General features: G+C 42.6%; 3 protein-coding genes and 1 pseudogene across 3 annotated transcripts; 1 reads left to right on the top strand and 3 right to left on the bottom strand.

Annotated features, from left to right (window-relative positions):
• Nucleotides 1-4,262: 4,262 nt before the first annotated feature.
• On the bottom strand, nucleotides 4,263-5,821 carry ier5 (immediate early response 5). Its single transcript, XM_033028356.1, has one exon. It carries the CDS (start codon nucleotides 5,644-5,646, stop codon nucleotides 4,852-4,854), a length of 795 nt encoding a protein of 264 aa, XP_032884247.1. The 5' UTR covers nucleotides 5,647-5,821; the 3' UTR covers nucleotides 4,263-4,851.
• An 8,859-nt stretch (nucleotides 5,822-14,680) lies between these two features.
• Nucleotides 14,681-35,339, top strand: stx6 (syntaxin 6). The gene is made up of 8 exons (XM_033028355.1): nucleotides 14,681-14,871; nucleotides 15,354-15,523; nucleotides 18,198-18,292; nucleotides 19,555-19,617; nucleotides 20,407-20,529; nucleotides 21,537-21,643; nucleotides 26,536-26,630; nucleotides 31,603-35,339. The coding sequence occupies exons 1-8, from the start codon at nucleotides 14,837-14,839 to the stop codon at nucleotides 31,674-31,676; spliced, it is 762 nt and encodes a 253-aa protein (XP_032884246.1). The 5' UTR covers nucleotides 14,681-14,836; the 3' UTR covers nucleotides 31,677-35,339.
• A 22,764-nt stretch (nucleotides 35,340-58,103) lies between these two features.
• On the bottom strand, nucleotides 58,104-105,133 carry kiaa1614 (KIAA1614 ortholog). The gene is made up of 10 exons (XM_033028354.1): nucleotides 104,911-105,133; nucleotides 95,005-96,078; nucleotides 93,079-93,151; nucleotides 83,268-83,411; nucleotides 78,132-80,116; nucleotides 76,029-76,260; nucleotides 70,326-70,569; nucleotides 65,883-66,004; nucleotides 64,976-65,157; nucleotides 58,104-59,908 (listed from the first exon to the last, which is right to left on the bottom strand). Exons 2-10 carry the CDS (start codon nucleotides 96,041-96,043, stop codon nucleotides 59,718-59,720), a joined length of 4,212 nt encoding a protein of 1,403 aa, XP_032884245.1. The 5' UTR covers nucleotides 96,044-96,078; nucleotides 104,911-105,133; the 3' UTR covers nucleotides 58,104-59,717.
• On the bottom strand, nucleotides 96,059-127,780 carry LOC116978118 (annotated as a pseudogene).
• Nucleotides 127,781-144,179: the final 16,399 nt, after the last annotated feature.

Below are 144,179 nucleotides of genomic sequence, written 5' to 3'. Positions count from 1 at the left end.
ACAAATCTAATGACCTGACTATTGAGACTAGAAGAGAATTCAATTGATAATTTTACACACATGCCTCCAAAACGTAGGACAGACTTTACTCTGGTGAAACTAGTTTTAGAGATACAGCATGGAAACAGGCCCTTCAGCCCACATCAATCATCGATTACTTATTCACACCTGTTCAATGTTATCCTACTTTCTGTACACTCGAGGGAATTTAGAGGCCACCCAACCAACAGGAAACCAAGAGCACCCAGAGGAAACGCACGCAGTCACAGAGTTAATGTGCAAGCTCCACACAGGCAGCACACGAGGTCAGGATTGACCCAGGTCTCTGGTGCTGTGTGGCAGCAATTCAACCAGGTGTGCCACCAGGTACAATACACAAGAACGAGAGGCCCATTTAGCCCCAATGCCTGATCATTTCCTCATTCATAATTTGGATCAACATTCTTCATGTGCATGAAGGATCCACATCAGATACCCTCATGAACTATTGACTTAGTCTTGCAATTTTCAACTAATCCTCAGGATATCTTATGTGGAAAATTCTCAAAATTATAATTTCAAACACAATTAGTTTACATTGGTTTCAGTGCAGGACAACATTTTTTTGATCTGAATTTCCCTCCCCAATTATTGAAATACAGCAACAAATATTCCTTGCAGGGTATAGATAGTGAAAGGCAGAATCCACTCTCCTACAAGCTACGATAGCCCAGTCCCTGGCACATTAAGTAGGGCAGTCAATGAATCTCAGTACCAGCAAGCTCAGAAGAGAGTTGTGAAAAAGGCCACCATTCCCACTTTAGGCTGGAAAATGAACATGACTCGGCTTGCAAAGATTTAGATGCTTGGGATCCACAGTAACTTGGCAGTTTGGGTTCTGAACTGGCTTACCCATAGAAGGTAGAGGGTAGTGGCAGAAGGGTGTCATGCTGGCTGTAGATCTGTGATGTTCCAGTGATCAGTGTCTGGGACGCGTTTTTGAGTGTTTTGTCACAATAATACGAATGGGCTCTTTACTAAGTTTGTAGACAACACAAAACTTGGCGAAGTTGCAAAGTGAAGGCAGCTGTCAAAGGATACAACAGGATAGAGATCAGTTGCAGATACGAGCAGAGACCTGGCAGATGGAGTTTAAACAGGGCAAGTATGAGATATTGCACTTTGGGATGTTTGTGTTACATTTTTATTGTGTATTGTGTGTTCTTTTTTTAATAGTACCGCTGCTGGGAAGTTCATTTCACTGCACTTTATTGTGCACGTGACTAATAAATCTGACTTCACTTGACTTGGAAAAGTATAGAATTAATGGCAGGACCCTTAACAGCATTGATTACACAAGGGGTTGTGGGATCAACGTCCATCACTCCCCGAAACTAGCAACACAAGAGGATAGTGGTAAAGAAGGTTTACAGTTTCAGTTATGGCATTGACTGCAAGTGTAAAATCATGGTGCAGCTTTATAAATATTTGGTTAGGCCATATTTGGAGTATCATGTGCAGATCTGGTCACTCCATTGCAGGATGTGAAGGCTTGAGAGGATGCACAACAGGTTTACTGGGATGCTACCTAGATCAGTATTAGCTACAAGGAAGGGCTGTATGAGCTTGGATTATTTTTTTCTGGAACATCGAAGGATGGGGAAGTCCTGAGAGAAGTTTATAAAACCAGGAAATACATTGATTTAGAATTTTTTTCCCCTCCAGGTAGCACAGCTTTAAGGTCAGAGGTGGAAGATTTTGGAATATGTTGGGCAAGTTATTTTCTCAAAGAGTGCAAGTGCCCACAGTGCTTTACCAGGTGTGGTGGTGGAAGTAGATGCAATATAGTGCCATTGAGGTGGGTTTTAGATAGGCACGTGAATATCAGAAGAGGGATATCAATCCTGTGCAGACATACAAAATAGGTGCTTTCGGCCCTTCGAGACAGCAGCAATATGATCTTGGCTGATCATCCAAAATCAGTACTCCTGCTTTCTCCCCATATCCTTTGATTCCATTAGTCCCAAGAGCTATATCTAACTCTTGAAAACATCCAGTGAATTGGCCTCCACTGCCTTCTGTGGCAAAGAATTCCAGATTCACAACTTTCTGGGTGAAAAGGTTTTTCCTCATCTCAATCCAAAATGGCCCAACCATATTTGTTTTAAACTGTAACTCCTGGTCTGGGACTCACCCAACATCGGGGACATTTTTCCTGCATCTAGCCTGTCCAATTCCTTAAGAATTTTATGTTTCTATAAGATCCCCTCTCGTCCTTCTAAATTCCAGTGAATACAACCCCAGTCAATCCATTCTTTCATCATAGGTCAGTCCAGCCATCCTGGGAATTAACCTGGTGAACCTAAACTGCACTCCCTCAATAGCAAGAATGTCCTTCCTCAAATTAGGAGATCAAAACTGCACATAATATTCCAGATGTTGTCTCACCATGGCCCTGTACAACTGCAGTAGGATCTCCTTGCTCCTATACTCAAATACTTTTGCTATGAAGGCCAACATGCCATTTGCTTTCTTCACTGCCTGCTGTACCCGCTTGCTTACTTTAGGACAGAAGGGATTAGCTGAATTTGACATTTTATTTTTGAAGTGATGCTGAAACTGTCAGATTGATGAGGCAATTGGGCTCTTAAGAAAAAGAAGCGGGTGAGAGCTATAGGGAGAGGTTGAGGAGGCTGGGTCTCTATTCCATAGAGGACAGGAGGATGAGGAGTGATCTTATAGAGGTATACAAAATCATGAGAGGAATAGATCGGGTAGATGCAGAGTCTTTTGCCCAGACTAGGGGAATCGAGGACCAGAGGACATGGGTTCAAGATGAAGGGGAAAAGATTTAATAGGAATCCGAGGGGTAACGTTTTCACACAAAGGGTGGTGCGTGTATGGAACAAGCTGCCAGAGGAGGTAGTTGCGGCTGGGACTATCCCATTGTTTAAGAAACAATTAGACAGGTACATGGATAGACAGGTTTGGAGGGATATGGACCAAGCACAGGCAAGTGGGAGTAGTGTAGCTGGGACATTGTTGGCTGGTGTGGGCGAGTTGAGTCGAAGGGCCCGTTTCCACACTGTATTACTCTATCTATGACTATGACATCATGATCAACACACACACCATGAGCTGAAGGGCCTGTTCCTGTCCTGTAATGTCCCACGTTTCGTGACTCACTGGCAAAGCCAGGATCCAAAAAAAGGTAGCCATTGCATATGTAATCATTTTTACTTAAAGAAAACCTGGCATCAGTATGTGATAAAATCTCACTTATCTATCTATCTATCTATCCTGAGACTCAGTTTAAATTCAAAGCATTAATATCACCAACAACATATTTAAGTACTTACTATCAAAGTATCATTGCTTACTATATCCTTAGGACTGCACAAAGCTGTTTGTATCTATTTAAAATCTCTACGCTTTTTGGGGTTGAATGGACCAAAATGAAAGTAGATTGCCTGCTTAGCCAATAACTGGAGATTGCAAAAATCTGGAAGCCTATTTAGATCTAACATGAACAAGCAGATCAGGGAAGACTGATCCGCGAAAAATGACAGAAATAATTTCCACTCAGTGCTCAAGCTTACATGAAATATCCAAATCCTCGGTATTTGAGTACACCGCACGTGCACACTTTTGTTGTGCTCAGCTGCTTTAACTACGTTGTCCCTCATTCTCAATTTTCTTCAGTACAAAAGCGAGACTAAACGGCGAACAAAATAAAGTGAACAGCTAGCAACGCTTTTTTTTTGGGGGGGGGGGGGAGAAAGAAAGAGAGAAGAGTCGAAGAAACATTAGGCCCACTCCGTTCCCGATCATCCAAACAATCCCTCAGCAGGATAAATTTTCAACAGTCGACCAACTCTTCTGGTGGGGGGGGGGGGGGGGGGGGGGGGGGGAGGGCATTAGAACGCAGGAAGTAAAATGTTTGTAACCAGATCTCAAATAGGACTATATGGAAAGTGGAGGAAAGTAGTTGCAACGATTAAGCCTTCGTCTGAAAGCCACTCGAAAAAGCCCGTTTGAAAGTGGAAAAAATTGCCAACTCTGGGCGGGTGGTTCGGTTTAAAAAAAAAGTTGCGGTTGGAGCAGGGTGAACTTTACCCTACTTAGAACTGACAAAAGCAGCACTGTCTCTTTAAAGAGCCCAATGCATTCCTCCCAACAATAGCCACAAAGGAAACTCCCCTCCCCCCCCCCCGCCAGTACAACGGCAGCAGTTAACCCATTGAGGCCCAGTGCGTACGTGCAAACAAGCCCAAAGAGCAAAGTTAATTTAAAATAACCTTTTAATTCATGTAAATTACACCAGTCATACAACAATGAAAACAGTATTACAAAAACGGTTAATAATCGAACGTTTTTCATGTCTTTATAAAACAAAGACGTTAAATTGACGTACAGCAATGTACCCAGACTGCCCATTGCGAGTCCAATGCAAATTAACATCTGCGAAAGGGCGTAGAACAGACGGGAAAAGGCAACTGACTCAGCAATTTGTATTTTGTTTCAATATACAATAAAACTTCCAACTGAACACTCTTGCTACCTTGAAACCTTTAGTCGGGCTGCAAAGATACACAATTAAACCAAAATAAATTCACAGGAACTCCCAACTCTCAAACAAATGCCCTCCGCCCGAGTCCGAACACGCCCGTCGGGGCCCGCCTATCCGCTCCGTTTCCTCATCGGGGGTGGTGAATGAACCTGCTCCCCACGTGGTGCTGAGGGCGCCTTTTTTAGAGATGTGCAGGTTGCTCCGAACCAAACCTCTCAAGCCGTGCTTGCTCCAGAAGTGAGAACCAATCGAAACCGAAAAAGTCCTGGTCTCCATCACTCCCGTCCCAGAGGGCGAAACTTTCAGAAGGCGACAATCGCCCTGTTCCAGGAGCCCATGTTTCCCAACACTTGATCACAGCAGATCTGCCCGCTCTCGCCCTCGCTCTCCTCTTTACTCAGGAGCCCAGAGAAGCTGGAGCCAAAGATGTTGATGAGACTGGAGACGTTGGAAGTCTCCATCTCCTCTTCCTCTTGGCTGGCAGCCGGGATGGCCAGATGCTGCTCGGTCCTGGGCCTTTTGAGCGGGCTTTCAGGCTCCGATTCCCCCTGCTCTCCGTTTCGCCTCTTCCGACCAGAACTCGCTTTGGCCACCGAGTCACAATCCGAAGGAGCCCCCAGCTCTCGGGACCCCCTCGCCTCCAGCTGCTGGGCGCATGTAACCGCAGACTGGCGGGGGGTGTCCTGCTCCTGGGTGGCCTTTGCTTCTGGCTCTTGGTCCTGTGAGAGCGGGCACAAAGTCCTTTCCACCTCAACCCAGCTCGGCCCTTGCTCCTGGGGTTCTGTCCTCTCCGCCTCAGCCCTGCTCACTCCCTGATCGCCCGAGGACTCGCAGGCGATCCTCTCCTCCATCTCGGCCCAGTTGGCAGACTGCTCACCGGCCGCTGCCGCTGCTGCCGCCGCCGCCGCCTGGAACTGGCCCTGAGCCTGCAAGTAGAGTTCTTCCTGCTCGCTCAGGTAGACCTGCCGGGCACTTCTGAGCACCAGGGACACCAGCAGGTTCTTGTGCAACTTGATGCCTCCGCGCTGTACCCGGGAAGAGTAGATCTTGCCGAGGGAGATGGTCATGATGCGGTGCGCCTCCACCTTAAACTCCATCGTGCGGCTCGCAACTTTCCGCCCGGTAACCGAGCCGGGACTGCCCCGAGGTATCAATCGATGGCACCCAAGTTCGACTGAGGAGTGGGATGTGGTGGGAAGCTCCCGCCGGGAGTATTGGGAGAGATTCCCGGGGTAACCGGTGCCTCTAATCCGGCTCCCGCCGCGCAGCTCCGGGAAATAGTAACCGTTTATAAATAGCTCACTATTTATACTGGCCCGGCCGCCGCCGACGACCAATCCCCGCCGCCCCCCGCCTGTCACAGCCACGGGGCCCGCCCACAATGGGGCAGGTCTCGGCCAATCAGCGCCCCAGCCCGCAGCAGCGTTATTTGAATTGGAGCCGTCACCGTGAAACTCTTAAAGCGGCACCGCCCCTGCCCCCACCCCCACCACACCCCCCCCCCACACATACACACCCCCCCACACACACACACACTAACCCCCCCCCACACACACTCCCCCCCCCACACACACACACACCCCCCCACACACAGACACACTGACACCCCCCCACACCCACACCCCCCCACACACACTCCCCCCCCCACACACAGACACACACACTCCCCCCCCCACACACACACACACACACTCCCCCCCCCCCACACACACACACACTCCCCAACCACACCCACAACCCCACACCCACACAACCCCACAACCACCCACACCCACACACTGTAAGGTGCGCACCTGAAATTCAATGGATCCCCGACTTGGAAGTGATTTTGTTGTTGTTTATTTTGCTTCGCTGAAAGGAAAAGGTAATATCCAGTGATGGAGCTGAGCAATACAGTCCAAAAATAGTTTTCCGTCTGTGCTGATTTAGTTGACTTCATTTGCAATCGCAAGGTCCACGCTATGTGCCTCTCTTCCACACGTCAGCTCATGGCAAGGGGCATTAGAGAAGAGGGATCTAACTTCAAATGATAAACTCTAAACCTGTAAAGATCATAAAGGTAGGCTATCTTTCAGATAATGTCAGATTCAAATTATTTCATTGTCATGTACACCAAGGTGCAATGAAACTCCTTGTTCGGAAACTCGCAGGGTCAATAGTATATACAACAATAATGAGAAACACAATAAATACAAATGCAAAACAAAATACAACGATGAGTGCAAAAAGAGTTTGCATTTAGCTCGCACCTTTACCATTGTAAACTGATTTAATACTCAAAAATCTTAAAAGAATGGCCAATCCTCAAAATCTGTCCCATTAACCTGATCTTTTATCACCTTGTAGACTAGTTCAATCAGAGGATCTCTTTGCCACGTGCCAAGTAATCATTAAGAGGTCCAGTCAGTTGACCGCCTGGACTTTTTCCAGCTTAATTTAATTCCAAGGTTGTGTTTCTAGCTAACTCGCCCCCAGAGAGCGTATGCAGTTTCTATTTGCATACTCAAGGCCATCGATGACTGGTAGGCACTTGAGTCACTCAAGTGCATTCATGATAGAATAAACATTTACTTTGTTTTAATTCTGATAACAGATATTTAGTACAACATTTAAAAGAAGCACAAAGTACTTTGAATCGGAAATTTTATCCGGCATTTAAATAAGGGATCATTGCTGTGGGTTTCAGCAGAAGATAAATAGAGGCAAAGATGGGAGAGTCAACCTGGCTGATCACCTGGCTGTGCTTCTTCCTGAATACGAATAAGAGACTGAAGAGGGTGGTACCAGCAGAGAGGATTACAAAGAGCTGGTCTGGGGTGGCAGAAGAAAAGTTACAGGACGGTTTCATATCGGTGGGCTAGGCCATGTTCAAGGATTCGTCAGCAGAGCTGTAAGAATATGCTACAGTGGTCTCCGACTTCATAAAGAAATACATGGGTGAATGTGTACTACAACAACATTGTCTTCCCCAACCCGATGCCCTGAATGAACCATGAGATTTGTACTCTGCTGAAGGCTAGATCTATGGCATTTAATATTGGCAATCTAGGCTCATTCAAGAAGTTCAGGTACAGCCTCCTCAAGACCATTGTGAGTGCAAAGAGACAATTGAGGACTAAACTGGAGTAAAGTCAAGCAACTTGCAGCTAAGGCAGGGCTTGCACACTATCACTTGCTACAAGGTGAAACTGGGCAGCTTTAGTGTTAATGATGCATCATTTCCGGATGAGCACAATGCCTTTTATGCTCAATGAAAATGACAATTCAAGAGCAATGACACAACCTACACAACCCCTGACCTCCATGTGATGTCAGTCTCTGGGGCAGATGTCAGAACATCCAACAAGATGGTAAATGCATGCAAAGTGTCTAGTCCATACAGCATACCTGGACGAGTGTTAAAGACCTATGTGGACAAACTGGCTGAAGGATTCAAGCATGTCTTCAACCTCTTGCTTCTGCGGTCTGAAGTTCCCACCTGCTTCAAAAGGACAACTATCCAGCCAGTACCCCAAAAGAGCCTGGTGACCTGCCCCAATGACTAGAATCGAGTAGCACTTAGATCCATTGTAATTAGGGTTTTCAAGGGATTAGTTATGGTGCAAATTAACTCCTGCCACAAAAATGACCCGGATCCACTCTAGTTCGCACAACAGGTCACCAACAGATGCTATTTCACTGGCTCATGCTCGCCAAATTCATTACCAAGCTGCAAGATCTGGGCCTCTGTACATCCCTTTGCAACTGAATCCTTGACATTCTTATCGGTAGACCCCAATCAGTGTGGATCGGTAGCAACATCATCTCCTCATTGACCATCAACACAGGTGCACCTCCGGGACTCATGTTTAGCCTCCTGCTTCATTCTTTTTACATCCATAACTGTGGCTGTAATGCCATCTTCAAATTCACTGATAACACCACTGTTGTTGACCGAATCACAGCTGGCAATGATCAGTGTACAGGGTAGAGATAGTGTTCAAGAAGGAACTGCAGATGCTGGAAAATCGAAGGTACACAAAAATGCTGGAGAAACTCAGCAGGTGCAGCAGCATCTATGGAGCGAAGGAAATAGGTGACGTTTCGGGCCGAAACCCTTCTTCAGACGGTAGAAGGTTCTGAAGAAGGGTTTTGGCCCGAAACGTCACCTATTTCCTTCGCTCCATAGATGCTGCTGCACCCGCTGAGTTTCTCCAGCATGTTTGTGTACAGGGTAGAGATACCTGGTTGAGTGGTGCCACTACAACATGTTCTCACTCAACATCAACAGAACCAAGAAACTAATTGTTGATTTCAGAAGGGGAAGTCAGGAGATGCCAGTTTACATTGATGGGTTGGCTGTGGAGAGAGTTAGATGACCCGTCTTGGACCCCACTAATCACGAGAATCCCCACCATTTGGGGCCAGGCCCTCTTCTTGCTACTAATAACAGGCAGAAGGTGCAGAAGCCTGAAGTCCAATAGCACCAGTGTCAGAAACAGCTATTTTCCTACAACTATCAGATCTTTCAACCGACCTGCACAACCCTAATTCTACCCCAGTAACAGAACACACTGGATCACCTCTTGCGCTAACATGGGCTTGTTTTCTAATTATGTTTTAGCACTAATGTCTTGTTTTTGCATAGTCTTTATCTTTTCTCACCGTCTTGTATAACTCAAGTATAATTGATGTCATGTTGCACTTGTACCTCATAATACATGTGCATTTGATAAGGTCGACTTGACTTAAAAATGGAAAGGCAGAAGTGGTTCCTCTAGGTAATATGGATAATATGACCTAGAAGCTCAACTCAGGATCAAAGACAATTGTAAAAGTGAAATGGAGTATATAACAGCAACCAAAGACAATAGCCATACTGATATTATTTGCCGCATGTTTTCTTCATCCGACATTGGTTAGCAGAAATGTAATAACACTGAACAAAAAGTGACAGAATCATACATGGTCCTTGAGAGACTTCAGAAAGGTTCTACACAAATGTATCCTGGGATAAAGGATTTTTTAATTAGACTGAAATGAGTGAGGATATTCTTATAATATGGTTGAGGTAACATTTCATAGAAATGTATTAAATCATGATAGGTTTAAATAGGGAAGAGAGAGAAACAGGAGACACAAATTAAAAATGACAGGCAAAGATACACATGAATGTAAGGAATGTTATTTTTTAAAACTTGCAAGGATCGTGGAGATAGTTGCATTCAGGACTTTCAAAAGGGAGAATGAGAACAACGATCTACAGATGCTGGTTAATACACAATAGGACACAAAGTAACTCAGCAGGTCAGGCAGCATCTCTGGGCAACATGGACAGGTGACGTTTCAGGTCAAAACTCTTATTCAATGTTATGTTTCAATAAACAGCACAAATCAAATTATCTGTTTGTTATCACATTGCTTTCTGGGAGCTTGCTGTGCACAAATTATCTGTCGTGTTTCTCTCATTACAACAGTAACTATTTTTAGCATTTACTTCATTTTGCTGCAAAGCATTTTAATACGTGTTGAGGTCATCAAAGGAATTATATAATGCAAACTAACTCCATGAGATACTGACAATTTAGTTAATTTAAAATCTGAAATTGACTTTTTTTAAATATCCAAATATGAAGAGATGTGGAACAGAATAAGGAACATTTGAAGTTACATAACAGGTTAGCTATGATCCAAGTGAATGGCAGCAGGTTTAAAGGGCTGTCTGGTTTCTATTCTTAGAGACACAAGATTGCAAATGCTGATATATTGAGCATTCTGTTCCCAAACGAAAGACCTATCTTCCATCACCAAAATGACCCTGCAAAGACAATTTCATTCGTGCATCTGCACCTTTCTCTTCTGACGACGAGTCCCCCTTTAAGAGTACTGTGTTTTGATGAGGAAGTTCCGCTGATGTAATGTTTATTGTCAGTTTCAGTCAGTCATGTGCTAGGGAAGAGGAGGGGCAGATTCAACTTCGTTTTAACGTGAAATTGAATTATTTATTAGAGTTTGCTAACCGGTGATCAGAATATAATACTTACAGTCTCCAATATTCACAGCCCGTCAATGCGGGGGATAACACATGAGATCATATTTTAAAATATTTGTGCATTACGGATGATGCACAACTAATTATTGTATTTCGAATCTTAAAAATAGGTGCCCAAGTCAACTAACTTTTAATTTAGACAGTTCCATTATTTTGTGAAAACCTTTAAGAGCTTCGGATGACCCCTAATATTTCCGCATAATTAACTCTTAATCCTAAGTGTTTTAAACCCTGGCAATAAAGCGATACCAAGCGATTTGTTTAGATTTCCTCATTTGTATGGGGAGGGGCAGGAGTTATGCATGTGTGTGGGGTGGGAGGGGAGAGGTGGGGTAGTAATGTGTGTGTACGCCTATAATCCATTGAAACTAAACGAGGCGCATCCTCTCAGATGATGCTTTTAAATAAATGACAAACAAAATGAGAGGCCAGAAAATAGTTTCCACAGCCCTGACGTCAGGATTCGACACGCTGAAAGGCGTAACTTTCCATTATTTACAATGCAGCAGTGCCAAACGCGTTGGAGAAATGGAAGCGAATATTTCATTGAGCAGGTTCATTCAGCGCCATGCACAAACGCAGCGAATTAGTCGTATTATTTTAAAAAGTGCATGCCGAAAATATTTTTTTTTTGCCGTTGTTAAACGATTCTAAATGTTAGTGTACATGTTAGGGCCTCATTAGGGCTAGAGCTCCTTTACTGGAGACAAACGAGGTCACTGCCCGTGGGCAAGAGCTTTCCAATCATATCCCGAGTTAGTTTTGTAGTCTGATTCTGATCCAGGCAGACGCACATAGGCTAACGCATTCATTATCAACAGTACGCGGCTACCCTGTCTTCTCGTTCATTGAACAAACAGCCAGATTTTCAATGAGAAAGATTCCAACCCTACCCAGGGCTCCAAAACTAAACGTTAAAACATTATGTTTTTTTATTCATTTAATCATCAGCTAGAAAAATGTTAGAGACGATAAATGGGTCATAGACATGTGGGGGGTGGGGTTAGAGGTAACACATAGTAAATAGTATGATTTTGCAGCCCGTTTATCATTTTCCATGGCCATCAAATAGCATATTTGCCAGGCCATTTCCATCTCCTGTTTGAAGGAGAATTATGGAACATCATTTCTATATTTCCAAAGACATAGACCATTCAGCCTATCAAGTCTATGTCCATTTTCCCCACCAATTTACTCCCCCTCAGATTTTGCTGCTCACTTACACACCATGGACAAATTAACAAGTAGTCTACCAAACCAGCATGTCTCTGGGATAGCACCCAGAATGGTGAGGGAAATCCTTGCGGTCATGTAAACTGCACACAAAGAGTACCGAAGATCAACATTGAACTTAATCTACTTAATCATTACACCATACTGTCAAAAGGGGAGGGTGTTAAGGGAGTTACTTTTGCAATAAAACATCCGATCTTGGAAACATCAATGACTGAAATCATTCCCTATACATGAGTTTGAGAAAAATGTATGGAAAACAACAAAAGATCATTTTGTTTCCCTCATCCCTAACCTGTCTGAAGAAGGGTCTCGACCCAAAACCTCACCCATTCCTTCTCTCCAGAGATGCTGCCTGTCCCGCTGTGTTACTCCAGCATTTTATGTCTATAAAAGATCCTTAGTGTCAGTTTACTTTTCAGAGTGACTGGATCTAATTGGTGTTTGTTTATTTGGTTAAGCAGTGGCAGATACTGGTTAGGCCTCTCTCCTCCCCACTTCTAAACGTTGTCACCTTACAATTGATTAGTCTCATTATAATTGATTAGTCTTTGCCCTTCTATTCTTTAAGGTGAGAGGGGAAAATGTTAAAGGAAATGTGCAGGGCAAGCTTTTGCTTTAGGTAGAGGGTCATGGGTGCCAGGAACACGCTGCTGTGGGTGGTGGTGGTGGTGGAAACAGATACGATAGTGACATTTAAGAGACTTTTGGATAAGCACGTGGATATGCAGGGAATTGAGGGATATGGATTATGTGCAGGCAGATATGGGTTGGTCTTTGAATCATTTTCAACACAGACAGGTTGAAGGCCCTATTCCTCTGTTATATTATTCTACGATGTTCTAATATCCAAAGTGATTGCTTACTCAAATAAGTACACTTAAAAAAAATCATACGCCAGGAAATTGTTGTCAGTGATCTTTATCCAGGTCTTTACAATGCAAATTTGGCTCCCATACCAGAATCACTGGGTGCACATTTGCTGACAGATTTAAGTGTTAAGCACTAGAGGGCCACTCATGGGAATCCTAATGAAATTTAAAGGCTTGCAATTATAAGGGCACCACACACAATCTCAGATCCTTCTAAAGCTCTTTACAGACAAGAATTTACTTTTTCCTTTGAATTTCTAATAAACTCAAAAGCCTATTTGCACACAGCAAGATCCCAACAGTAGCAATAAGATGCTAACCCAATAATCACAAAATATTTAATGATGTTGGTTTAGGATTAATTAATTACTGGGCAAGATAGCAAAGCAAAAAGTTTAATTGGTTTCAGACTTGTTTCCAGAGATCTGAACACAATCTATTCTGATATTCCAAACAAATACTCAGAGAGTGCTGCAATGGTTGGACTCCATCTTCTAGATCAGATGTGAAATTTCAGATCTGGTCTCTGTCTCACGTGGAAAATTAATGAAAAAAGGAAATCCCATGACATAATTCCCAATAAAACAGCAGGTTCATTCTTGCAGTGTTCTTAGCAAATAACAAATTACCTTGTCATTACCACATTACCATTTTCTGCTGCTTGCAAATTGTTTGCCACATTTCATACATTACAATGGCTACAAATGTGTTTCGCTTGTGATGGAGCTCTCTAGGACACCTAATTTATGCAAGGAATAACAAATGCACACCCTCTTTTCTAAAAGCTGTCGAGTAATTAGTCATTTGGAGAAAGTTGAATCTCAGACACTGCGGTCAAAAATGAGTAACAGTGAAGTTATAAGAACCAAAGCTGAATGAGGATGGTGTCCAGAGGAAGATGCCCCCATGTTTACTAATAACAATTGTTGAGAGATTGCTTTAAGGGACAAACTATGTAGAGAAACAATGATGATCAAGATATCCAGGCAAGCACGAGAAAAGTATTTGGATGAAATATACACACTTCACTCGGACAAAGAATAACTATATATTTAATCTGCTTTTAAAATTTACCGTTTATTCTGCTTCCACCAGCCTTTCCATCAGTCTACCTTGTTACCTATATTAAAATGTTTTTCGAACAGTGATGGAGTGATTTAACAGGCCAGACATAATCTCTGATGAGAATGGACATATGACCTCTTTCAATCTGGGTCCTATATGATATAGGATATAGTATATCCAGCCACTCGAAATTCTTTCTCATTAATTCTATTGAAGCCCTTTAAAATCTTAATCAATAACAGATCCCTCCCCATTACCGAAGGAATTCAATCTGCTTTATCTCACAATTGAAATCTATCCTCACACCTTGCAACCGTGATCACTTGAGTGAAATTAGGAACTCATTTGCCACAAAAAGGTTAACAACCCAAATGTCACCAAAAACGTCTCTTTAGTAGCAAATCAGTTCCTAACAGAGGAACAACCATGCCCTGTAAATTAATGACCAGGCTTCGGATTTCTATTTACAGATTTTACTCCATAAATACCCATCGAATTGAGCCATGACATTTTCTGAAACATTTCCAAATAAATAGCCTACTTAAATTTGACGGTGATGAGGGATATGCTGCACACAGACCTTCTGATAGTCTAAAGTTGCTCCTGATTTCTCAACATTCTCTCTCATCAGGACACGGTTCCTGAGAACAGCTCCCCGACTCTCTCTCTCTCTCCCTGCTCACACACACTCACTCCCCTGCTGCTTCTGCACAGAAACTTAGCCAGGGTGTAGTTTGCACAGTAATTGTGAGGTGGTGGGGCGGGAGGGGTGCATCGGAAACTAGAGCTCGTTTGGTTTGGGAGGAAGGTCGGGGCGATTGCCCTCCTGCATCTGCTGCCGATGGGAGTGATGCATGGGGACGGGGACGATGACGGGGCCTGGGCCGGCCTGCTCCACCGTTACTCCTGGCAACCCGCGCCCTCTCACCCGGCAGCGCTTCCTGGCGGCCGGAGACAGCAAGATGGCGGCGGGGACGGACTGAGGGGGAGAGGAGGAAGATCGGCCCAACCAACGGCTGCGGAGCTCACCGGCAGCGCCGTCGTCGGAGCTTCCTGCAGAGTCAACGATCGCCCACCGCCGCCGCCATGTCGATGGAGGATCCCTTCTTCGTGGTGAAAGGGTTAGCAACGCTGTCGGGCACAGCGGACGGAGCTTGAAGCTTGAACTCGTCCCACTGTCCCCTCTAATCCTCCCCTCTCCCATGAAACCTCACCCCGTCCCAACCCAGCCCCATCCTGCCTCCCAAGATTACCTTCTGTCCCCCATAAACTCTTCCCAGCCTCAACCCTCCCTCCCAATACTCCCTCCCTCAATCTGCCCTTCTCCTTCCCCCCACCACCAAAGATCTTATAGCCATCTCCCTCTCCCACTACCCCCTCCCTCTCCCAGTGCCCGTACTCCTCTGCAACACCTCCTCATTTGCTCCCTCACACTTCAGCGCTGCCCTATTTGCCCTTCCCCTTGCTGTGCCTCATCTCACGCAACCAGTCCTCCCTTGCCCTCATTCTGTCAAGACCCATTGTTCCTTCTGGATTATGCAGATTTCACTGCTGTGTGTACAAACTAAAGCATTATCCATTTACTGATTTGTCCCTCTTGCAGTGAAGTGCAAAAAGCGGTAAATACTTCCAAAGGATTATACCAACGATGGACCGAACTCCTGAGCGATCCTTCTTCAACCAGCAAGGAAGAGTGTGACTGGACAACCAATGAGTTGAGGAACAGTCTTCGTAGTATAGAGTGGGATCTGGAGGACCTAGATGAGACTATTAATATCCTTTAACTGCAGGTGCCTTGATATTTCCTTTCAAGTAATTTCTAAAACTATTTTGTCGGATTTGACGCTGCATTCACTAATTGTAAGTAAGAATTTGCTATGGTTGTGTCAAACCCACGTGTCCCTTTTGTCAGATATGCACCAAGATGTTAGTCATGACATCCCTGTTATCCATAAAATTTGCCTGTCAATGCCTTTACAGAGGCTATTGGTATAACCTTGTGCAGAATTGCAAATGACTCAATGTTATTTTTAAAAACACTTTACGTTATGCAGGAATCTATGGAATTATGGAAAATGTTCTCCATGGTTGTTTCCTCTCGCATCCCAAAACAGTGCGAGTTTAAGGTTAATTCATCTCGGCAAATTACCCCTAATGTGTAGGGAAAGTGTGATGACTTGGAACAAGTGTGAACGGGTGACCAATAGTCGGCATGGACTTGGTGGACCAAAGTGCCTATTTCTAAGTTGTATCTCTAACTCACAAACTAAAAGGTCCTTCCTTTTGATCCTGCTGGGAGTCACATAATTTTACATGCCTCAGGTTCATATACTTTTGCTTCGTGGTTAAGTGACTGGACATAGAAACATATAAACTTCTTAGAGGATTGGACAGGGTATATGTAGGAAAAATGTTCCCGAAGTTGAAGGGGGTTCACAGTTTAAGAATAAGTGATAGGCCATTTAGGACTGAGATGAGGAAAAACGTTTTCACTCAGAGAGTTGTTAATCTGTGGAATTCTATGCCACAGAAGGCAGTGGAGGCCAATTCACTGGTGTTTTCAAGAGAGAATTAAATTTAGGTCTTAGGGCTAAGGGAATCAAGGGATATGGGGGAAAAAGCCGGAATGGGGTACTGATTTTGCATGATCAGCCATGATCATATTGGCTCGAGGGGCCGAATGGCCTATTCCTGCACTTATTTTATATGTTTCTATGGACTGACAGCCTTTGTGCTGGGCCATTGATCCAGGGACTTGAGCATGAATCCCATCTCAACAGGTGGATTTTTTTTTAAAAAGCTGCAGACATTAACCATGAAACAAGTGGACTGTTGTATAAAACAATATCTGCTTCTTTACCCACGATGGCCTGTGCATGACTCAAAGCACACGGTTGTAGCTGACTCTTATCTACCTTCTCAGTTCAGCAGCAAACAGGGATGGACAAGCAGCAATACTGACAGCAATATCTACATCCCTTGAACAAATAAGAAAGCACCACCTCTCCTCTTTCCCAATCGCAACATTTAAGGAACATTTAGACGGGTACATGGATAAGATAGGTTTTATGGGATAGGGCCAAACGTAGGCAGGTGGGACTGGTGTAGATGGGATATGCTGGTTGTTGTGGGCAAGTGGGGACAAAGGGCCTGTTTCCACGCTGTATGGCACTATAGCCACAAATAATTTTACCACAAATCAATTTCTCCAATACTAGTAGCATCTTCATAAATCTCTGTACCTTCTCTCCTGTTACCACATCCTTCCTTTAATTTGGTGAACAAAACTGCAATGCGGTAGCCACATGTTACCCTGCTTATGATTACAACTGGAGGTGAAGTTCACCATTCATTGAAAGAACTAACTTGTAAACAGCATAAATACCAAGGACAATGTTTGCGTGTCCGAATTTCTAATGGTTAATATTTGACTTACTGGAATCGGGATCCTGTTTCAGACTGAAGAGGGGAGGGGGAGGGGGGAGGGGGGAGGGGGGGGGAGGGGAGGGGAGGGGGAAGAGGGGGAGGGGGGAGGGCTGGCCACAAATGACCTTAGGCAAGGCAGTGCATGGTAGCCCGTTGTACTAGGGAAGGTGTGATCTCAACAAGGGAACAATGTGGAGAACTGCAAAACTGGTAAAATGACTAGGATGAAAGGGGAGGAGAGTATAAGTTACTTAAAATTAGAGAATTCAATGTGAATACATCTGGGTTGTAAGCTACCCAAGCAAACTATGAGGTGTTCTTCCTCGAATTTATGTGTGGCCTCACTCTGACACTGGAGGAGGCCCAGGACAGAAAGGTCAGTTTGGGAAGGGGAGTTGAATGGTTGGCAACTAGAAGATCCCATATACCCAGGTGGACCAAGCATCTTTATAGCATTTACTATATTTTAGTTTTCAGAATCTTTAATACTCTGCCATTGTTTTGGAAAGAGATTAGATTCAGCCAAGTTAGCAAACAGAAAATCAATTGTTGGAACAAAACTCTTTTCCTGTAAGGATGAATATAGCAGATATGTGGCATATTTATAATAGCTGTCATGATGGAGTGTCATATGTCAAATGACTCTCTTGTCTATAGACATAAGCATGTCTTAAAAGGAGTAACTTAGAAAGATGTCACTTTTTATTCTAGGCTACGGTGGGAAAGAGTAAGAGGAAAACAATGCAATGGTTAAGAAGTTTAATGTCAGGACATGTGCTTTTTTTAGTTCAGTGTGTGCCAAGATTGTCATTGTGTTGAACTGCAAACTTATCCTGCATTGGGAAACTAAATAATGCTACATTCTGAATAATTATTTTTTCACCGGATTTGATAATATGTTCCTGCAAAGAAGCATACTGACATAATTCACTACATTAAAGACAATATATCAATGTAAGTTGTTACTTGAGTTTAAATCTACTATGCACGCATCAGTCAATTTGCCTCAACTGCAACATAAGCATCGTGGAGACAAACCCTCGTAAATTTAACCTCGATCCAGCAGAGCTGAGTAAAAGGAAATCGTTCATCACTAGCACCAAAACAATTGTAAAGGTAAGTCCTTGTGATGCATTCACAGAAAGGCATGAAAGTAGATGCTTTATGTGGGCTTTGGCAGTGGAATCCAGAGGCCCAGACTGTGGGAAATTGAGGACACAGCATCTCCCATTGTTGGGCAAGGACATGATGGGGCTAGATAGCAGAACGGAAGGCCGTGTGGAGAGGAAGAACATAATGTCCTTTTGTCCTCTTACTTGTACCACTTATGCTTTTTATGAAAATACATTTCTGCCAGGAATTAGTTTTCCTTTATGGGAAATGAAGCGATAATCCAGAGAATTAGTTCAAAACCCACGCAGATTTAAATCAACGTGCTCCGGTCTAATTGTACTTAAACAAACATGGCAAATGTTTAGGCAAGAAAAAAAACCTGTTGTCTTTACTACAAATCACCAGGAAGGAAAGGGCAGTTAGGCAAGGGTTAAATTCAAAACAAAGCTCCCTCCGCAATCTTGCAGTCCTGCATCCGCATTTGATTTTAAACAGTTCTCGGGTTTGTTTCTGCACATCTACTGGTCATCAGGGAAATGATAAGTGTTGGGGAAAGTCAGAGATTATGTTAAATTTGAATGTCTTCGCAGTTCATAATCTTATTTATGATATTGGTGATACCTTATGGGAGGTAGACACAGGCCAAAAAATTGGAATGGACGCATACCAGATGAAAACCACATTGCAGGGGTTCTTTTATCTTCTGCATTGTACTTGTAGCCATAATTTAGTCCTATAATCTGAAGTCATTCAAGCAGCCTGCAAATTACTCAGGTGAGTAGATGGGACCAGTTTAAAGTTGCCTGGGTCTTGGCTTGGAGCAGTCGAAATCATGTTGATCATGCAGACTATACTACTGAATGACTGGTGTGGGAAGTACAAAATACACTGGGAATGTTGCTGAAAGATTGCAGAGAGAGAACTTTGCTATGTATTTAACCCATGCTGTACTTCTCCTTCCCAAAAGATTTTTAGTACATTAGTCGTGTTTAGTTTGGTCTAGAAGTTGAAATGGAATGTTGTATTAATATAAACACCAATGGAACAAGATGGATAGAGGGGAGATCCACAGATCCGTGCTGTGCTTAACATTCCCTTTTGGTATGATGTGCAGTTTGCTGCTGGAGCAAAACCAGAATCTTGTAATGGCAGCACCAGGAATGTAAAAAAAGGATCACGACCCAAAATGGCACCTTTCTATTCCCTGACCTGCTGAGTTACTCCAGCACTTTGTGTTTTAATGAACATTATTATTATGTTGACAGGAAATGAAAGATCACATGTCCAGTTCTTCCATGCAAGCATTAGTGGAACAGAAAAACCGACAGGTGTGTGGCTATTATTTGACCCTTGCTTATTATTAATTGGAAACCTCATGTATCACAGGCACCACAGCTGGGATTTATTTCAAGGTTTTTTAAATAATATCAAGATATCATTGTAGGATTAAAAAAAACACAGCCTCTTGGTGAATTTCCCTGATCGATTACCAGTTTTGTTACACCGGGCATGTCCCCCCCCCGCCAGTGCCATTAGAACCATACCAAGTCATTTTGTTGTTGCTCAGTGGGAACCATTGGCCTTGGAGGCTGAGGTTTATGGATTCAAATCTCTCTCTCTCTCTCTCCCCCTCTCCCCATCTCTCTCTCTCTCTCTCTCTCTCTCTCTCTCTCCTGCAGATGCTGGTTAATACACTCTAATACCCACATCTCAACCCGAAACGTCACCTATCCATGTTTTCCAGTGATGCTGACTGACTTGCTGAGTTCCTCCAGCACTTATCATCATCATTTAAACCAGGCTGAAGCATAAGTGCTTCCTGTCCTTTAGCAAGAGTGTCATTTGGGCCGCCATGATGAGCATGAACCTACAACACGATATGAAGATCTAGGGGGTAATTCTCTTTGATGTCCTGAACAATATTTATCTATTAACCAGGGTAATTGAAACAGCTGATTTGGTCATTATTAAATTGATGTTTATGGGAACTTAGTCACGGTTTCTCGTGTACTGCTCTGGGATTTTCTTAATCCACGCAAGTCCTTTTATTCTGTTGTCTTCAATGTGGATTCTGGCTGTGTTGGGAAATCGCACTGGCTTTTGCTATTTTTTTGCAGGCAGTGCTAAGCAGCAGGGGAAGCCAGAGACCAAGCTCCGCTTCAGATAAATACAGCCGACTCGATCAGAAAATGCAAGCAGTGAATTCTCAGTTTATGGAGGACCAAAACATGCAGCAACAGGTAACCTGTGAGGATGAGGGTAGCGGATGGGGAATGGGATATATTTTAGCCTGCATGTTTGATGGAGAAATAAGATATGGATTTCAGACATGATACCCTCCCAAAAATAAAATTGGGGTGAAGAACAAAGTAGAACAAGTTGATGCAGCTGCCTAGTCCTGCACTAGATTGCAGATTTAATTTTGAAACCTTGCTAAGGTCTTTGATTTTAGTAGATCCTTGTCAAACTGGTCTCCTTGCCCGAGAGTACAAGCAGGATATTTGTGGGTGAAATTGGTTTAGGTTCTTGCTCCTGATGCTTAGTTTAGTTTAGAGAAACAGCGCGGAAACAGGCCCTTCGGCCCAGCGATCCCCGCACATTAACACTACCCTAGGGACAATTTTACATTTATACCAAGCCAATTAATCTACAAACCTGTACATCTTTGGAGTGTGGGAGGAAACCAAAAATCTCAGAAAAAAACCCATGCAGGTCACGGGGACAACGTACAAACTCTGTACAGACAGCACCGGTAGTCGGGATCAAACCCGGGTCTCCGGCGCTGTGAGGCAGTAGCTCTTCCGCTACTGTGTTCTGCCATGTGCACGTTCGTATTTACGCTGAGCACAGGTAGGCTGTGAAGCCCCTCAAGACAGTAGCCTTTTGCTTTGTGTCAGTCTGATTGCAAAAATCCAAGAATTCAAGTCCAAACAAAAGAAGAAAGTCATTTGTGCATTGACGGAGAAACACAAGAAAGTAGAAAAATTGCCATCTACTCGGAAATAGTTTGAATCGAGTGGAAAATCTTTGGGCAAATAAAGTAAAAGATCTTCGGGAGACTCTGGAGATGATTATGGAGATGCAACAGTCTAGTGTTGAGGAGCTGTGTTTTAGTGACGGGTGACTTTATGTAGGGAGAGACCCTATACTGGGAAAGGGGAGGTTAACAATGATGAGGAGGAGCTAGGGACTTACCACTTGAGCTTTGGGAGCTTGTCATTGTTTTTATGCTGTTCATCCTATGCAGTTGATCGTGGAGCAACAGGATGATCAGCTGGAGTTAGTTTCGGGCAGCATCGGAGTTTTGAAGAACATGTCGCAGAAGATTGGCCATGAACTGGATGAGCAAGCAGTGTGAGTGTTGTTTCAGCAAAATGCCTTTTACGTTTCATTCTTTCCCATCCCTACAGTCTTTGCTTTGGTTGGCCCCAAGAAAATATTCTTTGCTTAGATCTCTTTCCAACCCTCCGTTTGCCATCTCCTTCATTGACTTATGTTGTAGGCCTACAAGTTTCAACAACCCTAAGCTACAGTGCCCTCCATAATGTTTGGGACAAAGACCCATCATTTATATGCCTCTGTACTCCACAATTTGATATTTGTAATAGGAAAAAATCAGATGTGGTTAAAGTGCACATTGTCATATTTTATTAAAGGGTATTTTTATACATTTTGGTTTCACCATGTAGAAATTACAGCTGTGTTTATACATAGTCCCCCCCATTTCAGGGCACCACAATGTTTGGGACACATGGCTTCACAGGTGCTTGTAATTACTCAGGTCAGGTGTATACCTTCATGCAGGTATAAGAGAGCTCTCAGCACCCAGTCTTTCCTCCAGTCTTTTCATCACCTTTGGAAACTTTTTTTGCTGTTTATCAACATGAGGACCAAAGTTGTGTCAATGAAAGTAAAAAAAAGCCATTATGAGACTGAGAAACGAGAATAAAATTGTTCGAGAGACATCAGCCAAACCTTAGGCTTACCAAAATCAACTGTTTGGAACATCATTAAGAAGAAAGAGAACACTGGTGAGCTTACTAATCGCAAAGGGACTGACAGGCCAAGGAAGACCTCCACAGCTGATGACAGAAGAATTCTCTCTATAATAAAGAAAAATCCCCAAAAACCTGTCCGACAGATCAGAAACACTCTTCAGGAGTCACGTGTGGATTAGTCAATGACCACTGTCCGTAGAAGACTTCATGAACAGAAATACAGAAGCTACACTGCAGGATGCAAACCACTGGTTATCCACAAAAATAGGATGGCCCGGTTACAGTTTGCCAAGAAGTACTTAAAAGAGCAACTACAGTTCTGGAAAAAGGTCTTGTCGACAGATGAGACGAAGATTAATTTATATCAGAGTGATGGCATGAGCAAAGTATGGATGGGAGAAGCAACTGCCCAAGATCCAAAGCATACCACCTCATGTGTGAAACACTGTGGTGGGGTTGTTATGGCCTGGGCATGTATGGCTGCTGAAGGTACTGGCTTTTCATTGATGATACAACTGCTGATGGTAGTAGCATAATGAATTCTGAAGTGTATAGACAAATCCTATCTGCACAAGTTCAAACAAATGCCTCAAAACTCATTGACCGGCGGTTCATTCTACAGCAAGACAATGATCCCAAACATACTGCTAAAGCAACAAAGGAGTTTTTCAAACCTAAAAAATGGTCAATTCTTGAGTGGCCAAGTCAATCACCTGATCTGAATCCAATTGAGCATGCCTTTTATATGCTGAAGAAAAAACTGAAGGGGACTAGCCCCCAAAACAAACATAAGCTAAAGATAGCTGCAATACAGGCCTGGCAGAGCATCACCAGATAAGACACCCAGCAACTGGTGATGTCCATGAATCGCAGACTTCAAAAAGCCATTGCATGCAAAGGATATGCAACAAAATACTAAACATGACTACTTTCATTTACATGACATTGCTGTGTCCCAAACATTATGGTGTCCTGAAATGGGGGGACTGTATAAGCACTGCTGTAATTTCTACATTGTGAAACCAAAATGTATAAAAATGGCCTTTATTAAACTCTGACAATGTGCACTTTAACCACATGTGATTTTTTTTTTCTATTACAAATCTCAAATTGTGGAGTACAGAGGCAAATAAATAAATGATGGGTCTTTGTCCCAAACATTATGGAGGGCGCTGTAAATGTCCATCTATGCACGAGGCAAGATATGAAGAGTTGACAGATTCTGCTGTCCAACCATACCCTACTGGTACTTGATGCAGAGCATGCTGAAGGACTGTATGGTTGACTGGATTCACTATTATTGACTAAGGTTACAGCAGTGTGGCGAGGGTTACAAGAAATAAAGTATTCAATCTTTGCACAGAAGTAATAATTCTGGTGCTCTTTCCTGCTCGGGGATTAATTGGAAATTTCAAACCTTCTTATTCATTTGGCCAAATGGATGGAGTTGTGATACAAAGGAGTTGTGATTGAATTAAATAGTGGAAGCGAGGGATTAAATGGCATCATTCTTATGAAGGAAATGGTATTTATGAGGTAAAATGTTAGGTTTATGACTAGTTAATGATTTTGCAAACCCAAGAATAAGGAGAAGAGGGAATGGAATAGAGTGCAGTTTGTGATATGGGTTGGAGAGAGAAGGCCAGGAGTTATTTGTGAGGTGATGGTGTGGGATACGGGTTTTGCTGAACAGCTAAAGGCTGTGTTCAGATAAACATGAATGCAATCAAGGAAAGGTAAAGTAGCAGAACAGTTAGATCACCAGACCAGCAAGAGAAAGGCCAGGACAGCACAGTGGCACAGCTGGTAGAGCTGCTGCCTTACAGTGTCAAAATCCCCCATTCATTTCTGACCCCTGGCGCTGTCTGTGTGGAGTTTGAATGTTCTCCCTGTGGGCGCATAGGTTTCCTCTGGGTGCTCCAGTTTTCTCCCACATTCCGAACACGTGCAGGTTGATTAGTTTTGATTATTGGCCACTGTAAATTGCCCCTGGTGTATAGGTGAGTGATAGAATCTGGGGGAAATTGTTGCGGTTGTAGGGAGAATGAAAATACGATTAATGAAGGATTAGTGTAAGTAGGTGGTTGATAGTTGGCACAGACTCTGGGCTAAAGCGCCTATTTCCACTCTGTATAACTATGAATAATGATCCTGCGATTTAATCGCCCATTCACAGATGGGAATATAATTTCAGTTAATTAAATAAATGCAAAGTAAGATAGTATCAGTAATGGTAATAAGAAACGACAGTATTTCAAATACCCATTCTATTCACTAACGGTATTAGAAAGATAATGTGCCACCCATATTTGGTCTGGCCTTTGTGTGACTCTTGATGAAATTAAATTGGTAGATGCTTAACTACATTCTGAAACGGGTTAGTTAAAGCACCTAGTTTAGAGTAAATTAGGGTGGGCAATAAATGATCACCTTGCCAGCAACATCGAGATCCCAAAAATGAATGGATTTTTTTTAAAAAGGGATCTTGGCAGAATTGCATTTCAGTTTACTGTCTGATGCCCATCATTGTGCTGTTGATTACCAGATGAAGAGTGAAAGTTGAGCTGGAGCACTTCTGCTCTTGTAAGCTACCAATGCTTTTGTTCAAGCTTTTGGGAGTTAATAATACTGTGGTTTCAGCATCAAACCTCTGAACTGAATTCCATTTTCCATAAGCCTAACCAAGTGCAACAATTGCATATGCTCTTTAGGGATATCCCACCCATTTCAGAGTTCCAAAGTATGGGGGCAGCACGATGGCGCAGCTTTAGAGATGCTGCCTCACAGCACCAGAGACCCGGTTTGGTCCTCACTAGGGGTGTTGTCTGTACGGAGTTTGTACATTCTCCCCATGACCTGCGTGGGTTTTCTCCGGGTGCTCCGGTTTCCTCCCACACTCCAAGGACGTACAGGTTTGTAGGTTAATTGGCTTCTGTAAATTGTAAATCGTCCCTAGAGTGTGCAGGATAATATTAGTGTGCGGGGATTGCTGGTCGGCACAGACTCAGTGGGCCGAAGGGTCTGTTTCCTCGCTGTATCTCTAAACTAAACAAAACTAAAGTATGGAACTACTTTCATAGCAAAAGGATTTGAGTATAGGAGCAGGGAGGTTCTACTGCAGTTGTACAGGGTCTTGGTGAGACCACATCTGGAGTATTGTGTACAGTTTTGGTCTCCACATCTGAGGAAGGACATTATTGCCATAGAGGGAGTGCAGAGACTGATTCCTGGGATGTCAGGACTTTCATATGAAGAAAAACTGGATAGACTTGGCTTGTACTTGCTAGAATTTAGGAGATTGAGGGGGGATCTTATAGAAACTTTAAAAATTCTTAAGGGGTTGGACAGGCTAGATGCAGGAAGATTGTTCCCGATGTTGGGGAAGTCCAGGACAAGGGGTCACAGCTTAAGGATAGAGGGGAAATCCTTTAGGACTGAGATGAGAAAAACTTTTTTCACACAGAGAGTGGTGAATCTCTGGAATTCTCTCCCGCAGAAGGTAGTTGAGGCCAGTTCATTGGCTATATTTAAGAGGGAGTTGGATGCGGAACGTGGCTAAAGGGATCAGGGGGTATGGAGAGAAGGCAGGTACAGGATACTGAGTTGGATGATCAGCCATGATCATATTGAATGGCGGTGCAGGCTCGAAGGGCCGAATGGCCTACTCCTGCACCTATTTTCTATGTTTCTATGTTACTTTAGCCTGAGAACGGGTCTTTTATTTTTAAAATTGAGACAAAGCCAGTAGAATATGCAGGTGAAATTGACACTGCAATTGACAATTGTAATTGTGAAGAACAAGAACTTCAGAGCATGAACATGGCTTGCAGGGAGCCATCATACCACATTTTACCTTGTTCTTATAACAGAGATGTTGTTGTCTATTTGTATGTTTGAGGGGATGTCAGTGTGATGGGGTTTAATTGTAGGGGTTGAATATGATGGATATATGGAGAGATGAAATACATTTGCATTTGAAGAAGAGGGGTTTTCTTTGTGTAGATGTTTGGAGGGAAAGATGAGAAAAGTAAATGCTGGTGGTGCTGTTACCAGGGGTGAAGTCACAATAACCTTTTTAGAACAGTCATGTCAAAGCATTGTAACTAGCTTCCTCATCTGGATAAGTGGAAAATGTCATCTAAAATGGAGCTAATAACAAATTCTGTAAATTATTTAGTGTGTGTAGAGGGTGAAATTGGAGCCCTCTCCTTAGTTTAAGGTTTCTCTGAATGCTCTGCTCTCCCACAGTATGCTTGACGAGTTCACCTATGAGTTGGATAGCACACAGTCACGGATGGATAACGTCATGAAGAAGCTGGCCAAAGTGTCCCACATGACCAGTGGTAAGTTTGAAGAGATGAGCTTTCCCTGTAGACTGAATTTAATTGGTGTTGCTTGACCCAAAGTCGAAGAGAATGACACGGGAATGTTTGCCTTCCTTGAGTCCTTCTTCCCTTAAAGAGAAACTGGGAGGGGAACTATTTTTTTAATATGTTGAAAGTTTTTATGGAAGTTTTTGACTAATCGCATCCGTCTTATCTATGTTGTACAAAATTAAACAAGCTGTTTTTGTTCATAAAATTAAAGGCAACAAAAAAAACCAGGTAGTAATTATGTGATAAAAATGTTGCTGATGTTGTAAATCTGAAATAAAATACTAGAAAAGGATTTCTATTCTGGAGGAAGAAAATCAGACTTGCGTTTTCGACAGAAAGGATCATTGTACATGAAAAGCCATTTGACACTGTTCTGCCTCTTTAAAAGACCTATTCAGTTAATCCACATATTTTTTTCCCATACGTACACATTTCTCATTTAAGTATATATTCAATTTAGTTTTTTTTAATGTAATCATCGACTCCTCTTCCCCATCCTTCCAGCTGTGCGTGTCGCATTTATGGTATGATTCTCGTAACATAGAGGCCTTGTCAGTTTATCCTTCTCGTTATGAGGCCTTCTCAGTTCGTGCTTCCACCTTTACAGATTTGTGCATGTGAATTATTCGTTCTCTTTACCTGTAGAATTGTAATTTATTTTGTCCCCTTTTCTTCCCTCCTTGGAAAAGTGAATGCATTTGACTGAATATGATATCAAGGCACCCTAGTAAAACTGGTTAACGAGTAACTAGGGAACACATTTGTTGCAATTGTACCTCGGGCAAAGAAAGGAATTGATGATTAATCATCCCAGCCCTAGGACTTAACAGCGGGATGTTCTCTGGGCAGTGTCCTGGGCCCAACTACCTTCAGCTGCTTTATCAATGTCCTTCCTTCTATCATAAGGTCAGAAGCGGGGGTGGGATATTAATTTGTGATTGTTCATTGTTCATCAAAGGACTTCAGTAAATGAAGCAGTCCATGCCTTCATGCAACAAGACATAAACAACATTCAGTCATGAGCTGATAAGTGGCAAATAACAGTCACAGCACAAAACTGTCAGGCAATGATCATCTCCAAGATTATATGGTCATATTTCACAGGTTATAGGAGCAGAATTAGGCCATGTGGCCCATCAATCATGGCTAATCTATCATTCCCTCTCAACGCCATTCTCCTGCCTTCTCTCCATAACTAATGACAGTTATACTAATCAAGAATCTGCAGGGTTTAATCTCCTATTCTTGAGATTTAGTGACATTATGATAGACAAATCCTTTACTATCAAAATTTTGGATGTCACCATTAACTTAGTAGTTCAGCATGACCCACCAAAATATTTTTTCTTGTGTCCTGTGTAGTCTCACATTTTTCTTGTGTCTCCAATTCAATTCAATCCAGTTCAAGTTCCCCCCAGTCTATTTCCTTTGCTCCATAGATGCTGCCGCACCCGCTGAGTTTCTCCAGCACTTTTGTCTACCCCCCCAGAGTCACTTGTTTGCCCATCCCCTACCTGCTGTAGCTGACTGGTTTCATACTTGAATGTACCTCATTCATCCCAGGAGTTAGCCAAATGAATATACTGCCTCCAAGCCAGTATATGATTTCTTAAATAAGGCCACTAAACCCGTGTACAGACCCGGGTCTGTAAACCCATACTCCAGGTGTTGCCTTGTCTACACTCTCTAAACTGTAAGAATACTTTATGTAAGAAGGAACTGCAGATGCTGGTTTAAACTGAAGATAGACACAAAAAGCTGGAGTAACTCACCTGGACAGGCAGCATCTCTGGAGAGAAGGAATGGGTGACGTTTCGGGTCACCCATTCCATCTCTCCAGAGATGCTGCCTGGCCTGCTGAGCTACTCCAGCTTTTAGTGTGTATATTCTATAAGAATACTTTCCTTATTTCTAAAATCAAATGCTCTAGGGGACTTTTACCAATTGCTTTCCTAACCACTTGCTATCATTTTGTGAATCATGCACAAGAACATCTAGACTATACTGTAGTCTTTCTCCATTAAGATAATAGTCCTCATTTACATTCCTCTTTACCAAAGTGCATAACATCGCACTTTCACACGTTGAACTCCATTTGCCAAGTTTTCAGCTATTGACTGAACTAATCTCTATCATGTTGCAGAATTCAAATGTCATCATTACTGCATGCCTTCCCATTGGCATGTCAATGGCAAACTTGGATACATCCTCTGCCCCTCCTCCACGTCATGAATATAAATCATAAATAATTGCAAGCCAAGAACTGATGCTTGAGGCTCCCCACTAGTTGCACCCTTCCAACCTGAAAAAGACCGTATTTAATTTATTCCAACACAAAAACAGGAAATGCTGGAAATACTCAGCAGATTGGGCTGTATTGTGGGAAGAGATCCTTTCCTGCTTTTGCTCCCTGAAAGTGGAGGACAGAGCTGCTGGCCTTGTTTCCTAAATGTTGCATTTTGCAACTCCAACGTTCTTTTAGCCAGGAGAGGTCCCAACCCAAAACATTACCTGCCCATTCCCTCCACAGATGCTGCCTGACGTGCTGAGTTCCACCAGCACTTTGTGGTTTGCTTAAGATTCTAGCATCTGCAGTCTCTTGTGCCTCTATTCTTTTGTCTACATTCCCACTGGCTAACTGCGCCCATTCACTCACTGACCAGATAACTTTGTTTACAGCTTACCATGGTCACCCTGGTTTTACCCTATCAGAACCGCCCCCTCCCATTCTCCCCATAGCTTTATTAGCTTATTTTGTGTCCTTTTCAGTTCTGTGGAAGGGTCTCTGTCTTAATATTAAATTTGTTTCTCTTCCTACGGATGTGCTCTGAGCTGTTAAATGCTTCGAGAGTTTTCTGTTTTTCTTTTAAATTTCCAGCATGTGTAGTTGTTGTGACTCACATTTATTCTAACTTTGGTTTTATGCAATAACCAATCCATGATCACACACTTCCCAGAATGCCACAAGCTTTTGTGCATCAGCCTTTTATGTAACAACTTGCCAAATGCCTTCTGAATATCCAAGTACACTGCATCTACTGATTTCACCCCTTTGCCTGCGTGCTACACTTAATTCTTTAAAATGTATCAAATTTAATTTGCCTTTCATTAAGCCATGTTTACTGGATTTGATTACACTGAGCTTCTCAAATGATTATTTCTTCCTTGATTCCAGACTTCAGCAGCCTTGTCAACAACAGACTAACAGGCCAACTTTTTGTCTGTCTCTCCTCCTGAACTTTGGGTCATGTGCGATTTTCCAATCAGCTGATCTTTGAACAGATATGTCAAATGTACTGCATCCCAAGTTTCTCTCACCCTCTTTACCCAGGGAGGAATGAAAGATTTTGTTAAGCCTCCCATTACCTCCTCCTCAACTTTCTTTAGCAATCTTAAATACAAGCCTTCTGAACCAGATACCTTGAGCATTGCCATCATTGCTTCTACTGCCTCCTCTGGCAGCGCGTTCCAGGCACTTACCACTCTGTGAACAATAACTTCTCTCACAAATCTCTTTTAAACATTCCCCTTCTCATCTTAAAGCTGTAACACCCTGTGTTTGATATTTCCACCAGGGAAAACAATTCTGACTATCTATCTTACCTATATGCCTCATAATTGTATGTACTTCTATCACATTTCCCTTTAGCCTCTAACATTCCAGAAAACGCAGACTAAATTTTTGTCCAACTTTTCTTTATAGATAATACATCCAATCCAGGCAACACTTTGAAATCCTCTTCTGCACCCTATCCAAAGCATCCACATCGTTCCTATAGCGTGGCACCGGAATTGCACACAATACACCAAATGTGGTTTAACCAAAGTTTTATACAGCTGTAACATGACTTTCAAACTTTTATACTCTATGCCCCACCCGATGAAAGCAAGTTTGCCTTCTTTACCACGTATGCACTTGTGTTATCATTTTCAAGAATCAATGGATTTGCATCCCATGATCCACTGTACATAATTGCTCCTAAGGGTCCTTCCATTTACTGTATACATTCCTCTACCATTTGACCTCCAAAATCCATCTGCCGTTTCGTTGCCCAAATTTCCATCTGATCCGCATCCTGCTGTATCCTTTGACAATGTTCCAGACTACCCATTATTTGCACCAATATCGGTGTCATTTGCAAACTTACTGATCAGTCCACATATAATTTAGTCCAAATCATTCATATATATTACAAACAACAGAATCCTTGCAGAATGCCTCCAGTCAGAAAAACACCCCTGTACCACTTCTATGAACAAGCCATTTTACTAATTCACTGTGAGCTTAAATTTATCAACCAACCTACCATGAGGGACCTTGTCAAATACTTCACTAAATTCCATGTTGACAACATCCACTGCCCTACCCTCTACATCGGTTATTCTTTAGTCTTCTCACTGTCAGAGCTGGAGTATTGTGATCAAACACTTCCTTGTGCTGAGTCTAACCCAAAATGTCACCTATCCTACTGACTTTAGAGATACAGTGCGGAAATTGGCCCATTGCTCCACCGAGCCTGTGCTGGCCAGCAATCACCCCGTACACAGTATCCTATACACAAGGGACAATTTACAATTTTACCGAACACAATTAACCTACAAACCTATACATCTTTGGAGTGTGGAAGGAAACCGGAGAAAACACACGGGAGAATGTATAAACTCTGTACAGACTGCACCCGTAGTCAGGAGCAAACCTGGGTCCCTGGTGCTGTCAGGCTGCCACTCTGCAGGTGAAAAATGCAACAGTGATTGCTGGAAAGACAGATGGGGTGCCGAAACTGTAAGGCTATGGCACTGTGCTGCTCATCTATATAAAGAGCTGTCTTCTGCACGCTGCATTCTTTGTACCTGCCATAAAAGGAATCGATAATGGAGACATTTTTCAGGAAAACATATTTATTGTCCTTTCTAAATGGTGTTTTGTTTCATCCCACAGATCGCCGGCAGTGGTGTGCAATCATCGTTCTACTGGTCATCCTGGTTGTGGTGCTGATATTGTTTACTATCTAAATGACCTGAACATTTTGTGCAAGTGTTACATAAAGGAGGAGGGAGTGGGAAGAGGGAGAACGAAGGAAGAGCCTTCCACTCTCTGGTGCGACAATCCATGGGTCAGTTGGCCAGGCTCTCGGCCTTTGGTTGCTGAGTATGAACAGTTTCTGCACCCCATCTGTCTTTCCAGCAATCACTGTTGCATTTTTCACCTGCAGAGTTACTGCTGAATGTCTCTTGATTTATCTTTAATTGGTCATTCACAGAAATTCTGAGGAATTTAAGTAGGGCCACATGAAAAGTGAAGGTGCAAGGTTACACCCAGATCTGGTCCCTGCAGGATAGATGAATGTATCATGTTTCTTGGACTTGGGGAAGAGGGTTTCTGGGCATTTGGCTTCCTAGAAGTTTTATATATCTCCTGTACAGTGCTCTTTATGGTTTGGGCATGTAAAGAAGGCTGTGTGAAGAACAGGAAGAACACTGTTGGCCAAGATGGCCATCAGACCCCAGTGTCAAGTGTTGGCCAGCCCTGCGTCAGCTATTCATAATAGAGGCACCAGTAAATCAAGACTAGACTCCTCCTTTCAGCTGGAGTACGTATGGATTGGAGGTGTGCCCAGCACTCTGCTTGGATGTGGTGCTTTCAGTAGCTAAATAACTGGTGCAATAGCAAGTTATTCAGCTATTGAAAGCCATGGGACACTTCCATCTGATTTCCTTGACCACATCACCTTTCAGCAGAGGAACGAGAGGAAACTATAATTAGGTTTAGAACATGAATGTTCATGTTTGGTACATTCACACAGAGTGGGAATTCAACATGCAGAAACTCCTAGCATTAACTACCACACCTGGGAAATATTTACTCAGATGCCATGAGGGAACAAAATGTACGGTTGGGTCACATTATGGTGTAGCCCATTAATTTTTAGTTCTGTGCTTTGGGAACGTGCAGCTGACAAAAGAGCAACAGTTTTGTCTCTAGTTACTGCTGACCCATTCCTTCTGGTCTTATGATGGCCATGGGTGATGAGTTGACATCTGTGGGATTGCCTTGGGCTCAGACAAACATTTTTCAAAGGTAGTTATCAAAAGTACTTTTTCACCTTGGGCTTCTGTGCATTTTACCATTGATTTGAATTGGCATGAGTAATTCTGTCCAAAAATGTACAGCCCCATATATTTGAGCTGCAAGAAAATTCCCATAAGGCATATTTGTAAACTTATAATTGGAATGGAGTGGGGGGCAGAATGTGGGGGTGAGGTGGGGTGGAATGGAATAAATAGGAGGAGATTCAAAACATGGAGTCTTCTGTGCTTACTGGAATTCTAGTAACTTTGTACCAAAGTGTTAATTTACTACTACTCCATGGTAAACTCAACCAACATTTTGTTGCCCTTCCTTATCCCTGCCACAAAACCACCTTTCCCACTCGTTCAGACACACTATATATATATATATATATATATATACCTCCATTGTGTTATTTTCCAGTCCTAATCATTCAGATTACAAAGGGTTCATGCAGAATAGTTCAAAGTAAACCTTTATACTGTCGATGGTGCTTTGCCATTGTCATTGCTAAAATGTTCTTCTTGTTCGATTTCAGTCTGTGTGTGGCACATGTACATTGTACCTTCAGTTTGTACTGACAGTAATGCAACACCATGTTTTTCTGCTCTCCAGTACTCGCCCCAAACCAAGCTGGTGTCTTCTGGGGTCTCCCTTCTTCCTGTAGCGGAGAGCCAGAAAATCCCAAATTAGCAGTCCTCCTCGTCCAACACTGTGCACAGTTGAACAGTGCCGGTTAAGAAGTTCCCATGTTTACTGACTGGCCTGAGTTTATGTCAGTGTCGTGCTTTGGAGCAGCTGATGCTTGCCTATGCCCAGGGACTTTGAAGGGCTGCCCACTGCAGACTACCTGCCTGTGGTACTGCTGCAGAGAGCAACCATGCAGAAGGTGTGAGCATGCATGGCTCTACCTGTATACCCAAGTGGGATTTCATCTCACCTAGCAAATTATGTTCACAGGCTGGATAGCAGTGAAAAAGGCAATCATTGAAATGGGAGGATGAGGAGAAGGTAAAGATGGGGAGTTATAATTAAAGTATTAAACCAAGGTTCCCCACTAGAAACATGGGACTCCAATTCCCTCCATGGATGCTGCTTAACCCGCTGAGTTCCCCCAGCAGATTGTTTATTGTGGGAGTTTTAATTAGTTAGATAAATGAAGGATTTGATTAAGGTGTTTGAAATGTTGAAGGATTTGATAAAAAGGGCACTGCCCAGAAATGCTGGTAGACTCTATTGAGTTAACAGGATGGTCATATCAGCAGAGGGTGCATGGCCATTTTGGATTTCAGGACCTCATGCAGTATTGACTTGACATTTTCATTGTTCAAATGACCCAGGCTGTGGGTAGGAAGGAGCTGGATTGTTCGGGTTAAGGAGACTGTAGAGGAATGCTTCAGCCGCAACAGTTCATTAGGGTAATTGAAAATATCATTACTGAGATTGGTACGTTTGTTAGGAAATGCTATTTAATCATGTGGGTAGATGGAAAAGTAATAATCAACAATTGAACAATGGAACAGAGGAGATTGAATGGGCCTCCTGCTGTTTGTTATTTTTTTAAACCAAGAATCAAAGGAAACATTTTAATTTTTCCAATATAGTGCTAGTATGAGATCTTCAGATGTTTAAAAAAAAAATCTTATTAAGGCAATTGCAAAACCAAGAATATTTAAATCAAAGTATTTTGCTGTTCTGAACTAGTCGATGTAAAATTGAGCTGTTCCAAGTACCTTTGGGCCAAATATTTACATTGGATCATTTAAATGCGTCTAGTCGTTGGCCTGCAGAATCTGGCAGCTTGGGAATTGATGGAAGCTTCATAGGAACAAAACCGTCACCAGTAACAGCAACCCCCTTAGATTCCAAATGCCATTTGTAGCTTAGACCGCTCACTTTGACAGTGAGGGGTGAGGAGGCAGCATCTGCACACCCCAGGACTCTGCATGAAGGGCATTTGGTAGAATAGAGAATACCGTCAGTCATTCTGAAATATATTTGCTTTATCCTTGATCAGTATTTGCCCTCAACCAATTTTTTTTTTAGATTGTCTTCTAACAGTTCCCAAACCATCACCATTCATTAGGGCTCAACTAATCTACACTCGTTGGCCTTCTCTGCTACATTACTGTCTGTAATTGCTGATTGAAAAGGCAGTAGATTTGAACTCCACTCCAGAGCACCCAGGGCAATACTGAGGGAGGGCTATACTGGCAACAAGCTGCCTTTCATATGAAGTGACAAACTAAGGTCCTGTCTGTCCTCTTGGAAGGATACAAGATCCCACTGCTCCATTCTGATGAACAGAGGAGAAATAAACTGTGGCAGCCTGACCTGTTTATTCCATCATGTGCATTGGGGGAACATCCCGATTCTCTGGTCATTGCTTCTGGGTTTAGGATCTTGCTGTGCACACATTGCATAACATACTTCCTGAATTACAACAACTGCAGTTCAAAAGTATCTCATTGGCCATAATGTATCTGGGTTGTTTTTAAGTTGGTGAAAGGTGCTATGTAAATGCATATCTTTAGAAGTTAACATGTGACTTCTGATTTTCATATAAACGATAATGTAATTTACAAATAAACGATGCATGATCCAGCCCCCTCTGCTTTCTCTTCTGTATGTTCACTTGTGCGCTTATTATTCTGAACACTCCAGCCAGGAGAAACATCATCCCTGCACCCACCCTGTCAAATTTCATAAGAGATCTATGTCTTCATCAACACTCCAGAGTCTGGGTCCAATTCTTCTTAATTTCTGCCTATTCAACAAATCTGCCATCCCGGGAACCAATCTGGTGAAACTTTACTGCACTCTCTTCATCACAAGGACATTCATGGGGAAGGAGACCAGACCTGTACACAATAAGCCAGATGTGCGATCCAGCTCACCGGATCCCAAATGTAATTGAAGCAAGACATCTGTAACCAAATCCCATCATAATAACAAACAATTTGCCTTCCTAATTGCTTACAGACTGCACAATATCTTTAAGTGATTTGTATGACCCTCAGATCCCTCAACACCAATACTTTTCAATTTCCCATGATTTAAAAATTACTCCGCTGTAGCTTTTCACTATCAAAGTGGACCACCTCACATTCTCATTCCACGTAGTTTTTCTGTCAGATCTGTCTATACCTTTACTAATCCTCCATTAGATTCCCCTTCCAATTTCCTCTGTTCCAGGAAGAACAATCCCAGCTTCTCCAGTCTAACTGTATAACAATGTCCCCTTATTCCTAGAATCAGTCTAATAATGTCTCCGTAGGAAAGAACTGCAGATGCTGGATTAAATCTAAGGTAGATGCAAAATGCTGGAGTAACTCAGCGGGTCAAGCAGCATCTATGGAGAGAAGGAATGGGTGACGTTTCGGGTCGAGACCCTTCAGACTGATGTCAGGGGAGGGGGTGGCACAGAGATAGAATATAGTCTTCCCAGTTCTCCCACGTCTTACTGTCTCCAACTACATTCTATCTTTGTCCCGCCCACTACCCTGACATCAGTCTGAAGAAGGGTCTCGATCCGAAACATCACCCATTCCTTCTCTCCAGAGATGCTGCCTGACCCGCTGAGTTACTCCAGCATTTTGTGTCTAATGTCTGCTGCAGCTTCTGAAGTCTTTTTACCTTTCCGAAAGTATGATGCCCAAAACTGGACACCATACTTCAGTTGTGGTTAAATTAGTTATTTATATATGATTATCATGATTTCCTTCTCTTGTTCTCTCTGCCCTCTATTTATGAAGCTAAAATCCCATTCGTGTTCTTAAAATTACTTTCCTGCTATTTTCAACAGTTTGCTCTTCCAAATTGCACATTTTGATTTTTTTTTAGCACTGAGCTTCATCTGGTGCCTCTGCCCCTTTGCATGTCTGTAACCTGTTAGAGGTCCATTGCTGTCCACCTGACAATTCACTACAATTCCAAGATTTTTGTTGCCTGTTAATTTGGACAGTGTCCAAATATTAAAATTCATCTTTCACGTACATTAGGGAAAGCAGCAACCTGGTATCATTCTCAGGGATACACACAAAAAGCTGGAGTAACTCAGCGGCTCAGGCAACATGTCCCGCTGAGTTACTCCAGCTTTTTGTGTCTACGGTTTAAACCAGCATCTGCAGTTCCTTCTTACACTACGTTCTCAGGGAGCTCTGCCATAAGCACCCCTCCAGTCTGAGAAGCAACCCACTGCTTCTCAATTTCCCACAATACTTCCAACATTGATGCTAGTTGCCTTTTTTTAATCCGTAAAGTCCCAGGTAAAAAGCTGGGGAGACAGGTTAAGGTCCATGAAAAAATATGTTAATTGTTTAAATGGGTAAATGGTTTACGGACAGAAAGCAGAGTGTGTTGCAAGAACCGTGTCTTAGGCTGGCAGATGGCAGTTGCCACTCTCATTCCAGAGCTAGGAGTTACACATATCAATAGAAACATAGAAACTAGGTGCAGGAGTAGGCCATTCAATATGATCATGGCTGATCATCCAACTCAGTATCCTGTACCTGCCTTCTCTCCATACCCCCTGATCTCTTTAGCCACAAGGGCCACATCTAACTCCCTCCTAAATATAACCAATGAACTGGCCTCAACTACCTTCTGTGGCAGAGAGTTCCAGAGATTCACCACTCTGTGTGAAAAATGTTTTTCTCATCTCGGTCCTAAAGGATTTCCCCTTTATCCTTAAACTGTGACCCCTTGTCCTGGATTATGGGTGTGCAGGGCAGCATTTCAGAGTGTACAGATATTACATGCTCAAAGGTGTGCTGAAGACTGAGGAGGCAAATAACAGACCACAGGAAGATGCAGTTAGTGACTGAAAGCACAAAATTAGACAGATTAAATTTAATACAGAGAAAAGTACATGTGTATATCAGAATTATTTAACAACATGGACGGAATGGCATAGTTCTAAAGGGTGTGTGGGGATACAGTCTATGTGCATAGCTTTCTGAAAGTACCAACCTTGTTGAGAGTTAGTAAAGGTATACCGGAACCTAGGATTTATTAAATAAATATAATAGCAGAAACATTATGTGAAATTTCATAAAGAATGGATGGGCTATAATTGGAGTACTGCAAACAGTTCTGGACATTTCATATTGGGAAGGATAGAAAAGGCCAAGTGACAAAGCAGAAGAGACCTACTGAAAGATGGAGCTGCAGGGAACTGAGGAGACATGTGATGTCTATGATAATTGAGGGGAACCCCCATTCCCTAAGGATTGTGAACATCTCTGAGCTCCTGGTATGGAATCTGGCTGGGAGGCTCGGTCTCCACTAGCTAACACATTCTGCAATTCAGACGCACACCGGAAATATCAGAATTTAATCTATTATTTACTTTCCTTTTTGTTAAAATGTAAACATGAATTTAATCTGATTAAAAGCCTCTGGAAACCTCCGTACGCCACATCACTGGTTCCACTTATCGATTCTAAAGATCTCCAGCAGATGAGTCAAATTAGATTTCCCTTTCATAAATCCATGCTGAATGCTCAAACCTATTATATTTTCCTTTTCTGTTATTAAATCCTTCATTACATGCCCATATATGCTTGACACATTAATGTATTGGAGACAAGGCCACCACTTCCTTCCCCCTGTGCACCAGATTCACACACTAACCAAATTGACAACTGTGTGGTCTGTTTATAATTCCCTGTTCAAAGCAATACTGCCTGTTAATCATTATCACAGCAGCGTAATCTTAGCCATGGGGAGTCATATGCTAAATGTACACAACAGTGGCCATTATTTGTTGTTACTGTGCATTTGGTGTGCCCATGAATCACTATTAATGCACACATCTGTACACATTAATCACTTCTACTACACTGACAGTACACATTAATCAGCACTGTTGCATACTTCGCAGCACACAGTGGAATTCAATCGTCATAAAGCCTCCATACTAATCACTGTGTGACTGAGATGCACCTGTCATTCACTACTAATTAATGCACTAGTAATTGACATTATTAACCTACATAGCAGGCACAATTAACTAACTACATAATAGTTCATTCATTGCTATTGCTGTAGTATCCCAATTGATCACTAGTGCACAACACATGACTTTTTTACGCATAGTGATGTTCATTAAGAAGTATGATTGTATCACAGAGTACATTATTCACAAAACATATCAATTAATTGCCAAGTAATAGAAAGGTTGTACAAGTCGTTGGTGAGGACGCTTTTGGAGTGTTGTGTTGAGTTTTGGTCACCCTGATATAGGAAGGGTGCCATTAGGCTGGAGGGGGTGCAGAGAATGTTTACAAGGATGTTGGCAAGAATTAAGTGTCTGAGCTATACGCAGAGATTGAGCAGGCTAGGACACGATTCCCGGGAGTGCAGAAGGTTTTATAGAGGTGTATAAAACCATACTGTAAATAGATAGGGTGAATCCCCAGTCATTTTTACTAGGGTAATCAAGAACCAGAGAGCATAGGTTTAAGGTGAGAGAGGAGAGATTTAAGAGGAACCCGAGGGGCAACATTTTCAAAAAGAAGGTGGTGGGTATTTGGAACAAGCTGCCAGAGGAAGTAGTTGAGGAGGCAGCTACAATAACAACATTTAAAATACATTTGGATAGGTGCATGGATAGGAACGTTTAGAGGGATATGGGCCATCCATGTGTAAATGGGGACAGATTGGTCAACATGGGTGTGTTGGGGTGAAGGGCCTGTTTCTGGGCTGTATGACTCTATGATTCCAAGGTAGTGTCCATTCATCACCACTACAGTAAACATCAGATTCACAACTACTGTACAAAGCAGTGCCCATACTCGTACTGCTGTCGCCTATTGTCACGATCACGATACAGTTACATCTTTACCCATTAATCAATATTACTTAGCACGGCGCAACTACAAATTCACAAAGCTGTACCTTTAATCACAGTTACCCTATGTAACTGTGACTGTTAATCATCATTACTGCACATTTCATTAATCACTATTACCAAACCCTGCACTGTCCATCAGTCATGACTACTGTATGCAACAGTATCCATTAATCACTCCTAATCTGGAGCAGCATCTTTAATTGCACTTTGATGCTTATAAATTAACATTACCAAACGGTGTCTTTGATCACCATTACTTGGAAGGGGGTTCCATGGCATTCATTGTTACTGAATCAATTACAGTGCCCATTTATTACCCCCAATGCATCCCGCATTGGCCCTTAATCCTCTTTTGTGCAATGTCTCCCAACACTAGGGGAAAGGGAAATTATTTATTAGGAATCTGAGGGGTAACTTTTTCACATAAAGGGTGGTGGGTGTATGGAACGAGCTGCCAGAAGACATAGTTGAGGCAGGTACTATTGCAACGTTTAAGAAATATTTGGACAGGTACATGGATAAGACAAGTTTGGAGGGATATGGACCAAACACAGGCAGGTGGGACTAGTGTAGCTGGGACATGTTGGCCGGTGAAGGGCCTGTTTCCACACTGTACCACTCTATGACTATGACTCTAATGACTGTACACAGCACCGCCCATTAACACTACCACTGCATATACAGTAGTACGACCTTTTAATCATTATCCTTCACATGCTTTAACCTCCATTTCTTTATTTATCAATGCCCATTAATTTCTAATGGAAGGATAGCATCCATTTATTATGACCACACAGCTAATTCATCAATAGATATCATTGTACATGGCAATTCCCAGTAATTGCATCATTCAAGATTCATGATTCAAGAGAGTTTATTATCATGCGTCCCTGATAGGACAATGACATTATTGCTTTGCTTCAGCACAACAAAACATAGTAGGCATGACTATAAAACGGATCAGTGTGTCCATATAGCATTATATAAATATATACACACATGAATAAATAAAATGATAAAATGCAAATAAACAGATAATGGGTTATTAATGTTCAGAGTTTAGTCCGAGCCAAGTTTAATAGCCTGATGGCTGTGGGGAAGTAGTTATTCCTGAACCTGGTCGTTGCAGTCTTCAGGCTTCTGTATCTTCTACCTGAAGGTAGCGGGGAGATGAGTGTGTGGCCAGGATGGTAACACAATGTAACACAACAGTTAATGACAGTGTATTGGCCTGTCCATATATCTAAATTGTGAGCAATAGTTAACTTCATTCACCAATACTGTGCACAATAGTGATTACGTTATCATGATATTGTTCAAGGACTTTGAACACAGATTCAGAAATGTGAGTTTGAATCCCATTATTGAAATTCATGCAGTAAATCTGAAGTTAAAAGTCTAGAATCAATAATGGTAATGGTGAAGCCATCAGATTGTCATAAGAACTCATTTGATTCACTAATGTTCCTCAGGGAAGGGAATGTGTTGTCTTTGCCGAGTGTGGTCTGTATGTGACTGATGACTCACCACACCTGAGTAGACTATTGCTGATGCATCAGTTCATGAACGATGATGGACAATAAATGAGTAGATGGCACAAGGAACTGCAGTTGCTGGTTTATGTTAAAAAAAACACACACAAAGTGCTGGAGTAACACAGTGCATCTGGCAGTATCTCTTGAGAAAATGGAGAGATGACGTTTTCCAGTAATTGTTGGGATTGTGGTTGAGTGAGCGGAGGTCTGTGCGTTCAAAAGGTTTTATTGGAATTGTTGCTTTGTCCAACCCATCCTCTCTTCCAGCTTTCTCTCCCTCATCACCACGATCAGTCTGAAGAAGGGTCTTGACCCGAAACGTCACCCATTCCTTTGCTAAAGAGATGCTGCCTGTCCCGCTGAGTTCCTCCAGCACTTTGTGTCTTTTTTTTAATGACGACATTGTGAGTGTCATCTACATCCTGTGACTAAATAAATACCAATTGTATTTATTGAACGCAGCAATATCTACCAGTTAAATATTACAGTGTACACTAACTACAAATAATGAACCTAGCAACCCTATTGTCCATTTAAAATGTATATACCATTGTTGATTAATAACTAACTGTACAGTGGTGTCCATTAATTGATAACAACTGTACATTATAACTTTAAGTGAGATGAAAAGGCATTGTCACAAGCATTAATATTCTGTTATTGCTGTAAGTAGAGTTATACTGCCCCTTCAGCCCAGCTTTTCCATGCTGTCCAAGATGTCTTCCTGAGCTAGTCTCATTATTCGTGTTTGCCCCATATCCCTCTAAATCGTTCCAATCTGTGTACCTGTCCAGATATCTTTTAAACTCAAGCATAGATAAGGTGAAAATCCATGGTGTTTCTTGAGGAACGGGCCTAGGATTAACGGGCCTAGGATTTTGGTGAAGGAGGAAAGATTGAAAAGGCACCAGAGGGTTTATATTTTCATACAGAGGGTTGTGCATATGCCAGAAGAAATGCCAGGCGTATGCAATAACAACATTTAAAAGACACCTGGACAGACGTATGGAAAGGAAAGGTTTGGACGGATATGGGCCAGGCACAAAGAAAGGGCACTAGCTCGCTTGGGCAACTTGTGGGTACATGTGGGGCTGAAGGCCCTGTTTCTGTGTTGTATATCTCTATCTCCATGACTCTAAACATTGTAATTATACCTGCCTCGAGCACATCATCTGGTAGCTCATTCAATACATCTCCCCTCCCTCTACTATTTCAGTTCAAATGAAGGGTCTCGACCCAAAACATATTTTTCCCCCCCACAGATGATGCCTGACCCTCAGCTGCTCATTTCTATCAGACTGAAGGTAGCTATTGAGTCTGACAGGGCAAGACCATGGTGAGATGTTAAAACAAGGATGAGATGTTTAAAATTTCCTGAATGGGGACCATTCTGGTCAAGCACACTGAAATGATTACATGTAAGGATCTGGGTAGCAGCATCAAGAGAATTAAGGATACGAGAGCAACAGCTGAAGCCTCTTCTGTCAGCTATACCAAGAAAGATGAGCAGCCTCTTAGACCTGGAGCCCCATGTCATCACCACTGGTTGAAGCCCAGGATTCCTGTGTTAATTTGTACTCACCCAGACTCCAGAGAACCAGTCATTTAAAGCAGAATGAGGAGGCCACATTGCTGTTGGAAACATGTCTGCACAATGCAGAAGGCACAGCATTTGGTCACTTCCTGTATGCATTGTGTTACTATGTTATTCATTTTGTCCTATTCTCCCTTTCTTTGACTGGGTATCTGTTTCTATCTGATTGCACTTCTGTGTGGCAGTGGCACATTAAATGCAATATGTAAATGTTGAGATACACAATTGTAGAAGGTCTTAGCTGTAATATTCTTGGTCGAGTCATAACATTTCGGCTGCAAATCCTACATTGGGTGTTTGAGCCCAAAAATCGAATCCAACGTTCCAATGTGATATAACATTATAGCAAGATAACACCTGCTTTCTCCAGTTGATGTGAAAGTTCAAATAACATAGAAACATAGAAAATAGGAGGAGGTCATTCGGCCCTTTGAGCCAGCATCACCATTCATTGTGATCATGGCTGATCGTCCCCAATCAATAACCCGTGCCTGCCTTCTCCCCATATCCCTTGATTCCACTAGCCCCCTAGAGCTCTATCTAACTCTCTTAAATCCATCCAATGATTTGGCCTCCACTGCCCTGTGTGGCAGGGAATTCCACAAATTCACAACTCTCTGGGTGAAAAAGTTTTTTTCTCACCTCAGTCTTAAATGGCTTCCCCATTATTCTAATAGCATTATTTGAATGAGTTATCCTTGGTATCAAGGCAATGTATATTTACCAAGAAACATCATAAAATAAAGAGATCTTGATGATTATTAAATTGTTTGCAGGCAAATTGCGTGCCACATTTCTTCATTACTGCATTGAGTATACCTCAAAAGTCATGCACCTTTGCAGCACAGAAACAGACTTTTGGCCCAACTCGTCATGTCAACCAGGTTGTTTAATCACCTGCCTGTGCCGGGGCCATCTATCTATCTATCTATCTATCTATCTTCTATCTATCTATCTTCTATCTATCTATCTATCTATTATATAAAACTCTCGCCCCATCCGTCCGGCTGGCGTCCGGATCCCTTCCTGCCTTTCGATTCGTTCCCGCCGTGCGATGTCACAATGCCCGATGCTCGCAGACGTCCAATCGCGATGCCCGACGCTCGCGGACGTCCAATCGGAATGGATCCATTTACATGTACGGCTTCCGGCCGCATTTCTTCCTTTGATTCCCAACAACTCCGAAACCGGACGCAGAATCGCCGACGTCTTTTCCATTTCGGTAGACATTTCACTTTTCTTTCTAAGTATCCGCTCCTCATTACATTTCGTCGTGTTTAAGTACACGTTTTCAATCAAATCCTTACACCCCCCCCCACCCCCCCCAATATTTCAAAACTAAACTGGCTTCTCACCCACAGAAGCTTCACCAGCCCCAGCCCCTGCTGAACGTTCCATCGTGTGATGTCACAATGCCCAATGTTCACATATGTCCAATCGGAATGGATTCATTTACATATGCCTATGCAGGAGCCCCAGCCCATGGTGAACGTTCCATCGTGTGATGTCACAATGCCCAAAGCTCAAAGACATCGTTGCCATAGAGAGGGAGTACAGAGAAGGTTCACCAGACTGATTCCTGCGATGTCAGAACTTTCATATGAAGAAAGACTGGATAGACTCGCCTTGTACTCGCTAGATTTTAGAAGATTAAGGGGGTATCTTATAGAAACGTATAAAATTCTTAAGGGGTTGGACAGGCTAGATGCAGAAAGATTGTTCTGGATGTTGGGGAAGACCAGAACAAGGGGTCAAAGTTTAAGGATAAGGGGGAAAGCAGAATCGCCGACATCTTTTCCATTTCGGTAGAGATTTCACTTTTCTTTCAAAGTATCCGCTCCTCATTACATTTCGTCGTGTTTAAGTACACGTTTTTAATCAATTCCTTCTCCCCCCCCCCCAACCCCCCAGTTTTTCAAAAACAAAACTGGCTTCTCACCCATACAAGCAGCCATTTCGGTAGACATTTCACTTTCCCTTCCAGCTATCCACTCCTCATTACATTTCGTTATGTTTATGTCCATTTTTTTCATTAAAACCTTCTCCCCCCCCCCCCCCCCCCTCACTCATTTTGTCGCCTCCTGCTGGCCATATAACCATATAACATATAACAATTACAGCACGGAAACAGGCCATCTCGGCCCTACAAGTCCGCGCCGAACAATTTTTTTCCCTTAGTCCCACCTGCCTGCACTCATACCATAACCCTCCATTCCCTTCTCATCCATATGCCTATCCAATTTATTCTTAAATGATACCAACGAACCTGCCGCCACCACTTCCACTGGAAGCTCATTCCACACCGCTACCACTCTCTGAGTAAAGAAGTTCCCCCTCATGTTACCCCTAAACTTCTGTCCCTTAATTCTGAAGTCATGTCCTCTTGTTTGAATCTTCCCTATTCTCAAAGGGAAAAGCTTGATCACATCAACTCTGTCTATCCCTCTCATCATTTTAAAGACCTCTATCAAGTCCCCCCTTAACCTTCTGCGCTCCAGAGAATAAAGACCTAACTTATTCAACCTATCTCTGTAACTTAGTTGTTGAAACCCAGGCAACATTCTAGTAAATCTCCTCTGTACTCTCTCTATTTTGTTGACATCCTTCCTATAATTGGGCGACCAATATTGTACACCATACTCCAGATTTGGTCTCACCAATGCCTTGTACAATTTTAACATTACATCCCAGCTTCTATACTCAATGCTCTGATTTATAAAGGCTAGCATACCAATAGCTTTCTTTACCACCCTATCTATATGAGATTCCACCTTCAAGGAACTATGCACGGTTATTCCCAGATCCCTCTGTTCAACTGTATTCTTCAATTCCCTACCATTTATCATGTACGTCCTATTTTGATTTGTCCTGCCAAGGTGTAACACCTCACATTTATCAGCATTAAACTCCATCTGCCATCTTTCAGCCCATTTTTCCAAATGGCCTAAATCACTCTGTAGACTTTGGAAATCCTCTTCATTATCCACAACACCCCCTATCTTGGTATCATCTGCATACTTACTAATCCAATTTACCACCCCTTCATCCAGATCATTGATGTACATGACAAACAACAAAGGACCCAACACAGATCCCTGAGGCACCCCACTAGTCACCTGCCTCCAACCCGACAAACAGCCATCCACCATTACCCTCTGGCTTCTCCCATTCAGCCACTGCTGAATCCATCTTGCTATTCCTGCATTTATACCCATAATGGCTGCTGGCGCCCGCAGCACAACCTCAAGCGACTCCATTTAAAAACGGCCTTTCGGGAACGGCTCTACTTCGAGGACCACGTCTCCCGTGGGGGCTACGGGTAGGCAACGGCTGCGTTGGGGCATTACACTTTTAAGGCTCTGTGTGTGGGGATGCTTCATGTGTGTGATGCCGCCCCGCCACCCCCCCCCCCCCCCCCGCGTTGCCGAGACGGACCCGACTTCGACGACTTCAAGATACGCTATTTTAAGACGGCTGGGACCCGACTTCGACGACCACGTCTCCCCTGGGGGCTACAGGTAGGGAACGGCTGCGTTGGCTAAAGGGATCAGGCGGTATGGAGAGAAGGCAGGTACATCACTCCTCCTACCCCTCCCTCCCTCCCCACTCTTCCACTTCTCTCCCCCTTCCCCTCCACTCTCCCTCCCCACTCTTTCCCCTCTCTCCCGCACCCCTCTCCCTCTCCCTCCCTCCTCCCCATCTTCCCCATCCCCCCTCCCCCACATCTCTCTCCCCATCTCTCACCCCCTACCCCGCTCTCCTTTCCCTCCCAAATCTATCCCGTTTCCTCCTCCTCCTCTCCCCTCCCTCCCCTCTTCTCACCCCCCCCCCCGCAAACGCCGTTGGGGAAACAGACCCAACGGGTCTGCACTTGGTCTAGTCTATTATATAAAACTCTCGCCCCATCCGTCCGGCTGGCGTCCGGATCCCTTCCTGCCTTTCGATTCGTTCCCGCCGTGCGATGTCACAATGCCCGATGCTCGCAGACTTCCAATCGCGATGCCCGACGCTCGCAGACGTCCAATTGGAATGGATCCATTTACATGTACGGCTTCCGGCCGCAATTCTTCCTTTGATTCCCTGCAACTCCGAAACCGGACGCAGAATCGCCGACGTCTTTTCCATTTCGGTAGAGATTTCACTTTTCTTTCTAAGTATCCGCTCCTCATTACATTTCGTCGTGTTTAAGTGCACGTTTTTAATCAAAGCCTTCTCCCCCCCCACCCCCAATATTTCCAAAAATAAACTGGCTTCTCACCCATAGAATCAGCACCAGCCCCAGCCCCTGGTGAACGTTTCATCGTGTGATGTCACAATGCCCGATGCTCACAGATGTCCAATCGGAATGGAATCATTTACATATGCCTTTGCAGGAGCCCCAGCCCATGGTGACTTGGTGAACGTTCCATTGTGTGATGTCACAATCAAAGATCATAGAGGAGCAAGATAGACCACTCCTCGAAAAACGCGTAGTATGACGTGTGTGACTGTCGGCGCCATTTTATTGAGCGTTTTACTGGGCTTCCCCCACACTGTCATGGCGTCCTCATCTAAATCATCATCTCACTGCTCCGCAATAAATTGTTCTAATCGTAAATCTAAACGACCAGACCTGTCATTCTTTAGGTTCCCCGATAAAAAAGAAAGGTAAGAAAATATTATTATTATTTTTTGTCGATATTCTGTCGTGAAAATGTTATTTTCTGTTCTCCCATCAACGGCCATTGGGAAATTAGGTTTGTCGGTACATTAGAAAGTTATTAGACTTATTTTTAATAGATCTTTACTTACCATAATAATAAAGACAATTTTAACACTTCTGTACGTTTTTGGTTTTGTTCTTGTAAGGGATTGGTCTCCAAAATATGGCCCGCGGGACACATTGGGTGCAATGGTGGGCCGGGGGGTTCGGCGGCGGCCGCAATCAAAGATAGGAGAGGAGATCTGCTCTATAATCTTTGGTCGGAATGGGACGGCTGCGCGTTATAATGTGTTATCGTTCCACTCCCTCTCCCCCTTCTCCCTGTCCCCCTTCTCCCTCTCCACCCTTTTCCCCTTCTCCCTCTCCCCCCTTTTCCCCTTCTCCCTCACCCCCTTCTTCCTCTCCCCCCATCTCCCTCTCCCCCTTCTCCCTCTCTTCTCTCGATCTCTCTCTCCCCTCTCTTCTCTTGATCTCTCTCTCTCTCCCTCTCTTCCCTCTCTTCTCTCTCCCTCTCTCCCTCCCTTCCCTCTCTCCCTCCCTTACCTCTTCGTGAGAGTTGGCAGCTCTGCTATGCCTTGGGTCCAAAAGAGGATAGAAAGAAAATACTTAATGGTCTTTGTAAGAAGATTTTAATAAGCTCTTCTACATTTAAGGTAAATTGACATATTAGAGGCAAAAAGCATCTTCAACATACAGGTCTCTCCACACAACTGAAAACAATTGCATTTAAGTGACATATCATCCATTGTTCAGGCATGTAGTTATGATCATCTTTTTTCTTATTAGTTAATCCTAAATGATATCTCCTGTAATTTCAGATGTCAACAGTGGGTCCAGAATATTCGTCGACAAGATCTCCTGCACCGAACTGCAGAGTATTTGTCAAATAACTGCTGTCTTATGTACATTGTGTGAAATTGTGATTTGTTAACTGCACAAAACTAATGCAAATGGCGATATATTTATTATTGTATCTACGTTGGACATTTTGCTCTTTGGTGTCAGAACGCGGGGTGGGAGATTGCAACCTTCACGTGGTCCGCCCTGTTTCGACAAATCCAATCAACCTGGTGTGCACAGTCAAATAAGATCAAATAGAACAAGTTGTCCTACAACTTTAGGCTGTGCACACCATACGCAAGAAGAAGAAGAAGAAGTGTCAGAACGCAGTCTGAAGAAGGCTTCCGACCTGCAACGTCACCTATTCCTTTTCTCCAGAGATGCTGCCTGACCCACTGAGTTACTCCAGCATTTTGTGTCTATCTCTGTTTAGATTGGGCTCGTGGGTGGAGATTGCGGCTGGTCTGGTGATCTAGAACGAGGGCCAAAGTCTCAGAATATGGGTCATGATATTTAGTAATGAGACAAGGAGCAGTTTCTTCACTCAAGGGCTGGGAATCTTGGAATTCTTTATCGCGTGAGATGGTGGAAGTCGAGTCCTTGAAAGGAGAGATATTTTTTTTCAAATACGATAAGGATGAAGGATAATGGAGAGAATGTGGGAATAAGGTGTTGAGTTGCAGGATCAACAATAATCTTACTGATGGTGGTTTGAACTTAGATGGCTTATCCTTGCTTCTATTTCTTACAGAGATACAGCGCGGAAACAGGCCCTTTGGCCCACCGCGTCCGCATTGACCAGCGATCCCCGCACACTAACACCATCCTACACATACTAGGGACAATCTACACTTATACCAAGCCTACAAACCTGTATGTCTTTGGAGTGTGGGAGGAAACCGAAGACCTCGGAGAACACCCATTCAGTCATGGAGAGAACCTACGAACTCTGTACAGACAGCACCCACTGTAAGGCAGCAACTTTACCGCAGCACCACCATGCCGCCCTTAATCCACTAGGGCACTAGGTTACAATAAACTTCCTACATATTCCAGGAATGCATCTCATTAAAATGGGAGAGGTTTAAATGCATTGTAAAATCTGCTGTCAGTTTCCTAGATCGGTATTGCTCTAATGGCCTCTTTGTATCATTTTCTTTGATTTAAACCATCCATTGTTCTGCATTTAGATTTTATTTTTTCCCCTGTGGATCACAAGGCACTGTTTGTTTCAGGGGTGACTCTAATCTCCAGTGTAATTTGACAAGACAGCCAAGAGGGCAACCACAGGCAGTTCAGATCTGCTGCCTGTATCGCATGAGAGAACAAGAATGAGACCAACTTGTTTTTTGCAGATCATCAACCCCTGACTGATGTTATCAATGCCGATGGTGACTCAAGGAGACTCAACCAGGTGGTGGTTTACAAAGGTCCATGCCCATTGTTCCTCATGGCATACCACCAGCCTCAACAGATCACCTAGTCATAGAGTCTCACAGCTTAGAAGCAGGCCCTTCAGCTCAACTTGCCCACGCTGGCCAACATGTCCCATCTACACTAGTCCCACATGCCTGCATTTGGCCCATACCCCTCTAAACCTGTCCTAACCATCAAATAACCTAACAGAACTGTCATATGAGGAAAGATTTAAAAGACTAGGCTTGTATTCACTGGAGTTTAGAAGGATGAGGGGGATCTTATCATATTGTCTACAGTGTACTATGTTTACAGATTCTGTTGTGCTGCTGAAAGTAAGAATTTAATTGTTCTATCTGGGACAAGCTAGATGCAGGAAATTATTCTACATGACAATAAAACACTCTTGTTAGATGCAAGGGGATCTTATAGAAACATATAAATGAATAAAAGGACTGAACAAGCTAGATACAGGAAAAAATTTCCCAATGTTGGGCGAGTCCAGAACCAGGGGCCACAGTCTTAGAACAAAGGGGAGGCCATTTAAGACTGAGGTGAGAGAACAACTTTTTCACCCAGAGAGTTGTGAATTTGTGGAATTCCCTGCCACAGAGAGCAGTGGAGGCCAAATCACTGGGTGGATTTAAGAGAGAGTTAGATAGATCTCTAGGGGCTAGTGGAATCAAGGGATATGGGGAGAAGGCAGGCATGGGTTATCGATTGGGGCTGATCAGCCATGATCACAATGAATGGCGGTGCTGGCTCGAAGGGCCAAATGGCCTCCTCCTGCACCTATTTTCTATGTTTCTAGAACACTCATCCAGCAATCCTCGAGCCCACCAGCTCATCCCGTAGTCAATTCATCAGCTTTTCCATAAGAACTCCCATCAGTTCTTCCAAAAGAATGACAATCAGCCAATCTCGATTACCCTCAGCCCATCAAGCAGCCCCTTAATTCACCCAGAAGTCTGAACTATTGAATGCTGACTGCATCTCTTTCCATGTCGGCAAGTTAATATCCAGCTGCATGAACCATGTGAAAAGGGAATAAATAGATGCATGTGGTGCAGTGATTTGTGCAGCACTATAAGCCTGGAGACCAAGAGGAGTTCACCATTGAACGGAGTTTGAACGGGGGGCTTGAGGCCCCCGACCGAGGAAGAACAAAAGGAAGGGACTTGAACTTTATTTCGCCTTCCATCACAGTGAGGAATGTGTAGGAGTCACTGTGGTGAATGTCCGTATTAAAATGTGTTTTTGAGTGCTGTTGCTTTTAATTGTATGACTGACCTGGCCAATGAAATTCCTCGTATGTTGCAAAACATGGCAAATAAAGTCTGATTCTGATTCTGAAAAGCCTTTCCCTTCCATACTCTTTCCTCTCTGATCTTTTTGCAGTTGCCTGCCTTTCTGTACTTGTTGCAAGAGATTGTCGTGGCATCCAGCATCCTCGGAGAATGTAGAATTAAAGGCAGGCAATGCCAGTTTTAAAGATGGTTATTTGCCTCAAGATTGGATTATTGTATCTCCAGAACCTCCCCAGAGGCTCTGGGAGACACAAGGTTCAAGAGGGAACACAAAAAGCCTAATTAGGAAGAATATTAAGAGTAAGATTTTCAATTAAAATACTGTAATTGATGGAACCTTGCCTTTAAATTGGTTCTTGGATGAAACCCTGATGGTTCTCACATTGTCTCTTTAAATTTACTCTCCTTTTCACACTTGCATTAAAACACACAGCCACCGCCATTCACAGTGATACTGCCCGGCAGTCTCATAATTACAGTCAACACAGCCACCTTGACAGCCACACAAAATGATGTAAATAAAAATTGTTTTCCTTGTTTAAGAAGTTCAATTTACAATTATTTGAAATTGTGGGGGTTGGTACAAAATACTGCTGACCCACAAATGTGTTGCTATGAGACATTCACATTTTAAAAATCCATGTCTCAAAAAAAGCAAGAAGGTGCCCATGTTATTTGACCAACTTATCAGATGAATTTAAATATGTAGGTATGTATGCATTAGTTTTGCTCCTAATTCCCTTTCAAAATCATTAATATATATGGTAAACAGTTGCGGCCCCAACACCAAGCCTTGCGGCAAAAAAAATCCAGAAGATTAGTCAAACATGATTTCCCTTTCATAAATCCATGTTGACTTGGACTAATTCTTTTACTGCTATCCAAATGCCCCATTATTACATCTTTAATAATTGACTCCAGCATCTTTCACACCACCAAAGTCGGGCTAACTGGTCTGTAATTCCCCGTTTTCTCTCACGATCCTTTCTTGAAAAGTGGGATAGCATTAGCTACCCTCCAATCCACAGGAACTGATCATAAATCTATTGATCGTTGGAAAATGATCATATGTATAAATATATATGTATGTGTATATATGCATGTATGTGTATATATGCATGTATATGTGTGTATATATGTATGTATATATATATGTTTATATATGTGTGTATGTATGCATATAAATGTATCCATATGTATGTGTGCATATGTATGTGTATACGTGTGTATGTATGTATGTGTATATATGTATGTGTGTATATATGTATGTGTATATATATGTATGTGTATAAATATATATATATGCATATATTTATTATTACTATATAATTATATATATAATTGCCTTTATGGTTTATGCACATCATCTTACAAGACAAATGAATTAATAGTGATGATTTAAATCAAAGTTGCTTCTGATCCTTGAGAATAAACTTTATTATCTCTAACTTGCCTCTCACACACAGACACACATTCATATAAATATATAAAATATATATACGTTAAATTTAATTTTGTGCAGTGTGTGTTAAAGGGAAACTGCACAATACAATGCAAGGGAAACTACGCAAAGGAGGGGGCTGTTCCCGCTACAAGATACTCGAGGGTCTTTGCTTTGAATCAAAGATTATAGAGGAGCTCTATAATCTTTGCTTTGGATCACAGCGGATGGCATACCGGAAGTCGCGTGTCGCTCAAAGAAATGGCGGCCGTGACGTTCCGTCACGTACTACACGTCAGTCCATTGGATTTCGGAGGAGTGGTCTATCTTGCTCCTCTATGATCTTTGCTTCTGTGTGGCAGTGGCACATTAAATGCAATATGTAAATGTTGAGATACACAATTGTAGAAGGTCTTAGCTGTAATATTCTTGGTCGAGTCATAACATTTCGGCTGCAAATCCTACATTGGGTGTTTGAGCCCAAAAATCGAATCCAACGTTCCAATGTGATATAACATTATAGCAAGATAACACCTGCTTTCTCCAGTTGATGTGAAAGTTCAAATAACATAGAAACATAGAAAATAGGAGGAGGTCATTCGGCCCTTTGAGCCAGCAACACCATTCATTGTGATCATGGCTGATCGTCCCCAATCAATAACCCATGCCTGCCTTCTCCCCATATCCCTTGATTCCACTAGCCCCCTAGAGCTCTATCTAACTCTCTTAAATCCATCCAATGATTTGGCCTCCACTGCCCTCTGTGGCAGGGAATTCCACAAATTCACAACTCTCTGGGTGAAAAAGTTTTTTTCTCACCTCAGTCTTAAATGGCTTCCCCATTATTCTAATAGCATTATTTGAATGAGTTATCCTTGGTATCAAGGCAATGTATATTTACCAAGAAACATCATAAAATAAAGAGATCTTGATGATTATTAAATTGTTTGCAGGCAAATTGCGTGCCACATTTCTTCATTACTGCATTGAGTATACCTCAAAAGTCATGCACCTTTGCAGCACAGAAACAGACTTTTGGCCCAACTCGTCATGTCAACCAGGTTGTTTAATCACCTGCCTGTGCCGGGGCCATCTATCTATCTATCTATCTATCTATCTATCTTCTATCTATCTATCTTCTATCTATCTATCTATCTATTATATAAAACTCTCGCCCCATCCGTCCGGCTGGCGTCCGGATCCCTTCCTGCCTTTCGATTCGTTCCCGCCGTGCGATGTCACAATGCCCGATGCTCGCAGACGTCCAATCGCGATGCCCGACGCTCGCGGACGTCCAATCGGAATGGATCCATTTACATGTACGGCTTCCGGCCGCATTTCTTCCTTTGATTCCCAACAACTCCGAAACCGGACGCAGAATCGCCGACGTCTTTTCCATTTCGGTAGAGATTTCACTTTTCTTTCTAAGTATCCGCTCCTCATTACATTTCGTCGTGTTTAAGTACACGTTTTCCTCCAGTGCCCCCAACCCAATATTCCACCATGCACTCGTCTCCTCCAATGTAACTGAAGCCGTTCCCAAATGTAAGATCCCAGCACTCCCCTGCCTCCCTCAGCAGTGGATTTAAAAAAAAATCCAATTGCACCTCCCCTGCCTGCTGCAGCAGTGAAAGGTTCAGAGTGTTCCTGTCTTGCAAGTTTGTTTCGAAGTGTGTTGGAAGCTGATAGGAAGGAGCAGCCGTCAACAAATCAAAAGGCAGAAAGTCAACGAATCAAAAGGCAGAAAGGCAGCCGGACGGCAGCCGGTCGGATGGCACGAGAGTTTTAATAGTATACTAGACCAAGTGCAGACCCGTCCCCCAATGGTGTGATCCCCCAACCCAATATTCGTCCAATGGAACTGAAGCCGTTCCCAAATGTAAGATTCCAGCACTCCCCTGCCTCCCTCAGCAGTGGATTAAAAAAAAAATCAAATTGCACCTCCCCTGCCTGCTGCAGCAGTGAAAGGTTCAGAGTGTTCCTGTCTTGCAAGTTTGTTTCGAAGTGTGTTGGAAGCTGTTTCGAAGTGTGTTGGAAGCTGATAGGAAGGAGCAGCCGTCAACAAATCAAAAGGCAGAAAGTCAACGAATCAAAAGACAGACAGGCAGCCGGACGGACGGATGTCGGACGGATGGGGCGAGAGTTTTATAGAATAATAGATAATTGTAACAATGTAACATCTAGCAGCTTGTTCCATACATGCACCATTCTCGGTATGAAACAGTTGCCCCTCAGGTTCCTTTTAATCTTTCCCCTCTCATCTTAAATCTATATTCTCTAGTTTTTAACTCCCCTACCCTGGGGAAAAGACCATGGTTGTTCACCTTATCTAGGCCCCTTATGACTTTATATACCTCCATATCTCAACCTTCCACACTCCAAGGAAAATAGACTCCTCAAGAGATTTGTTTGATCCCAGCTGCCTGTGCGTGATCCATACCTTCTTTTTACTGACTATTCTTTGTTATCCAAGGTTCCCTACCCCTGCAGCTCTGCCCTTCAATCTAATAGGAACATGCTGGCCCTGAACATTTGCTATTTCACATTTAAAGGCTTTCCACTTATCAGATATCTCTTTACCTACAAACGGTCTCCTCCAATCAACTTGTAAATGTTCCTGTCTTGTACCATCAAAATTGGTTTTGTCCCAATTTAGACTTTAACTTTTAGACCAGTTCTATCCATTTCCATAGTTATCTTCAAAGTAATAGAATTATGGTCTTTGGCCCCAAAGTGCTCTCTTGCTAATACTTCAGTCACTTGTTTTGCCTTATTTCATAAGAGGCTGACATATATATATATATATATATATGCTGTAGACTGAGAAAAATGTTCCCAAGCACACTTAACAATTTCCATCCCATCTGACCCCAATGATAGTCCCAGGCTATATTTGGAAAGCCAAAATCCCCACTATTACAACCCAAATTTTTAAGAAGCTATCTATAATCTCCTTAGATATTTTTACCTCAGGGGGGTGGGGGGAGGGGGGTCTATAGTACAATCTTTGGACGATATCCGAGGATAATCTCCCAAATCAAGAACGCAACTCCCCCTCCTCTCTTATGTCCATCCTCATGCCTCCTGTAACATTGACATAGACATTGAATTGCCAGTCCTGTTCCTCCCTCAGCCCTGTTTCTGTAATAGTTATAATATCCCAGTCCTATGTTCTATCTATGCCCTAACTGCAACTGCTTTGCTATCAGGCCTCTTGCTTTGAACTAAATGCATTTTAAACCATCGGACTTTCCTAACTCCCTGGACCATTTCATTGTCTTAAAGCACCGTTGGTAGTTTTGAAACATGTTATGCCGAACGTCCTGCATTTTTAAAACAAAATATATGAGTTCATGTGCACATCTTAATAGAATTTGCATATACTTTCAAACATGCTCATGAATGTTTTTGCACACCATCAAATAGTTTCTTCAAACGGTATATTGTTGAGCATATGCACGCCATTTTGATGGAAGTTAATGAAAACACTTAATACCAATATTTAATTGAATGTTTTCCTATAATATTTATTAGTAAGTTTTTTAATTGAATATTTATATTTAATGAATATCTCTGTGTACATTATTTAATCAAGAATATATACAACCCTTAAGCAAAATGTATTACGAGAATTTCAAAGTCAGCAAGAAGATTAATGTCACAGCATTGGAACAATTAACTGCAGCCTCGTCCAAGGACATCAGTGTCTGAAACAAAGGTTCTTCTTGTAATGTGTTGTTGCAGATTTGCACGGCATCCTTAATCCCTCTGGGCAAGATTGACAATCAGCAGCTGGGGTTCAGGCAAGAGAGATCCCCTCCTCCCACCATGCTCTCTGGGGACAGAGGACCAGCTGGCTTCATTAGCATTACAATGGCTGTGGACGAGGCAGCTCAGGATGGAAGGTATTAGTTAAGCGGCTTTTCACTGATGACCCAGTGATTTTTGACAATGCTTCTTCCTCCCGCCACCTGATCTCCTCCACATCACCCCCCATATCTCCTGCCAACAAAGGGGAGTCATGGTGAGCAGAACGTGCAACCTTTAATCATAGAACTACACAGAAACAGGAGTACTGAAACATGTCATGCAAGCCGAGCCTCCTAGAATGACTTTTTTTATATCTTGCACAGGAACCCAGTTCCACCCATCCATCTCACTGTCAGTGGATCCTTTTCCTTTTCCCCTCACATATTAATAATCCTCTTGCCTTAAATAAATTGTAATTATTCGCTTCTATCATTCCAAGTTATATCAAGTTCTACTTTCACTCTGGCCTCTTGGTGAATACACAAGGAACTGCAGATGCTGGAAATTAGAACACAAATTGCTGGAGTGACTTAGTAGATCAGGCTGTATCTCTGGAGGACATGCATAATTGACATTTTGGGTTGGGACCTTTCTTCAGATTTCAATGAAAGGGTTCCAACCTGAAACATTGCCTATCCGTGTTCTGAAGAGATGCTGCCTGACCCATTGAGTTATTGCAACACTTTGTGCTCTCTGGGTGCCAATGTTCTTCCTTGCTTTCAGACTGGAGGTATTAGTGGCCATCTCATGTTAATGGCCCCAGTTTTGAATTTATTTCACAACACCTTCTCTACACCACCCATGCGGTTTCTTTAACCTCCATACCTTCTCCCCCACCTGCCTTCAACAACCCATCACCCTCCCCTCCATTGGTGCCACTATCACATGCCAGTCCCTGCCTCATCTCTTCCCTCTCACCTCTTTGCATGTACACCGTGGGTAAAAGACCTGTTCCTGCGCTGTATTGTTTTAAGTTCAATACTGACTACCACCCGCCCCCCCCCCCCCCTAAACTCTCAGTCTTGTTGCAGGGTGTTGACCCAAAACATTGTTGACTTTCCCATTGCCTCCATAGATGCTGCCTGACATGCTGAGTTCCTCCAGACATTTTTTGTTGTTCCTCCAGTTTCATTAATTCATTTTTATTTACTTGCCTTCAAGAGATTTCCACCTAAACAAATAACTAGTGGGAATGGGAGTAGTAATGAAGGTACGATAGTGATGAGGCTTCCAGGGATAGGGACAAGCAGAGGTAGTGGACATGGCTGAGGAGTGGGAGTTGAGGCTGGGACTATCCCAAAGTTCCAGTTAGAGAGGTACATGGATGGGACAGGTTTGGAGGGATATGGACCAAGCACAGGCAGGTGGGACTAGTGTAGCTGGGACATGTTGGCCAGTGTGGGAAAGTTGGACTGAAGAGCCCATTTCCACACTGTATTGCTTTATAACTCTATGACAATCTCCATACTCATTGAAATATCTAATCTTTCTCATAACTGCTATTTTCCATCTTTGACACAATCCTGGTAAATCTTTGCTACATGCTCTCATTTGCTTCAATGTTCTTCCTATTGCAAAACATCAAACACTGCAAACTGTACTCTCACCGTCGTTTAATCCCAATTTGCCACACATTAATCATTAGAGAATACAATTACCTTAATTCTGCGAACAACATGGATACAGGCCAATGATACACACAAAATGCTGAGTAACTCACGGATCCAGCAGCATCTCTGGAGAAAAGGGATTGGTGACATTTCGGGTCGAGATCCTTTTTCAGACTGAAGATGAATCTCAACCCAAAACGTCACCTATCCATTTTATCCAGAGATGCTGCCTGTCCAGCTAAGTTACTCCAGCATTGTGTGTGTATCTTTGGTATAAACCAGCGTCTGCAGTTCCTTTTTATTTCATAGATACAGGCCAATCAGCCCACCCATTGTGATACTGTTCAGAAATAAATTGAATTGTCTTCTAACTTCTATCAGCAAAATTCTTTATTTCCTTTTTCCACACGAGCTGATCTGATCTTTTTTATATAGTATGTACTCCCGGTGCATTGAATTCCATATTCTCTTTCCCTTCCAGTTTTTCTGATTCTATATTTTATTTCTTGTTAAAAATGTTTTTTCATGGCTACGCAAAAATGAAAACACCATCTTGAATATGCTCTGTCATAGCTGTTCATAAGTTTAAAGATTTCCACAGAATTTCCAGGCAGTGCGAAGTGGTCCCAATTCATTGATGGCTTAAAGGGGGTAAGTTATGAAGAGGAGCTCTCTTCATCAAAAGGTGGTGAAAGTAGAGTCTTCGAGAGGTAGTTAGATCCTTGATTAGTCAGGAATGAAAGGTTATTTCAGCTTGAAAGAGACGTGGAGTTGATATTACAAGCAGATCAGCTGTGATCTTGATCATTAATGGATCAAGCTTGACAGGCTTATTCCTGCTTCCAATTCATGTTGGTTTTTAAAAGACATTCATTGGAAGGCCACTCACCATGCTTATCAAATTCCTTGTTTTGCGCAACAATATCATTTAGTTCACATTTCCCCACATTGCCCTGCACCTGCCATCATTTTCTCCTCCCACTCTACTTCTTCCCAGCTTCTCAGTTTTGTATAATTGACTATCTTGGATATTGAAGTACCTGTAGCCATCTCTACATCATGCACGTACTGAAATATCAGTCATAGCTTTCATTTCAGAATGGTTTCACTTCTGATTCCAAATAAGCAATGTTTTCGCTCTTAGGATTCCTGAGCTCGTTTTCAGAGGAAAATATTTTCAGGGGAATGAGGGGAAAAGACTGGCATGGAGGATGGATGGTCCTGAAGTTGTGGAAGGGACTATATAAATGTAATCTTTCTGTTTTTGTCTTTAAATAAGTGTCTGTCACCAATGCTGTTAAATATTAGCTATTTCATTTTGTGAGCAATTTTGTATTCCTAAACAGTATTGTATAGGGAACATGGCAATTGTTTGAATTATAGCTGTTGCTGGTATTAAACGTGTGGTGTGCATAAAGAATATATTCTAACATTTACAAAAGAATGGCACAGTTCGTTTGTCAGTAACTCAGTGCCTCCGGTTGACAGAATAGAGACTGTACTTTAGTCTGGCTGTAAAGACTCAATTAGTTTTGTAGTTTCGATGTCAAGGAGAGCATTCTCTCAGTTATCTGCAGGAACGGAGGTTTTACTACTCCGCACTATTGCTATTGAGCAATAAATGGAGAATGTTTATCAAAGTTGTATGTAGCAATGATGTTCAATCTTGATACCAATCAGGATTCCATCCTTTGATAAAGACACCCAGCCAAGTGGCTCTTGTAGCCTTATACACATGCCTTGGATATGACAACTAATCCACATACAATGGTCACTTTGATCCAGAGACCTTTTTAACTTTGGAATATACTGAAAGTACTTTGATTGCACATCTAAACCACGAGCCAGTGACTGTTCCTATCGATATTCCTCGTCATGTGCTAACATTATGCCTTCTGACCCTAATTGACACTGTGTTGTCTTGTAACATCAGACTGTTCACTTCATTGAAACTGAGACCTTCCACACGTTCTCCATTGACTTCCAGAACTTCATCCCCTGGTTCCAGCAATCCAGAGTACAATTTCTCGGCATTCTTGTCTGCCATTTGGTGAATAAATATACCTAAAGCCAAGAAAAAAGAATACGAGTTAACTTCATAAAGTCGCTGCTCTGTAGATTTGCTCAACTACAGTCGAGTGTAGGAGGAATGCAAGAAGTGGAATTGTTTAAATTTGTCTATATGTAGAATATTGATGAGAATAAATTAAAAAAATCAGGTTAATAGAACCTGGCAAAAATATCTACTTGAATATGAAGTTTAAGGGCTATAAGAATGTCAAGATAGTTACAGAACTGAAAAGTGAAAGGATGTAATAAATGATCTACATCTTTGTGACCAATGCAGCACAAGCTGCCAAAGTTGAATGCATGAAGTTCTTAACAACATGTAGATTAATAAAATTAAACCAACTGACATTATTGGATAACAAAATGTACACATTGTGCTAATGTATTGATTCTTCACCTTTGTGCTGCCTTTGGACACTTTGCTTGCCCTTCTCCTGCTGTGGTCTATGTAATGCAGACATATTTAGAAGTCTGTTCTTTGCTGTTGAGGAGGCCACTGATGGCCAGCATGGCCCACTGTGATCAGCCCTCCTAGGCTGTCCGCACCATGTTTGCATGAGGGCCAGGAATCTGGACCAGCTAATACTATGGCAAATGGAAGGATGCTGTTCACGTACAAACTGCTGGAAGTACAAGTACTCTGAGCTTGAGAACATTTATTTCTCCACAGAGCCACTGGGATAGCAGTTGGCCTGTAATTTGGTGGAGACACTATTGAACTGCTACTTTCACTTCCTCGAAGCACATGTTGACTTTAATTGATTGAGATGATTTAACGCAATGCTGGCAGCAAGCTGTGCCTGACTGGTGTAACATATTGTTTTGTTGCCAGTAGACTGAGCTTCGCTGCTGCATGCAGACTTCAGATGGCCTCCACCTGTGCTGCTGTGGAGGCTGAAAAGTCTGTTATCAATAACTACACCATGACCGGGCCTGACAGATCTGAAATACTCAGCACTTCTCAGATGATCAGATTTACTTCTGGTTTCTCTCAGCCTATGTATTTTACAGAAGGGCTCCCCCACACTTCCTGACAGCTCTCAGTTCCTCTCTCAGCGGACTATGCACAAATCATATACTTAGGCAAATTCATTGTCTTTCTCCTGTAGATTACATAGAAACATAGAAAATAGGTGCAGGAGTAGGCCATTCGGCCCTTCGGGCCTGCACCGCCATTCAATATGATCATGGCTGATCATCCAACTCAGTATCCTGTACCTGCCTTCTCTCCATACCCCCTGATCCCTTTAGCCACAAGGGCCACATCTAACTCCCTCTTAAATATAGCCAATGAACTGGTCTCAACTACCTTCTGTGGCAGAGAGTTCCAGAGATTCACCACTCTCTGTGTGAAAAATGTTTTTCTCATCTCGGTCCTAAAGGATTTCCCCTTTATCCTTAAACTGTGACCCCTTGTCCTGGACTTCCCCAACATCGGGAACAATCTTCCTGCATCTAGCCTGTCCAACCCCTTAAGAATTTTGTAAGTTTCTCTTTTATCCTTTTGCAACCCTCGTCAAAATCGTTGAGAACTTAGCTGTCCTTCTGGACGTTGACACACTTATCTCCTGACCTGGCTGCATCTGGCTTGTGGCCGTTGCCCCATCACATCAAGCACACACCGTCTAATTACCTTGTACAGTATATTCTAGCACGACAGAATCTGAGATCCTGCTTGGAGAATTCAAGCGCAATGATGCTGCATCCCATCATTCCATCCTTGCTCGAGTTGCAGAATCATACAATGTTGATTCTGGGAATTGCTTTTTTGGGTGGTACCTCTCCCAGCACCTACCTGCACCACACCACATTTTCACAGGCCTTCCTGTTATTCTCTCATTTCTCCTGCTGAGTATTGCCTGTTCCAGTAGAAACGTTGCCTATTTCCTTCGCTCCATAGATGCTGCTGCACCCGCTGAATTTCTCCAGCATTTTTGTGTACCTTCGATTTTCCAGCATAGAAACATAGAAAATAGGTGCAGGAGTAGGCCATTCGGCCCTTCGAGCCTGCACCGCCATTCAATATGATCATGGCTGATCATTCAACTCAGTATCCTGTACCTGCCTTCTCTCCATACCCCCTGATCCCTTTAGCCACAAGGGCCACATCTAACTCCCTCTTAATGAACTGGCCTCAACTACCTTCTGTGGCAGAGAATTCCAGCGATTCACCACTCTCCGTGTGAAAAGAGAGCATCTGCAGTTCCTTCTTAAACTCCAGGTGCAGGAGTAGGCCATTCGGCTCTTCGAGCCAGCTCTGCCATTCAATGTGATGATGGCTAATCATCCCATATCTCTCTATACCTTTCCTATCCAAACATGTGTCCAAATGTCTTTTAAAAGTCACGATTGTATCTACTTCTATAGATTCCTCTGGCAGCTCGTTCCAGATACGGACTTCCCTCTGAGTGAATAGGTCGCCCAAGGTCCCTCCCAAATCTCCCAACTCTCACCTTAAGCCTGTACCCTCTAGTTTTAGAGGCTTGTGAGCATTCACTTTATCCATGCCCCTCATGATCTTGTACACTTTGATAAGGTCACCCCTCAGCTCACTCCTATGCTCCACAGAAAAATGTCCCAGCCTATCCAACCTCTCCCTATAATGGGCCTGTCCCACTTGGGCGATTTTTCAGCAGACTGCCGAAGACTGTCAAGTTGCCGGCAGTCGCCTGAAAAACCGGCAACTGGAACGGTGACTGTCACTGAGTTACTGAGCATATTCCAGTGTCACATGGCATTTGTACATTTGGTTGCACATCGTAATGCTACAGCATGGGGGCAGTGTCCACACAGTGCTTGACTCTAAATCTATGGTACAACATCCCAATATGTATACACTAACCTGCTTCAGCTTAAAGAAGAAACACTACTCACTCTCTTCCTTATAATGAGTTCCTGTGTATAAGATCATGTCAGCAGATGGAGGATTAATTTTATTTCTGTTTATTCAGCTTGGTGAAATGTTTCCAATCTGAGCATATCTGTGTGAGCTGGTTTTGCATGCTTAAAATAGTGAAATTTAATATAAATGAATTCAACTAATATACTCAACTAATAAATTGGAACAGTTGGTTGAGCAGACGATATATTGTACCTGCAACATGTGGGAACTGGTGGCCCCGCTGTAATAAACATGGAACTATATTTGCGACTGGGTCGATGGGCTACAGTCTGCTCTCCGAACATAATGGTAATTCAGGAAGTGCTGAACACAGTATTTCAAAAGGCCATCACACCCTCTCACATTAACTCCCTTCAAATCAGTGAATGGTCAGAAACAAGGTGATGTGACTGCTGGAGGGAGGTAGAAGGATCCAAGGGATAGGTCCAGGGGACCCTTGGTTCTTTCCTTTGTCTAACAGGGTAAAGGTTCTTACTCCCTTTCTGGACAAGCATGGGTTCTCCAGTGTGTGTGCAAACTGTCCATTGTATCAAGGCACAAGGAGCTTTCCAAGTCAGGTGAGAAAAGAGAAATGCAATGGAGGATAGCATAGTTAGGGAAAAATACATTGTTTTCTGCTGCAAGGACAGAGTGACTTGGAGGTATTATTATCTGCCTAGTAATATTGGCATATCTTCCAGACTGGAGAAGAACTTGGAGTGGGAAGGAAAGGATCCAATTGTTGTGGTTCACATAGATGCTGAAAAATTGGTAGGACTGAGAAGGAGGTTCTACTGAGAAATTCTCAGGATCTTGGGGCAAAATTAAAATGCAGAACCACTAAAATGATAATGTCTGGATTATTACCCAAGCCGCCTGCAAATTGGCAAAGTGGTAATGCGTGACTGAAGGAGTGAAATGATAGAAATGGGTCTTGCTTCATGGGATACTGTATTGGGGAAGGAGAGAACTGTTCTGTTGTGATGGGCTCCATCTGAATAATATTGGGGCTAGTTTCCATGTGAATTGCAAAATAGTGTTCTGGACAAGTCATTTGACTAAACAGGAGGTGGTGAGGACTCTACGAAAGGACTTTTAATAAATTAGTAGGAAATAAAAAAGCGGTGGCACAGGATAGTGTGCGGAAATTAGTACATAATGTGACACAGGCTGGGGCAGGAAATCTAAACAAGAGTGTGCAGCATAGGGCAAATCCAGAGTGAGTGAAAACTGTAGAAACACAAAGCGTAATGATCTTTATTTGAATGTATGTAATATTACAATAATGTAGATGAGTTGACAGCACAGATAGCAAAATAATCTACTAACTAACATTTGGAGTATTGTGTGCAGTTCTGATCACCCCATTACAGGAAGGATGTGGAGACCTTGGAAAGGGTGCTGAAGAGGTTTACTGGAAATCTACCTGAATATTAGAGTATTAGCAATAAGGAGCAGTTAGACTTAGATTGTTTTCTCTGGAGTGTCAGAGGCTGAGGAGAGACCTGATAAAAGCAGAAAACGTTTGAGATAGGGGAGACAATCAGAACCTTTTTCCAAAGTTGGAATTGTCAAAGACTAGAGGGCGTAGGTTTAAGGTGAGAGGGGCAAAGTTTGAAGGAGATACGTGGGGCAAGGTTTTATTGCCAAGAGTGGTGGGTGCCTGGAATGCACTGCCAGGGGTGGTGGTCGAAGCAGATACGATAGTGGGATTTAAGAAGTTTTTGGATAGGCACATAGATATGCAGGGAAGTATGGCATATAGACAATGTGCACGCAGAGATTAGTTTAACTTTGGTCGGGACATTGTGGGTGAAGGGCCGGTTCCTGTGTTCTACTGTTCTATGGCTCATATTGCATGTCAAGTATATTGTTGAATTGTAAAGTAGGGCATATAAAATGGCATAACCAGTGTTTTCGGAAGATTTTGAGATTTAGCAGCGAAACACTACAAATTTTATAAGAAGGAAGAAATTTGATTTTGGGAGAAACGTTTTTAAATACGTTTTTTTTCTTTGAAAACATTTTTTATGTTTTTATAACCCAATGAGATATTCACCATGTTTAGTGCACGATTATTGCAATGGAGGCCAGGCAATATTCATTCTAATGGTTGGTCCTTTACCAGAGAATAAACCCATAGCTCTTTGCCTGTGGCTGAATTCTGAAGTAGTACTCACCACCACGAGATCTAGAGATGAAAAACCCAAAAGGTCCATGAGCTGGTTTGTACAGTTGAAGCAGGAGGCTGCCATCAGCAAATGTCTCCATTACCTGTCCAATAAACCTTGGGTGATTGGGCGATCCTATATCTTCCACACTGAGCGGTGTTAATAGTCTACAGCCAGATGTCTTTTGTTCACTTTTAAGAATATAAAGTATGCATTAATAAAGGCCAAATCATCATATCACAATCATACAAACCTCCTCTTCCCAAATAATTCACTCTTACATGAGACATGAAAACCAAGGCCTACTCCTACTGTACCATTCCCCCAGCAATTGTTATCACATTGAAAGAGGCATGATTCCACATTAATTGGCTTCTTGTCTACATTTGGACCAACTCTGTGATGAAGGAAGGCACCGTGTGATCCTAGCACATTCCAAATTGAGCAATGTAAGAAAATTATAACAATTTAATAGCACTTTGTTGGCACCATACAACATTTTGCTGATAACTTTTCGTGGACTATTATAGTGGGGCTGTAATTTCCAGATTTACCCTGCAAAGACAAGCTTGCAGTTGTCAGGCAAACACCAGTGTTGAAAAAATACAGGAAAAGCTTGACTAGGCCAAAGCAATTACTGGAGCACAAGTCCTCACACAATTTGAGATAAAGGTATTTACGGTGGTATTAGAAAATGTATGAAATCCTTTGTTGAGTTTGTGAAGTGTAAAGAGAGGTAGAGGGAGACAAGGATTTGGGAAGGATCATCAGCTGAAGGTTTCTATTTCAGATATAAGAAGGGCAAAGGAAATGGAAGAAATTGGAAACAGGAATTAAATCATGTGAGATATGACACAACTCTATTTCTGCACAAACCCCTCCACCAATACTCAATACCTTAATTGGTACCATGTACCTGCTTCCTAAGCCAGTCTCCATCATCTCTCCTACCAGGTAGGAGCTGCAACGCTTCTTCTTACTTTGGGAGTGAAGCGATTGTATGGATGATGCTTTCCTCAACTGGGCCAATGGGGACACCTAGCAGAAGATTATTTCAATAGTCAGTGAATACTCAGTCATGTTGTCACTATTTTCACACATTTTCAATGTTGACAAGGAGAATTGGTTTGTTTAAGAAAGAACTGCAGATGCTGGTAAATCGAAGGTAGACACAAAATGCTGGAGTAACTCAGTGGGTGAGGCAGCATCTATGGAGAGAAGGAATTGGCGATGTTTCTGGTCAAGACCCTTCTTCAGACTGATGTCAGGGGAGGGGGCGGGACAAGGAGAGAATAAAGGCGGAGACAGTAAGACTAGTGGGAGAACTGGGAAGGGGGAGAGGATGGAGAAAGAAAGCAAGAGCTACCTGAAGTTAGAGAAGTCAACGTTCATACCGTTGGGGTGCAAACTACCCAAGTGAATTATGAGGCGCTGTTCCTCCAATTTTTGCTGGGCCTCACTCTGACAATGGAGGAGGCCCAGGACAGAAAGGTCAGATTGGGAATGGCAGTGGAGGTTGCTGGGCCACCCGGAGATCAGCTTGGTTAAGACGGACTGAGTGGAGGTGTTCAGCGAAACGATCGCCGAGCCTGCTTTTGATCTCGCCGATGTAGACACCTGGAACAACGGATGCAGTAGATGAGGTTGAAGGAGGTGCAAATGAACCTCTGCCTCACCTGGAAAGACTGTTTGGGTCCTTGGATGGAGTCGAGGGGGGAGGAAAAGGGACAGGTGTTGCATCTCCCGTGGTTGCAGGGGTAAGTACCTGGGGAGGGGGTGGTTTGGGTGAGAAGGGACAAATTGACCAGGGAGTTACAGAGGGATCGGTCTCTGTGGATAGCAGAAAGGGGTAGAGATGGGAAGATGTGGCCAGTGGTGGGATCCCTTTGGAGGTAGCGAACATGTTGGAGGATTATATGCTGTATGCGATGGCTGATGGGATGGAAGGTGGAGACAAGGGGGACTCTGTCTTTGGGGGGAGGGAAGTAAGAGCGAAGCTGCGGGATATCAAGGAGACCCTAATGAGAGCCTCATCAATAATGGAAGAGGGGAACCCCCTTCCCTAAAGAATGAGGGCATCTCCGATGGAAAACCTCATCCTGGGCGCAGATGGAGGAATTGGGAGTGGGGGATAGAGTCTTTACAAGAAGCTGGGTGGGAAGAAGTATAGTCAAGACAACTATGGGAGTCAGTCGGTTTGTAGTAGATGTCGGTAGATGTTTGTGTTCTGTACAAAAAAGCTAATCATGCTTCTGAAAGTTAATTATTCAGTTGATAGTGAAACTATTTCTGGATAATCTTATTCCTCGAGATGCTAATTCTTCTGAGTTAGCAAAGACTAAGAAAATATTTGAACAAAAACAAAGTATTGCAAAAAATATTGGCAACAAACTCTGAAAAGTACTTTCCCCGTATTCTCAGGTAACAAACCAAGACTTCAGTCCTGGGCCTCCTCCATTGTCAGTGAGGCTCAGCGCAAATTGGAGGAACAACAACTCATATTTAGCTTGGGCAGCTTACACCCCAGCTGTATGAATATTGACTTCTCTAACTTCAAGTAACCCTTGATTTCCCTCTCATTCCATCCCTCCCCCTTCCCAATTCTCAGATTAGTCTGACTGTCCTTGTTTACATTTTATCTCTGTTTGCGTTGTTGCTACATTCTCCTAGCTAAGTGATCTATTCTACATTTTCCTTGATCTCCATCCCCTTTGTCTCATTTTCACACCTTACAGTTCCTTATCTCTGTATCTCCCTCTCCTTTGACTCAGTCTGAAGAAGGGTCTCGACCCGAAACTTCACCCATTCCTATCCAGAGATGCTGCCTGTCCCGCTGAGTTTCTTCAGCATTTTATGTTTAACTCCAGCAGTCTTTGGTTACCCACTACATATCAAATGCATACAAACTAATATCAATAGACAATAGGTTCAGGAGTAGGCCATTCGGCCCTTCGAGCAAGCACCGCTATTCACTGTGATCATGGCTGATCATCCACAATCAGTACCCCGTTCCTGCCTTCTCCCCATTCCCTTGACTCCGCTAACTTTAAGAGAGTCTAACTCTCTCTTGAAAATTATTGAAACGTATAAGATTATTAAGGGTTTGGACTCGCTAGAGGCAGGAATCATGTTCCCGATGTTGGGGGAATCCAGAACCAGGGGCCACAGATTAAGAATAAGGGGTAAGCCATCTAGAACGGAGATGAGGAAAAACTTAAAATTAAGGATGTTGAGGAGTAAATTTACATGGAATGTGGAGGAATGTGCTAAATCATAGAAAAAAGGGCGATAATAGGGGACCAACTATTGAGATATAGGCTGACTAGGAATATTGTAAGAGAGAACTAAAATGATCATGGTGATTTTGGTTCAATAAAGAAGTCAAATGAGCCAGGTCAAATAGAGCAGGTGAGGACTAGTGATCATAATACCAAATAGCTACAAGAAAGCATATCAATCAAGGTAAAAATGTTTATCAGACAAGGGCCATTTCCAATGGGATGAGAACATGGAACCAACATTTTATTCGCAGAACTATGTGAGGCCTTTAAAGTAGAGGTGTTTCAGCTACATTCTAGGAACATTTGCATTAGGAACACAGTATGAAAATTCTAGTTTGTGCTTCCTAAATGACCAGGGAGAATGAGAGTAAAAAGTATCAGGAAAAATAATTTACGACAAATGCCATGTCAGGAACAAATGGGAAGCAGACAGATTGGAGAAAACAGAGAGAAGGCAAAAGTAAAATAAGAGAGGTAAAGAGAGATCATAAAAAAGACAGACAACAAACATATAAAACCCAAACATATGTAATATAAAAGAACTGCAGATGCCGTTTTATACCTAAGATAAATGCAGATGAGCTGCAAGCGAGCACTGTTAGGTTGCCAGGCGAAAGCATCATTGGGCAATGGATTGTGTAATACAAGATGCATATTCTGGGGCTTCCCACCTGGTGGCGCTCATGTACTATCTACCCCATGCATTCAATGCTTTGAATGTAACAAGGTGATGAGAATGACATCACTGTTAACAGAAAAATCCACAAATACTCCTCGTCTCCCTTTCCACACATCTTCATCCGACCCAAGCTATTTCCCTCATTTACTTATTCAGCTCTCCCTCAAGAATTTTGATGTGATTAACATGCGCTCCACATATCTCTAATGCATATTCAGATTACCTCCATAAATTCACAAAATTGGGCAAAAATGAATTAAAAGGGTGGCAGTATTCATACAGATTCAGGTAAAGCAGTTCCCACTGGGAGAAATACGTAGAGCTCATAGCTGCTACATTGAATACTTGTTGACCATTGAGAAGACAGACAAATGTGAAATAATCTCTCTCTCTGTCATTTTAAAAGGTTGCTGTGATGATGACGGAAATGGGGGGGGGGGGGGGGGGGGGGGACGGGAGGTATATTTGCACTTGGGGAAGGGGACATCAATATGTAGCAACAATATCAAGGTGTGTGGCCAGTCCCCACAAGATCCAATGCACTGTCAGAGTCTTGTTCTGCAAATGGCCCTATGTCTGTCTCCGTGTGGTATGCAATGATTAGTCCGGCAGTTTTCACAGAATCTTGCACATAGATGCACTGCTCTTGGCAATAAGAGAACAACACCATATTCTGCATGTATACCGAACAATGCAAAATGAACTGGCAGCGGCAGTGAGTGAAACATGAATGTCACACTTGGGACCATTTAATTTCCTGTTCTTTGAGAATCTGTGACAGAATCCTCGTTTTGTGAAATTGCACACTATGGTTCATTAACTTTGAAAATGGCCACTGCAAGTTTGATGATGTCATCCGTTGCATGACTGACACTCGCTGTGTTTGCAAGGGGAATCATACACAAAAGTACCAGGTTATTTTCTCCATGTACATGAATGTACAACTGGGTCCAATTTCTTGATAATTGTCTCAACATCATGTCAAGTCAAGTCAAGTTTATTGCAGTGAGGTACAGGAACAATGCAAATATGGCTTGCAGTAGCATTACAAGCACATACACACAGACAAACATAGAAAAACACAAATCATTGACAAATTATACATGAAGTTATGCAAGACAGTAAAAAGAAATCAGACTGTACAAACAAAATCAAGATATTAGTGCAAAGTGCAATTTTAAAAGTCCATGGTAATGCAAGAGGTGGGCTGTTGTGTTCTTTAGTCGAGGTAGGATAGAGATCAGATCTATCAACACTTTTCAAAAACAGGTTTAGAAGGTCACCTCTCAACTTTCTCTATTCTGGAGTGACAACTCAAGCCTATTCAGACATTTATATTTGGACTCAATTTTTGAACTTAAAAATCTTGGAATGAGCTAAAGTAATTGAAAATACCCACCAGTCGCAGTGATTGCAGAGAAGGAGTCTTCCTCAAGCCATGTCCGCTGGTCTTCTCACACCTCAGGTCCCCAGACATGTCCCCTGTAGATTGGCAGTTAATCTGCTCCATACTGGATGATCGGAGCCGGTTCAATTTACTGACCGTGTTGTGTCTAATTGTTGTAAAGAAAGCCTTCATAAAGGATCGATGCTTGTGTTGACTGTCAGTAAAGTGCTGAGTTCTAGCATTGTCCTTGGAGGTGCTGGATAAGAAGCCATAATGTCATTCAGCCAGTGCTCACTTGTATCTCATCTGCACCTTACATTATAACTACACAAGCTGGTTTAATATATACAGTGGGTGTGTATGAGAGGAATCACCAAGGGGTCACCCAGGAGTTGGAATGTGTGACAAGGAATAGGTTACTCATCTGGCGAGATGCAATGGGAATACTAAGAAAGTGAAGTAAACACAGGGGCCTAGACGTTCTGAGCTTCATAACAGGAATGATAAAACATTATTGCATGTTTTCTGAATGCTGTTTCCTTCTACAAGGTTAGGATCACCATTTTCAGTCATGAATCTAGTACGACACAAGTGCAGTTGTGCAACATTGGTAAAGAAGGAAAGCTACTCTTGTGACCATTGCAATAAGATCAAATTAATTGAGCTACCAGCATTCGGACGCACAGTTAACAACCACTTGAAAGGACAGTATAGGAAGGTGGGAAGGCCAGGAAGCATGCACCTGAGTTTTTTGACCAGGATTTCAAGAATATTATAGATGAAATTTGCTTCTTCAATGAAGTCCAAGAGACCTTCAAACAGGAACTGGTAGCAGGTAGTAAATAAGATGCCAGCCAGGTATGCAGCCCCTATATACAAAGACCATTACTAAAAGAATCATGACCTTCTACATTCAGGAACATCCCCATTCAACATCACCCCTCCACACAGACCTATTTTCAGAGGCATATGTCATTTGATTGTTTGCCAATTTAGCTGCAATACGATGAATACAGCACCTCATATTTTAGGTAAAGTTTCTGCTTTTAGGTGAAGTTGGCAGAGCAAACAGGATGAGGGCCCTCTCATGGTTAGAGCTAGCATGAGCAGCTCAGCTAATGCCAATCAGATGGATGCAAGTTATCATACGTTAAAATCCATCCCTCCTTCATCAAAATTACTATTCATTCTGAACGGTTCTGTATTTATACAGATCACTTTCAGCAAAATGCCATTGCCAGCAGGATCACTATTCTAATCATTACCTTTTCAGGTTTCAGGAGATCATTTAAAGCCATCATCATTCTGTGTAAACCAAATCTGACTCATCAGAGCTCTGCTAACTACCTTCAATAGCACGTTGCTCTCACGAGGGCATAGAGAGACGCTAGTGGGGAAGAGATTGCTCTCCATCAGGAATGGATTACTGTCATATGTAAACAGAGAGCAGATTCCCAGGAGATTACTGTAGCCCTCAGTATGGAAACAGTTGATTTGTGTGATTGAATGCTTTGAATGCAGGGTTGGCATTTCTGAAGATTCTAATGATATTCGTGTAATCTGCGATATGGCAGGCCTGGCATGAATCCAATGCCACTTTAGTACACGCAGTTTCTGTCCTCCATCAAGATGTCAGATGTCAAGATGCTGGCATTCATGCAATTCCCATTGATAAACTGCTTCATAGTGGGTAAAAGTTCCGGTACTCCATGACCTAATAAGATTTGTGTATTCCATCAGTCAGAAGTTGAGATGAAAACTGTTGGTTAATGAAAAGCTACTCATCCACTGCATGGGCCCAGATAGATGAAGATACTAAAGTGAAAACAGGATCTCCCTTCATGACTACAAGAAACACAGCATCTACAGGTCGTCTTCCAAGAAATGGAGTCTGCAGCAAGGTCAGTCATAGCCTTTTAGCTACCCAACTGTAGAAGTCACTTCATTGACCAAAATATGGAATGGGGACAGAGTGACACCTAATGTTCTGTTCCAGTAATAATTTATTTATTTAATGCTGTATTTTTATCCAATCTTTATCCATGAGAAATATGAAACTCAACATTTAGAGTAATTCACGTATACCACAACAGCATATGTGTACTTGCCAACTTTGTCAAGGTAAGTTGCGGCTTTTTCTCTCTCTCGCATGATAAGGAGTTCAATCTGTATCATTCCAAAAGCAGGCTTCAAATTGAAAGTAGGCTTTCAACAATTGTCTTCAGAATGGTTCTGATTAAAGTTCATCATAATTAATCAAGATAGATATTAGTCAATCAAAAGGCTGGCCTCAATGATCTCCTACGGATTAGGGCAGGCACTGATTCATGCAAATAGTTTGCAGGTTCTCATGATGCATCACATTGCTTGACTCGGGATGTTAATTGATCTCATTGATTTATTTTAAGGCCGCTACATCTAAGGATCATTATACTGTACATTTTATTGTACTCTTGATAGATAATAATTGTTGAGAGCAATTACTGCAAACCTGTTGAAGACACAAAGGCTGATGTGCTGGACTATACATTTTGTTGTACGAGTACCTTGAAGTATTGCTCAAATGTAATGTTGGAGAAGCTCAATTGACATTTTTGTGGACCATCTTGCATAGATGGAACAATATTTGAGTAGCAGAAGCTGAATCCAAGTCAAGTTCAATATCCCGCAGCTCCGCTCTTGCTCCCCCTCCCCCATTCGTAACATGGACAGATTCCCCCTTGTCCTCACCTTCCACCCCATCTGCCGTCGCATTCAGCATATAATCCTCCAACATTTTCGCCACCTCCAATGGGATCGCACTGCTGGCCACATCTTCCCATCTCCACCCCATTTTGCTTTCTGCAGAGACCGTTCCCTCTGAAACTCCTTGGTCAACTCGTCCCTTCCCACCCAACCCCCCCCCCCCCCCCCCCCCCCCCCCCCCCCACCCCCCCCGCCCCACCTCAAAATCTCAGAATCTCAGACCCAGAAGAGAAACATGTCAACATTTATCCCAGCAACCTACAAAACAAAATGGACAAACTAGAGTTGCCGTGGGTTAGAACATGGGGTACACAAGGATCTTGGATTTACATTGGTCCCTATCCCTATCATTAGGTTGATGGCTCAAATTTAACAAAGGTAAAACAAGAGAAGCTGGCCAATGTGCTTTGAATTTATCATATCTGGAGTAACAAGAATAATGAAGTTTATTTAGCAGTTGACAATCTATGGCAAAGAAATGTCATACAGTAGCAAAGAGGTGGAATTAGTTGGTCTAAGTAATGCACATGTATGTACGTGGTCCAAATATCATCAAATATATTATTAAGTATACAAACAGCCTATTTCAGCCTCAAACAGTCGCTAAGATGGAGATACTCCAGTCGGAAACTGATCCAGCCCTGTGGATGAATGAATTATCTGACCTTATCCCAACTGATAATTGATGACTCTTTCCTCAGAGAATACAAAATGTATAAAAATCGAGAAACGGCAGATGATAGAAGTTTGAAATAAAAACAGTAAATGCCACAAGCTCACAGCAGGTCAGACAGCATCTACGAAAAGAGAAACAGATAACATTTTAGCCAAAAGTCCCTTCCATTAGACTAGCCTGTCAGATATGTCGTACAGCACTGCATCTTGCAACTTTTATGTTCTCATTTATGTTCTCACTTTAACTGTCCTCATTTCATAGATTTAATTATTTTTTGATCAAATTCTTTCTCTCTAACTGCCCCATGAACCATCAACTAGATTACTTTATTTATAGCGTATCCCCATGGAGCCCCACCCCCACCATGTCAGAGTAATGCACTTTGTCCTATCCATTTCTTGAAATGTTTTCTCTTTTTCTCATATCTAATGAAGGGTCCTCAACCTGACATATTAACTTTATTTCGCATCCCACAGATGTTGCCTGGCCTACTGAGTGTTTCTGGCATTTTAGACTTTACCAGTTCTGGCGTTTAGACTTTAGAATTTAGAGATACAGCATGAAAACAGGCCCTTCAGCCCATTGAGTCCACGCCAACCAGCAATCACCCCGTACACTAGCACTACCCTTCACTAGCACCAATTTACAATTGACAGTAGCCAATTAGCCTACAAACCTGTATGTCTTTCGACTGTGGGAGGAAACCAGAGCCCCCTGAGAAAGCCCACGCCGTCACAGGGAGAATGTACAAACTCTGTAGAGACAGCATCCGTAGTCAGAATTGAACCCGAGTCTCTGGCGCTGTATGGTAGCAACTCCAGCACTGCACCACTGTGCCACCGTTTATTTTGTGTACAATGTAACCTTACCTTAAATAGCATAAAATCTGTAGCATTCTTTATCACATTTAATTCAAACTATTTATTCTCACATAATCTAATTCTATCATCATCATCTTATAAATCTCAATCATATATAGATGCTCAACTATTTTACTGTGAAGTATTTTTAGCTTACCTTGATAAAGGGATTTATTCTGGTGGTTCTACCTTTTAGCTGCCTGAAGCATCAGTTTCACCCATCATATGAGGAGAAGAATACTGAACATAGTATGCCAACTGAAACCTGAAATGTGTGTATATATATATATATATATATATATATATATGTATATATATATGTATATGTGTGTGTGTGTGTGTGTGTGTGTGTGTGTGTGTGTGTGTGTGTGTGTGTGTGTGTGTGTGTGTGTGTGTGTGCGCGTGTGTGTGTGTGAATATCTGTATATATATACACACACTGAACTTCTTTTCCCTCTCTTGTTCATCATATTGTTTACAGTGTACAATGTTTATATATTCTGTTGTGCTGCAGCAAGTAAGAATTTCATTGTTCTATCTGGGACAAATGACAATAAAACGCTTTTAACTCTTGACCGTTTGTAATTTTGAATGTCTGTAAAGTGTCCACATTCTGCTCTAAAGACGATAGTTCTAGCTTTCTTTAGTCATTTCCTATAATGAGGCTACATTGTAAGTATACAATATTTGTAAATTTGTTCCTTTTAGAAAAAAGCCTTTTTTTGTGCAGCATATTTCACAATTTTGGGCAGTCTGTTGATTTTTCTGATGTGCCTCACAGCTAATTAAATCCTTTCAACATGTCGTCTCAATATGACAGTGAGGAAATAGAGCAGCCAAAACGAACACATTAAAGCCTCACAAACAACACGATTAGCTTTATGTTGGTTGTAGAATAAACATATTTTTTATATTGCAGTCCACATGAAAGATAGCAATTTTGACAGTGAAATATTTCCTTTGCATCAGTCTAGATTATGTGCTCAATTTTCTGCATTAGATTTGCATATCTAGTTTCCTGGACTTCAGAGTGGAACCCCCAATCTCCTAACACAAAAGTAAATGGTAAACGTGCTATCAACTGATCTACAACTGGCACCTGATGCCCTACATCAAATACCCTCCAGTCCCAAAGCTGTGTCCACCCTTCATTTATCATCCAAAACATTGACTGTCATTATATATGATTTCCTAAGGGAATCCCAGATGAAGTTAGGCAGCTCTTACGGTAGAGAATCTGGATATTAATCACCTCAGCAGACATGCTAATCCAGCCCTTCCTTCCTACTAACCAAGAATCAATATTGGCAAAGGCAGTCTCAGGATTTCCTTGCTGGTTCACCAGGCATTTACCCTGAGGCCTATAATAACCTGCTATACAAAATTACCAATTTACCTGGGGGTTCTTCAGAAAGTATGGGAGCTTTAACTCACAGTGGCAGCTGATTGTCATCTGAAGGTTTACTGTCTGGATGGTGAATGGGTCTATCTCTGCAGTCTGCTGTCCCAATCACTGGCAACAGTGGCTCACCATCCCTGGTTGCTGGCTGAGGAAGCTTAGGCAAACCGCTGTCTTCTTCCTGGAGCAAAGTTGGCAAAGATGTCAGTGACTCCCAACTGGAAGTAGAGTCTTGAGGTTGTATTCTCACTGCCGCAGGCTGACTTTCTGTTAAAAGAAGAGAATAAGATGAGATTTGCCCAGAGTCCCATTGCTTTAATCTATACCAAACAGAGCACAAGATCCTAAGAAAATAGGAGCAACAGTGGACCATTTGTCCTCTCAAGCCAATTCTGACATTCAATATGAACATGGCTAAACTGCCATAAGCCACTTCTCTTCTGTGCCATTAACTCAAAGCCCTCATTTTCCCAATATTTCAAAAGTCTATTTAGCTTTAAAATACTAGCCTCTACAACTCTCTGGGGTAGATAATTCCAGAAATTCGCTGTTCTCTTCAAGAGAAATTTCACCTCAGTGTTAAACTACAATGTGAGTAAATCAATACAAAATATTTAACATTGTACATGAATGACAACCAACTCTCTAAATAAAGCTTTTGCCCATACTTTACCTTTAACTTTAATTCTGTTTGAATATAATCTTACAATGTGACTCTCATTAATTTGATAGCTTCACCAAAGAGCTGACACCAACAATAAGACCAAATATCTCCAATGTAGTACAAGATTTTATGATGCGAGCAGTGAGTGATCTACTAAGTTTTTCTGCTTTTCAAGCAGAATTACTGAAATATTCTCTCTGGTTAAGCATGGGCAGAAGTTTCTCTAAAAGACCCGTCACTTCAAATGATCTGTAGCTTATTAATAAACGAGTGACTCTTGCCAGCAATCTGTGATGTGATTACATCAGTACTTTTCTCAATGTAATTTACTATATAGGGAAACATTAGCCATGCTTCCTCAGACAAACTGTTAAAGGTTAAATCCAATCCTGTCAGTTAGGGGTCTCTTTCCTGTGTTGGATGCTGAGGTCCACACATCTTTTAAACAGGATACAGGTGAGCTTGATGTTTGTTTTTTAACTTTTCAATGGCATCCTTTTAATTATGCCGACTAAGGTGCTATTCAGTGCTATTGTCATTACCCACAGTAGATTTCACAGGAGGTCACCAATAACCACAAACAAAACTGGACCAGCAACATACTATGGCCACTGTATAAGAGCAGGTCAGACACATTCATTGTCTGTGACCTGACTGCTCAAACATTTGAATAATTGACAAGGCACGAGTATGTGTGATGGAGTACCATCATTTGCTTCAACATCATTCTCAACACTATCAAGGATAAAGCAGCAATCATGACCCATCTGTCATGCTAACAATTCATTAATTCTACAATCAGTGTGCATATACAGTACTATCTAAGAAATGCACTGCAGGAATCTGAGAAGTCTTCTTTGATAGTGCCCAGCAAATCCACTGTCACTACCGTGTTATAGGAAATACGGAGCAGGTGTTTAGCACCACCAGCAAGCTGGAAAGTTCCTTTCCAAGTTACATGTCATCCTGGTGGGTGAATATTTCTGATACTTTACCAACATATACTGGAACATTTTACACAGACTGCAGGAATACTTTCAACAGAGTGTAGCAATTCCAGAATGTGTCTCACGATTACTCTCTCTAGGGTAAATCGAGGTGGACAACAAATTTTGTCAATGAAGGCAAATGGGACCAGCTCATAAAAATACCTTGGTCGGTACAGATGAGGGCCTGTTTTAATTATCTATGACTATAAGAAGGGCTTCAAACATACATTTTATTTGCACTTGGAGTGGAGATATTACTATAAGATATTGGCCTTGGCCTCCTGCTGTCCTGCTTAAATAAGATAAGGGTGGAACATTTCTGGCCTGTAACATGATTGTTCTTACTGCCTAGCACACTGGAAATGCAGGAGACTGCCTGGCACTGAAAATAATAGACAGTATTCAATTCAACTTGTAAATAATTAGCTCCAAACATTACAGTAGATGATAAATCATTCAGTAGCTGATATCAATCTCCCACATACCTGTTCTGTCCTTCTGTTTTTCAGTTTTCTGTTTGGATGAGGAGACAGTTGCCCGATTAGGATCAATAAGGCAATTCTGATTTTTGGAGTGTTTGATGGCTGTCTTATGTTCAGAGGTCAACAATCCATCATTCATGTCAGTTACCTGTTCAGATATTTCTGAGTTTTTCCAAACTTCTGATCGGTAACCTTCTGAACTTTGATAGTCACCATTGTTATTCCTTGGCATCCGAATAGCAGAATTCAATGAGGGGTTAGCTGAAGGGATTGGCCTGACATCAGTGTGGTTATTTGGCAAATTTTGATCAGGATCAGTAGGACTGTGTTGAGGTTGAAGCAAAAGCGTTTCTGGAACGACCTGAGAATCAGATGGTCGTCCATTATTCTCCTCTGGATTTAAATGAATGAGCCTGTACTGAGAAGTACACGTATCCAGTTGTATTAACGGATTGTTCTTCTGCGTTGGTGGCAGTTGGTTTTGTTGGGAGTTGGACTGGATTGTCACATTGACTTTGTTGATCATTGGCCTCTTGGGAAGAGAATCTTGATCAGAAGTGTTTTCTTCAAATTGTGTGAGATATAATATATTCATTGAGTGGGAATTGGGCATCCTGGATCTGCTATGAGCATGAGAAAAAGCAGGAATTTCCTTGACTTGGCGATTTCTGAGAGAGCTTGTGTCCTTTTGTTGGGGTAGTGACGAACAGTGTAAGGTGGAGTTCTCTGTGTTGTGCTTAGAACTTTGAACTGACTTCATGAATGGACACAATGAAGTATCTAGCTGTGCTGAAAAGGGAGTAACCTCCACAACTTGTTCTGTGGGTAGCCTTGATATGTGACTGTGCTTTGACATCAACACGCTGGCCATTGGGTCAGACTCAGCACAGTCTCTTAACTCTTGAATGCTGCTTATTTGGCAGTGGACAGATTGGAGACCATCCTCTTGTCTCTTGATGGGTTTTCTTCTTGACTTTAAATTGCAATCAGCCACTATGCTTACTGGTTCTTTTTCAACACTGTTCTCCCCAGTGCATCTAGTTGACTTCCTTATGCCTTTGGCATTCAGTTCAACATTATTTCTAATTGAGCTATCATTGCTCCCTGATATTATGGCACAGCAGTATGTTACAATCTTAGGCTCTCTGAATTCTTTCATTTCTTGGAAAGCAGTGTCGGTAGCATTTTCTTCAGTTACTGACACATCATCAATGGAAGTGATCTCCCCTATATAAGTTTCCTTTATTGGTTCAATTCTGATTCTGTGTTGTGAAGGGAGAACCCAGCAAGGTACAATTCTGGGAGGAAACACTCCAACATCTGGAGCCTCCGTACCAAGGTTAGTTTCCACCTCCATTGCACTAGATATAGGGAGCTCGTGATAACTGGGTCTTTGAGGCTCACTGCATTGCTTAAGTACACTAACATCTGGAAATTCATAAGAAGGAGGGTCAAGGCAGATGGCTTTGGTACCTGAAATGATGTAAGAGCCACAACAGCTACACTTCCCATCAATGCACATTGCTGTATTTACATGAGGCCTGCTGGCCTTGCCAAATTGGTTTTCTCCAGTTGCTCCAGTGGAAATTGGATTTGCTGCACTTTTCCAACTCCAGCTCTCTGTAATTTCAGCATTCTTATTGAAAGATTTGTTGCAATTCCCTGATTCAGCTCTCGACATATGCTCCTTCCCTGGATTCCCATAGGATGGAATCCCAGGCTTTTGTATCAATCCCCTAGGGATGGGTCGCACTGAGGACTCAAGGCCACACTTCCTGCGGAATTGGTAACGGACTTCAGCCTCCTGGGTGGACTCATCCTCAAACCTTACATGGCTTGGCGACTGACTTAGTTTCTTGCGTAGTCCACAATGCGACTCAGCGCTGGAGGAGTCACTGATGTTGCAGCTGGTTTGGGTGTTCAATGAACGTCCTTTTCTGGAGAAAAGGCCTTTCTTTGGTGAAGAGACACCATTTGTGCCAATTTCCCTATAGAAAATGAAGAAATGCGTAGTTATTACAAAATAAGATATGCAACGTGCTGAAGCAGTCGGAGATTAAAGGTTGTACCAGGAAGTGAAGATAGATTACTTGTCATGGTTACATGCTCTTAATTCCTTACTCTTCCTTGACAATAATGCTTCCATAATGTTAAACGATAGCTAGGATGTTACTGTCTATATATATGCCATGGATCAAGAGGTTGAATAGTAATACCTTGTTACCCACACTATTTTGGAGAATAACAAAATACTTCTAAGCAGTCTATACTTTTATTCAATGCCTTGATCAATATGTATCCTTAGCCAAAATCACTAAAATAAAGCATGCTCTCTTCTCTATCCTAACAATGTTTTGGAATATAACTGTTTGCATAATGTCCTAACATTCGTTACCATTCTCTACTCAAGGCATTTTTATAGAGTGATTAGCCTCACAAGAGCAGTTGCTATCGTTTCTATTTCTGCTGTGAAATTAACTTTGTATGCTGTGCAATACACTGATTGTTGCGTGCCACTCCAACACTGTCCAATGTTGTGTTGCTAGTAAATACTGTGCATTGAACCAAGCTTTATTCACCACCTGGACTCACTATCAATCCTACTTACATGGAAAGATGCAAAAGGCTAAATGAGCTAACATTTCATCCTGAGAATTGGCATCAAGATGTAACAAGACCTTAATAGTGACCAGACCCCATGTGAAATCAAACTGTAGCCATGCCCACAGAATAACTTGACCCAATTGGAGAAGACACAAACCCCCTGTTTCCAGGTTTTCATTTAATTTATTCACCCTCTTGTGATTCTGCACAGTGAATCTTGAGGTACAAGAATTTCAGAATGCAGGCTGTGGTTAGCAAGGGGTTTTTGTGCAGTGGATGATTGGTGTAGCAGTAGGTGAGTGTTTCCACATTCTTTTATTCTTTTGTATTAAATCAGGGAGAATTCCAGTGTCTCTTGTGGCCATGTGTTTGAGAAGTATATCTAGCTGCAGCTCCTGCCTGACAATAATGCACAGATGGAGTTGTAAATGGACTATAAAACATCTATGATGTAAAGGTACTGTGGACGGCATATTTAGGGAGCTGGTCACCCCACATTTATTGGCTGCACAAGCAGAAAAGCAGTAGATGACCACTGGGCAGAGTAGTAGACTTAGGCACACAAAAAAGCTGGAGAAACGCAGCGGGTGCAGCAGCATCTATGGAGAGAAGGAAATAGGCAACGTTTCGGGCCGAAACCCTTCTTCAGACTTAGGCAAGTGGCTACCACCGCTAGTTTTGCTGTGGGGGATGGGGATGGAGAAGGGGCATCTGGGAAACTATGGTGGTTTGAAGCGGGAGCAGACAGATGTTTCTGTGGCCGCACATGATGAGCACGTTAATTGCCACAACATACATACAAGGCTGTGGTTCAATTGCTTGTAAATTAAGTTACTATACATAGGTAGGTAGGTACACGATGGGCCAAAGGGTCTCTTTCTTGTCCTGTACATAAGAATAAAAGAATGTGGAAACACTCACCTACCAATCATCCACTGCACAAAAACCCCTTGCTCACCACAGCCTCTCCAGGCAGAATATAAATTATTTAGTTTAAAATATTTACAAATGAATTACACGCATCAAGCAGATTCAATCAATTAGTGACTCAAAAAGGCTGATCCATTTAAAGTTTCCATTACTTGTTCTTCAGCATTCAAATGAAAGGGTAAACTGAGTTGGGATGAAGATAAGACTGCTTCTCATATAGTTAGAGAACTGCACAGTTCAGAAATAGACCCTTCATCCCAGGTTGTCCATGCTGACCAAGTTGGCCAATCGAGCTAGTCCCACTTGCTTGTGCTTGGTTCATATTCTTCCAAACTTATCCATGTACTTGTCTCTGTGTCCATTAAATGTAATTATAACAATTACTTCTACCACATCCTCTGGTAGCTGCTTCCATATACACATCACCCTCTTTTTGATATGTTGTCTGTCGGGTCCCTTTTAAATCTTATCCCTCTCATCTTAAACCTATGTCCTCCAGTTTTAGACCTCCCTACCCTGGGGAAAAAGACTGTCGATATTCGCCTTATCGATGTCCCATGTGATTTTATAAACCTTTATAAGGACATCCCTCAGCTTCCTAAGCTTCAGGGGAAATAGATCCAGCCTAGCCAACCTCTCCTTAAAGCTCAAACTCTCCAGACCTGGTAACATCCTCATAAACCTTTTTTAATAACATCCTTCCAATAGCAAGGTGATCCAAACTGTACTCATGACACCAAATGTGGTCTTACCTACATCTTATACAGCTGTAACATAACATGCCTACTTCTTCATTACCCTATCAACCTGCGTTATCACTTTAATGGAATTATATACCTTGTACTGAAGAAAAGTCACAACCTGAAACATCACCCATCCATATTCTCCAGAGATCCTGCCTGACCTGCTGAGTCACTCCAGGAAGTTGTGTCTTTTTTTGTAAACCAGCATCTGCAGTTGCTTGATTCCCCCTTAGTTTCTCTGTTCTACAACAGTTCTCAAGTTACCTAAAATTGGAGAATTCAATGTTCATACCGTTGGGTTGTAAACTAGGAACACTGCAAATCAGGTACACTCAGGTAACTAACCAATCCATGCCCTGTTCTATCCTCTGCTCCATCTGGACTCACGCCTATTTCTCCTCTCCCCTTCCCTTACATTCCTTCCTCTGTTTTCTCTTCATGTTCACAGCTCTTCAATCATTGTCTTATACCTTTTGTCTTTTTATCTCCGGCCTTTGTCCAACCATCTGCCTATCAAAATCCCCCCTTACCTATATCCACCTATCACTTGACAGGCTCCACATCTCCTCTCTACCAGCTTTCGTCCCCCCCTTCCCCCAACTACAAAAGGATGAGTTACTCCAGCACTTTGTGATTTTTTTTCTATAGCAGTATCTGCTGTTCCTTGCTTCTTGATAAATAGGATTGTGGGCTGAATTGTTTACTCATGCTTCTGTGATCTTATAATAAGATATTGTTCATATATTATATGCAGTTAAATTCATTTACATATATTGCAACCTTTTGGGGTAAATTGTGAATCTTCTGGCCATTCATCTGTGGTAGGATTTAGTCATCCTAGAAAGCTATGAGTAGCACTTACATAGAACTCTTCACTACTGGCAGAATACTGTGGTCAGCCTTGAGTGGACTAGCTCGGGCCTTCCTCCGAGCTCTCTCCAGCAGTTGTTTTGCCAGCTCATGCCTGGGACTCAGTGGAAGCTGTTTGGAGAACACGAAGCCTCTGCTGGGTAGATTAGGATCAAACACAGGTTACTGGACTAAGTGAAGTTACATTGCAATGTGCACTTAGACAGACACACATACACTGCGCACACATACACTGCGCACACACACACATCTTTGAGTTATGGCACATGATGACCTATGAGCCTTTTGGAGAAATTAAAGATTGGTTTAGTTAGGAATAAGGATTATCTATTCAAATAAAGAATGTAACCAATAAGGACGCAAGTGAGCAGGCAGGAGAACGGGTGAGCTCTGCTGCATTGTATTGATCAGCCCCTTCCACATCATAGGCACTTATTAGTTCAGTCTCCTTCAGTCCTCTGCTGATTGCTTTGTAAAACAGAATAGACAGAATTTATGTGTGAAGACAAACAAAACGTTTTACCATATCTCATTGATGCAAGATGAATTTGCAAAATCAGTTCAAATGCCCTTATTCACATCCAGGAAATCACTGATTTTAATGGAGTGGATAATTGGCTAAAATTAACAGACAGTTGAAGTGAACAGTTCTGGGTCTGCTGACACTCAGTCCTGGATAATGCTAATGTTTAGTTGTTAACAATACATGGTCTACACACACATCCTAGTTTCCTGAACAAGGCTTGGATGACTGATGACGAGTCCTGTCTAAGACACCTCGCTGCTGCTCTGCTCAATGTCTGGCACAAATTAGCTAAAAGCAACCAAGTCATGGTAATGATTTGATCCACTGGCATTAATAGAGGCATACCGAGAAGAAGGAACGGAACAGATTCCAAGGCCCATTGTTTTTCTATACACTTGTGATGCAATTGGGAAATACAAAAATACATACAAAAAACAACCTAGTATATTGCAAGAGGTTATTGTGATTAAAATATGTATCTCAAAATATCCCTTCCACTGTCTATATGTTGCATTCTCAGCAACATTATTCACCATTACAAAACCAGTTTCTATAGGGTCTGAAGAAGGGTCTCGACCCGATACGTCGCCTATTTCCTTCGCTCCATAGATGCTGCCTCACCCACTGAGTTTCTCCAGCATTTTTGTCTACCTTCTATATTTTAACTGATAACATTCTCTTAGTTCGCTGTTATAAACTCAATTCCCTCTCCCTGGCAAAGATCTAAATCTGAAATAGAAACAGACTATTCAAAACCTTGTCCTACTCTCTTGTGTTCTACTGTCTGTAATCTTGTCACCTGAAGACTGCAGCCAATGTCCTAATTCACATGTGTGCTATTTGATCCCGAATTAACAGTACGTCAATTTTAATATTCTCATCTTAGCTTTCAAATGCCTCTTCCGTCTTTGCTCTCCAGAACACTTGGAACCTCGTCCAGTCCTGCAATCTGGAAGTGCTTTATGCTCCTTCAATTCTGGTTTTGTCCTCATCCCCGATTTTAATCACTGTAGTCACGGTCCTATTTCCTCACCAATGTTCAGCTTGTTCAGGATTATAGCTTTCTTCACTTTCCTCTTTTAAAACACTTCTTTAAAACTTCTTTAAATCTACCATGAATCTAGCTTTTGGCCAGCTTCCCTAGCGTTTCCTTTCATAACCTGGCATCAATTTTTTTTGATAATCTCCAGAGAAGTTAATATCATGCTCAGTAGCACAGACGGGAGGTCCGTGGAATTCCGCTTATGCAGGGTATGAGTCAAGATTTGATTGATGGGGAAACTTGGTGAACTGTAGAAATAGTTGTTACATTTCTAAAATTAAAAAAAACATATGAGAGTTGAACAAATACGCAGCACCGTTGTGGTGGTATAATGGCACAGCTGGTAGAGGTGTTTCTCACCAGGTCTCCTCAGGTGCTCTCTGTGTGGAGTTTGCACGTTGTCCCTGTGACTGCCTGAGTTCCCTCCTACATCCCAAAGATGTGCGGGTTTGCAGGTTAATTGGACTCTGTCAATTGCCCCCTAGTGTATAGATTGTGAACGAGTAAGTAGGATTACATAGAACAAGTGAGAACAGGTGCTTGATGGATGGTGTAGACTCCATGGGCGAAAGGGCTTGTTTTCATGCTGTATCTCGAAACCACACTAAACTAGCAGTAACCCAAACCAAGAGTTTGATAAATAGAGGAAAAGAAAAAACTAGTAATATCACAATAGACAGGAAATTAATTGTTTGCAGTTTTTTTATTCCTCCCTCTCCATTTCAAAGGTGTTTACTAAAAATTAATACCTAGTGGAAAAGGTGTGATTAAATTTTTATGTTAAAATTAGACTGAATTATAAGTTACAGTTGTAAAGAGCCACTTACAGAAATAAATTGCTAATAAATAAATTCTGACAGATATGATAGGGCAGTTGACATGTTGTGGCTGTAGCATGTGGGAGCTGGTGGACACCAATGTGATCCACAGCAGCGTTTCAACATCTAATATTCATAGCACAAGGAACTTTTTTCAGATTTAATGAGATGGAGTCCAAGCTTCGGGTGTATGTAATGCAGCAGGAAGAGGTAATGTTACCTTGGTGCTTTGTTTCAGGAGGCAGTGTTATCCCCTAGCTTCAGTTCTTTGGATCTGATATGTGGATATGGACAGAAGGTCAAGGCTATAAGTAAATCAGGAATAGGGATTCAGAATGTACGAAGAGCTTCAGTCACTGCAATTATTGAAAAGGTACGGGATTTCTGCATCCTTTGTTACTCGCAAGGATGAAGAGAAAATTGAATATAATAGGGGCATTCAAAATGAGGGATGCAAAAGAATGCTGGGTTGCTAGGCAACAGTATAGTTAGCAAGTTAGATAATGCAACCATGAGCATTATTCCTGCAGGCTTTGTTGCAAAACCAATGTCAGAGTTAAAGAAGATAGACACAAAAAGCTGAGTAACTCAGCGGGACAGGCAGCATCTCTGTAGAGAAGGAATGGGTACAGTTTTGGGTCGAGATCCTGCTTCAGACTGGTTAGGGATAAGGGAAACGAGAGATATAGACGGTGATGTGGAGAGATAAAGAACAATGAATGAAAGATATGCAAAAACGTAATGATGATAAAGGACACAGGCCATTGTAAGGTGTTTGTAGGGTGAAAATGAGAAGCACGGAAGGAGAGCTGTTGCGAAAAGTGGCAGATCAACTGACGGTACCTGTAATCCGGGATGGGTCTGAACTGGGATGTCTGGAACTGGAGCTGGAATCCACGAGGTAGAAGATGGAGGCGCAGGCAAGCACCGAGAAAGCACACGTGGCTGTGGTAGCGAGTCTGGGTTAAAACGTGGTCGTAGAGTCGGAGAGCAGAAGGAATCACAGAGGGGGAGCAGCGAGAGAGGATGTTGCAGAACTCTCGTCGGAGAGAGGAGGAGAACATCTTCAAAGTAGATATACCTTGAGGAGATTTTGCAGGGGAGCAGACAAAATGTGTAAGAAGGAACTGCAGATGCTGGTTTAAACCAAAGACATCTCCTCATTGTTGAAGTGGGAGGGGAAACATCATTGTTAGGGTTCATATGGAACCAAAGACACTGGCAGGATTAAGAAAAATATTCCACTGAGGGAGTAAGAGCAGCCAGGGTCTAAATTACAAAGAGGACCAGAAAGATAGCAACTTTACCTTAGCCGAGCCATGGACAAATTGGCATGGGATCAGGAAGATCAGAAAGCTCAAAGTATGACATAGGGATTGTGGGTTTCAATTTCTGGGCCATTAGCTTACGTACCAGGGAAAGAGGGAGTTGTTCTGATAGAAAAGGTTTCACTTGGATTGGGATGAGATTAGTATCCTAGTAAATTGAATAACCAGGGTTGTAAATTAGAGTTTTATTTATAAATAGTTTAGGATTAAATTATGTTAAGAAGTTGGATAAATTAAATTGTTTTGGATTGGGGTGGAGAGTTAAGTGTGTTTTAAACTGAATAGTTTGTTGTTAGTGACAAGGTTTCAGGTTCAGATGAGTGAAAATTGAGAAAGAATAAGATAAGGACAAGATGGAAGTGTGTGGAAGCAATATTGAAATTGATAATCACTGATGCACAAGAAAGGGCAGACCATACAAATGTAACAGGAGAACTGCAAATAGAGCCAACATTGATAACATTACCAGATGAAAGCTTTGTTAGTTTGAATGCATGCAGTATTCACAACATGATAGACTAATTCATGGCATGGTTAGAAATAAATTGGTCTGATAAACATTAAAGAGATGGTTATAACTGATCACCAAACTCGGTAACCTGGGCATCGACCCCTCCCTCTGCAACTGGATACTGGACTTTCTAACCAACAGACCCCAGTCTGTTAGGTTAGACAAGCACACCTCTTCAACCCTCACCCTGAACACCGGCGTTCCACAGGGCTGTGTGCTGAGCCCCCTCCTCTACTCCCTCTTCGCCTACGACTGCACACCTGTACATGGTACTAACACCATCATCAAGTATGCAGATGATACAACGGTGATTGGCCTCATCAGCAACAACGATGAGTTGGCCTATAGGGAGGAGGTCCAGCTCCTAGCAGCATGGTGCGCTGACAACAACCTGGCCCTTAACTCCAAGACCAAGGAGCTCATTGTAGACTTCAGGAAGTCTAGGGGCGGCATGCACACCTCCATCCACATCAACGGGACGGAGGTGGAATGTGTTTCCAGCTTCAGGTTCCTGGGGGTCAACATCTCCGATGATCTCTCTTGGACCCACAATATCTCAACTCTGGTCAAGAAGGCTCACCAGCGTCTCTTCTTCCTGAGGAGACTGAAGAAGGTCCATATGTCTCCTCAGATTCTGGTGAACTTCTATCTCTGCACCATCGAGAGCATCCTTACCAACTGTATCACAGTATGGTATGGCAACTGCTCTGTCTCCGACCGGAAAGCACTGCAGAGGGTGGTGAAAATTGCCCAACACATCACCGGTTCCTCGCTCCCCTCCATTGAGTCTGTCCAAAGCAAGCGTTGTCTGCGAAGGGCGCTCAGCATCGCCAAGGACTGCTCTCACCCCAACCATGGACTGTTTACCCTCCTACCATCCGGGAGGCGCTACAGGTCTCTCTGTTGCCGGACCAGCAGGTCCAGGAACAGCTTCTTCCCTGCGGCTGTCACACTACTCAACAATGTACCTCGGTGACTGCCAATCACCCCCCCCCCCCCCCCCCCCCCCCCCCGGACACACCTCCCACAGGAAAAACACTATGACTGTATGCATGTAAATAGATTTATTTATTGAAATCATATTCTATGTCGCTCTTCCAGGGAGATGCTAACTGCATTTTGTTGTCTCTGTATTGTACACTGACAATGACAATTAAAGGCCGAAGGGCGTGTTTACACGCTGTATGACTATGACTATAATTAAAGTTGAATCTGAATCGGATAAGGTGATCAGGATTAGGAACTAAACTTTGCTGGGTATTTGACATTCCAAAAAGATAGTTAGAAAGAAAAAGGATATTGGATGTTTCTGTTAATAAAAGATGACACCAGTACTGTAGTGAGAAATGATCTTGGCTTAGAAGATCAAGATGTAAAATCAGTTAGGGTGAAGATAAGAAATAGCAAGGGAACTGTCAGGCATAATTTATAGGTCCTTAAATTGAGCTACATTTTGGATCAATCCCGAATAATTAAGAGCTTTCAAGAAAAAGTACTGGAATAATTATGTAATTGTTTCTACATCTTATCATATAGATTGGACAAATCAAATTGGAAAAGGCAGGAATGAGTACAAAGCATATGACCGTTTCCTAAAGTAATACATTGTGGAGCCAATAATGAAGAGGTTATTTTAGATCTGCTCATGTGATCTGGACAAGATTAACATGTATAAGTAAAGGATATAGTACAGGATTTTGATCAAAACACGATAGAAGTCAATACTCAAATTAAGAGTAAGAAAGTTAGGGCTGAGAAAGGTGTCTTGAAATTATCTAAAGATAATTACTATAGATTCCTGATCAGCTGGATAAGTGGGCTGAAGAATAGCGAATGAAGTTTAATTTGGATAAGTCTAAGGTTGCATTTTGGAAATTCAAAGCAGGGCAGGTCCTTCACAGTGAAGAGTAGAGCGCTGGTATAGCCCATAGAGCAGAGAGATCTCAGTGTACAACTAAATAGTTCCCTGAAAGTGGCATCACAGAGAGAGAAAAAAGGCTTTTGGCACTTTGACTTGTATCAGGGAACTGAGTAGAGAACATAAGACAGACACAAAGGCTGGAGAAACAGCAGGTCAGGTAGCATCTCTGGAGAAAAGGAATAGATCACATTTTGGATCGAGACCCTTCTTCAGACTAAGAGTCAGGGGAAAGGGGAACAAGAGATATAGATCGTAATTTGGAGAAATTAATGGAAGACATGCAAAAAGCATGGATAATCAAGGAAATGGAGGCACATAATAGGCCTTTGTTGGGTGCGGGATAGGTGACAATGAGTTAACAGACAGAGGAACTCAACAGGACAACATTAAAACTAGTGCGATGACTAGGGTGGGGGAGAGAGGGGATGCAAGGGTTACTCGAAGCTGCACAAGCGAAATATGAGATGCATTGAGTATAGAAGTTGGGATGTAATGTTAAAATTGTACAAGGAATTGGTAAGGCCAATTCTGGAATATGGTGTACAATTCTGGTCGCCAAATTATAGGAAAGATGCCAACAAAATAAAGAGAGCACAGAGGAGATTTACTAGAATGTTGCCTGGGTTTCAGCACCTAAGTTACAGAGAAAGGTTGAACAAGATAGGTCTTTATTATTTGGAGCGCAGAAGGTTAAGGGGGGATTTGATAGAAATCTTTAAAATTATGAGAGGGATAGACAGAGTTGACGTGGATAAGCTTTTTCCATTGAGAGTAGGGAAGTTTCAAACAAGAGGACATGATTTGAGAATTAAGGGACAAAGATTTAGGGGCAACATGAGGGGGAACTTCTTTACTCAGAGAGTGGTAGCTGTGTGGAATGAGCTTCCAGTGGAAATGGTGAAGGCAGGTTCGTTTTTATCATTTAAAAATAAATTGGATGGATATATGGATGGGAAAGGAATGGAGTGTTGTGGTCTGAGTGCAGGTAGATGGGACTAGGTGAGAGTAAGTGTTCGGCACGGACTAGAAGGGCCGAGATGGCCTGTTTCCGTGCTGTAATTGTTATATGGTTTAGCTTCACTCTGACAATGGAGGAGGCCCAGGACAGAAAGCCCATTATGGGAATGGGAAGGGGAGGTAAAGTGTTTGACAACCGGAAGATCATGTAGGCCGAGGCAGACTGAGTGAAGATGGTCAGCGAAACGATTGCTGAGACTGTGCTTAGTCTCGCCGGTATCTAGGAGTCAACACCAGGAACAACAGTACAGTCAGAGGTAGGAGGAGGTGCAGATGTCCCTGAAAGGAATGTGGGTGTCCCAGGACAGAGTCGAGGGAGGTGGTATAGGGACAGGTATTGTATCTCCTGGCAGAAGGTATCTGGGTAGGGGTGGTTTCAGTGGTTCCAAGGAATGAGTTAACCTGAGAGTTGCGAAAGGAATGGTCTCTGCGGAAAGTAGAAAGGGGTGAGAGGGGGAAGATTTAATAAGACCCTAATGGGCAATTTTTTTTTCACAGTGAGTGTGTGGTCGGTATACAGAATGAACTGCCAGTGGAAATAGTTGAGGCAGGAACAGTAACATTATTTTAAAGACATTTGGACAGGTACAAGACAAGAAGGTTTGACAAGATATGGGTCACATGCAGGCAAATGAGACTGTCTTGGATGGGACATCTTGGTCGCATGAACGATTTGGCCCAAAGGGCTTGTTTCCATGCTGCATAAATCTATGACTATAATTATACAGGTATAAAGGCAGAGATAATCTAGACTGGAAAATAGATGAACAAAATAAAACAGCAGATAAGCAGCAACAAACATTAAAAAACACATTTCATGACTCTCAGCAAAGATAAGGTGAAGGGAGAAAGATTTAAAAAGAACCTAAGGGGCAACGTTTTTTACACAAAGGATGGTAGGTGTATGGAACAAGCTGCTGGGGGCAGTAGTTGAGACAGGTACCATCACAACGTTTAAGAAACATTTAGACAAGTACATGATTAGGATAGGTTTAGAGGGATATGGGCCAAGTGCAGCACGTGGGAGTAGTGTAGATGGGGCATGTTGGTCAGCGTGGGCAAGTTAGGCCGAAGGGCGTGTTTACACGCTGTATGACTATGACTATATATGGAGAAATAAAGACTTCATGTGAAGGATGACTAACTTCATGTGAAGGAAGCTAGGATGGTATCAGATTGAAAGCAAAGATATACAATGTTACAAAGATTAGCAGTAGGCCAAAAGATTGAGAACATTTACGAACTCAACAAAGGATGACGGAAATAATTATAAAAACAGATAGTATATTTTCTACAATCATATAAAAATAGCAACTAACATACAAGTTGGTCACAGTCAGAGAATCATAGCATTGTACAGCATAGAAACAGGCCCGTTGGCCCACCCTGTCTATACTGACTAACATGCCTGTCTAGACTAATCCCATATACCTGCATCAATTCCATATCCCACTGTGCCTTGCCCATTCAACGTGCCTCTTGTATGTGGTTACTGTTCTTGCCTCCACCGCCTCCTCACCTCCACCATCTCTTCTAGCGGTTTTTTCCAGATACCAAACAGTCTTTATATGAAAATAATTACCCTTCAAGTTCCCTTTAAAATCCCCCACTCACCGTAAACCTTTGCCCTGTAGTTTTAGACACCTGCTATTTTATAACACAGACTCTGGCTACCTACCCTATCTATGCCTCCACTCATTTTATATACCTCTATCATGTCACTTCTCAGCCTCAAACAGATGTAGCCTATCCAATCACTCCTGATAATGCAACCCGTCCAATCCAGCAACATCCTTGTGAATCTTTTCTGAATCCTCTCTATCTTAATCAGGTCCTTGCTATAGTTTAATAACCAGACTGTACACAATAGTCCAAGTAAAACCTGACCAATGTTTTACACAAATGTGTCTGCAACTCTTATAATCAATGCCTTGGTCAATGAAGGTACGCATGCCATACCCCTTCTTCATCACTCTGACTACAGGTCTTCCCACTTCAGTGAACCATCTATTAGTACCCCAAGGTACCTCCTTTCAACATACTCCCCCTGGTCCTGTCATCCACTGTGTATGTTCTGTCCTAGTCTAACTTCCTTCTAAGAATAAGACACAAAAATTAATAATAGAGAAATACAGAGACGTTTAACAATTAGCTTGTATCTGTCTTTATGACAGAAGATTCCTTAGGTTCTGGAATAATTCCATCAGATGATGGAAATATACTACATGTTTCACCAAGTGGGACAAATTTCATGTTAAATAATCATCCTACAAGCTTATGAGTATCGAGTGGGGACAAAATATTGCATGGCTATAATGCCTCAAGACATTTGAAGCACTGTAGCCTTGAAGGGTGGCAGACTTTTAGAACACGTACTAGCAATTGGCTCTGAATGCTCATGGGGTCAATTAAATCTTTCAAGACTTAGAGTGGTAGATTGTTGATGGATAAGGATTTCAAGACTTATGTAGCAAAAGTAAAGTAAATTTGGAATCAGCAGGCTTACAGAACTTAAAAACACTTTCCTCTTTCTAAATATAACTCCAATCCCAAGAATTTGCCATCTGGCAGAGCAGAGAGTGACGCAGCCACGATTCACTGTAGAACTCAAGGACAGGTCAAAAGCAACATATGTCTCACCTCATACCACGATCAGACTGCTGTAGTGAAATCTCTGAATCCCAGTCACTGTCATTTTCATTTATCCCACAACCTAGGAAAACCATACGTACATGTTAAAAAAAAAAAAATTGTGGCTTGGACTTTGATTATTTTAGTACCATTGGAAGACAAAACAATGTAGTTCTATAAATAGCAAGAGGGTGGATAAGATACTTCAAGGAAGACAATTTCACACAGAGAGTAATGGGAAGATTGGTAGGAACAGCAATTATTGAGATTTGAAGTTTCTTTAAATGAAGAAATCAATCTATGCACAGAACTGCAGGCCTCGTGTCATCAATACTCTGTATAATGGAAGCAAAATTTCTTTCATTTCTCAACAATTTCCCCAGAAATAAACAATGACATTCTATTAACTTCCCAATTATTTGTTATCATGTTCTGCCACCGGTTTTATTCTACAGTTAAATACTGTGCTGCATGCAAAACATGTGCTACTAGACTGTATTTATTGTAAGAAGTAGGCTAAGGCGAGTTACAATTTGACTAAATCAATATCCATAATAACTGGAATAATCATAAGATACACATGTCAGGCCACATCTATGGGAAGATTTCAAGCCAAAGACCCTTTGGCTTTGACCCAGGCAAAGAGAAAGCAAGTTTTATGTTGGGAAGGGGTAGATGGGGTAATGGGAATATCTCTGAATAGAAGTGGCAAATGGTGCTATGGGGGTAAGTTATGGATGATATAAATAGTTGATTAGTCCATGGGTCAGTTAGAGAGGGTGAAATCAAACAAATAAATATATAAATGCTGTGAAATGTTTAGCTATAGCAAATTTCCAGCAATTCAGACCAAGTTAGCAGACACAAAAATGGAGTTAATATTACACGTGCACAGAAAAACAGTAGAACTGGCTGTTCTGAAAAAAACAAAAAAAAGCAAGTTAACTGAATTTGTCGAATTTGATATTCACAAAATGCTGGAGTAACTCGGTGGGTCAGGCAGCATCTCTGGAGAAAATGGATGGGTAATGATTCGGGTCAGTTGTTGAATTTGATATTGAGTGCAGAAGGCTACAACATGCCTAGATGGGAGGTGAGGTGCTCGGTATAATAGTTCAAGAGGGCACAAAGAGATCAGAGAAAGAGGAGGATGGAGAATTAAACTTAGTAGAGTTGTGAACACAGCCCAGGTACGTGACACAAACCAGCCTCCTCCCTCCACTGACTACACTTCATTCTGCCTCAGGAAAGCAGCCAACATAATCAAGGTCATTCCCTCTTCCTCTGCATCTGCCATTGAGAAAAAGGTACAACCACCTCAGCTTCACTATAGAGTGTTTATCTCCATCCCCTATCAGGAATGTCTTCGGGCCCCTGCTGTCTTCTGGAACAAAGGCCCAATTAGTTCCCTCCAGTCCTGATTAAGGATCTCCACCTAATAAACTGACTATTCTTTTACCACCACAGATACAGCTTGATCCCCCGAGTTCCTGCAGCAGTTTGCTTTTAGCACCTTGAAGTAAAGGGTTTCCTTCACAGTGTCAGAAGTAGCATGGTGGCGCAACTGGTAGAGCTGTTGCATCACAGTGCCCGAGGCTGGGGTTTAATCCTGAACTTGGGTGCTGCCTGTGTGGAATTTGCACGTTAGCCAGAGATCGCACAGTTTCCTCTGGGTGCTCCTGTTTCCTTCCACAACCCTAAGATATGTGGATGTGTAGATTGATTGGTGTCTATAAATTGGCCCCAATATATAGGGAATGGGTGCGAAACCGGAATAACATTGAACTAGTGTGAACAGATGATCAATGGATGGCGTGGACTCGGTGGGCTGAACGGCTTGTTTCCATGTTGTATCTTTCAATCGAGTAGGGAATCCCCCATGATAATGATTTATACAACACAGTGTAATACAAAAGAATCTATGAAAAAGTTTACCTTGCTTGATATATTTGTTCCTAGGGAACCTATCGTCCAGAGGGGTAGATGAAAATTGGTAGCTGGATGGTGCTAGGCTCTCTTGAGGTAGGTTTTCAATACCAATTCCAGGTCCACGCTTGGGATGCAAAGATGTTAGCATTCGTTTCAGATTGGTACGATTATGTTCTACTCTTTCTGTCAGAGACAACAAGCTGGCATTACTGCTGACACTCTCCCAACTGTCCGTTCTCCAAAGGCCCCCCAGATGACCAAGCTTGTGTGTATTTTCCACAGTCCGCTCTCCTCTCTTGAGTACAGAACCGCCTAAACCATCGACTTTTGAAAAGTTCTCTAATACGCTCTTTTGTTCAGAGTTATATCTGCAGTGAACGTTGGAAATCTCTAATTCGTTAATATTCCAAGTTTCCTCTGGGAGAATCTCATCCTCAAATTTCTCTGCACTAACAACTGATTTTATATTTTCCATTCCAAGTACTTTCCAGAATCCTTTTGGAGGACTCCAGCTCTTTGTATTGCATTTTTTAGAAGGATTCTCCCCATTTAGCAAAGGAGAATGTTCCAAGTTGACTGTTTCTGTTACCCTTCTTGATATATCCTGTTTGATGCATTTACTTAAGGATTCCCTGCCCTCATTGTACTCGCCCTCCTCAAGGTTAAGAATGCTGTCTGTTAAGTAAGTGCGCTTACATAAACCAGGGCCCACTTCTTCTTCATGTTGTTTGTCCCCATGGCCATCTCCTGAAAGAATGTAGATTCTTGGTTTGCTCTGCTCTGGGCAGTTTCTATTCTTTGGCAGTTGGCATGCATCTTTTTCTGATGGCCTATTACCTTTCAGGACCCGTAGCTTGTTCTGGGGGACAGTGGGATTTGGATTTGGTATCCACTGACAGATTCTGGGGTACTTTTTGGAGAGTGCAGAATATGCATTTCTGTTTGATATGCTAGCTGAATTTGTCGCATCCTTTTCTTTGTAGGGAACAGCACCAACGTTACAATGATGGCTATGTGAAAGCTGCCCATCACCACTTCCTGCCATGTTGACATTGCACAGTCACTTCCCATCAAATGTGCCTGAAAAAGATGAGGAAACATGTTAGAGAGGGAAGTGAAATTCTATAATTGTATAAACATTTCATTCAGTATCCAGAACAGTGAACCTGCACTTAAATGCGTTAAACATACCTAATCCAATCAAATCATTATTTCAGCTCCTATGGACAGGCAGTCAAAGGAGGTAATGGAAATAGAAAGAGTAACCGAGAACTTACCGTTTGAAGTTTGATCTTTATTTTATGAGAAGTTGAAGTGAGGGATTACGTGAAGAGCCCGCCAGCCCGCATGCGCGTCAATCTTCAGAGCAACTGTATGAAACCACAGATTAGTGGCAGAACTTAAACTATAGAAAGATTAACGACCTTAGACATACCGGATGATCATTATGAGAATCAGGGTTGGGAGTGGAGGGCACGTAATCCCTCACTTCAACTTCTCATAAAATAAAGATCAAACTTCAAACGGTATGTTCTCGTTTAATCTTTCTATTTTATATCGAAGTCACGTGAACATATGCTTATGCCTGTGAACAACCATGGGCGGTTCCTTTAATAATCCCTTTAATAATGGAAACCATGGTTGCGTAGGCCAATTAGGAGCTACTAAAATACCTGATGCATTGTCTTGCATTATCTTCTGCAAGCATCTTCCAATAAGGCAGAATGGAGGGAAGGCATAGAATAACATTCCCCGCCAGTCTATAGAAAATGCATCTACCGCTTATGCCCCTGGGTCTGGTTGCCAGGCTATATATCGTGGCAATTGATTATTAAGCCTGGAAGCGAACAAATCAATGCCTGGTGTTCAATAACGAGCTATTATGTTGTTGAATACTACCTGATTCAACATCCATTCGGTTCGATCATTGAACCTCCGCGATCTAGCATCTACTACCATATTAAATCTGCCCGGCAAATGAGCAGCTGAAATCCAAATGCTCCTATCGAGGCACCAAGCCCAAATAACCTTTGCCAAAGCATCACAGGATAGTGATCTATATCCACCCATGTGATTTACATATGCCACCGCTGTCGAGTTATCCAATTGTAGTCTAATATGCACACCATGTACCTTTCCACAATATGCTTTCAAGGCATGAAATGCTGCCAACATTTATAAATAATTGATGCCATATTTTTGACCAAGGCATAACTCCTCCTTGTTCCATCCACCACCATAACTAGAGATAGTGTTAGTTGCACCCCATCCTAGTTCACTAGCATCACTCTGCAGTGTTGTTGTGGGTTTACTAAGTAGAAAGACGCCTGAACAACGATGATTATTCGCAATCCACCATTGTAATTCAGCTTTAGACTCTGACAACAACTGCATAGGTCTGTCAAAATTACCTTTGTGGAGTCTTAGTGCCTGATCATTTTCACGCTCCAGATTTCGATAATGCATAGGCCCATAACATGGGGCTGGGAAGGCAGCTACTATCTTGCCAATTACCCTTGCAACCTGGCAGATAGATGGCTTCTCATTAATCAGTAGATTTGAACAAGCCTCTACCAAATGTTGTTTTTTCTCCATGGGCAGGGTCACAGACATCTCTCCCGAATTGATGACAAACCCTAAATAAGAAATAGATTTTGTCGGTATCAGCCTGGATTTAGCTGGATAAATGAGAAATCCCAATTTCTCAAAGATAAGTTTGGCAGCTGAAACAGCTAGCTTTGCGAGACGTAACATCTTCCTGACTATCAGAATGTCATCTATATACCCAATAATAATATGCCCTTCAGCTCTGAGTAGTGCAAGCACTGGTTTAAGAAGTTTGGTAAATAGCCGAGGGGCTGAGCTCAAACCATTAGGTAAAACCTTAAATTGCCACAACTGCCCCAGCCAGCTAAACTTCAGATATTTCCTGTGATTCCTATGAATAGGAACCGAATAATATGTATCCTTAAGATCTATGGACGCCATAAAACAACGCTCAGTAATTAGCTGTTTTGTGGTGGGGAAATATTCCATTTTAAAATGTTTATACTGCACATAAGAGTTGAAGTTCGCCAAATCATGATATGGCATCCTCCATTTTTCTTCTACCTTGAGAATATGTTAGAGATATATTCCTCTTTCTCAAGGACTGACCGCTCAATCACTCCTTTTTTATGCAATGCCTCTATCACTGCTTGCATATCCAGTTTCCTTTTTCGAAAGAATATACGCCGGTCTCGGCATATCTTGTCGAGGTGGAAACGTGTCAGCCAAGAACTCAATTTTGTAACCCATTATGCTATGCAGTATAAACGGATCAGAGGTTATCTGTTGCCATTCGTGTAAAAATAGCCTTAACCTGCCACCGACTTGAAATTCCTCCGCACACCCCATGTGACTGATGGATGCACATCCACCTACCTCAATGGTCATAGGCGGTTTATCACTAGGGCCAGCAGACCCTAAGTTTTGTTCGGTCTCCTTCCCTTTGCTCTGATATCTTGGCCCTCTGGGAACTGAGGCTGACGCATCTTCCAAGACGGACGAGATGGGCCTTGGCCTAAAAAAGACCTCTGGCTGGGTCTAAATTGAGCAGACCTGGTATTTCCACCAGCCTTAGAGAACCGATTCCTGCTGGTTGTCACTTAGGGGTGATATCGCCGGAGCAGAGGAGTCTTACCCATATAGGATGTTTTAACCATGCCAGCAGCAGCCTTCAATTCATCCTGCAAGTCTTTGACTTGCTTACACAAATCTTCTCCGAAGAGATATTTAGCAGGCTGAACATTGCTGGACCTGCATAAGTGTGCAAATTTAGGGTTTAATTCTGGCCTAATGCCATCTTTACGGAAGCAGTTTATCTCAAAATGAGTATTGCACAACAGTGCCATCGCATCCTGCTGTGCTTCCGACAGCTGAACCCCATCCACTGACCTAGCCAAGGCCGTAATACCTCCCGACAATAGTCTCAGAATTTGCTGTAATTTCAGCTTTTTGGACCTTGTTCTGCTCCCGAGGTTTTCCTAAATGGTAATATTGACTTTCGGGACGTCCAAGGTCTTGCAATTTTCTGGGCTGGGATATCTCCCAGCTGCCTCCAGCATAACTTCTTCCTTCAGCAGATGCAATGTTAAATAACTGATGCTGCTGGCCAGTTACTCCTGTAGTGGCTTGCCCGTCCCCGAAGGAACAGCAAATTTAGAGGCAAAAGCAGGTAGCTCTTCCTTATGATGCGTCTCCCGCATATCATGCATTAAATCATGGGATTCAGATATACTGTTATCATCCTCATAATCGGTCAGCTCTGTAAAAATCTCCGATACTCCCCTCATCAGAGTGGGAGGAATACTACAACCCTGAGCCAGGTGTTGCCACAGGCATATGGCTGGAGCCGCCTGTTAATGCCTCCGTTGCATGGAGCATATTTTGTGCCACCATTTGTTCCATTAGCCGCTCCAGTTTAGATAGACGGCAAACCACATCTTCCATAGATGTTGGGACAGAGTCCTCCTGTCCAGAATCGTCCGATTGGGCCTGTCTCAGACTTAGCTTTGGCTTTGCCCCGACTCGGGGTTGCCAAGCTGCTCCCTCTTGGAGCCAAATCAGAACTTGCTGTGCATATTGCGGCTGCCAGCGACTCCGAAGTGGAAACGGACGGCCGTCGGCTTTTTCCACTGCCGCGGTCCTCTGCCGCTGGTTTCTCAGCAGCCCGTTTCCCTTTCGCCCTAGGTTTCTCCATAACAACAACCTAGGTCAACCTCGGAATTAGTTCAACATTTGTACTCACCTGTTTGGTTTTTAAACTTACCACTGGGGAGACCGACGTTCATCCCCAACCAAACCTCGCGCAATGCGTCGACGTATGACGCGCATGTGGGCTGGCGGGTTCTTCACGTAGTCACTCACATGACTTTGATATAAAATTGATGATTCTAATTCATTCAAATACAAATTTGAAAGAATTTTGGTACAATTAATTCCTATGTTCAGACAGTGTACAGGATACTGATGAGACTGCACCTGGAATATTGTGTGCAGTTCTGGTCACCATACCAGATATGATTAAGCAGGAGAGGGTGCAAAAAATATTCACAAGGTTGTAGCCTGGGTTTGCTGGCTTGAGTTATTAGGACAAATCAAATAGGTAGGACTGTTTAATTGGTGGAGTGAAGAAGGCCTTATAGCGTTCTGAAAAATTATAAATGGCATAGATAAGGTGGGAGAATCAGTCTTTTTCTGAGGAAGGAACGTTTAAAACTAGAGGGCATAGGTTTAAGGTAAGAGAAATATTTAAAGGAGACTAAATAGGCATGCTTTTTACGCACAGAGTAGTGGGTATATGGATGAGCTGCAAGAGGAAATGGTAGAGATGGGTATAATCGCAATTTTAAAAGACATGTAGACAGGTTCATGGATAGATAAGGTTGAGAGAAATATGGGCCAAATGCAGGCAAATAAGTCTCCTTCAGGAAGGCACATAAGTTGGCATGAATAAGTTGGGACAAAGGGTCTGTTTGTATGGTACAACTGTACAATTTGTACAATTGCGCTGTACAACTCTACAATGTTATGGTGTGCTATATATTATGGTGAAATGTATGCTAATGTGTTAATGGTATTATTGTGAACATTTTTTATTATAATGTTTATATATTGAGAAATACATGTACTTTCCTTTCACACCAATCTCTTCCCAAGTGCATCAACATTTTTTGTTGATGACAAACTTTATCTGGTCATTAGGTGAAGCTGATGTCAAGACTCTCTATTGACATGATGATCTGCACAGGTCATAGCGTTTTCACATTCAAACTTAACAATTTTGCAAATAATCTGATTTCAATCAGAGGCCATTAAATAAATGTTGCAGTAAAATCATGTTCTTATATTTCTGATGTGGTTCTTCTTGGAGATGGTAATATCCCGGAGTTGGTTGGACCAGCTAAATGTTAATTGACAATTTTCCAGTATTTGCTGCTGAGGCTCTGACATGAAGAGATCACAGGTGAAGAGCAGCTTTTGTACCAGTGATGTACCAGTGTTGTACCAGTTATAGGTACAGTAGTTTCAGAGGTTATGTTCTTCATCTAACAATCAGGAGTACAAATCCCACCGCATCTGCACATTTGAATATAGTATCAGGTAGTGACTGTGAAGTTGTAAGACTGTCATAAAACCCCAATTGAATAACTGATTTCTGCAGTGGGTCTGGCTTCAAAATTTACCACAGGCATTGACTCTTAACTATCGCCTGAAGTTGCTTAGGCAGAAGATCTACCGCCCATCTTCTTAGGGCATCAAGATAATAAATGTCAAAAACAGTGGTGAAAACCAGTCTCAAGAATTAATACAATTCAAATTCAAAATCAATTCCTCAAAATTGATCCCTGTTAAATGCATGCCAAAGGATTGTTGTACAGCATGCTAATAACCATTTTAGTCATGCTCCTGCCACTGCAAATTTCAATTGCATGTAATGACCAAACCATGGTTCTCTTCATACATTGAAGAACTAGGAAAAGTATAGGGTTGGTAGGGGCATAGGGGAGCAGTGGGAAAAGCTCAGATAAAATAAGTTCTGGGCCCTAATCCAAGCCATTGATCTGGAGAGGCAGGAACAGGGTGTATGCCTGGAGATCAAAGCTTTGACGAGGGAATTCAGGAGATCAGGACACTGGTGTGGAGATCTGGAAATCAGGAAGCCATATAGAAGGTTGGAGATGGGTCGTCTTTGGGAGGCTGCGGGTATGGGTACCTTGGTGGGCTGAAACATGCACAGAGAAGCTCCCAATACATAGTTCTGCTGCCTCGATGGACTTTTTTGTACCAGGAATGTCAAACAATGGAACCCAAGAGACACGGAGTGCTGGAGGAACTAGGACTGAAGAAAGCTGTTGACCCGAAACATCATCTGTTCATACCCTTCAGGCTGCCTGACCAGCTGAGTTCCTCCAGCACTTTGTATTTTGCTCAAAATTCCAACATCTGCAGTTCCTTGTGGCTCCTGGACATAGTATTGGCATGAAGACAAGTCAAAACCCAAGGTGTCCAATTAAACTTCTAGAATGGTTAGATTTGGCAAGAAATGATGTATTGCTTTCCACACTGGAAATAACAGTTGTTTAATATCGTACTGCCAAAATGTAAAATTTTGCATCTAAAAGTTGGGTGAAGTATACATAATACAGATTAATGGGGATTTGGTTCTTGATTATCTGCTGCTGATATTTAGTCATCTTATATGGTGCCAAATACGTCATTTCCTGTCATCTGGAGCCAGATAGCCTGATGACTGGTTTGCAAGAAAACAAAATAAAGCTGACTGATTCAGTGGCTAGGATGCATAATTTAAGTAATCCAGAATTTCTGTTAATTTTTTACAAAGAAAATTGCAATCCAACATATAATATAATATAATAATTTCCTGCACAAAGGACTGAAGAAATTTTGATAATGGTGATACGTGCTCTGTCTTCACCACAACATCTGTGCACTTTCATTAACATGGCCTTTCCACTCCCATGTAGAAATGCAGGTCATGCATTTCCTGAAATGATGCCAGTTGTGAATGGGCAGTAAACTGTATCCAAATTTAGGTTTCAGAGGAGTCGAAGTTAAATCACATTTTAAATTTATCCTGACCACCATGTATATTTAAAAAGATCTTCGTGTGATCAGAATATGTTATACAGGAACTTTTTGTCAGAATATGGTCTCCATTCATTGATTATTTGAAGGGGTAGAATGGTTCAGCACGGGAACCTAACTGAAGCTTGAACTCAGTATTAGATGAAAAGTTATACTTTATAATTTACGAACCTATCTCCAATTATGAATTATTAGTAAATTATTCCATTCTTCCTTATCATGCTTTTTGTTTTGTTTTTTTTTCTCTTTCTCTCTTGCTATATAAAAAAAAACTAGAAGCAGAGTCTGATAACTGATAATGTTATTGATATACGACTGATATACATGAAATGTTTTTATTATGATATGTGCTTGCTTCTAATAAAATAATATATTAAAAAAAGAATATGTTATATAAATCTTTGCATTAACTTTTAATAAACGCAGATGATATCTATCTATCTATCTATCTATCTATCTATCTATCTATCTATCTATCTATCTATCTATCTATCTATCTATCTATCTATCTATCTATCATCCATCTACATGTATCCAGATATTAATAAAACTTACATCTTGTTTGTACCTAGATATATTTGTATCTATATATATTTGTATATTTGCACAAGAACGGTACATCTTCTTTCATGACAATTTTAGGCCCACCTTACTCACCATTGTCCTGGAATGTGCAGTATCAATTTTCGTTCAGATTTATGTTATATTTTACAAGTTATTGACGTTTAAAACTTACAAAACAATTAAAAAAGGACGCCCACTCGCCGTGTTTACTTGACTGGTGTCACAAAGCGTACCCAACGGGTCCTCAGCCACACCTGCGCAGTTGGGGCCTTTCCCCATTTTTTCAGATCACCATATTGTTTTGTCACGTCTACTTGCCTGGCCTCACAACGGGGACCCAACAGCTCCAGGGAGAGGCTGCGCTGGGGACCCGGGGCCTGGTTGCTGGGTCTGGGGGCGGCGCCACTGCTGCTCCGGGCCCGTGGGGAGGGAGAGGAGTGGGACCCGGGGCAAGGACTAGGCCGTAGCCTTGGCCTCTCCTTCCCCCGGCTCCAGGCCGCTTGTGCCGTCAGCCCCCACCTCAAGTACAACTTCGTCGCCGACGTGGTGGAGAAAATAGAACCGGTGGTGGATTACATCGAGATTCTGGGAAGGTGAGGAAGGAGTGTGGGGGAATAAAGAGAGAGGAGGATGAGTGGGGAGGTAGGGAGTGGGGGACAGAGGGAGAGGAGGGCAGTGGGGGAGGTGAGGAGGGAGAGTGGAGGGGTGGGATAGGGGGGAGGTGAGGAGTGGGGGAGGAGGGGAATAGAGGGAGAGGAGGGGTTATGGAGGGGAGAGGGGTTATGGACGGAGGGAGGGAGTGACTGAGGGTAGGGGAAAGGAAAGGGAGAGGTGAGGGAGGGAGTGGGGGAGGGGAGGAGGAGGGGGGAAAGAAGAGGGAGGGTGAAGAGGAGGGGGAGGGAGTGTTGGGGGATAGGGTAATGCAGGAGGATAGGGGTAGGAAGAGGGATGGCGAGGTAATGGAAATATTAAACGCAAAGTTATTAACTTTAACTTAATTTCTGCCATTAGTGCGGGCCCATCAGCCGCGCATGCACGTTGGGGGAACGGGACCCAACGGGTCCCCACTTGTTCTAGTAATATTCTAATATGCTTAGTCCTGAATGAGTGTAAATATGTTTCAAGCTTAAACTGGATTTGGTGTTAGTATATGATATCTGTTACACCAACCTGACATCATATATAACATATAGGCCAAACATTGATATTAAGCCTCTCATTTAATTATTTAATGGCCTAGCATCTTTTTTACGGCTTCAGTGGAATTCTCCAGGAGATAGCCTGACCCAAAGTCAGATCAGAAAAATAGCACAATGCAAAATCTTCCCGCCGAACTTTTTTGTTGGTATCCAAAAATTTCAAATTGGAAAAAAAAAAATCCCCTTTCTGCCTGAACAAACTCCAAACCGCCAAAGACCCTCACCTCAAACCTTGTGACTCTGGTCCCTTTGCTTCTCTGCCTGCTGCTCACTTCCTCCGCTCTGCATGCCCTGCCTTCCTTCATTTGTCAGTACTTGATCCATGGCCTTGGCAATTCAAGCGCTCACTCTGATGTTTCTTAAATGTTGTGAAAGTACCTACCTCCACTACCATCTAAAGTAGCGTATTGCAGTCTCAAACAGTGCGTGTGGCACCAGGTGCTGAAAATGTCCTTATGGTTGGTAACATCTGTTTGCCAGCAAATTAGTTATTACTTACATCAACTCACAAGCTGCAGACGTGGGCCTCATAAATGTCATTCCAAACATTTAAGTTTCTGTTTCCATTTTATGTCTGTGAAACACACCCCCATCTTCAGTTCACAGAGATGGTCATCTTTCCGTGGATCACTAACTTTTGCCAAGAACTATTGTTCAAAACTTTTCTTCCAGTTACTGCAGTCATTCTGTGAATGCGTGTATGCATGAGCTACTATTTGATAAAGTGGCTGTTCAAGCTGCATACCAGTGCACCCAACCAATACCCAAAGGGAGAAAACTAGTGACTATAAAAGGCAAAACTGTGTGTAAATCTAACTGGTCTCCATGACGACAGGCAAACTGTCAAGAGCAGATGATTGCAGACAGACTATCCTAAGCTGCCAGTTAATATCCAGGAACTTGTGAGGTTCAGTTTAAGGAGTGGTGCTGTTGTAATTCTACACCTGACGACTGAGCTTGTTACTGGGGAAAACCTTAAAAAAAACTTTATATCCTCCTGTGGATCAGTTATTTCTTAACTTACAAGCACATGGGTTTTGCAAGTTCATGTTTTGAAAGAAATCAGTTTCTTAGGTTTTTCCTTTCTTGTTAAAGTATGTTCAATCTGAAAAGGGCAAGAAACCCCCGTAGGCAAAAATCTTAAGAAAAAACAGTATAATTACTAAAATAATGTATTTTTAACATCAATTTCTTTCCTACTGCTTTTCAATGATACAAAAAATGGATTCAGATCATAAAGCTGTTTGATCTGTTAGGATGGTTGTGTCACATGATTAAAAATCCATGGTGACTAACTGGAGATGGTAACCATAGCAGTTAATAGCTTGCAAGTGCACTTTTTAATGTTACCAAAGAAAAATACAGAAACCTGATATTCTGTCAAAATTGTGGAGATATTCAACAAGACAAGCAGATTGTCGAGAGAGTAGAGCAGTGTTAATGTTTCAGGTGGATGAATTGTGAATAGTTAAAGATATATAATTTTTATGTTACAGAGAAAGGAGGTGTGGGTACAAGAGAAAAAAAAAAGGAAAATGTTGGCACAGTGGAGAAATAATTCCCAGAACCAGCAGTGCACCTGTCCGTAACTCTAGGAAGGAAGTTAGCATGGGTTGCAGCATTATTACGCTTGATTTCTCCAAGCAGGATCTCAGAGCCCGTCACTCCATACTTTCCTGAATATGCCAGTTTGTTAGATAGTATGTAGTCACAGCCAGGATACAAGTCAGGATACAAGTGTGTCAACTCCTAGAAGGATGAGATCACACAACAGTTCTCAGGAATTCTGAAGACAGTTGCAAAAGGGCAGTCTGCATGAGAAAGATGCTGTATTTGTCTAGGGAGAAACTTTGTGCTTAGTCAGCTTATCAGAGAGGAACTGAAGGCCATGGGGGAGCCCTTCTCTAAAATATATAGGTCCAGAGAAACATTAAGCCAATCTGATCATCTGGGAAGTGCTGAGTATTTCAGATCTGTCAGGCATAGTCCAGGGTATGGTGCAGTGGCTGATGACAGCTTTCAGCCTCCAGAGCAGCACAGGTGGAGGCCATTCGAAGTATGCATGCAGCGGTGAAACTCAGTCCGATGGCAATATTTTATACCAGCCTGCTGCCACCATGACATTAAATTCAACTCATTACATGTGCTTTGAGGTAATCAAAGTAGTGATGCAATGTTGTCTCCGTGAAATTACAGGCCAACTGCTGCCTCTGTGAAGAAAAAACCCTTCTCAAGCCTACAGTACTTGTACTTTCCCACAAATGGTGCTTGCACACCATCCTTTCCTTTGCCAGCTGGTCCAGATTCCTGCCGCTCATGCAGATGTGGCACGGTCCCTGCTAAGACAGTCTAAGACGACTGCTCACACGAGTCCTGCAGGCCATCTGCAGCCTCCTTCATCGCAAGGACCAGACTTCCAGCATGATTGCTGCACAACAAAGCCCACAGCAGAAACTGGTTTAGCGAAGGCAGCACCAGGATCAGTTATCAATACATTCACTGCAGAATGTATATGCTTTGTTACCTGAAATGTGAATTGTTTAATTATATTAATCTATTTGTTCTTAAAAACTTCTTGCTTTCAGCTTTGACAGCTTATACTGCAGTGGTCCCAAAAGGTAATCATCAAAGTGGTTGTGGAATGACTGCGTGCAGAATTCTTTACCCTTTATTTGACCTTGGCTTTGTTGATAATGTGAATTGCTGTGACAATGATTCTGATTTTGTTGATGTTCCCTTCCACACTTAAGGGCCTGTCCCACTTAAGCAAAATTTTCGGAGACTACATGCGACTAGGCTGTCGCCACATGGTCGCCGGGATGTCGCCTGTATGATCTCCTCAGTCGCCCAAAGAGTCGTAGAGTCCTTCTGGTCACTGCAGAATTTTCGGCGACCGTTGTCTTGACGCCAATTGGGGTGGCCTGATGTAGGTGCTGTCGACAGGATGATGTAGGACGTCATCAGAATGATGTAGGATGATGCCAGGATGATGTAGGTGGTTACCGGTGATGACATCGGTGAATTCCATTAAAGTTATATTATAGATAATTTAAATTTTAATGTTATTATAATATTTTTGTATGCACTGTTGTATGTCGTAGGGGTGTACAATCGCCGTTTTTTTCGGAGATCTGTAATGACTATGACAGTCGGGGCAGTCGCCTAAAAAATTGCCTATGTGGGACAGGCCCTTTAGAGTAACTCTTGAGTAGAAGGAAAAGTTATCAATTCCTTCTCTCCAGAGATGCTGCCTGTCCCGCGAGTTACTCCAGCATTTTGTGTCTATCTATGAGAAGTTATATCAGCTGATATAAGCTATGCCTCAGTATAGATAAGCAGATGCCACATAGGCAAGAAATTCATTTATTGTAACACCTGAAATCCCCCCCTTATGGTATCTCATGTATTTACACATCTTCCTACTTCAAACTTGCTCAGGGTGGATGATTTTCATGTGATGGTTCCTGATCTTACATAAAGCTTTAACTTTCTGGAGCACAAGGGCACTCGGTACAGACATGGAGTATATGACAAACTGAAATGAAACAGCAAGTAACTTGTTGACGTGTTTAGAGATGTTGAAACGGATGATTGACCTTGGTTTTCTTCCCAGATCCCCATTGTGAGAAAAGCCAGACATTAACAAACTTAATGAGTACCACTGGCTGAGAGCTCTGGATACAGCAAAGACTTTGAGACAAGATAGCATCCTAGCTGTAGTTAAAAAAACTCCATAACAAGTCTCTAGATAAGCTGTTTTAATACAACTACAACACTAACATATACTTGAGCATTTGAAAAAGTGACAGGTGTGTCCAGTCTACATAAACAGCACAAATCTAATCCACTAGTAACACCCAATCTGTTCATTCACTGTATTCATCAAAGTGATTGATAAGCTACCGTGCAGCTCTTATTCACTGATAAATTACACACTGATGCTATGTTTGGGTTTCACCCAGACCACTCGGCTCTGAACCTCATCTCAGTTTTGGATGAAATATGGACCAAATTACAGAATTCCAGAGGTGAGGTGACATCAATTGACTTTGACATCAAAGCAGCATTTGAGCAAACGTAGCAGTAAAGGTGCTGTCGCACAGCGGCGACCTCATCCGCGAGTTAAGAACAGTTTGCCCTCAACTCATACCTGCAGCATGGTTGACACGAGGTCCTAGGAGATCTTTGTAACTCTCCTTCAACATGCTGAAAAATGCCCGTGAGTAAAAAAAGGTTGCCGTGGAAAAAATTGATTTTTTTTTTTTTACTCGTAGGTTTAGTCGAGGTAGGTCGTAATAGGTCGGCATGTTATTCGTAGGTAATCGAGTGTAGTCTAAGGTAATCGAAGGCAGTCTAAGGTAGTCGTAGATAGTCTTCAACATAGTCGAAGGGAGGTCATCTTCACTCTCCACTATTCGGTGTCCAATTTTCCCGAAGCTAGTCTTCAACATAGTCGAAGGAGGTCTTGAACATGACACTTTTTCAAACTCTCCTCAACTCGCCAATTAGATCACTGCAGTAGGACAGCCCCTTAAGGATCCCTGAGAAGGGTATTACTGAAGTAAATGAGCATGAGGGGAAAAAAGACTAATGGTTGGAGTCACACCTTCCAAAAAGGTTTTTTTGAGGTCAACCATCTCAGCTTCATCTGGGTGGTGTCCATGGATAAACTATCTTCTGCTGCTATATCTAGGTATGTTGTAAAGCCTACCTGAAGCGTCGTTGAAAATCTGTCGCTGCGGGTGTGTGCGATTTTGGCGCCGTTTAGAGGGGGCGGGTTTAAAACGCGATTTTCTCTAGGCTGTTCCAATCGAAGTTGTTCAGCCTAGTTAATTATTAACGAAAAATCGCTGGAAGACCCCGTCGCAAAAGCTATTATTAGTTTTAAAGGCCTCGTATAATAGTTATAGTAGTTTAAAAATCAATCTCTAAACCCGCGACCGCCAGCAACCGCAGGGTCTCATAAAGCAAACCTCAGAAGGTATGCTGTATATTTTTACATTAAAAAGGGCTTCTAAAGATCCCTTTATACAAAGTTTAATATTGCGAGTAGCTCATTTTGGGCCCATTATATCCCGCAGTATTTTTCTCGGCATTTGGGGCACAAATCTACCGCAATGTGAACGTTCTAAACCAGCGCGTTCACAGGATCCCACTGGAAAGCTGATTTAAATGGGCATTTATTTACAGCAATTGAACATTAAATTCCTTCCATTTGGTCTATAAATTAATGTAAATGAGATTTAAAAATCATGTTTTATTGTGAATTATTTGTGAATATTATTTGGACATTTAGGCTATTTAAAAATGTTAATCATTTATTAAGAAATGGATAGATGTTTAGATCTAGTAATTGAAGTCTGAAATTAGCTACAATTAGGCAACTAACTAATTATATGCTTTAATTTCAGGTCATCCAAGTAAGATTATTTTATATTTGTTTCAGAATGCTTCAATCTATGATAACTGAAAATTTCATTCAGTTCTCTTAATTTTTAAGAAAGTTATGGGCTTTTGACTGTTCACGATCACAGCTTTTTTGTTATGTCCATAGAAAATCAATAGGGAACAAGATGCTCATTTCCGAGTATGAAAATGGCCATAACTTTTTAAATACTTGAGATATGAAAGTGAATTAGGTGTCAAATTAAACTTATTTTTATGCTTTATCTGATGGGATAAATTACAGACTTGATTTTTAAAATCTCAAAATTTTGTAACATTGCTACTATATCAATTTCTTTCCATTACAGTTACATTACTGACATATATATATATAATTTACCACATGCAAAATTCCCAATATGTCCACACCACAAAACAGGACAAATATAATATAGCTGGTTCACCCAGCCCCTCCATTTTCAATCACCAGCAAATTAACTTCTGACCAATGGAAATTTGGTCAGCAGTATGGTATCAAGATGACACAGTAAAAATTAAAATTAAAGGGCATCATGAGATAGTATATCATCAATGTTGCTGGATGTAAACCTAAAAATCACTACACAGCAGGATTGTGGAAGCATCTTCCTCAGGAGAACTAAGAGATCAAGGATGCAGTTCACCACTACCCCCTCAAGAGTTGTTTGGGATAGTTAATAAAAACTGGTAATGCCCATAATCTGAAAAATGCATTTAAATATAACCCTTCAGCATTTGCGGAGCCAGGTGCCTAGCATTAATAGGGAGCACCTTCTTATCATTCATGATAGTGAACATTTATATTGCTCCACTAGCTTGTGGCTTTTAAAAAATTAGATGTATTGTCAAATTTATGATTCACCATATCTGTAGAAGATTTTTGCAGAAAGCACAAAACTGTTTCTTGGTAGATTTGAGTGATAATATTCTCCTAAGAATGCTAAACTTGTTTTCATTTTGCAGATAATTAAGTGTTAGTGACATTTTCAGCACATGATGCAGATAGCCCCAGACAGATAGATCCTGGAGTGTTCCAATGGCACTTTTGTGCTCACAATTTCCAACCCAGATGAGGTCAAGGTGGGCCAAGAACACACTTCTGAGGTGTAGTTGTCAAGTGAATTACTGGTCTAAAGATGCACCCTAATGTCACATCCAGAAATCACACCTCACCATTACCTTCTGTGTGCCTGCAATCTAAGAAGCAGAATTTAATTTTGAGAATATCCTGCAGCTCTATACAAGCAATTCATGCCACAGGTTGAACATGTTCCATAATATGGATCCTGGAAGTGTGTGAGGAATCAAGAATGGAAGTGATAAGCCTTATCTTTTGACAGATGAAATTTGGCAGGCACCACAAATTGCTTGAGAATAAAGGTGCCATGCAAATCCACTGGAAACATGAAATTGACCCTGATAAAATTTAATTTCATGTTTACACAGTGGTTGCAGGTTTAGGGCCTGTAATTTACGTTGAACATAACATGGAGCACCACAGGATTGCTTGAATTCTTTTTAGAAAAACACAATACCTACATAATGTGCCCCCCGTATCACATGATGGACTCTGCCCAAAGGAGATTAAATGGTCTCTTCTTTGGTGGAGCATATCAGTGACATTCCAAATGTGTCGTGCTGCAAACTGTGCTTGAAAAACCTGAAGACTAAAAATTCTGGATGATAGTCATCCATTTCAGGATATTATTGCTGGAGCTCTGCCTCCAGAAGATGACAGTTCTCTAATGCCACTAACTATGTAACTCAGCCTCAAGGTACAAAGCATCCTGGGGAACTGTGAAGAGTCACGAATGTTTAATTGTCATATGCACCATGACCAAAGAATGAAATTCTTAGTTGCTGCAGTTCTATAGGCACATTCAATGTAACATCACAGCAAATAAATATACTGTATGTTATCAACTCGTAAAATGACTTCTGTGTTTACCAAACTTCCATTTTATTTTCACATCACATATATTACTACATGTAGAAAGTAATTAATTGGCTGCAAGACATTTTGTGAGACCCTGAAGTCATAAAAGGCACTGGCTCAATGCAAATTTTTTTCCTTCTGTTTATACAATAATTATGTCAGGCTCTCTTTTGGTACAATGCATCAGTCTTCCTTGGATTCAAGTTTCAGATCTCAAAAAATGTTTTAAATAAACCGCACAATGTGTCTATTCAAAGTCGAAGTTACTCTCAAGAAAAAACATATCTTTAAAAGTTTCAATGAATAAATTTTAAGAGTCCAATGACATAACACATTCAAGTTTACTTTGCAATAACCCCAGCTGAAAGTACAGTTATATTGCTAAATTAGCAGCCAGCAAAGAACAACTCACCTAGCAACATTCAACAGACTCAACCTTCACCCATTCTTGACATAATGCTGCACATACTTAGATTTTCAATCTATTAGTAAATCTGAATTGTGCTCTGTAAGTTATTTGGGCAAATCCTCCAAAATTATGGAAGAAATTGAATAAGCACATGGATATCTTAAAAGACAAATTTGCTGGCTGCAACGGAAAAACCCCCCCAATACACATCAAGAATCAAACCCGTCTGGCCTGTGGACTTGGACATCACACAACGGTGTGAACAGGGAAGGCTGAGACGGAGATAACGAGATTCTCTTGGATACACAAAGGGAGGAACCAAGCCTCAGCAGACGGTGGTAAACAGGCCAGCACAAGCACAATCACCATCGGGGATGATAACGATCAGGCTGAGGGATCATGACATCAGCAAACCCCTTATCATCGGAAGCCTATTGTTCATGCCAGATCGAAACTGGGAAACATCAAAAGAACCCCTTTTATCCAGAGGACCACCTGGGGGTTTCAAAGGAAGCTCAGGTATAAAAGTCGAAGTCAAGCCAGAACTCTCTCTCTCTTCCTGCTCTTCCTGCTCTTCCTGCTCTTCCTGCTCTGCTGGACAGCTCGTGGGCCTGCATCGACTTCGCTGTGAGTATCCTGGTGACCTGGTGAATTTCCCGAAATAGGAGGTTGAGGGGAGAAAGGTCAAGGGGGAGTATGCTTGCAAGTAACTTGTGTTAAAGTAAGTTTTACGACGTGCCCGATAGTTTTCGTCCATAGTTTTAGTTTAAAGCATAAGTTTAGCCACGCATTGTGTAGTGTTGGTGAGATTCGATTTCTCATTGTTTAATAAAGCCTGTAAATTTTAGACTTGCTTTGAGTCCATCTTGGTTTCTGTTTTCTCTCATCGGCACACTCTGTTCAATTCAACCTTTTATCATATCCCACCATAATTCCGAGGTCTAGAACCTAGGGGAATCCTTTTGTGGAGTAAAGGGAAAAACAAAACCCCTACAGAATGGCGACCATGGCAGGACCTCGGTGGTTTGGGATATGTGATTTGTCAGAGGGGGTGAGAGAACGTAGCAAGATGGAGGAGAGAATCTCCTCTTATCTGTTTAAAAAGATCAATCTCACCAAACAATGGGTGATAGCACTGTTGAGAGCTGAGCAGCCCGCAGAAGCTGCAGCTCAATGGACGGAAAGCAAAGCGTATAGTAAAGGGCAGGAAAAGGCAGTTTGGCTAGCGTGCCTATCACAGCAGGTAGCCAATATGCAGAGACAGATAGATAGACTGGAAGAGCAACAGAGAGAAGCTAGGGCCAGCGCTGAAGAAAGCGCTAGAGAAGGGGAAGGGCTATCTGAGGAATGCAGTAAAGCCAGGCAGTGTATCTTGCAGGCGAGGGAGTCCCACAGAAATGCCCAGGAATTCCTCCAATGCCAGGTGGTAGAGGCAAAGGAGAGGGAAAGGAACGCCCAGGAACTCCTGGCTCAGAGTACACAGAAGTGCAGGGAGCTGGAGGGAAAGTTCCAGGATATACAAGCAGCATACAGGGTGGCCCGTAGCGAGCTAGGCAATAGTGATCACGGGCCTTGCCAGGCGAGGATAGCGCAGCTGGAGGAGACTCTGTCCAAGACTAGGGGACGGGTTCACCTGGTAGGACCAGGGGGGTCCCCCGGGGGCAGAGGGCTTCCCTCAGCAGATGATTCCCCAGTGGCAAAGGGGAATAGACCGCCTCCTGAGGCGCCGGGGATAGGTCCGGGTCGGCAGGTGGGGTTCGGGTTGTCCGGGGAGGGACAGGCCCAAGGAGGGGCGGGAGAGCACCCTCAGTTAGCGGCTTCCGCGCCATGTGTAGCACATCACGAGGTGGTGGGGTTACCGATCATGGTGGGAGAGCCAGGGGTAAAGGGGCAACAGCCCAGAGTAGGGCAGATGTGCCCGGCACGGCAAAGGAAATATGGTCCCCCGGTAGGGCAGGCAGATAGGGGGCCCATAGAGAGTGATATCATCATTCCCCATGGGGCACATGTGCTGAGGGGGATGGTGGCTCAGGTTCCCAAGTTAACCAGGGCAGGAGACCCGTCATTGCATTTTATGGAGGTGCAGCAGGCGGCCGACATAAACGATTGCGATGAGGTAGAACGGGTAAAGCTGCTACTGATGACCCTAGATTCATACCTATGCAAGGCGGTGACCTCCAGGGAAGGGGGAAGACCTGAAACATGGGTAGCGGCACAGACAGCGGTTCTGGAGGCCATGGGGTTGAATCAGGGTAGTCCTTTCACCAGGGTGGGGGTGACGGAGCAGCAGGTAGCTGAGTCCCCGGACATGTTCGCAGACAGGCTGTGGGCAGTGTATGAGGGAGCGTGTGGGATGCCTTTAGATAGGCAGAATTTAGATGGGAGAACAGCTCACTGGCTGAAGACTCTGGTGGCGAATTGCCTCCCGCGAGTTAGGGCAAGGGCCGAGCACTGGTTCGACCCAGCTGACCCAAACCTTAACGAGGCGGAGGTGATCAGGAAGCTCACCCTTGCGTATCGCAATGGGGTGAGAAGTGAGGAGGAGCCCTTTAAGGGCAAGGTGCACAAAATAGTACCGGCACCCCCCAAAAGGAGGCAGTGGAAACAGGAAGGCAGCCAGACCTCTTCCGAGATGAGGCCGGTGTGCTACGGGTGTGGGAAGCCCGGGCACTACAAGAGGGAGTGCAGAAACCTAAGTAGAGCAGTGGGGGATAGGACCCCGGTAACAATAGATATAAAAGATCTAATTACCTATTTGCAGTCAAAGGCGGGAGGGTCCGGACAGGTAGCCATGGCAACAGGCCAGGGCGCGCCCATATCCGCACCCCCGGCACCTTTATGACTTCCAGCGAAACAGCCCACATTCCTATGCCCATTAGAGTATGGCCCATGTGGGAGACCCTGGGTCAAGATGGAGGTCCAGGATGTGGTCGGGAGTTACCTGCTGGACACAGGTGCTTCCAGTACTATTGTCCACATGGACAATCCCCGTACATCCCCTCTATCTAGTGGGGTACCCTATAGTCTTGTCGGTTTTACGGGAAATGAGAAGACGGGGTTTTTCTCTGTTCCCTTGTCCATTCAATTAGGAGCACTCCAGGCGCAGTGGAAATGCGTCCTGATGAGTTGGGAGCAGGAGGGAAAGGGGATACTAGGCGCCGACTTTATAGTGGCCCACCAGGTCCTGGTGGACCTGAGGAACCACTGTTTGTGGGGCATAGCAGGAGAAGGGGCTGAGAGAGAGAAGGAGTTAATGGTCATCGAGAGGGCATCAGAGAGAGGGGCTCTGTGTGTCGTGAAGCCCAGAGAGGGGTACGATCTAGAGGTCCTAGTGAGGCAGACCCCGACAGAGTATCGAGGCCATGTTAAGCGAAATTTGGCCGCATTCGCTACTCACAAGCACGACTGTGGAAGGGTCACAGGAACAGAGGTCAGGATAGACGGGGATCCCATGTCCCGACCGCAGAAACAGTATAGTTTTCCCCGAGAAGCGGAGGCTGACTTAGAAGTCGCCTTGAGTTCACTGGTTAAGCAAAGCGTTTTGAGGCCCATAGCCACCCACGTGAACTCACCGCTCTGGCCTGTACGGAAGCCAGACAATTCCTGGAGGGCCACGGTAGATTATAGGGTCCTGAATAAGAATATTCCGGCTTGCGCACCAACTGTGGCAGCTGTAGCAGACCTATTAGCAGAAATTCCAGCGTCTGCATCTGTATTTACGGTGCTAGACATCTCGAACGGTTTCTGGTCTATCCCAGTCAGGAAGGAAGACCAGTACAAATTTGCTTTTACATTCAAGGGGCAGCAGTACACGTGGAACTGTCTTCCCCAAGGGTTCCACAATAGCCCCAGCATTTTCCACCAATGTATGGCGGAATGTTTAAAGGAATTTAGTGAGCCCCACAAGATCGTCCAGTATGTGGACGATATTTTGCTATTCACAGACACCAGTGAGGAACATGGGCCCCTAGTAAATGAACTGCTGAAGCTGCTCTGTAAGAGCGGTTTAAAAATAAACCCCAAGAAGGCACAGATAGGGTTACAAGAGGTAAAGTTCTTGGGACTGACCCTTAGGGCCGGAGAAAGGGGTATCGATACAGCAAGAAGGCAGGCAGTGCAGGAACTCCCAGTCCCAATGGACGTGGGGGGGGTAAGATCATTTCTGGGAGTCACGGGCTACTGCCGAGACTTTATAGAGGACTATGCCGCGACCGCAACACCTCTGCACCGGCTGCTACGCAAAGGGGTAGAGTGGGAGTGGGATGAGCAGTGCGAGTCGGCATTCGTCCATTTGAAGCGGGACCTGCAAAAGGCCCCAGCTCTGGGAGCCATTGACTACAGGGAGGAATTTTTCCTGGAGGTAGCCGCAAGCAGCGATGGCCTGAGCGCAGTGCTCCTCCAGGAACGGCACGGCAAGTTAAGGCCAGTGGTGTATTCCTCCAGAGTCCTCACAGAGGTAGAAAGGTCCTATTCAAACTGTGAGCGGCACCTGCTAGCCACATACTGGGCAGTGAAGAAGGTACAGGTCTTCATAAGAATGTCCCCCATAACCCTCCTGACCCACCATACCCCAACCCAGATGCTGCTGGACGGTCGGATTAAGGATGGGACCGTTAGCAGTGCGAGGATCACTCGCTGGACCCTTCTCCTTTCCCAAATGGCCTTACGGGTTGAGAGGCTATGTGAGCCCAAGCTCGCAGCCAATTTGGTGTACCCAGGGGAGCCACACCATTGCTCGGTGGAAGGGGTATGGGAGGTGGACTTTGGGCTTAGAGCAGGGTTACATCCCACGGGTAGGGAAATATACGTGGACGGGTCCAGTTTCGTGTCCGAGGGCATACGGCTCACGGGCTGTGGGATCTGGGACCCCGAGGCAGAGATAGCCCTAGCTCTTAAACTCCCACATACGTTAAGCGCCCAGCAGGCAGAGCTGGCGGCGGTAATGTACGTGGTGACCCATCCCAAGCGTTTCCCCACTCCATACACCATATGTTCAGACAGCATGTTCACATGCAATTCCTGCACGGAATATTTGGCCATCTGGTCCCGCCGAGGGTACACCTCATCAGACGGGAAGCCCCTGACCACTAAACCACTATTAGAGAGGATTGTAGCAGCCGTAGGGAAGGGCGGGGATAGATATATCCATAAGGTGAAGGCCCATTCCAAAACGGAGCCACGGGGAAAGGGAAATCAGAGGGCGGATGGCTTGGCCAGGGAAGGAGCCAGGAGTGGGAAAGCATGGGACCCCTATCAGGAAGGACAGGTAGCTGCAGCCAGGGAGCAGCCTCGTGAAAAGGAGAGTGCGGGAGTGGTTTTGGCTCCGGACCTGACCACGGTCCAGGCACAAGACCCTATTTTAAAGGCTGCCTCAGCAGCCATTTGCAGGCAGGAGAAAACAGAGGGACCGTATGGGGGTAAAGACATGTCAGTGAAGGAAGGCATGTTATTCAAGGGAGATAAGTGGGTAGTGCCTTCCCTGTACAGAAGGGAATTTTTAAAACTAGCCCATGAGGGTCCAGGGGCAGGTCACCCTGGGCCAGAGACCACATGGCAGCGAGTAGAGATGGCAGGATGGTGGCCAGGGCTCAGGGAAGATGTTCGCGACTTTTGTGCAAGCTGTCTGGTTTGCGCAGCAAACAACCCAGACCCCCAGAAAAGGAAGGTTTCCATGGGACACATCGGGAGGGTGGAGGGGCCATGGCAGTCGATTCAAATCGACTACATCGGACCCCTTCCAACCGCTCAAGGGGGTTACAAGTACTGCTTAGTCCTTGTGGATGTGTTCTCAAAATGGGTAGAGGCCTTCCCTTGCAGAGCAGCCACCGCTATGGGTACGGCAAAAATCCTGGTTAGGGAGGTGTTCACCAGGTGGGGACTCCCACAGTTCGTGGAGTCAGATCAGGGGAGCCATTTCACGGGACAGGTCATGCAGTCCACCCTTAGAATACTGGGCATCAAGGCCAAGTGGCATGTGGCCTACCACCCCCAGTCCTCAGGTCCGGTAGAGCGGTTGAACCGGACAATAAAGGAAAGGATAAGGAAGGAAACAGGGGACTCACCCAACCGGTGGGTGGAGGTTTTACCCCTGGTCCTTATGGGGATTCGGGCCAGCCAGTCCAGGAGTACGGGGTACTCTCCCCATGAGCTTATGACGGGTCGGGTCATGAGAACGCCAATGCACATTATGGTCCCAGCCCTAACAGAGGGACAGCTCAGGGAAGTGAACCGGGACAAGTTTGCCAAGAGGCTATTTGAACAACTTAGACAGGTTCACTGGCAGGCAGCCAGAAACATGGGGGCCCAGCACCAAAGAAACAAGCTACTGCTGGAGCCTCGCAGGCATTGCGAGTGGGCAGTGGGAGACCAGGTAATGGTCAGGAGATATGCTAGGGTAGGGGTGTTTGAACCCTTGTATGCGGGCCCATACAACATAGTGGACAAAGCCAGTCCCATGGTGTATGCCATTCAGCTTCCCCGTAGAGTCAAATGGTTCCACATCAACCAGTGTAAATTGTTTGACCCCACAAGGGCAGGGAAAAGTAAGAAAGGGGTACATGTCAGAGAACAGGATCAGGAACAGACCCGGGTTGATGTGGAAACCGTAGGGGAGCCAGGCGAGTCCACAGGTAGTCAGTCTGAAGTAGCCGGCTGTGTTCCAGGGCAAGGACTGGAAGCAGCGGAGAAGGAGGCTGACTCCAGCCCTCCGCAGGCAGGTACCGTAGACTGCCTAAGAGAGGCAGAACTAGCAGAAGCAGAGGAGAGGGAGGTATCACCTCTGGTGTGGGAACCCTCGGTCAGACGTAGGAGTGACAGGGTCACTAAACCCCCAGTAAGGTGGTCCCCATCCCTAATTAAACCTAGGGCTAGGGCCGGCCACAGGAGGGCCGGGAAGGAGAGTGGCCGAAACAGGGCACTACGGAGTGCGGCTGGAGGGAGCCCAGTCTCCACAGGGAACGTAGGGGTAACTCAAAACCCCGTAGTGCAAAGGGAGGTGAGGGGCAGTCAGGCCCCTCGACAGGAGGAGTTCTGGCCTGCACGGGAGGGCCCACCAGAGGGGTGGCCCCAGCGTGACGGGGACCAGTTATGAGTTGGCCACCCGGAGACGGGTGGCGTTGTATATAGCATTGGTTTGTGTGTAAGTAGATGTAGTTAGCGTAATTAGATATAAGGTTTTGTATAGCTACAGGGGAGTACAGGGACAGACAGTACGGGATCGAAGGGATGCGCCGTGGAAAAGTGGACCATAACAGACAATCAAAACCCCAAATGCCATTATTAGGCAGATAGCTCTGTGGAGGCAAGGAGGTGTTTTGCTTTGTTTTCCAGATAAGTAGCCCCGCCGTATGGATGATGGCAACGATGTGCCTCCGGATGTGCGTGGCGCGTCGCGGGGACACGGAGGAGTACCCGCATGGTGCCCCCGCGAGACGGAATTATTATATCAGGCCCTGTTAAAAGACATGTTCCAGAAATTCCACAACCTGGATTTTGGGGACATAGACATAGAAGAGATGTACCGCGGAGTAGGGGATTTCACTTTGGGGTCCGGTAGGCAAAGACGAGGGGTGGTTAACGACGGGTTTACAGCATTTAACACGGGGACGTCTATTATTAATAGCATGGACAACGTAGAACTGGCCTTGCAGATCAATCAGTTGAAGGGCCAGTTAAGAAAGGTTCTGGGGGAGGAAAATGCGGTGGTAGGATCGGGACTGCACGAAGAGGTGGCAATGACTCTACATCTAAAAGAAATCATAGCACAATTGGAGACACATGCAAAAACGATAAACGCTTTGATTAAAGAGGACCGGAATGCGTCCGATCAGGCTGCACAGAATGAGGTGTGTGGGCTGTATGGTGCGTGGTTGTTGGGGGAGGGGAGGAGCAACCTGGAAGACCTGAGGCAAGGTCGGGTCCCCTCCTGGATAAGCAACCAGCACCTAGCAGCGCTACACCCTTATAACAGCACTTTGAGTCCTTGTCAGCTTCGTGTGGCCTCCGAGGCCTACCCGGTACCGGTGGATTGCGGAAAATCCAATCACACCATAATGGGAGTGGTCGTACGAATCCCGGTAATGGGAACCTCGGCACGACCAGCTCCTCTGTACCGAGTGGAGAACGTGGGAGTTGTTCGTGGGGGGGTGCATATTCGCTACGGGAAGGTCCCGCCCTATGTCATAGTGAGGGAGCAAGCTGTGACAGGCATTGACCTTTTGGGTTGTCGGAGCCGGGGAGCACAGGTAATCCTGTGTCCCCAGCACATGGGCGCTGAGGCTAGGCCTCAGTGTGGGTTCAGGACTGTTGGGGCACAGCCTATAAACTGCACCATGGAGGCGATGGCGGCAGACCATGTCCCTCCACAGGTGGCGTATATAGGCAGTGGGACGTACTGTGTCACCACAAGTGCCCAGCGGTATCAGCACGGATCACAGCTGTGGTGCCCGATACCGCACAGCAGCTTCTGCTTTAAACCCAGGGCAGAAGTCCATGTGGCACAGCAGCGAATATTACCCATCCCGGAACCTTCTTCGGTTCACCTCTCGGTACGAGAAAATGTAACTGACTTATTTGACTATGTTGCCCATTTTGGGTATGATATTCCCCCAGTGAATGAAAAATTAAAAGAGTTGCTGGTGGCGGTCGAGTTGTCGCACAAACACTTCTTCTCCCTGGAACAAAAGACTCTGGATATCGCCAGGGAGATCGAAGAGATCAAGTCTCCAAGTTGGTGGGACCTGGAGTCCTGGATCATAGTACCAGCATGGGTCCGCATCGTGTCCCATGTTCTGATCATCTGCCAGATGATAATTGTGGTGTATTTGCTATGCATTAATTGCAAATTTAAAAGGCGGAGGAGGATGGCCAAATTACAACAGCTGGTAAATCGAGCCGCCCGACGTCACCATAACGACACCCCATCACTGTAAAATGTCTGTACTCTAGTGCAATAGTTTTTGTACATAAGTTGTAATCCCTGCATTTTCAGGGAATGGTCGTGAGGGTACTGTATGGTTTGTGGGATTGATGTAAAGTAAAAGGTGTATAGTGTAAGTTAATGTGCTTCGAGGGCCTAGTTTAGCGATTAAGGGGGCTTTCGGGGTACATAATTTCACCTTCTCACCAGGAGTGTTTACAGCTCTTGAGGCTGGAGGATTGCCCACTAACTTTGTCAATCGACACGGTCCGTGCGAGCCTGGACGTGTCGTAGGGGCATGTAAGTTATTTGGGCAAATCCTCCAAAATTATGGAAGAAATTGAATAAGCACATGGATATCTTAAAAGACAAATTTGCTGGCTGCAACGGAAAAACCCCCCCAATACACATCAAGAATCAAACCCGTCTGGCCTGTGGACTTGGACATCACACAACGGTGTGAACAGGGAAGGCTGAGACGGAGATAACGAGATTCTCTTGGATACACAAAGGGAGGAACCAAGCCTCAGCAGACGGTGGTAAACAGGCCAGCACAAGCACAATCACCATCGGGGATGATAACGATCAGGCTGAGGGATCATGACATCAGCAAACCCCTTATCATCGGAAGCCTATTGTTCATGCCAGATCGAAACTGGGAAACATCAAAAGAACCCCTTTTATCCAGAGGACCACCTGGGGGTTTCAAAGGAAGCTCAGGTATAAAAGTCGAAGTCAAGCCAGAACTCTCTCTCTCTTCCTGCTCTTCCTGCTCTTCCTGCTCTTCCTGCTCTGCTGGACAGCTCGTGGGCCTGCATCGACTTCGCTGTGAGTATCCTGGTGACCTGGTGAATTTCCCGAAATAGGAGGTTGAGGGGAGAAAGGTCAAGGGGGAGTATGCTTGCAAGTAACTTGTGTTAAAGTAAGTTTTACGACGTGCCCGATAGTTTTCGTCCATAGTTTTAGTTTAAAGCATAAGTTTAGCCACGCATTGTGTAGTGTTGGTGAGATTCGATTTCTCATTGTTTAATAAAGCCTGTAAATTTTAGACTTGCTTTGAGTCCATCTTGGTTTCTGTTTTCTCTCATCGGCACACTCTGTTCAATTCAACCTTTTATCATATCCCACCATAATTCCGAGGTCTAGAACCTAGGGGAATCCTTTTGTGGAGTAAAGGGAAAAACAAAACCCCTACAGCTCCCAGCCTGATTGAGAGAAAGGAGAAATATTTCGACCCTATTGGGCTAGTCCCTTTGGTTATAAATTAAAGATCCACTCTCATATACCTGACCTTGGGGCTGTGGTCTGCGGAGCTTCTAGCCGCGGGCAGGGCGTGAACTTACCATACGTAGTCTGGGATCCCTTGCCGGGGATCGCCAGAGAAGAGCTCCGACCGCCGGCCTGCGGCCTATAACATCCTGAAGCCGCCATCTCCGGTAGGAAAGTGATGATTCGGGACCTCCAAGCGTGTTTGACCGTCCCAACGTCAGAGTTTTGATCATTCCGACGAGAGAGCCTGTACATCTGGCCGTCCGTAGCAGCGACTATAAAGGCTTAATGGCCTCGACCACGGGTAAACAAAGGAGGAGGACTGGCTGATCTTTGTTGCCTTCCATTACAGCATTTTTCACTTGTGTTAAATCTTATTGTGCATTGTGTGATTTTTTTAAAGTGTATCGCTGCTGGCAAATTCATTTCACTGCATCTTCGGGTGCATGTGATGAATAAAATTGACTTTGACTTTGGACCTGTAGTGTGCACTTCATATCTGCACATCATGAGAGATGAAGAGCTGAATTTTCTGCTCTATATGATAATGTTGCTAACATTTCAAGGATTAAAGGTCAGTTTATTGTCACATGTACCAATTAAGGTACAGTGAAATTTGAGTTACCATACAGCCATACTAAGTAAAAAGCAACAAGACACACAACCACATAAAAGTTAACATAAACATCCACCACAGTGGATTCATCATTCCTCACTGTGATGCAAGTAAATAAAATTCAATCTTCTTCCTCTTTGTCCTCCCGCGGTCGGGGCAGTCAAACCATCCGCAGTTGAGGCCATCAAAGTACACGCAGTCGACAATTGAAGTGATCGAAACTCCTACGTCAGGGCGGTTGAAACTTTCTCCGCGGCATGGAGCTCCCGAATCGGCCTCTTCTTACCAGAAACTGTGGGCTTCACAATGTTAAAGTCCACAGGCCCCCGTGGTTGCAGCTTCGATCCCAGGCAAAAGGATTGCAAGCTCCGCGATGTTAAAGTCCCGCAGACTCCCGCGGCTTGAAGCGCCGGGTCGGTCTCCATGAAAGGCCACCAACACCATGATGTTAGTCTGCAGTGGGGACGGAGATACGATATGGGAAAAAATCGCATCTCCATCGAGGTAAGAGATTGAAAAAAGTTTCCCCCAACCCCCAAGCCCCACATAAAACAAACCAAGGAACACCAAAACATACTTTTTAACACATACTAAGAATAATAAAAAGAAGAAAGAACAGACAGACTATTGGCGAGGCAGCCACTGCATATGACCACAAGAACTATGGACACCCCAGATCAGTTCCTCAAATAAAATATCTTTTGAATGTGACTTTAAACAAAGATCCTGTCTATTCTTTCAGGATTTCATTATTGTTTTCAAAGAAGGCCAGGTCCATCTACCCATGTTTTGATCATAATTTGTCATAATTTCCACTTCTGAAACAGATTGTCTGGTCGTATATCGGATTGCTATTTTCAGAACAGTGCTATTTTTACAACAGGGACTATGTTTAGAAGTACTTCTTTGAAAAAAATCACTGTATAAATGCAAGTTCTTACATTTCTTTTCAATTCTGGTGAGTTTTTATGTCCAAAGGAATCCAATGACAGAGCCATCAGCCCAGGAGGTCTGGATAAGCCATATGCCGACATGCTGAGAAAGCTTAAAGAAGAACCACAATCTGGATTTCAAATATGTTTATTAACCCCTTGAAACTTTGTTGTTATATTAAAAAAACATTTGATTGCATTGCACTGATAGTGATTTTTTTCCACAGAAGTACTTCTGAAACATGGTCACTGTTGTAAAAATAGCACTGTTCCAAAAATAGCAACCCGATATACGGCCTGACAATCTGTTTCAGAAGTTGAAGGACAAATTATGACCAAAACACGGGTAGATGGACTTGCCCTTCTTTGAAAGCAATAATGAAATCCTGAAAGAATAGACAGGATCTTTGTTTAAAGTCACATTCAAAAGATATTGTATTTGAGGAAATGATCTGGGATGTCCATAGATCTTGTGGTCATATGATTGTGAAGGCTGATTCTGAATGATTATTGCGTGACCTACAAATTCATTGCATAATGCATTGTTTAAGCATTATACATACATTTTTACCACAACACCATTCATGAAACGATAACAGACACGAGTAGAAAAAATGGTTATTTTCACAGGCCTAGCAGGAATGTAGCATGTAGAAAACACATGGGTTATATCAAATCCATCAAATTTCCTTTAGAAAGCTGGCCTGTGAAAATGAATCATATATACGCAATTAACATTCAATATAACATTCATAGGACAGTGGAATCATACCATGCATTGTGTTCTCCAAAGGCATCAATAACTTGAACATTTGTGGGGCTTAAAACTATATGCACATTACAACAGGGATCTATATCCTGAGAACTGTTCACAAGTTGGAAATGTGACCGCCTTGCTAAATATTTAAGTAAAAAGATAGGCCAATCAAGTGCAGCGTGTAGTTAAACCAGGGCATTTAACTCAACCATTCAGATATTGCCTCAAACAAAATTTTCATGCAATGGAAGTTTTCCGATCTATCTTCCGATCTTACAAACACTCGTTCATATGCATGAACAGCACACAAATAAGGAATTCATAACCCAGGGAGAACCTTTAGCTTTATTCAAAAATAACTTTTTTTGAAAATTGTATGTCAGTATTATAATGAATGTTGAGCTCCAGTGTGGCTATTTTATCTTAGAAAAAAGAGTAGCATGAGGAGGAAAGGGTTCAGAGTCAAGGGAAATAAAACAGTGGCTCTGACTTTGAGACTCTATACTCAAAGAAACTTCTGAAAAACCATGCTCCTAACTCTGGCTGTCACTGGAACAATGCATCCATAGACTGATTTCAAAGACTACATCGATCTTATATTAGTTCTTATGGATCATACATTTCTCATTCCTTGAATATGCAACTAGATTGTGACCATCAGCAGATCCTGCTGCTGGCCAGCACTTCTACCTAGAAACCTTCCATAACACCATTATCCTCAGACAGTCAGCAGGGTCCATCATACTTCAGCTTCCACACCAGATGCATGGATGGCTTTTGGATAAGAACGTTCTCCTTAGCCCCATAGCTTTCAGGCGTCTGATCATCCCTCAGAGCACTGTACTAAATGGTGCCATACAACGACTAGGAACCATGTGGAAATTACCATTAAGATCCCCAAGACGAGATTCTATTGTTTGGATAACTTGGTGGGGGTGCACCTTGCTGTATTCTCCAGAGAAGGCCTCAAGCTTTGTTGTTGTCTGTTCCATTAGCAAAACAGAACCTGCTGAGAGATATAACCTTAACCGTGAAATGGCAGAAGCATGAATGGCAGGATCTGCAGGAGAGCAATAAAAGCATTAGATGGCAATTACAAGATGACCTCACAGCTCGCACTGTCAGGGAATGCCAAGAGTCTCTGAAGGACATCACTTCAATAGCTTAATCCACAGAGAACCACTCCAAGCAGCAACATATTCCAACCACCTGAATTTTGAATTTTACAAAGCAAGTTGCAATGTGCTACATTGGTGTTTGAAAATAGGCATCTCCATCAAAAGCTCCAATACACTTACATCTCATGTGCACAACTGCTCCAATATGGAATAGCCATTTCATCCATAAACTTTGAATCACATTCACAAATGCTCCCTCACTTTTGTTCTCAAAGGATGGCTGGGCAAATAAGAGTCCCTTCCATCAGCAGAGCTATCAGTCAGGAGGAGATACCTTAGGCTTGGTTTACAGAGTGCTAGTCACCACACTGTTATCAGTTATCATTAATGACAACCATATACTCATATATAGACCTTTTACACCTCCCTGACTCGTAGTCTTTTCTGCTTTTTATGACCTTTTATCCCTTCATCCTGACTATAGCATTTATAATTTCAGACATGTAGGACATCCAATCTGGTAATGTGAAAGTTTGTTTCTTAAAAAGCAGATAGCAACAAACGTTGAAGGTAGACCATGGCAATCTTTAATTGATTCGTTAGACGGGAGTGGCGATCTACAATGAGCACAAACGTTGCTCAGTGCTTCTCGGGCTCCCACTCACAGAACAAAGGACAGTTAGCACAATTATACATTTTCTTATCAGTAAAACACTCCTACCAAGTCTGAATATGGCATGACTGAAAGATTTTGTAGCTTTTCACAATATAGGGAAGCTGGGTCCAAATCAAGCTCATCCAATAACAAGTTATTACTTATCTCTGGAGCGTCAGCTATTTTTTCAATCTTGGCTTCTTTATGGCCTTGAAGAAGCAAATGTTATTACTGCAGGCTGCCATCTTAATTTTAGATTTGACTATTAGTCCTTCATTCCCTCCTTTTTATCAAACGTGATAACATTCACAGTCCTTGGTAGGTACACACAATGGTCGCAAGTATTAGAGCAATGATTAGCAGAATGATAGAGCCATAATGTATCACAGTACCCCAAAGTCCACCAAACCAAAGGTATGGCTACCAGTTCAATAGTACCCCAAAGTCCATCAAACCAATGGCATGGCAACCAGTTCTCACTCTCTTCATTGACAATCATCCTGATGAAGCTTGTTTAGGGACAATGGATCAGGTGCCACCTGTAGGCGGTGTAATCCTTTCAGCCGATATTGGGATTGTGCCATAAAGTTTGCACCTGTCCGAGGGTGTTGCCAGTCTCTTCGTAGATCGTTGCACAGATGAGGTGCTCCCCCCCCCCCTCTCGTCCTGTGGTGGGGTTCATCACCTTGATCTAGACGCTAGTGTATCCGTGGGTTTGGACAGCTTCTCCTCCCAGTAGGTTTGGGTGGCCTGCTTTCACATTACCACGTAGAAGTAGCTGCTGGACTGGAAGCCAAAGACAAAGCAAGCATAGATTGTAATCTATATTGATGTAGAAGGTGCCACTGAAGTTGATGGCGTTGAACTCCTCAAATCCAACAGCAAGGCCAGGGTCAGAGTTGGCGGTCTGAAGTAACTCCCTGCCCGTGTTGCGCACCACCCGGTTAGGAACGATCTGCATCGTCCCCTTTGGAGCTTCCTCAGGCTAGTCTCACTGAAGGTGCTGTTCGCGGGGCACATGTCATAGATGTCTGGGATGTTGTTGTCAAAGTTGTCCTTGCAGTTGTCACCTCTGCTGTCACCATCGGCATCGATCTGGTCAGGGTTGGGGACAAAACGGCAATTGTCCTTCTCATCAGAAACGCCATAATTGCCATCCTCATCAATGTCCTGATTGTCATCACACTGATTACCCACCTGGTTTGAGTCATTGTCTTCCTGGATAGGGTTACGCATAGTCTCTTTCAAGAGGTCCATCTGTTTCAAAATGTTCAGCTTCTCTCTCTCTAGACCATTGGTCATATGATAGAGCTCAAAATGCTTCAAAATTGATCAAATGTGGTTTGTCTTTCCGAAGTTGCGACTAAAAGCTTTGCACTTCCTTCTAATCTGTAAAGATGTTCTTTCTTCAGCATGGATCAGCTTTAGATGGTGCTGCTGGTAGCGATCAATCAGAAACACCTTGTTACCTCCTGGGTGGGGAAAGGTCTTTCACGCATCTCTTCATGCTACTCTTTTATGTGTTTCTTAAGTCCATCAACTCCTCTGTAAACAGCACAGCAACCCTTATACTGACATCGGTACACGGTGGGGAAATCTTCCCTTTTCCAGTTTGACTTTGGTTTCCGGCCATGTTTTTGTCCAGATTGTTTCTTCACATTCTTAATATTGCACTTCTTAATTGATAACTTACTCTTCTTCTTCCAATATGGTTGAAAAGACTCATCTGAAGAACCATTCTTAACTTTTATTTCTCTGTCATCTTCACTTGATAAATAATACCTTTCAGAAAGATCACTGGACTCCAATCCATCCACAACATAATTTCTTATAGAACAAGTTGCTTCATTGCAGTTAACAGTTTTTTTTTTCACATTTAATGGTTGAGTTGCATCTTGTATCTAAACTTTTTCCCAAGAGCACTCTGTACACAGGATCTGAGCACAAGAACATATCCTTCTTCAATGGGGATTCCCAGTTGTCCACATTCACTGACCGCGAAGTGGCTCCACTGTATGTCCAAGGCTGAAAGTCTGCTAACACTGCGACAGGTTGATGCTTCGCAACATTATCACCCTCACCATTTTCAGTCACTGTTCCATTCCGAGGTGAAAGGGTTATTGAACCATCCAGAACTTCCTCCATTGAGTCCTTATTTCTACTGGATGGGTACTGTCCCTCATTCAAAACAACGTTGCGACTTGAATTCATGTCCAGGATGTAACTGTGGCCCTCTGTTATCAGAGTTCTGAACAGTCCTACTAATTGCTAGGATTCTGCCCGAGTCACCTCTAACCCATTACAGACATCGGACTTTGTCTTAACTGGGTTCCTGCTTAATTAATGTTTCCAAACTTAGCTGACGTGATTCAATTTCAATAGGTTTGTTTTTATCTGTATTCTGGGTCAAGGAATGAACCATGGACACATGAACATTCAAATTGTGAGCCTTCTCGAACCGCTACTCACATTGGTCACAAACAAATTCAAGTTCAACTTCTGTCTTGTGCTTGGTCACATGGTATTTCAAGGATGCTCTCTGCCTGCACTGGAAACCACAAACTTTACATTGCAAAGGTTTTGCTCCAGTATGGCTCATTTGTTGAACTGACAGTTGTTTACGCTGTTTGAACGTCTGTCCACATTCATCACAAATGTAGTTTATTTTCACAAATCGAGTCGTTCTTTCTCCCAAGTTGTCCATCAGCGTGTGAAACCATCATTCTTCTTCCTTCCCCATCAATGCCAACTGGCTGTCTGATCCATCCCAACTCAGCTCCTCACTTTGATCCCAGCTGGGATTTACCTCAATCCAGTTCTGTAACTGAGTTGCAATACAAAATCAAGGCTTTTCAACAACAACCTGATTGCTCTCCTTCAGCTGCTGTGTGATGGAAGCGAGATGGTCATTTTCAGACTGGGCATTGGTGAGCATCTGTTTCAGCTCGGTCTGTAGCTCTGGGATAAGCTGCCACCTTTTTCTGGTTACTTCAAGAACCTGTGGTAATGGATTCATCTTGGTCAGTGTTATAAACATAAGGGCAGTTGTCAGTCTTATTCAGGACCTCTTGGTGCAAGGGTGTTTCCTCAAGTCCAGCCCATCTGGGCAAACCTCAGGATAAAAAGTAGGGTCAATAGCTCCATTGTCCTTTCTTGGTTCTCCTCCATTTATAGTCAATCATATCAGATGTCTTCAACGGGAATATTCTTCAATCTTCACGACGGTGGTGTCCTGGTACAGTCCCTTCCAATATAGTCCCAATTTTGTCCGATCCCAGTAGTATGGACTGTGTCTGTATTCAACTGGCAGTGGCTTCTGCGTTTTCAACCCCTGTGAATGCAAGACTGACAAGGTTGTGCTTAATTGCTGTCCGTTTGTAATTAATTCATTGCTGTGGGCCTGTAGGTCATTACTAACTTCCACACTCTTTAGTGTCCTATTCATTCCCTCCACTAATCCAGAATTCTACAGGTGCTGGAGGACGTGAGATCACTCTTTAACTACCTATGGCAGACCCTTTAAAAATAGATCATTATATATATATATTTTTTTTAAATTAAAAAATATTCCCAATTGTTCCAATCTATGTCCACAAATTTACAATTTCAAATAATCAGAGTTTGTTCTGAGATAAAGGCATCTCCAATCTCATCTAACACATCTACCTGAATGCCACGTGGCCATTGTGGAATTCAGGTCTCTGTTTGAACTCAATTCAAAAGGTAAGAAATAGGAAAAAAAAATTAAAGCTAAGAGAAAACAAAGAATAAACAATTAATTTCCATAGATTGCAAGCTCATTCAATGACATCCTATTTCATCTGACATGGACCATTTCATCAAAAGGGGTATATATATGAATATATAAATATAGCCTGTTACTTGATGTCAAGTATCCCGATATGCTTTGGGAGAAAAAAAATTTAAATAGCAAAGTTCTGAACACAGGAAAATGAAGCTGCCAGTATCTTGGTAGCATTGCCTTGAAAAGAACACTGAGCTTTTCTAGTCAGATAAGAAACAGAACTTGGATGAGTGCAACTCGAAAGAACAAGGAGATCTGAGTAATCAGGTAATAGCCAGAACTTGGATGAGTGACAACTTGAAATAACTTTTTTTTAAATATCTTTTTAGAGAGCTTTTGGTTTTAACACATACTAATCTTCAAACAGTGAAAGAATACGTACAAAAAAAGGCAAAATACACAAATTTAATCTGAACTGAGTTAGCCAATTTGGCACAGCCCCCCTCGTTTCCAAATTTTTTTTTAAAATCGTGCAAAACACTAGAGACGTCTCTCTGTATTAATTTTCCATTTCACTCCCTTGTCTGACAAAAGCCGTTCTATTTTTTTGAAAAATCTTTGTTTCTATGGGAACCATTTTGCAGAATTGATGCAGAATTAGCAAACTAAGAAATTCCCGTGGCAGATTTTGTGAACTGGGACTGGGAGGTTTACAAAAGTCGTCTTCTTTGTTGGAGTGAGAATTTAAAATGAACAAAAGGAGTAGTTCAATGTAATGGTGGGCGGGCTAATGTTAAAAATGGGAGTGATCTGAGCTGTGATTGGACAGTGATCCAGATTGTGATTGGCCACCTCCCCCTTCTTCTATAGACAGTGTCGCTATTGCCAGACATAGGGTCTCGAGAGGACCTCGAGAAGACTTACTGGTACCGGCTTTGTTTTCCGAACTCTTATCCGTCTTGTTCCATCTTTATTCTACAATTCAATTACTCTCTCTCTCTCTCAAAAAGCAGATAGCAACAAACGTTGAAGATAGACCATGGCAATCTTTAATTGATTTGTCAGACGGGAGTGGCGATCTACAATGAGCACAAACGTTGCTCACTGCTTCTCTGGTTCCCACTCACAGAACAAAGGACAGTTAGCACAATTATACATTTTTCTTATTAGTAAAACACTCCTACCAAGTCTGAATATGGCATGAATGAAAGATTCTGTAGCCTATCACAATATAGGAAAGCTGGGTCCAAATCGAGCTCATCCAATAACAAGTTATTACTTATCTCTGGAGTGTCCGCTATTTTTTCAATCTTGGCTTCTTTATGGCAAGACCAGAAAAAGGGGAAAGGAAGATTATGAATCTTTTCCCTAGGAAACAATGACTACACAAAGATCCTGACTCAGAAAAAGAAGATGAGGAGAAGTATGGTGTAGTCTATAGATGAAAGTAAATACCAATAACTTGGGATATTGTCTGTCTAAAAGCCTATGGGAGATATTATGTTTCAACTGGGTTTTATAAAGTTGTACCAAGACTTCCCTGCACTAAGCTGGAGACAGTCCAGAAAGGAAGTTACCTAGACTGGAGGGCTTTAGTTATAAGGAGAGATTAAATATTCTGTTGTTTTTTCCCCCTGGAGCAAAGGAAATGGATGGGTAACCTTATAGAGATATATAAAGTTATGAGGGTAAATAGTGACAGGATAGGGGAATCTAAAACTTGGGGACATAAGTTTGAGGTGAGAGGGGAAAGATGTCAAAGGGATCTGAGAGGCAAGTTATTCACATAGAGATCATGGGTACATGGAATGAACTACCAAGAGACTGTAGAGGTAGGTACAATTACAATGTTTACAAAAAAATTATATTAAACCAGTGGGCGGAGCCACAGTATGACTCATAGCATGAATGACACTGAGCTAGAGATGTTACATTTAAATCCTTCTTCTAAATCGTTAATACATATTGTGAATATCTGGAGTCCCAGCACTAGTCACTGGGTCATTAATCATTTAATCATTGATGCACGATTTTCACTTCCATTTGCAACTCCTAGGCCAATGAAGAAATCTGTCTCTGCATGCAGCAAGACATTGGGAAAATTCAGGCTTCAAATGATGCAAGTAACATTTGCATTATAAAAGTGCCAGGCAATGACCATCTCCAACAAGAGAGAGCCTAGCGAACCTTCTTGACATTCAATTACTATTGTATCACTGAGTTGCCCACAGCAACATCTTGGGAGTCGCCATTGAAGAGATATTCAACAGGACCAACCACATAAGTACCAAAACTATAAGAGCAGCTAAGGCCAAGTATCATATGGCAAATGACTCATCTCCTGATACACCAAAACCTTTTCCACTGAGTACAAGGCAGAAAATGTGACCTAATTCAAGACAATGATGGAATTGCTTGAATGAGTACAACACCGACATCACTCATGAAGATTGAGAGTCATCCTGAGTAAAGCAGCATACCTGATTGGCATGTTATCCAGCATCCGCCTCATTCATTCCGACCATCACTGGTGAACAGTGGCCACGATGTACAACATTTACAATATGAACTGCAGTTACTCATCTTGGTTACTCCAATAGCGCCTTCTAAACAGCCAACCTCTTCCATTCAGGAAGGACAAGTACAGCAGGCATATGGGAACAACATCAACTGCACATCCTCTCCAAGTCCAGATTCAGGGACAGTTTCTTCCCAACTGTGATCAGGCAACTGAATGGTCCTCTCATCAGCTAGAGTGTGGTCCTGACCTCCCATCTTCCTCATTGAAGACCTTTGAACTATCTTTAATCGGACTCTGTCAGACTTTATCTTGCATTAAATGTTGGACCTTTTATTCTTTATCTGTGCACTGTGTGCAGCTTGATTGTAATCATGTATCATCTTTATTCACCATGCATCCTCGTAGTATCCTCTTCACAGTTCACACTTCCACCCAGCTTTGTGTCATCTGCAAATTTGCTAATGTTACTTTCAATTCTTTCATCTAAATCATTAATGTATATTGTAAATAGCTGCGGTCCCAGCACTGAGCCTTGTGGCACCCCACTAGTCCCTGCCTGCCATTCTGAAGGGGACCCGTTAATCCCTACTCTTTCCCTGATGGCAACCAATTTTCTATCCATGTCAATACCCAACCCCAATACCATGTGCTCTAATTTTACCCACTAATCTTCTGTGTGGGACCTTATCAAAGGCTTTCTGAAAGTCCAGGTACACTACATCCACTGGCTCTCCCTTGACACATAACCTGTTCTGCCATAAAAGTCATTTCTCCAGCTGAGCCATCTCTGCAGGTCACAACATGGGCTAATTCCAGGAGTGCTGTGATTTATTCGAGAAGTACCCTCCAGATGCAAGAGCATTGTTATCAATATTATTTCATGATTGTATCAGCAAGTGATATTGGTATTTATTATTGTCACATGTACAGGATATAGTGAAAATACGCTGTTTTGCTCAGATCGTACCATATGGAGAACAAGAGATAAAATAAACTCAATGCAGAAAATTGTGTATCAGCTAAAGAGAAAGTGCAGATAAAAAAGTTCAAGGACTGCAATGAGTTTGACTGGAAGATCAGGAATCATCCTTAGTATTTGAGAAGTTTGTTCAAGATTCTGATAACAGCAGAGAAGCTATTCTTGAATCTGGTGGTATGTGCTTTTAAGCTTTTGCTCCTTGTGCCTGACAGGAGAGGGGAGAAGAGAGAATGACCAGGGTGTGAGTGGTCGTAGATTATGCTGGTTGCTTTTCTGATGCAGCATGAAGTAAAGATAAAGTTAATAGAGTTGAAAGTGTTTGTGTGAAGGACAGGTAGCGTTCACAACTCACTGCAATTTCTTGGGAGGTTGCCACACCAAGTTGTGATGTACGATGTTTTCTATAGTTAATCTGTAGAAATTGGTAAGAGTCATTGGAGACATGCCACATTACCTAATCTCCTGAGGAAATAGAGGCATTGGTCTTCCATCTTCCCTGTTGTGTCATTGTGAATGATATTAAAGTATTAATGATCACTAACCTCATAGAATCAGGAAAATGTAGCGTGGCACTGTCAAAGTGTCAAGTCTGGAAAGAAAGGAACATCACCTGGTGTACCAATCACCACATGGGTCACCTTCTCCTTGAATCAATTTAGGTTTATATGACCAAACACACTTTATGTGGGCAGAATATTTTGTGCAAAATGTACCACTGCAAGAAAGCCTCTGATACTCTCCCATCAAAAGAGGTAAAATGACATTTGTAGTAGATAATTAGGATAGGGTGCTTTGAATCTGTCACCAAGTCCCTGCTAATGCTCCCTGTCACTTCTCGGTGCCCTTCTGAGAAAGTTTATACTGCAGTGTCTTCCCTGAGACCTGAATAATATGTGAAATGGTGTTGGAAAATCATGCAGTATGAAATAAAGACATACTGATGATGACAATGTTAACAGCAGGGGGTCAGGCCTAGTGGAACCCATTATCAGCAGGGCTCTGACATGGAATATCATTTTGTTTTGTCTATCAGCAAAGGGAAAACTATGGCATCAAAATAGGGCATTTGCTGACTGCTTGAAGGTACGCAGTGGATGGTCTCCCATGGAAATTGAACAATACCAGTGGAGATTGCCTTGATTGTGAGTGCAGGATTTATATATTTAAATGAATGGATTTGCAAATATGAATTGATGAGTGCTGCCTCCCTCTAATGAGCCATAGCTTAGGTAACGGAGAAACATCCTGTGATAGTCCTTGAATTAAATTACCATTGTGCTTTGTCAGATTTTTGCTATTTGTAGCGATCTCCTACAGGTGTCTCAGCAGTGATTAGTGATGGACTGATGGGTGTCTCACACAATTAGTTTGGGTCAAATGAGGTTGAGAATGCTATCTAGAGAATGCAGCCTATTGAATTTTATGCCTACAATTTGTGTAAAAACCATATCATTCTGTTCAATGGCACTAGTATAGACCATCAAAACAATCTTTACACTATCTATTAATTAAATGTTTCAAATATCCATTCACTGTAAGTTACTTGACCTTTGGGAAGTGTCATGTTTCCATGTAAACAGGCTTATTTTTGTATTTGCAAACTGTCACATCTAATTTAGAGATACCACATGGAAACTAGTCCTTCATCTCACTGAGTCCATGCAAAACATCTACCAAATGTTCACACTAGATCTATGTTATCCCTGCATATTATGGGTGATTTTACAGAGGCCAATTAACCTAAAAATCCACACATCTTTGGGATTTGGAAGAAAACCGGGGCATTTTAAGTGTGATACCACTACCAGTCACATTTTACATTCCCCAACCCTTTCCGCTTACTGCGGAGACTGCTCACTCCGCAACTGCTTGCTTCACTCATCCCTTCCCATTCAAACCATCCCCTTCCCTCAACCCAACTGCAGCAGGAGATGGAACATCTGTCCCTATACCTCCTCCAACATATCCATCCAGGGACCCCAGCAACCCTTCCAGGTGAGACAGAGGTTCACATGCATCTCCTCTAACCTCATGTACTGTATTCGGTGTTCCTGATGTGACCTCCTGTACATCAACAAGATTATGCTTAGATTAGATGACCATTTCGCCAAGCACTTACACTCAATCCACAAAGACCTGCTGGGTCTACTGAGTGCTAACCATTTTAACTCCCCTTCTCAATCCCATACTGCCCTTTCAGTCCTAAGCCTCCTACATTCCTGGTTGAGGCCACATACAAACTGAAGATACAGGACTTTATGTTCTGCTTGGGTATCTACCAACCGAACAAAATGAACATTGCATTCTCCAGTTAGAGGCAATTAACCTGCAAACATGCCCCCTTCCCCCTCCCCCACCCCCTCTTTTTTTTGCCCTGTCTCTTCGGTGTGCAGGAAATAGAGGGATAGGAATCATGTGCAGGCAGAGTATGGTGTGCAATTCTGGGCTGCATCAGTGAGGGGAGGGAAGCTGAATACAGAGGTGTGGTCAATGACTTTGTTGAGTGGTGTGGGTTGAATAACCTGCAGCTCAACATCAACAAGACTTAGTGATGGACTTTAGGAGGAGAGGAACACCTCTGGCCCGTCTCCATCAAGGGTGTGGATGTGCAGTTTACCAGCGAGTACAAATACCTTGGAGTGTACCTGGACAGTAAACTGGACTGGTTCAGGAACGCTGAGGCCCTGTACAAGAAGGTACAGAGCCGCCTGTACTTATTGAGAAGGCTACGCGCCTTCAATATCTGCAGTAAGATGCTGCGGATGTTCTACCAATCTGTTTTACCAGTGCCATCTTCTTCACTGTCGTGTGCTGCAGCAGCAGGGCGAAGGCCGCGGACGCCAATAGGATTAACAAACTCATCAAGAAGGCTGGCTCCTTCCTGGGGGCGGAGTTGGATTCATGGGAGGTGATCTTGGAGGGGAGGATGCTCCTCAAACTGAGAAGCATCTTGGACAATACAGCTCACCCTCTCCATGACACACTGGTCAACCAGAGGAGTACCTTCAGCAACAAACTGGTTCCACCAAGATGCAGTACAGAACACCACAGGAGATCCTTCTTCCCTGTGGCTATCATACTGTACAACTCCTCCCCCTTCTGTCGTGGGGTAGACTGACCCCCCACCCCCAATCTTAGCACATCCCCAATCCTTTCCACTCGTCACTTTAATTTCATGTTTAATGTATTTTGTGTTTTATGACTGTTGGCAGATCGATTTCCCTCCTGGGATAAATAAAGTTCTATCTTATTGTATCATAGATCAACTTGGTATCATGCTTGGCACAGACACTGTGGGCAGAAGGAACTATTTGTGTGTTGTACTTATATTCTATGTTTAGTTGTGGCCTCACCAATACACCTAAAAAATGTAGCAATACATCTATAATTTGAAACTGCAGACCCTAATAATGAAGACCAATATGCAATTTGCCTTCCTAAACACTTTCTGCACCTGCCTGCTAACTTTATTACAATTCATGCACAATAACACAATAACGCTGTCCCACATGGGCGACCTAATTGGCGAGTTTATAAGAGTTGGAAAAAATGACATGTTGAAGACCTCCTTCGACTATGTAGAAGACCTCCTTCGACTATGTTGAAGACCAGCTTCGATTAGCTACAACTAACTTCAGGAAAATTGGACACCGAATAGTGGAGAGTGAAGACGACCTCCTTTGATCTCCTTCGACCTCCCTTGGACTATGATGAAGACTATCTACGACTAGCTTCAACTACCTTCGACTACCCTCGATTACCTACGACCAACAAGTCGACCTACTATGAACGACTACACCTAAACCAAGTATAGATTTTTTTCATGGCCTATTTTTTACTCGTGGGCATTTTTTGACATATTGACCATGCTGCGAGTATGAGTTGAGGGCAAACTCGACAGAACTTGCGGATTAGGTCGCCCAGGTGGGACAGGGCCTTTAGATGCCTCTGTTCTCCCGTGTTATTTTCCATTTCTAACATTTAAGTAAGAATCTAGCTCTAGAAGATAACTCAAATTTCACTGTCCCTACTCGGTACAAGTGACAATAAACTGACCTTGAACCTTGCACCTTGATTCCTCTTAGCGGTGCAGAATCTCACACTTACCTACTTCATGAAAAGCTCAGTTTAAACACTTTACCAGTGGTTAACATGGGTAGGACCATTTTAAACTAATATTGACTTGTTGCCATCAGGTCCCGGCCACATATTCTAAAGGGTGGCACGGCGGCGCTGCGGTAGAGTTGTTGCCTTACAGTGCCAGAGACCTGCGTTTGATCCTGACTATGGGTGCTTGTTAATGTAAATGTAAATTGTCCCTAGTGTGTGTAGGATAGTATTAATATGCGGGGATTGCTGGTTGGCATGGACTCAGTGGGCTGAAGGGCCTGTTTCCACGGTGTATCTTTAAAACTAAAAAAACAATTCCTTACAACTGTCCTATAATCTCCAAAGCATGAAAAATACAACCCAATTTCAACCATTAACACTTCAAATAAGAGTTCCCTGATAAATAACATCATTATGTAATTTTTCTATATACAAAATATTATATGTACACCAATAGATACATGACAAATTTCATAAGTATTACCAAAGAGGAATAGACTGTGAAAAAGTGGATACATCAGCAACTAATTAAATAAGTCAATGTTAGCAATGGATTGAAAGAAATACAATATTGTGAAGCAAAGTGGTAGGCCTATGATTTAGGAGAATTTTAGAAACCATGAAATAATAACAGAAACATTGTTAAATATAAAAATTCGGAGTAGGGTATTCAGTCCTTTGAGGTTACTCAGTCATTCAATATGATCATGGTTGATCATGGCTGATCATATATCTCAATACTATATTCCCACCCTCTCTCCATACCTTTTGATGGCTTTTACCGTGAGAGAGTTGCCAACCTCCTTCTTAAAATTATTTAGCAATTGGGCCTTTGGGATAGTGAATTCCACTAAGTCATATCTACTTTGTGAAAGTGAAATCTGCTGTTTCAACCTCCCCCACCCCGCTTCCCCCCTACTGAGTAAATAAATTTCTCCTCTGGCTTGGGAACATAAGAATGTAATCCTTTGTTCTACACACACAAGGCAAGTCAAACATCCTTTCCACATTCAGGTCAGTCAAGTACTGGTGGAATTTTATCAGGTTTCAATCAAATTCCCTCTTACCATTTGATCCTTTCTCATAAAGAGGGATATAAGAGTACACTATCAATGAATATAAAACAAATTGAAAGAATTTCTACAAGTAAAAAAGGAACAGCAATAACATTAGTTGATTAAAAGCTAAGAGCAATTAATAATGGGCAATAAGGAAACAGAAATGTTAAACAAATATCTTCAAAGTAGATTACATTAACTACATATCAAAATACAGTAGCAGATAAAGGGAGTGGAGACGAAGGGAAGAGAATCTTTAAATAATAATTTTCATTACAGGGAAAAACTATCAGACCAAATGCTGACATATCTCCTGGACCTGATGGTCTACATCCTTGGACACCCTAAGAAGTGATTGCAGAGACAGAGGATGCATTGGTTGTGAATTTTCAAAATGTTCTAGTTTCCTGAAATATCTCTGCTGATTAGAAAATCACAATTTTAATAGTGCTATCCGAGAAAGGAGGGAGGGGTACAGAACCGTAATTGGGAAAATGTTGGAGTCCATTATTAAAGAAGTAGAAAAAGGACATCATAAAACAAAAAAACAGAGTCAGGTTGATTTTATGAACGAGTTATCGTGCTTGACAACTTTATTATTGTTTTCTGAAGGCAGAATTAGCAGCATGGTTAAGGGGAATAAATGGATGTGATGCATTTGTGTACCCAAAAGACATTTAAAAGGAACCATTTACAAGATTAGGGCTATTTGTGTGAACATGTATTGGCATGGATAAAGGATTGGATGAAAGGATTGGCATGGATAAAGGATTGATAGAAAGCAAAGTTGGGATATATCTTGAAGATGGCAAGATCTAATTAGTCAGAATATTATAGGGATCAGTGCTGGTCAGTGAGTAGTATTTTTAGAATTGACATAAATGAAGAGAAATTTGCTGATGATGTATAGATGAGTGGGAAAATAAGCTGCAAGAGCACAAGGAATCCATAAAAGGATCGACAGGTTAACTGGGTGAGCAGAAATAAGACAGATCGAGTATAGTGTGAGGAAATGTGAGATTTACTAGAGATTCACTTTACTGGAAAGAATAGAAAAGCAGAATATGTAAAAGGCATGAGACCAATAAATACAGATATACATATATATATTTTTGTATATGAAAGCACACGCGAGATCTGGTTAGTAATTAAGAAGGAAAATGAAAAGTTGGGCTTTATTAAAAGAAGTGTGAGGTAGAGAAATGTTGTTACAACTATGCAGGATTTTGGTGAATGCAGATATGCATTTGGTATACTTCTTTCGGGGGTAGTGCAGAACAGGATGAAGACATTTCTCATGAAGAAACATTTAATAGATTGGAGCTACTTTCTGTGGAACTTAAAGAATGAGAGCTGATCTTCAGTTGAGCCTGTAGGTTTCTGAGAGGACTTGGAAAGTGAGGAAACTTTTCCCAAAGGGGAGCATTGTCTCCGGATAAAGAAACACCAATTTCAGACTGAGATGAGGGAGAATTTCTTCTCTCAGATGGTTTGGAATCTTTGAAATTCTCTACCACAGACCTACAGTTACTTTTATTTAGTAAATCAAGGCAGCAATAAATGTTTGCTCAACAAGGGAAGCAAAGAATTAGGGGATCAAGTAGGAAATATTTAAGGTGAAAAATCAGATCACCCATATTTTTTTTAATAAGAGCAGGTTCACGGGTTGTGTAGCCTTCAGTATCTCTCCTCAATTTCCTATTGCTACCATTTTCATCTAAATTCCAACAACACAAAGGGTTACGAAAATTGATTCTCACTTCAGACCTTAAAGTAACAGATTAAAATAGCAAAGATGAGCAGCTGTGGCTCATTGATGAAAGGCATAGTTAAACGACAGCAGAGAGCTAATGTCACCAAAGATCATCCTTCAGATTCCCTACCCACCATACTGAATAATGCAACATAGCATGGCACTGGACAAAATCAATCTTCTGCGCTTCTATCAGTACAGAGATTATGGAAGCAAAATTCTTAAATGTCCACGAGTATCAAGAGATGGTCTGTGTCTGAATTACAGCCTCAAATGAGGATTTACTTGAACAATGTGCTGGAGAAATATTTAAACTTTTCTATAGCAGCTTTTACTAATTAATGTGAATTAAGTTGTCTCATTAAAACCTGGAAGGGAGATGAAGATTATGAATTTCAATTGAAGACTAATATGGCATTCTGGTTGGCAGGAGATTGTTATTTGTTGAATAACTAGCTGCACTATCAGAAATGCAAGTTGTATTTTTATTCAGGAACTAAAGATTTTGATTCAACCAAGTGGGTCGATCAAATGGGTTATATAAATCCTAATTGTTTGAAATGAAGGATAAACATTCAGAATAGGCAATATGTCAATGTTCTTAGCTAGTCAAATAATCCAGCACAGTGTTGTACAATAACATCATTCTCATTGATCACTTACAATCAAATTCCAGGTGGTGTGGACAATTGTGCATCAGACCTTTGGGCACTACCTAATTCCCAAATATCATTCATATTGTATACCTGAGATTGCTCTAACCCAGAAAAGAACTTACACCCTGAATCATGATGCAACTTTGTATATTCCCAAATTCCTGGTGGTGTGATAATGAAAACAAACAAATGTACTGTCGAGAACAGTAAAGAAAATGGAGTGACTTTTAGAGGCTCCACATATCACAACACATCATAGTAAATGTGATAAAAGTCGTTGGTCACTTACCAGAAATGCAAGTGAAAAGCCAACATTTTGTCAATAGTTTAAAACATTTTCATATCCAGGACAGTAGCAGTATCCAGGACAGCATCCATTGCGACACCTAGTCGAGCTGCTACCCACATTCAAACATTGCTTTAAGAACCTTAGAATGATCTTTAACTACTTACAATCAGTAGATTTTCACATCCTATCTATTAGATGAGATGCATTAATAACAGTTAATCTTACAATTAAATATCTTTACTCCATAGAGTGTTTTGCTGATTATTTCCCCATATCAGTCTGATGAAGGCATCTCATTCTACCTCTTTATCAGTCAGTCCCAGAATGCTCAGCTAGATGTGAAGCTCTGCTATAAGCTTAATATTTCTGATTGCTTTGCTAATCTCTTAAAATGTTGTACAGGATTTGTGTTTTTTCCCCAGCATGCAGTTACTGCTTTAATCTGCATAATCATTGAGAGCCTGTCGTTTCTCAAATAGAATATTAGTCATGGAATCAGATTTTCAAAAATAGTATACGGCTTCCAGATAAAAGCAGCTGTGGTTTACCATCTGGAATGGTACTCAAATCAAGAGACTGAAATTCCTTCATTCATGAGAAAAACAACGGAATTCATTTTACACCCTCTTTCTCTTTAGCTTTTGTCTCCCTACCTACTTCTGTTTTTCTAGGTGGATTTACATCCACGCATTGGTCTAAGGTGCAATTAAAAAGACCCAGAACTAAATATTATTGATTGCTTCATGTATAGTAGATTCTTAATTCAGTCATTATCCTGTGCATGTCAGAAGGAAAGCTTAATATATCGACTAGTCTGGTGCATGCCCCATGGCAGAAACCTGCCAATAATGATGTGGATAACATGTAAGAGATATTAAACAATGCAAATAAAAAATTAATATAATTTTACTGTCTACTGGCCTCGTTCTTCTACCAGCAAATGTATTATTTTTGATGAGGGTGATTAATACTATCAGCACTCTCCAATGAACGGAAAGTCCAGTTAGTGAGAATCCTTTATCTGAAGATACTTGACTGAAATTTCCTGAATTAAAAAAAACATATATACATGAATTGTACAGAAGGTTCATTGAGTTAAGAGACATAACATGAGCTGTGAATATCTGCCAGACGATGCTGAACTTTCTATTGCCTTGCCACATTCAAGAATTTGAAAAGTGTTTATTCATCATAAGCACAGGAATTGAATTAGAACAATGAAAATGTTATAAATTAGCAGTTCTGTACACAGCGGCACTGTACCTATTTGTTATACAGTGTCAGACTTATACGCTATGGTATAAGCAGACTGAGCTCCAGTTGCCAGACACTTTAATTCCCCTTCCCATTCCCACACTGACCTTTCTGTCCTAGGCCTCCTCCATTGTTAGAGTGAGGCTAAACACAAATAATTTTCGCTGAACACCATCGCTCAGTCTGCTTGGACCTGCATGATCTCCCGGTCGCCAGACACTTTAATTCTTCTTCCCATTTTCACACTGACCTTTCTCTCCTAGGCCTCCTCCATTGTCAGAGTGAGGCTAAATGCAAATTGAATCTCATATTTCACTTGGGCAGCTTACAACCCAGTGGTATTAACTAATTTCTCTAACTTCAAGTAACCCCTGCATTCCCTCTCTCCATCCCTCCCCCACCCAAATCACACCAGCTTCTGGTTTTCACCTAGCAAACAGCTAACAATGGTCTGTTTCCTTTATCATCATTACTTTTTTGCATATCTTTCATTCATTTGTTCTATACCTCCCTACATCATGGTCTATATTTCCCGTTTCCCTTTTCCCGTCTCTCAGTATGAAGAAGAACTCAGTATTAAAGTAATAGATCTGCTTTCATCAGTACGTAGTGTTTCACAGTGATAATCATATACCCACCATTAACATACCACAGTGTTGGAGTGGCCAAACCTCTACCCTCCGACCTGAACCCATATGTATGTCCCCAGTGTTTATCCAGCAATACTTTGTCATATTAATGCAGTGTCACCCCATGTTGCATCAGTAGCTATATAGGAATGTACCTGTATCTAGCAGTATTGTATCCATTTTGTAGTGATGGGCTAGTATCCAAAAAAACAAGAATTAAACTGGCAGCTTTGTAACCACCAGTATTTTATTCCTGTGTAATTGTGGCAGAATCTATATCTGCCGTACTGTACACATTATACAGTAACAGAGCTGTACTCAGCATTACTCGTTCGGTGTAATACAGTGACAGACTTGTACCCAGCAGTACTATACCCCAGTGTTATGGAGTGACAGAACATGCACAGCAGGGCTGCACCTACATTATAGAATCAGACCCACCCCCCTCAGTAGTGTATCGTATGGATAAAGTGATAGTGACAGATTTGTACTCCTTGCAAATGCTACAAATCTGTACCCAGCAGTATTGTACGCTGGATTTATAGTGACAGACCTGCTCCCAATATTGCTTTATTCAGAGTTATAGAGAGATCTATTCCAACCACTCTTGTATCCTGGTGTTACAAGGTAACAGACCAGAATCAAACAGTACTGCAACAGTATCACAATGACAGCCCAGTACTTACATGTACCCTACCCCATAGTTGTACCGTAACAGACATATCCAATAATGCTGTATCA

This window comes from Amblyraja radiata, chromosome 10 (assembly GCF_010909765.2).
Source record: "Amblyraja radiata isolate CabotCenter1 chromosome 10, sAmbRad1.1.pri, whole genome shotgun sequence".
NCBI lineage: Eukaryota > Metazoa > Chordata > Chondrichthyes > Rajiformes > Rajidae > Amblyraja > Amblyraja radiata.
The sequence above is the reverse complement of the archived record's forward strand: the minus strand, read 5'-3'. Positions and strand labels throughout refer to the sequence as shown.

Excerpts from the sequence above, each read along its gene's own strand:
- ier5 (XM_033028356.1), bottom strand. The coding sequence starts at position 5,646 with ATGGAGTTTAAGGTGGAGGCGCACCGCATCATGACCATCTCCCTCGGC.
- stx6 (XM_033028355.1), top strand. The coding sequence starts at position 14,837 with ATGTCGATGGAGGATCCCTTCTTCGTGGTGAAAGG. Across the intron at positions 19,618-20,406 it reads TGGAACAGAAAAACCGACAG|GCAGTGCTAAGCAGCAGGGG; the intron begins GTGTGTGGCTAT and ends ATTTTTTTGCAG. Across the intron at positions 21,644-26,535 it reads GAACTGGATGAGCAAGCAGT|TATGCTTGACGAGTTCACCT; the intron begins GTGAGTGTTGTT and ends GCTCTCCCACAG.
- kiaa1614 (XM_033028354.1), bottom strand. The coding sequence starts at position 96,043 with ATGGCAGGAAGTGGTGATGGGCAGCTTTCACATAGCCATCATTGTAAC. Across the intron at positions 76,261-78,131 it reads AAAACAGAAGGACAGAACAG|AAAGTCAGCCTGCGGCAGTG; the intron begins GTATGTGGGAGA and ends TTCTTTTAACAG. Across the intron at positions 70,570-76,028 it reads GATGACAATCAGCTGCCACT|CACCTCCAAGGACAATGCTA; the intron begins GTGAGTTAAAGC and ends CTTCTTATCCAG.